At 40.2% G+C, this 144,179-nt stretch overlaps 3 protein-coding genes and 1 long non-coding RNA gene across 4 annotated transcripts in view; all 4 read right to left on the bottom strand.

The window, feature by feature from the left end:
* The window catches only part of clic1 (chloride intracellular channel 1), a 19,775-nt gene extending 628 nt beyond the window's left edge, over positions 1–19,147 (bottom strand). Inside the window, exons 1-6 of the mRNA XM_017711951.2 lie at positions 19,007–19,147; positions 12,343–12,452; positions 11,525–11,650; positions 11,132–11,238; positions 7,821–8,002; positions 1–7,083 (exon numbers count right to left, since the gene is read on the bottom strand). The exon at positions 1–7,083 is cut by the window's left edge and continues 628 nt beyond it. Of these exons, the coding sequence (XP_017567440.1) occupies positions 6,922–7,083; positions 7,821–8,002; positions 11,132–11,238; positions 11,525–11,650; positions 12,343–12,452; positions 19,007–19,048 (729 nt within the window). The 5' untranslated portion in view covers positions 19,049–19,147 and the 3' untranslated portion in view covers positions 1–6,921. The remainder of the gene's footprint in view (positions 7,084–7,820; positions 8,003–11,131; positions 11,239–11,524; positions 11,651–12,342; positions 12,453–19,006) is intronic.
* A 23,532-nt stretch (positions 19,148–42,679) lies between these two features.
* On the bottom strand, positions 42,680–57,718 carry lye (lymphocyte antigen-6, epidermis). The gene is made up of 3 exons (XM_017711952.1): positions 57,574–57,718; positions 52,690–52,800; positions 42,680–43,353 (listed from the first exon to the last, which is right to left on the bottom strand). The coding sequence occupies exons 1-3, from the start codon at positions 57,623–57,625 to the stop codon at positions 43,139–43,141; spliced, it is 378 nt and encodes a 125-aa protein (XP_017567441.1). The 5' UTR covers positions 57,626–57,718; the 3' UTR covers positions 42,680–43,138.
* Positions 57,719–70,370: 12,652 nt separating this feature from the next.
* spaca4l (sperm acrosome associated 4 like) lies at positions 70,371–88,180 on the bottom strand. Its single transcript, XM_017711953.2, has 3 exons — positions 88,033–88,180; positions 73,656–73,766; positions 70,371–72,840 (listed from the first exon to the last, which is right to left on the bottom strand). Exons 1-3 carry the CDS (start codon positions 88,082–88,084, stop codon positions 72,617–72,619), a joined length of 387 nt encoding a protein of 128 aa, XP_017567442.1. The 5' UTR covers positions 88,085–88,180; the 3' UTR covers positions 70,371–72,616.
* Positions 88,181–125,256: 37,076 nt separating this feature from the next.
* On the bottom strand, positions 125,257–125,942 carry LOC108435835. Its single transcript, XR_001858474.1, has 3 exons — positions 125,751–125,942; positions 125,423–125,496; positions 125,257–125,295 (listed from the first exon to the last, which is right to left on the bottom strand). It is a non-coding gene; the product is annotated as an uncharacterized LOC108435835 (long non-coding RNA).
* Between the last annotated feature and the right edge of the window lie 18,237 nt (positions 125,943–144,179).

The raw sequence follows: 144,179 nt of genomic DNA, 5'->3' as shown, positions 1-144,179 counted from the left end.
TATACCATTTATCTGGATACATTTGATAAAATTTGCTCAGTATGAACCCATTTAGACATCGTAAAATCACCAAACTCCATGAACATACAACATGTTAAAAAACACCTTCAGTCTTTTAAATGAGCTCAAAAGTAACACGTTGGTCCCTTTAGGTAACAGTGAACGAGGCCACTGCTGCAGTACAAACATAAAAAGTTGATTGGATTGAAGTGAAAATAGAAATTTTAAGACTTGTTCCCGTTTTTACAGTAAGATTAGCGGGGGCTACATCTCAGCCACAGGCCCACATCAAAAAAACCGTCCTTAAGACTTACAGTTATATATGAATGTGTGAAAACACGACGTGTGACGTGTCTTTGAGCAAATATAAAAAGTGAGCAGTAGATCTTTTTACCCAGATGCAAAGAAAAGCTCAACCAGGCAACGCTAATGTGGCTAAAGCTAGTTTAGCTGCTTTCACTCTTATCAGAAGTGCTGCTAATTAGGCTTATGTAGAAAATGTGTCCTTGCTAGATCATATAGAAGCACGTCAGATATGTTATCAGCTACAATTCTAAGCTTCCTGTTATACATACGACCTCAAAGGCTGCTCAAGGTCAGTGTACAAATCTGAAAAATAGCATAACGTAGCATTAGCATTATTCGCATGTTTGGTTGAACTTTCCCTTTAAAGCAGTTTAAAATGTGATCTAGTATCAGCTCTCTGGTCAATATCGTCCTCAGACATTGGTGGAAAGAAGCAGCGTCTGCTTTAATGATGTATATCACAGATTTTTAACCTCTATTTTAAGGATTTGTAAGATGATAAATAGCTTTTAAGATGTGTTCTATTCTGAGATGCCAGTCGGATATATTTAATTTTGCTTTTTAAAAAGACTTTAAAGTATCATTTACAGCGACATTGAGTTTGTGAAAGGCGCTATATAAATGTAACTTATTATTATTATTACAAATAAATAAATAAATATACATTTCAATTTACATATAACAGCATATCAGCCAAGATAAGTTTGGTAAACTTAGCTTCTTTAGTTTTGCATTGGAGCTACAAGGCTAATATAAATATGCTGCAAGTTTTATTCAGCATTAGTTCTACATGTGTAGGTCGGGTAACGTCATTGTTTACCAGTGTTGCTCAGTGATTTAGGCCTGTTCTAATCCGTCATGATTGCAGCAGCTTTTATCTGCTGTATATCCCAGTGTTTTGTTCATCCCCTGCTATTACACTAACTAACACAAAAATAACTCCAGATTGTATTATTCCTGCACTGTAACAGAAACTGTATAAATAATCCCAGGTTATATTAATCCCATGGTCTAAAAGGACCCTAAGAAATAAACCCAGGTTAAATTAATCCCACACTGTAAAATGAATTGTAGAAATAACCATGGTTATATTTATCCCATGATATAATATGACCTGTAGAAATAATACCAGGTTATATTAATCCCATGCCATAATATGACATGTAGAAATAATCCCAGGTTATATTAATCCCTTGCTACAATATGACCTGTAGAAATAATTCCAAATTATCTTAATCCAGTGGTATAACATGACCTGTAGACATAATACCAGATTGTATCAATCCCATACTATAATATTACTTGTAAAAATAATCCCAGGTTATTAATCCCATGCTATAATATGACAATGTTTTTCAAGTTCTCTGCTTGTTAGAAGATGAACATGTTGTGTATTGAACTTTTAGTGTGATGGAGATGTGATGAGCTAAATCAAGAAGCCCCTCCCACCTATGAGTGAATATCCTGTGTGAATCAGTCATAAACATTACAGACATCCTGTGAATAGATGACGTTACCCACCTCCCCATAGAGGGCTTATTAGCATCGTAGCAAACCTTAGATACCAAACATGTCTTGTTGTATATTTGATTTTACAGTCGCTGCCATTGACCACCACGGTCCTTTAGACATGAAATCTGACCCTAGACCTGCAATTTCACTCTCTTTGAAACCTGAGACAATTGAAACTGACGTTTTAAACTCTGAGCTCAGTCCTAATCTGAGACGCTCGCCCCTTTCGTAGTGCAAAAGAAAATCATCAGCATCCAATTCTGAGGAGGCACAATGCAATTTGAAACAACAGGCCACATTTAGGAGAAAAAGACAAAATAAATGGTCAGAAGCAGCTGCACAGAATTTAAACCCAAACCGAGGCTTCCTCACTCAGTACACAGCCTCCCCTCTCCTCAAACTGCCATTCAGAAACAGAGCCACAATCAGCAATTAGCACAACGGGAAAGACAGGTTTCTCAGCACACCGACAACAAAACATGCCAACAACAGCAGTTCCAGCAGCTTTCTGAGCAAACTAGAGCTGATGTACATCTGAAACAGCTGAGCTCTGACTCTAAACTCCTTCTTTAACCCTTAAAAGCCACAGTTATTACCAACAATAACAAAAACATGCTGTAATTTGATGTTAATGTTAATAAATATATTTGTTGAGACATGCAGTTCTAATCTGACTAGTGATACAACTCCTTGGGGGGGGGTGACGTTTATTTGATGTTTGTTAATAACACCTTTAGAGGGTGAAGGTGAGCAACATTTACTTGATCTTTATTAATAACACCTTTAGAGGACGACGGTGAGTAACATTTATTTGATATTTGTTACTAACACTTTCAGAGGGCAGTGAATAATGTTTGTTTATCCGATGTTTATTAATGATGTATTTAGAGGGCAATGATGGGTAACATTAGTTTATTTTATTACTAAATTATGTAATGAATTATGCAATTGTGTCACCACATATAAATAGTAATGCATGTAAGTTAAATGTATCGCAAATGGATCATATAATAATGATTTCTAAGGTGAAGAATTGATGCCAAAGCATCAATATAAGTAAATATTACACACTATAGAGTAAATGTACAGGAACAGGACTGTAACTCTGGCCTCCTAAGGGTTAAAGTCTCAGCTGCTGCTGCTGCCTGGGTGGTTCTGTTTCTGGCTGGCTCTCTGAAGGGAGGATGAGTGGACGTGTAACCGGACCGGCTCACCACCTGTGGGTGTGCAGATGATGCGTGGAGCTGCCAGCTGCTGTTGAGCAGTGAGCCGACCGACACCCACCCATTCGCTCTGCTTCTGCTCTCCTCTGGGAGGCAGAGGCGAAAGCGGTGGGCCTGCAGGAGATCTGACCACGTGCTGGACGCTCTGAACGCAAACACGCACCCACCCACACAAAGCGAGCACCCGGGAGTTCATGTGCTTGGGAAACGTATGCTCACTGCCCATCAAAAGTTTGGGGACACCTCCAGCCCTGCTACATATGATTAACGTAACCCTGCCAAAAACGAGGTGTCATGTCTGTTTACCAGTATAACAGTTTTATTCCATGATGTTTGATGCTATGATGGCTTATACCACAAGGTGACTTTTGCTAAGCGCACTCTGGTTAGCCGTCATGATATATGAAATGTTATGATGTTGTATTACCGAGAATAGTCTGTCATGTCTAATGACAGCAAATGACATCAGTCATGACATGTTTAGGGCACAGTTATGTCAGTGTTATGTAGCAAGGTTGCTGCAAAATCTGAAAAAAATAAGGTATACTAAAGGAGATGCTTTGGGAATAAAACTAAAGCCCACCACGTTTATCCCCTTGTTGTGATGTCAGGACTCTTTTCAGCTGTTTAACCACTGTCCACCCAAAAGAGTCTGTACATTAATGCCGCGTTCGACTAAACTCGGGTAATCAAAGCTCGGAAAATTGCGTTATTTTGATTTGAGCTAAAACATTGAGAGTGAGTATCGTAAGCAACAAGCTAGCCAGCATTAAAGATATGAGTGATAACTTTACTGTTTGTGATGTATCTTTTCTCAAATCAGCTGACTTTAAATTATACATTTAGCCATACTAGCTGTTGTGAATGTCTCTCACTTAAACTATCCTTTTTTTTTGTTTTTGTTAATAACACTGACTGAATATCTTTAGGTTGTCTTCGCTAGCAGCACAACACAGAGTCACACACAGAGAGCCAAGTTAATCCTAGAGATCTCAGCCAACCTCTTAAAATCCCAGGCTTGTTACATACTAAGGCTTATTACTCAGTAACTACAGGGACTTCAATGCAAACTGGCTGAGCTATTCTTAGCTTATAGAAGTGTGTAATAAAACTTTGGGCCTGGCAATTTAAGCGGTTAATCTGATAACAGAGTTAAGCAGAAAAAGTTTCTTTCATTATTTTCATTAAAAATATCCAAACTGATTCTTATTCTACTAGTGGAATGACCACTAGTGGACCTGGTGCCAGAGGTCCAACATCTACCGTGTCTGTAGGTTGAGTAATCTCAAGTAAATAGACTATGTTGATAAGACATGATGCATTAAATCTGGAGTTCCTGACTTTCTTCCGGGCTGTCCAAGTAGGAAATCTCATTTTCTTTGGTATCTGAGTTACGAGTTCAGTCAAACGCAGCATAATCCACCTTTGGGCCTAAAGAGCCTCAATATATTCTTTTAACAGCAGTTTGGAAAAGAAAACTGCCAATTCATTGTTTACAACCTGCTGTTTGCACCAAGACTTTGAAGGTAAACATACCAGCATTAACAACTAGCTGCTTAATACTAAGTGATACTAAAAGAAGATAAATTGTACATCAGAACGGGCTAATCTATGGGCAGAATTGGGTGCATCTGTTCACAGTTGCAGCAACATGGGCCAGTAAAACAGCCCCACAGTGAGTGGTTGCTCCATAGCCGAGTGTATGCAACATTGCTAGTCACGTAGTCTTTCGTTTTGTTTGGTAGAACTGAAAGAGGAAAGTAGCACGAAGGGTCTGAGGCAACTGCATCCTGTCAGAAACCGTTCACCTGCTTCAGGGCTGATCTGAGGTCAGGACGCTGAGCCACACTGAGCCACGCTGAGCACAGAAGCTCTGCTGTACCGCGATGGAGAAGTGAAACTATCCGAGCCCCCTGCTTCACTTCCTTCAGCGCAAATAAACGGCCAAACGTTTCATAAACAGCCTGCTTTTGCTTTGCTTGGATGGCTGGAGGGTCCGCAGAGCTTTGCGGGCTGTAGAAGTGTGTGATATATATTGGCTCCATTTGTAAGGATGGTGTGCATGAGGCCTTAAGAAATGGCAAAGCATTGAACTTCAGCATGGGCTTAGATGGACGGGCTGCGTGAGCCTCGTTTGTGTTGGTGTCTGCGCGAGGGTTTGTTTCAAAAACATAAAGCGAGGGCAGCTGAGCGCAGGGCTGAAGCGGAGTGTGGGAACGGCAGAGGTGGTGTTGGTTCGTGTCCAAACATGCACTAAAAAAAGAAAACAAAACAATACCAATAACCAATACTAAAACACCGGCACTTCTCTTTTTAAACAGGAAAACAAGCCACTTAGCAAAGCACATTAAAAAGGGAATTACACTTATTTTGACACATTTCTGCACAATTTAATGGATAATGTGTAGAGTCATCCACTGTGGTTTGATGTGAAAGGCTCCATTTTAGAGAATCTGCAGCACTGTTCACAGTGGTGGTGATAGGAACCAGACATCCACCTCTCAAAGCTCCCTCACAGAAAGTTATTACACTAAACACATTGAAGCTCAAGACATTGGCAAGTTTTCCAATGTTTTGAGTCTCTACAGTGAAGTGTCTCACACTCTGAATGACTCTGTTTGCACTGAATTATGCAGAAATGTTTGATTCCCATTTAATCGTCACAAGATGATGTGGCGCATACCTGTGCACAGGTGTGTATGAGTACAGAGAAGAAGGGTGCGCATCTAACAAGACAAGCACTTCCAAGAAATACAGTGAAGAGTAATGAATAATCCGGGCTTTGTCTTCCTGCTGCAGGAAGGGTGTTCCTGCTGTCTGGGCCTTTAAGCTTTGAATGAATGAATGAATGAATAACATAATATAGTAAATTTCCTTGCCGACTCGCTTGTTAAAGGAAAGATTCACTGTATTTTCAAATAACACCAAGCAGATCCCGTTCAAAGGGAAGGCGGCTGGCTGATAGTCTTGCCTTCAACAGTTTCAACATGCTTTCAGCTTTGCGTTGCATTGGGAACAGTAGCAGCTCCGGTGGCCAGACTGCAGTAAACAAGTATAACGAGTGGTGGAAAGAGAAAATGGGGCTGGTGGGTTCAAACAAAATCTCAAATATGGATGAAAATTAAGGACCCATAGCTAATATTCTTGTATTTGAAGTCCACATAGTTATGTAAATGTGCTGGTTAAAAAAAAAACACAAACAAATAATTAGAAACTGGCTGTTTTTGCAGCTTAATTTCCATGTTTGGACTGAGGAACAAACAATATATCTTTAAAAGTGTTTTATTTTAAGTGTAATCGAGATTTTCTGTCTTGAAGTTTGTGACCAAAACATAGAACCCCTCCACTGAGGTGTGATTAGCAGTGACTTGGCACGTTAGCTGTGGCTAGTGATACTGTTTTTAGAATAAGGAAATGCTGGAGAGGTTAACTTTCAGCTTTGCTTCTGCTTTTTTCTGTAGTTGTTCATGTCTGACTTGTAGAAAATGTCACGCCCAAACTGTATTGTGACATTCTTTTTTAAGATCGGTGCACCGTAAAATGACTTAGACTGATTTTATAGAACTTCAGAGAATAAGATAACAGACAGCAACTCCCCAATTACTGGCCTGACTATTAGAACTTCTTGCATCTCCCTTCCGTCAGGAAAACAGCTCATACGCTCGGCTGCTGGACATCTGAAAATGAAGTGAATCTTTCCTTTAACAGCTGCTGAAATGCAAACCTACAATAAGACTGAGTTTGGGATTATATACATAGCTGAATGTGTTTATGTGAATGTAAAACTCGTCTCCTGAGCTCATTGGCAAAAATACAAGTTGGCAAACTCTCCATGAATCCGTGTGTGTGTGTGCGTGTGTATGTGTGTGTGTGTTTCGTCTTATTTGAGCGCTTTTACGACGGTCGCGTAGGCGATGTGTATTTCGTTGTCACTCGGACAGGTGGAGGAGAATTCCTCTCGTGCATAGGCAGCATCCAGGTATCGCCATAGTGATGCAAGGGTGCGAGGGATGGTGAAACCCCGATACTTTTCACAGACCACCTGATAGAGAGAGAGAGGGGGAGGGGAATTAAAGATATTGTACTATAAAACTTACATAAAGGACAGCTTTACTGTCTTAAGCTCTTAGCACTGAACGTATTGCATCACAGTGTGTTTGAACTTCAATAACTTTACAGCAGTTTTAAATATCAACAAACTTTAAATTCCATGTTAAATCAGAGATGCTGAGCTTTCCAACAACATGCCATATGGCACTGTGTGGTTTATTTCCCTGTGAAATTCCAGGCCCTACATCTGCAGAGTCAGTTGTACTGCCTCTCCATTAGATTACAGTACATACAGATCAATCGCTGCTGTCAGAACAAAACCTGACATAACTGAATTAATATTTATACATGCATAAAAGTTTAAAAGAAATTATTTTAGGACTGGAAAAGCAAATTAGCTCCTCTCTAATATTAGGCATTCTCATATTGAAGAGAGATGTCTGAACTCCCTCTCTCCTCCTTAATTTCTGATCTGCTTAGTCCAAACAAGGATAAATGACACAGCAGATGAAAGGCGTTACGTTGCCTGGGGGTCTCTGGCCGACAGTACAAACATCACTAGAGCACATAAGAAAAGCGCAGATAAACAGGAAGCACAAGCCTGACTTTTGAATGCTTTTTAATAATTTTATTGAGAAATTTGAATATCAAATTTGACTGAAAGCAAATACGAAAACAATTTCAGATGTCTGTATGTTTGAAAAAAACTACAGAGCACCAGTCTGTTACCTTGACAATGTGTAGCTTGGGCAGCAGGTTGCAGTCGGCCAGCGTGAGTTCCTGACCGTCCAGGAAGGGACGGGTTGACGTGGTGACATCATCTGCACTGTTCTCGTCAATCTCATCAGGTAGAGGAGAGCCTAGATAATCGTCCAGCTTCTTCAGAGCCTTCAGCAGGCCTTTCTCCAGGTCTGCACACACACACACACACACACACAGCATCACAAGCACTTAATGCGGTTTCCCACAAAGGAAGTCTAGTCTTAGACTAAAACTGTCACTCCAGTGTGGCTATAATGAGGCTATGGACTGTGATCAGTCCATGTTTTGTAAACTATGTGTGTGTGTCTGTGTGTGTGTGTGTGTATGTGTGTATGTGCGTGTTTCTTAACAGGAAGTTAGTGTTTGGCTCTAATCCTGGAACATTGGATTTGGATTAGGCCTGGCACACACATTTATAGAGGAGATACCTTTAAATCCCCTAAACTGAACTAAACCACAGGCTTGGTCAGTTTGACGTAGCCACTGTGAACTGCCCAGTCTGTTTTAGCACAGTGTTGAAGAGACAGTGAAGGGTTTAGCACAACTGCTTGGACAATCACTGCATTTCAGTCCAAACTAAAATAATTAGATACTAAATCAATACAGCAGTTACTGAATCATTTAAAATAGATTTTAAATCATTCACAGCAGTTACTGAATCATTTAAAACATATTAAATCACTCACAGCAGTTACTGAATCATTTAAAACATATTAAATCTCTCACAGCAGTTACTGAATCATTTAAAATAGAAATTAAATCATTCATAGCAGTTACTGAATAATTTAAAATACATATTAAACCATTCACAGCAGTTACTGAATAATTTCAAACAGATATTAAATCACTCATAGCAGTTACTGAATCCTCTAAAACAGATATTAAATCATTCATAGCAGTTACTGAATCCTCTAAAACAGATATTAAATCATTCATAGCAGTTACTGAATAATTTAAAATAGATATTAAATCATTCACAGCAATTACTGAATCATTTAAAATAGATATTAAACCATTCATATCAGTAACTGAATAATTTAAAATAGATATTAAACCATTCATATCAGTTACTGAATAATTTAAAATAGATATTAAACCATTCATAGCAGTTACTGAGTCATTTCAAATAGATATTAAATCATTCATAGCAGTTAGTGAATAATTTAAAATAGATATTAAATCATTCACAGCAGTTACTGAACTGTTTAAACTAGATAATAAATCATTCACAGCAGTTACTGAATCATTTAAAATGGTTTAAATATTAAACCATTCATAGCAGTTACTGAATCATTTTAAACATATCAAATCATTAATAGCAGTTAATGAATCATTTAAAATAGATATTAAATCACTCGTAGCAGTTACTGAATCCTTTAACATAGATACTAAATCACTCGCAGCAGTTACTGAATCCTTTAAAATAGATACTAAATCACTCGTAGCAGTTAATGAATCATTTAAAATAGATACTAAATCATTCACAGCAGTTACCGAATCATTTAAAATGGATATTAAATCATTCATAGCAGTTACTGAATCATTTAAAATAGATACTAAATCATTCACAGCAGTTACCGAATCATTTAAAATGGATATTAAATCATTCATAGCAGTTACTGAATCATTTAAAATAGATACTAAATCACTCGCAGCAGTTACTGATTCATTTAAAATACATACTAAATCATTCACAGCAGTTACTGAATAATCCATAGCAGATAGTAAACATTTAATAGTGGATACTTCCTAGTAATTAGTTAATAATTTATAGTAGTTACTGAGTATTTCATACTTGATACTAAAGAATTTGTAGTTGACACTAAACCATTTGTACTAGTTACTAAATAATTTTGTTACAGGTACATTTGTAGTAGGTACCAAATAATTCATAATACATACTGAACATACTTTCATAGTAGTAAGTGAATAGCTTATCATGGTCACTAAATAATTTTTATTATTTACTGAATAATTCATAATGGATATTGGATCAGCATAATGAATACTTAGCAGTTATTAATTCATGGTCAGTTGGTAAAAAGTCCTAGCAGAGTCCAGCAGATATGACTGTCCAGAATAGTCTGTATGAGTAAACCCAGCTCCTATACTCAGTCCAAACGTTAACCTACTATTTCATTATTGAAACATCATGCATGACAATAATTCCTCCAAACTATGTGTTATAACAATGTTGTCAAGGCTATATCAATAATGAAATATGTTTATCCCACTAGAGCGCCCCTCTAATGAGCCTAAGGTCACCGCGTCTAAAGCCAAGCATGGGCTACAGGGTTATAAAGCCACCACAGCATTGGGCTGTGGAGCAGTAGAACTGTGTCCTCTGGAGTGATGAGTTTGAGTGATCCACCAACATCAGTACCTGACCTCACTAATGCTCAATCAACTACTCAGAGCACTGTTCCACCATCTAGTGTAAAGCCTTCCCAGAAGAGTAGAAGCTGTTACTGCAGCAAAGGAGGACAAACTCCCTATTAATACCCTTAATTTCAGAAGAAACACTATGAGTTTTGGACGTATACTGTAGCCACAACCAGTCAGACCTTCAATTGGGGTCCATAAACTTGCCCGTCTGACAAATTTAATGTGTTTATATCTGCTTCTCTATCTTTGCGATAAAACAGCGCAGAAATGTGGTACAAACATTTCCTGAATCTGTAGAGTCACCCTTTCCACCTTTTCCACCAAATTGCAAGAACCAAAGTGACTCACAGCTGGAGTTATCAGCCTGTGAAAAGGGGCTGAGATACATGTCATCTGCCTCTCATCATGTGTAATTGGTGAATTTGTGTGTCCGTCTACGTTCTGTGTAAAACTGACCAATGGATACTCAGGAAATCACTAAGGATTGACCATCATGCCAGAAACCCTTCATTCTTCATTCAGTCCACATTGGAGACACATGTGAAATGGTCTACAGAGAGTTTGCAGCTGCTGAAGTTGGTGCTGCAGTTTTGGAAATTAGCGACAAAGTTAACCAGGTGTTATAATATGAGACATATGAGTATCATGTTGTATGCAAATAGCTTTGTAGGAGAATTTAAGAAGATATGCACAAATCGAGAAAACACTCTCAGATCACAGTGTTAACAGTGACCAATCTGTATTAAATCTGGTCAATGTGACCTCTTGTGCTGTTCTAATGCGTAATATTGCCCCACAGACCTCTCGTGTTACTGTTGTAGTGAGATATTAGTGACATGTTTCAGTCAGTAGCACTACTTTCTCCAGAATGTTCTCTAAGATGTGATGCTTACTGTCATTCATCCCTGGGTTGGAGTTCTTGATGTAGGCTGAGAATTTGGAGAACACGTCCATGCCAGCGGTGTTAGACTCTGGGTTACGGGCTGCCAAGCGTGGGTACCTGCAGTGAGCGGAGTGGGGATCCGCGACCAGAGAAATACCAGTGAAGATTAGAAATAGGAATAATACACAAAACAACAAGCGGCACAATAAAAGTCTCAGTAAATTATGAAACCTTTAAAGTAATTTTCAGTGACAGTTTAATCTAAAATGAAAACTACTCAGACATCCTCCTTTGTGCAAATGAGATCAGTCAGCTGAGACATGTTCTCCATGACCTACTGCAAAAATCGGCCAGCCTTAGAACGACGATTAATGAAGGAAGCAGTCAGCGAATTAATGATTACTTGGGAGGGCTGAGGTGCTCCTCCAGAAACTCCTCGATCTTGTTGGTGTCTGTCTTCACTTCCCTCCCGTACAGCAGGAACGGGGGCTGAGCTCCAGGAGCCAAATCCTTCAGGATATCAGGCTTCCTGCAGCGAGAGAGGGAGAGAGAGAGAGAGAGAGAGAGAGAAAAATAACATTAATAACATCCTCAGTCCAGTCAAAATGATTACAGGATCTCCTGATCACTGTTTAGGCTAACTGTTTATCTGTCAGACCTCACTCATTTTAATGCTGCATTATATTTTCTTATTCAGCTTCACTCGAGTCCACATGTCCTGCAGACATTTGTATGGGTGTGTGCTGTATTGATTCAACAGTATAACCAGTGTTAGTTTCCAGGTAAACACAGCTAAGCAGTAAGGAAGCTAATCGGCCAATCTAGCCACTTTAGGCTGGTATTTTTTTAGCAGGTGTAAACAATGAACAAGAAAAATGCTTAAATTGCAACTGTTTATCAGTTGTATATATATATATATATATATATATATATATATATATATATATATGTGTGTGTGTGTGTGTGTGTGTGTGTGTGTGTGCGTGTGTGTATGTGTGTGTGTGTGTATACTATACATTTTTTAATATGTTATTTTTTTAATGACTTGCTATCACTGAAAATCTTGTGTTTAACTTCTATTTACAGTTAACACAGTTCTTCCCTCTCCTGTAAAGCTCCCACTGAGTAGATTCAAGGTTTTATCACTGTAGCAACACTTCCAAATCAACAATACATGCAGAAACTTTAGCATATGGTTGCATGTGTCAGCAATATACTCACCTCTTCATATCGACTGTAGTGACGTTAAATGTCACTCCCTTCAGCCACAGCACCATGAAGAGCCTCTGTGAGAAAGGGCAGTTCCCGATGCTCTGACCATCACTGCCCGCCTGCACAGAGAAGACAATACAGAGTCCCGTTATCACCTCAGATCAGCTTCCTGACATACATTATATACATATATGTTATTATATTAATAAATATATTGCTACTGTCGTAACAAAACCTTGTATCTTTTTTTTCATGATTTGAAAATGCATGTTGCCTTTTATGTTGCATGTAAATTTCATGAGGAATGGACCAAAAAAAAAAGCCAAAAATGACTTGGAAAGTAGTACGGTTCCATGACTTACATTAAAAGTAAAGTAGTTTTTTCCTTCTCCTGTAAATTTACCATTTTGGAGGTTTTGTTCTGACAACAGTGATATACAGATCAGTTCAGGGTAGCGGTCTGCTAATCACTCCTACATGAGCTTTACATTGAGATGGAACAATAGCTAAAATAATTACTTAGCCAACCTTCCCCTGGTTCTGACTTAGTATCTCAAATTAATGACTTATTTTCTCAAACATTTGACTTCCTATGTCAAAATACTGACTCAGAATATTGACTTAACATCTCATAGACATTTTCTCAAAATGTTGAGAAATCTCAACATAGTGACTTATTTTCTTCAAAGTTTGATTTCCTGTGTCAAAAAACTGAAATAATTATTTCAAAATACTAAGCACAACTTTGAACTTTGAATCCTTTATTATTGTAAAATAGCTGGTAAATATTTTGAAAAAATAGTTTCAGATAGTCAGTTGCCAGGTCTGATGAAAATAAGTCATTATTTAAAGTTGCTAAATTTAATGTTCATTATGTAAAGTTTCTAATTCCAATGTTAGAAAATAAGTCATTATTTAAAGTTGTTAAGCCCAATATTTGTGAAAATAAAATTATATAAAGTTGCTAATCCCAATGTTTAAGAAAATAAGTTGTTATTTAAAGTTGCTAAGCCAAATGTTTGAGAAAGTAAGTCATTATTTAAAGTTACTAAGTCAAAGGTTTGAGAAAATAAGTCATTATTTAAAGCTGCTAAGCCCAATGTTTAGAAAATAAGTCATTATTTAAAGTTGCTAAGCCAAATATTTGAGCAGCAAAATAAGTCTTAGCAACAAAATAAGTCATTGTTTAAAGTTGTTAAGCCAAATGTTTGAGAAAATAAATCATTATTTAAAGTTGCTAAGCCAAATGTTTGAAAAAATAAATCATTATTTAAAGTTGCTAAGCCCAATATTTGAGAAAATAAAATATAATTATGTAAAGTGGCTAATCCCAATGTTTAAGAAAATAAGTTGTTATTTAAAGTTGCTAAGCCAAATGTTTGAGAAAGTAAGTCATTATTTAAAGTTACTAAGTTAAAGGTTTGAGAAAATAAGTCTTTAAAGCTGCTAAGCCCAATGTTTGAGCAACAAAATACGTCTTAGCAACAAAATAAGTCATTATTTAAAGTTGTTAAGCCAAATGTTTGAGAAAGTAAGTCACTATATTTAAATGGCTAAGCCAAATGTTTAAGAAAAACAGTCATTATTTAAAGTTGCTGAGCCAAATATTTGAGAAAATAAGTCATTATTTAAAGTTGTTAAGCCAAATGTTTGAGAAAATAAGTTATTATGTAAAGCTGCTAAGCCAAATGTTTGAGAAAATAAGTCATTATATAAAGTTGCTAAACCAAATGTTTGAGAAAATAAGCCATTGTATAAAGTTGTTAAGCAAAATGTTTGAAAAAATAAATCCTTATTTAAAGCCCAAATGTTTGAGCAACAAAATAAGTCCTAGCAACAAAATAAGTCGTTATTTCAAGTTGCTAAGCCAAATGTTAAAAAAATAAGTTGTTATTTAAAGTTGTTAAGTCAAATGTTTGAGCAATAAAATAACTCTTAGCAACAAAATAAGTCATTATTCAAAGTTGTTAAGCCAAAAGTTAGAAAAAAATATTCGTTATTTAAAGTTGCTAAGCCAAATGTTTGAGAAAATAAGTCATTATTTAAAGATGGTAAGCCAAATGTTTGATAAAATAAGTCATTATTTAAAGTTGCTAAGCCAAATGGTTGAGAAAATAAGTCATTATTTAAAGTTGCTAAGCCAAATGTTTGAGCAACAAAATAAGTCTTAGCAACAAAATAAGTCATTATTTAAAGTTGCTAAGCCAAATGTTTAAGAAAATAAGTATTTATTTAAAGTTGCTAAACCAAATGTTTGATAAAATAAGTAATTAAAGTTGCTAAGCCAAATGTTTGAGAAAATAAGTTGTTATTTAAAGTTGTTAAGTCAAATGTTTGAGCAATAAAATAACTCTTAGCACCAAAATAAGTCATTATTCAAAGTTGTTAAGCCAAAAGTTAGAAAAAATAAGTCATTATTTAAAGATGCTAAGCCAAATGTTTGTGAAAATGTCATTATTTAAAGTTGCTAAGCCAAATGTTTGAGAAAATAAGTAATTATTTAAAGTTGCTAAGCCAAATGTTTGAGAAAATAAGTTGTTATTTAAAGTTGCTAAGCCAAATGTTTGAGAAAATAAGTCATTATTTAAAGTTGCTAAACCAAATGTTTGATAAAATAAGTCATTATTTAAAGTTGCTAAGCCAAATGTTTGAGCAAATAAGTTATTTGAAGTTGTTAAGCCAAATGTTTGAAAAAATAAGTCATTATTTAAAGTTGCTAAGCCCTTGAAAAAATAAGTAATTAAAGTTGCTAAGCCAAATGTTTGAGAAAATAAGATTTAAAAAGATCAAGCCACTATTTTGAGGTAATAAGAAAATTGTATTATAAGTAAATATTGTGAATAAAATCATTTTAAAAAAATACATCACTGTTTTGAAATTCTGAGGAAATATTTTGGAGGTATTAAGTCAATAGTTTGAGGTACTTTTACGAGTCCAGATTTCAAGAAAGTCATTATATCAACACAGTAAGTCAACATTTGGAGAAATTAATAGAAATAATTACTTTATTATTATATTGTTGTTGTAACATTTTTATTATTCATTTTATTATAACATTTTTCCGGTTAGTATTCTTTGTTGTTGTAACATCTTTATTACATTATTATTACTGTTTATTGCAGGTGTATAATGCTGTTGGCTGTTGTATCATTATTACTATTATTACTACTATCATTCTTCTATTTCTTCTTTCAGCTGCTCCCTTTAGGGGTCGCCACAGCGGATCATCTGCCTCCATCTTGCCCTATCCACTGCCTCCTCTACTTTAACACCAACCATCTCCATGTCCACCACTACATCCATAAACCTTCTCTGAGGTCTACCTCTTCTCCTTCTACCCGGCAGCTCCATCTCCAACCTTCTTTGCCCAATATATCCACTATTCCTCCTCAACACATGTCCAAACCATCTCAACCTGGCCTCTCTGGCTTTATCTCCAAACTGCTCCACCTTCACTGTCCCTCTGATCTGCTCATTTCTAATCTTGTCCATCCTTGTCACTCCCAGCAAAAATCTCAGCATCTTCATTGCTGCCACCTCCAGCTCAGCCTCCTGTCTTTTAGACAGAGCCACAGTCTCCAAACCATACATCATAGCAGGACGCACTACTGTCTTGTAAACCTTCCCTTTCACTCTTGCTGCCATCCTTCTGTCACACATCAGCCCTGACACCCGTCTCCACCCACTCCATTCTGCCTGTACCCTCTTCTTCACCTCTATTCTACACTGTCCATTGCTCTGGATGGTTGACCCAAGATATTTGAAGTCATCCACCTTTACGACCTCTTCTCCTTGCATCTTCACCTTTCCACCTGCCTCCCTCTCATTCACACACATGTATTCCGTCTTGTCTTTACTGACCTTCATTCCTCTCCTCTCCAGTGCAAACCTCCACCTCTCCAGATTCTCTTCCACCTGCTCTCTACTCTCACCACAGATTACAAAGTCATCTGCAAACATCATGGTCCATGGAGCCTCCTGCCTGACCTGATCTGTCAACCTTTTCATCACCATTGCAAACAAGAAGGGGCTCAAAGCTGATCCCTGATGTAACCCTACCTTCACCTTGAAACCATTTGTCACTCCAACTGCACACCTCACCACTGTCTCACTATCCTCATACATGTCCTGCACCACCCTAACATACTTTACAGCTACACCTGACTTCCTCATACAGTACCACAGTTCCTCTCTTGGGACCCTATCATATGCCTTCTCTAGATCCACAAAGACACAATGTAGCTCCTTCTGACCTTCTCTGTACTTCTCTACCAACACTCTCAATGCAAAAATTGCATCTGTGGTACTCTTTCTGGGCATGAAACCAAACTGCTGCTCACTGATCTGAACCTCTCGCCTTAGCCTTGCTTCAACAACTCTTTCCCATACCTTCATGGTGTGGCTCATCAACTTTATACCTCTGTAGTTACTGCAGCTCTGCACATCACCCTTGTTCTTAAAAATGGGGACCAATACACTGCTTCTCCACTCACCAGGCATCCTCTCACTCTCCAGGATTTTGTTAAACAACCTGGTTAAAAAGTCCACTGCCTTCTCTCCTAAACATCTCCATACCTCCACATGTATGTCATCTGGACCAACTGCCTTTCCATTCTTCATCCTTTTTAAAGCTGCCCTCATTTCAACCTTACTAATTCTCTGCACTTCCTGATCCACTATCTCTCCCCCATTGTCCTCCTCTCTCTCTCGTTTTCCTCATTCATTAGTTCTTCAAAGTACTCCTTCCATCTACTCAACACTCTCTGTTCACTCACTAGTACATTTCCCTCTCTATCCTTTATCAGCCTAACCTGCTGTACATCCTTTCCAGCTCTATCTCTCTGTTTAGCCACACGATACAAGTCCTTTACTCCTTCTTTACTGTCCAGCCTCTCATACAGCTCATCATAGGCCTGAGCCTTTTCCTTTGCCACCATTCTTTTCGCTATGCGACTAGCCTCACAGTAGTCCTGCCTACTTCCTTCATCTCTCTGGTTATCCCACTTTTTCTTAGCTGCCTTCTTCTTCTGAATACTCTCCTGGACTTCCTCATTCCACCACCAACTTTCCTTGTCTTCTTTCCTCTGACCAGACGAAACACCCAACACATTTTTGCCAGTTTCTCTCACCACCTTAGCTGTGCCCAGCTGGCCTCCTCCTCCACTCTGACCTACAGGACACTGAACCTCTAAAGCTCCTTTCAGGCTTTCAGTGGGGCAGTAAACAATGACTGCTTTCATACTCTCTCTCTCTCTCTCTCTCTCTCTCTCTCTCTCCCTCTCCCTCTCTCTCTCCTTCTCTCTCTCTCTCTCTCTCTCCTTCCCTCTCCCTCTCTCCCCCCTCTCTCTCTCCCCCTCTGTCTCTCTCTCCCTCTGTCTCTCTTTCTCTCTCTCTCTCTCTCTCTCTCTCTCTCTCTCTCTCTCTCTCCCTCCCCCTCTCTCTGTCTCTTTCTCTCTCCCCCCTCTGTCTTTCTCTTCCTCTCTCTCTCTCTCTCTCTCTCTCTCTCTCTCTTTTTCTCTGTCTGTCTCTCTCTCCGTCTCTCTCTCCCTGTCTTTCTCTCTCTTTCTGTGTATCTGTCTCTCTCTCTGTCTCTCTCACTCTCTCTCCCTCTCTGTCTTTCTTTCTCTTTCTGTCTGTCTGTCTCTCTCTCTCTCTCTCTCTCTCTCTCTCTCTCTCTCGCGCTCTCATACATACACTTGTTTGTTTTGCTATACAGGTAAGGACTTCCATAGGTTTTTATTACTACGTGCACTATAGTAGCCCAGTAATACTACACCTGCACGTGCACCTACCCTAACCTTAGCCTCGGTATCCAAAAGGCGATCTTTCTGCTCTTTTGGGTTCTCAAAAAGAAAGAATGTAGTTTATAGTGAACACAACACGTTCTAAAGTGAGCCCAGCCGAAAACTTCTAAAGAAATAATTACGTGTTTCTGTTGGTTCCTGATAGTTCTGTAATGGACTCTGCCTTATCTGATGGTTTGATATCACAATGTAAGCGATCCTAATTGTCCAACAGGTGACCAATGGCTGATACTACTTGCATTTGATCGTTTCCAAGTGGGATCTAAAGGTGTTCCAGAGGAAACTAGTGGTGCTTGGTCTAGGTTTAATCCCAGTGGTATCAAACTGACTTGTTTCGGCAGGGATGACCAGCAAAGTGGCCTCACTTGAGCCCAAAGGTCACGTCCTCCTATCAGACATGTGGTACTCACAAGTATAGCAAAACAAACAGTGTGTGCAGTGTTTTCAGCACGTCCAAACTGAAGTTCAGCTCACATTTACCGCGCTTACATCGCTTCCTCTCAGAGCCAACGCCCCAAAGCCCAACACAGCTCCTACACACAGGCCAGCAACCCTGAATAAACAGCAGATCTCAGTGTCTGACCACCCTGGCCACCCTGATCTGCAGCCCAGGCGGCCAGCACCAGCTTTACAAGCCGGAGAGCCGCACCTTGCTCTCCTTATCAGGTGCCTTATCTCTGAGTTTATTCAAAGCTCCACTCAGAGCTCCGTCAGCTGCTCTGCAGGGTTTAATCAGCTGATGTCGGCCACTCTGTGCGCCCACTGCGGCCCAATATTCTCACATTTGGCTGCTAAACCGGGTTAAACGGTCTTACACTCAGCTGGCCTGATGACCATCTGTTACAATGGGCAGTGAAACTCAGCCTCACCTTCACGAAAAGTTCCACCTCGGGTTGACTGTCGTCGCACATGTCGCTCTGATCTGCGCAAAACCCCCAAAAAGACGCAAATAATGAGTGTCACTAACTTCTGCAGCGCTGCACGTCTCGCGCTGTGCGTCCCGGACTCGAGCTGACTTCCGCTCCGCTGCAGCCCGCCTGGCTGTTCTTTTCCCACCCGTATTCCGACAAGCCCCGCCCCTCCTTCGCTAGGATTGGCCGATGGATCAAGCTTGGCGTTCTAGAGCACGAAACGGATTGGCTAGGCGGCCCTACGTCACAATCAGCCCGCCGTTCCAGAGGCCCAACCCTCCCTTCGCTATGATTGGTTAGTTTGCAAAGTTCCAGAACGGGGCTATCAGCCAATCCTGGCTCAGGAGGAGGGGCTCTAGCGGCTAATCCTGCTGTAGAACAGAGAGCCCTACAACCAATCACGGTGCAGAAGGGGCGGAGCTAGCCGGTCCTAGATGAATTTGAAACAAGGCTCCAAATTTGATATTTAGTGCACTAAGTAGGGAGCAGGGAAATACGTTAGGCTGAGAAGTTTTAGCTTTTGAATCATATTTAATTGCATTTTTCATCCAGCTTATACAGTCAGTTTGTACAGTTCTGGCCAAATGACAGGTTTTGTTGATTTTCTAAGTGAAAATAAGTTAACACATCTTCTCTGGGTAACATTTTCTACACACTTAGGTGCACCACTTCTACACAATAATATATACAATAAATGTTTACAGTAAATATCATTGAATGTTTCCTGTGGAAAAGTTTTGGCACATTTCATATTTTGTGTTTGATTTTTAAATATATTTCACTTAGGACCCTGGAAACATATAACTCTAGCTTGAGCTTAAGGTTCTGGGAACTTAAGGTCCTAGGAGCCTAGGGCCTGGGAACATTGGGCATCGAGAACTTAAGACCTGTTAACATAGGATCCCAACAAAGGGCCATGGGAACATGTGACCCTGGGAACATAGCACCCTAGGAGCTTAAGTTTCTGGGAACTTAGGGTCCTGGAAACCCACATCCTGGAAACTTTGGGCCTGAGAATATTGGGTCATAGGAACATAGGGCACTGGGAACATTGGCTGCTGAGAACTTAGGACCTGGTAACATAAGGTCCTAACAAAGGACCATGGGAACATAGGACCCTGAACATAGCACCTTAGGAGCTTAGGGTTCTGGGAACTCAGGGTCCTGGGAAACTAGAGCCTGGAAACTTTGGGCCTGAGAACCTAGGGCCTGGGAGCACAGGACCCTGGGAACACTGGGTCATTTTTTCCAGGTATTTTATTCCAACTTCCTGTAGTATTTTAGTTGTACTAACTTAATTCTTTCATTAAGACGTGCAGTTGGATTTTACAGGGCAATAAACAGACACACATGTTTAATTTGATACACTTTAGCCGGTGCTGTGTAAAACCAATTGACCCAGATAAAAAAAAGATACCATGTCTCAAAAACATGAACTATAGTTTGAACTTTAGAAAACCAACTGGATGTGAAAACTGGCCGGGACCCCTTGAGAAGGTCTGTCTTGGTTGGTGCAGTTCGATTGAAATATGAATGCAATACACACCAAAGATATTGTGTTGTAGTACTCAAGATCAGTCTCTGAGATAAGACCACCTCAGTCACGACCTCACTGGGACTCGGTCTTGTCTCAGTCTCGGGATAAGGTGGACTCCAAAATTGTTGTTCAGACTAGCTGAGTGTGACTCCATCTAAGATCCCTGGAAACTGAGTTATTGAATATCAACAAAACAAGAATAAACAGAACAAAACTTCTTTTTCTGCATCAGGGGTTCACAAATGTTTACAACTCACAGCCCACACAAACAACACAAAAGTTTTCACAGATTTAAGCAATTAAATCATCTTGTCCACATCTAATGAGAAAGCTGATTTGGCAGCTACTGAGAGCTGCCTATCAGAGACGAAAACTGTAAACAGAGTTCTGGCTTAATTTGACAGGTTTAGATACATATTCAATGTGTTTAGTCTCTGATTGATGGTGTAAGTTGTTGGGTTTCAAAGCTTCATTTGAAAAGACCCCTGAGCAAACAGCACAAAGCAGTAGCTAGTCAGTGTATTACTGCTGTCAGAATACAACCTTGTACATCGATTTTTGTCAATTTTCAGCTTTTCTCAGAAGTTTTCTTGCCCTTTAGATTGTGTGTAAATTTCACGATGAATGTTCCACAAGAAACAGCCCAAAATGATTTGGAAAAAATGATGGCTCCATTGACTACAAGTAAAGCATGTTTTTTCTTCTCCTGTAAAGTTACCATTTTGGAGATAGAACAAATAGTTTGGGTTGTTGGAGGCTAAGGCTCACTTGAAGTCATAAAATACTCAATAATCACATTTTACTGCACACATATTATATTACGTATTATGGTGCCAAGGTGTCTCCGTTTTGTAGAAGCAGTAAGCCACTTTTAGCTGTTACATGGACTTTACCCTGTTTCACATCATGCGAAATCACTGTAATGCAGAAAGTCTTGTGGCTTATTACTGTAAAATCACAAGACAGATAAAACTAAATAAATAAAACTGATGAGCCCAGATAGAACAGAGAACAGCACAATTCAGAAAGTTCAGTGGACATTATCACAGTTACTGTACATCATAAAATCTGCCCAATCAGTTGTGACCTTTTATCCGTATGACTTTTAGTTCAGAGTGAAAAACCAAGTGAACTAAAATGCAACACTGTGTCACCTTCTGCTTTAGTCTGGATAAAGGAAACCAAACAGGTGTAAATGCACCCTCAGTTACAGTTTGTTCTGTTCAGATATATCTGGTATCCACTGTCTTATCTCGCAGCTGAACTTTGAATATTCAAAATTCAGCCACAATGTTCTTGCTCACATAACAGAACACATCGCCCTCATTCAACGGAGGAGCAGAGGTCAGTATGGACGGGGCCAACAAGCTAAATCTGTTCTTTAACAAATTTGACACTGCAGGCTCTGACGCCCTCTACAGGAAGGGCCAAAGTTGTCTCTATTTTCTGATCCGCCTGAGGTCCTTTAACATCTGCCGGACTATGCTCAGGATCTTCTATGAGTCTGTGGTGGCGAGTGCTATCCTCTATGCTGTTGCATGCTGGGGAAGCAGGCTGAGGGTGGCAGATGCCAACAGACTCAGCAAACTGATCCGCAAGGCCGGTGATGTTGTGGGTGTGGAGCTGGACTCACTGACGGCTGTGTCGGAGAGGAGGACGCTGTTAAGCTGAAGGCAATTATGAACAATGGCTCCCACCCACTCTACGACACAGTGATGAGACACAGGAGCTCATTCAGCCCAAGACTCACTCTACCAAAATGCACCACAGAGAGATCATTCTTACCTGTGGCCAACAAAAAATCTATAACTCCTCCCTCATTGTGTGATTCACAAAACACAATACGAAACAGTTCATATGTGCAATAATAACAATTGTGTGTGCAATAACTCAGAGGGACACTAACTAATTTAAATAATTTAAATAATTGTAACCGCTTTATACCTGATGTTTCATATTACTTATGTATATACTTACTATATTCATAAGTACTTAAATCTGGTGTACATACTGTAAATTTCTCTATATTGTCTTAAATTATTAGTAAAGTGTTTATTTTTACATAAATGGCTGCAACTGTAACAACTACAATTTCCCCCTGGGATCAATAAAGGAATCTGAATCTGAATTCCACAGTATCAGTGCTGAATGGTCATTTTGAAATGTTTTCATGTCAAAGCTTCACAGTTTTTTTGCTCCACAGCTTCAAAAACACATCAAACTTATCAAGAAAACCCAAATGTTCTTACCTCAAATAATATGAGTGATATGATGATACAATGATACGATCACAAAAACTGGTCACATTACAGATCCAAAGTTATCTAGGAGTAATGATCATTCTGAAACTACAAAGCAACATGTCAGAAACATGTTTTCCTGACATTAGGAATAACATGCCCTGTAATAATGCAGATTGACTCACCAGTGATGGTCACTGCTCGAAAAGAAAAGATGCACCTTTCATCTGGACCAATTTGTCAGAACCTTTCTCTCAAAGTCCACCAATCCATGAATGAATTCAAGTGATAGCAGAGCAGGGGCAGGCAAGGGCAGCCTAAGAGTGTTCTTAGCTACACTCACAGTTAGCCATCAGCCTCAGGATTCAAGGAGCAGTTTTAGTCCTTTTCAGACTCAATGATGTTGAAATCCTTGGGCTGGTGTGCCCCAAACGTTTAATATCTAATTTCTGCTCTAATGGCTGATACCAAATGTAACTTTTATTACAATTTCAAATCATTATATTGCCTTGCTATTATGAGTGGCTACAACAACTGATGAGGAACAATGGCTAGCTGTGCAGCAACGCCCATACCGTAAAGAGTGTTTGTAACTGCTCACTTGGTTAGACGAGTGCTGACGGGCCCCATGCTCACCAAACCAACAGTGCTAGGAGAAATAGGTAGCCTATTGGCTTTAAGGCAGCAGGTGCAGGATGTGGAATGTATCTGACAGCCCTACCATCATCATATGTAATAAATGTGCAACAAAATTAGTTACGAAGAAATATACTGAATTAGAGGAATAGCTCTTTCCTGGTTCAGGTCCTACCTCACTGATTGCTATCCGTTCATTAATGTAAAGGGTGAATCATCTGTCCTTGCAAAAGTAAAGTATGGTGTTCCACAAGGCTCTGTTTTAGGGACTATATTATTCACAATTTATATGTTACCATTGGGTACCATTATCAGTAAACACAGCATAAATTTCCACTGCTATGCCGATGACACTCCATTATACATATCAAGCGAACCGGATGATAAAATCAAACTTGGCAAGATTGAGGACTGTGTAAAAGACATAAAAGACTGGATGTCGAGTAACCTTCTCTTACTTAACTCAGATAAAACAGATGTCCTGCTTCTTGGTCCAAAAGCAGCTAGAAACAAACTGTCTAACTTACCTCTTAAACTTAACAATTTCTCAGTTGCATCAAGCTCATCTGTTAAAAATCTTGGTGTTGTGATAGACCCTGTGATAGATCTGTCCTTCAATGCACATTTAACTAATATCACTATAACAGCTTTCCTGCACCTCCGCAATGTTGCTAAATTAAGAAAGGCAGAAAAACTAGTTCATGCTTTTATTATTTCAAGGCTAGATTACTGTAATGCCCTGCTGTCTGGATGTCCCAGCAAAAGCCTCAACAAGCTTCAGCTGGTTCAGAACGCTGCAGCCAGGGTCCTCACAAGAACCAAAAAATTTGACCACATTAGCCCAGTTTTATCAACCCTACACTGGCTACCAGTTAAATTTCACATTGATTATAAAATTCTATTATTGACCTATAAAGCTCTAAACGGACTCGCCCCTCAGTTGCTGAGAGAACTTCTTTCCTACTATGAAACATCACACCTACTTAGATCACTTGCTCACTACTCATACCTAGAATTAATAAAGCTACATCAAGGGGGGAGAGCCTTCTCATACAAAGCCCCCAGCTTTGGAATAATCTTCCTGTTAATGTTCTGGATTCAGACACAGCCTCAGTCTTTAAGTCTAGGCTAAAAACTTACTTGTATAGTCAAGTCTTTGGTACTTAATCTTCCCTGCCAGATCTAGACCTGCCAGAGTCTCTGCTGCTCTGTTATTCTGTAATCTGTGGTCAGCCACTCTTTACAGAACTGAGTGTTTTCTTTTTTTCTTTGCCGAGTTGAACAGCTGCCCATCCTGTGCATCTGATGCTGTTGGCCCTTCTACCCTGATTGGGTGCCACTGCTCACCAGTCATCGGCTTGACCACCTCTGTTGCTGCTGCTGCATAATCATAAACTAATCAAATTAGCCACTGCTTTCTTTTTCCCCAATTTGTTCTATAATACTTCATAATAACAATGTTTGCTGTCTGGTTTCGACCAGAGAAGGATGGATTTCCCTTCTGAGTCTGGGTTCCTCTCAAGGATTCTTCCACTTTTAGGGAGCTTTTCCTTGCCACTGTTGCCACTGGCTTGCACATGGGGGCGTGGACCCGGATTTTTCTTTTCTTTCTTTCTGTAATACTGATCGTTCTGTAAAGCTGCTTTGTAACGACACCTGTTGTAAAAAGCGCTATATAAATAAACTTTGCTTGCTTGCTTGCTTATTGATCATGTTGAGCACATTTTTCAGTACTCCAATATTAAGTCTAATACCAAACTGAACAGCCATCTTAGAACTAAGTATCTGTTAGAGGAGTTACTATTAAGTTACTACACAGACATCAATGCAAACTACCTGAGTTATTCTTTTGCTATAGAAGTGTGCAGTAAAGCTTTGGGCCTTCCAATGGGCCCTGACCATTTAAGGGGCTAAAATGACCTTTGTCCGACTGCCACAGAGTCCGTAACACCTTCTGTGTAAGCAGACCTTCCTTCGCTTCCAGCTTGATCTGTTCATTAAGAACTTGTGAGTGAGGATAATGTGACTCTGCATGACACACTGCATGTTATCAAGCTTGGACCATCTGATATCTTTTCTTTCAGCAGATAACTACATTAATCTGTTATAAATAATGCAAAAAAACTGTTTTCCTGGTCTGAAGTTATAGAGTTTTTTCACAGATGGCTTCTTTGAATGAGGTCAGCCAATCAGAACAGAGCTCATTTTGCCGGGGGTCAATGAGGTCGACCCGCTGTCATGGCCTCACTCGTCTCCTGACGACTGTCTGTCCCTCAGTTTTTACTGCACTTTAGACATTCAGGGCTTTTGAGGGGACGGTGTAGATGGACACTGCAGACCAGTGGCCCGGTGCTTAGCCCATGTTTGCCCACACACCTGTCCCCCCAATTTTAACTACACCATAGTATCACACACTACCCCACATTCATATACACCAACTCCTGCACTCAACACTTCACTGGAGGTGGAAGGGTGGGAAGGTCATCCCTCACCCGTTTCCTGCTCCCTACCGGGGCGGGGTGTTGAACGGCGGAACAGGGGCTGGGCCGGGGGCATTCCTGGCGTCCTGGGGTTGCTGCCCGGGCCCCCGCCGCCCCCGCCGCGGAGGGTGGCCTGTACGGCGGTGCCGGTCATGTGGCATTGTATGGTTGGGTGGGTGTGGGCGTCTGTGCGCCCGCGCGCATTCTTCCCTGACGTGCGCCCTCGGACTCGTGTGCAGTCGTGCATGTTCCTCCCGTGTGTGCGCCCTCCCGCACGTGTGCACGTTCGTCCCATGTATGCATCTATATACAAACTGGTACTGGCTGGCCTTTCCATTCGCCCCCACCTCATCTAGGGGGATGGGGGGGTGTATATATGGGTGTGTGTTTGTACATATTGGGGTGATGTGTATGTATATATGTGGGTGTATGTATGTATGTAGGAATGTATATAGGTGTGGAGGTATGTGTGCGTAGGTGTATATATAGGGGTGGAGGAATATAAGGGAGTGAAGGTATGTAGGTGTATATATGAGGTTGAGTGTATGTGAGGACAGCTGGTTCTGGGTCGGGGGATTGTTGTCCCCGGTCCTCTCCCGGCTGCTCCCCTGTGGTTGCTACTTCCCCCCCAGATGGGGGGCGCCTTGGGGCTTCAGGGCCTGGCCTGGTACTCCGGCGTGACGGTTGGCCCGCTCCCCTGGGTGGTTGGGCTCCGGGGCGGCTCAGGGCCCCTCGGCGGGGATGGGGCCCTGCTGGGTGGTGGGTGGCTCTCGGGCGTATGAGGCGCTGGGTCTTTGCTGCTGCCTCGTGATGAGGAGGGGCATCCTGGGGGCGGCTCTGGTTCCTCTGGTTCCCCTGGACCTGCGCTCCATGGCTGGGGGGGGTGCTGTCCGGAGTCCCCCTCTCCCTTCCGCTGGGGTAGGCATGCAGGGGTCACTGGGAGATACGGCCCAGGGTCTCCACTGCTCCTGGGGGGGCCGCGGCGGGCGGGATTCCCTGGTCTTTCTCTGCCTTCCTCTGGCCTCTGGGGGGATGTTGTCGCAGCTTTCTGCCCTCGATATTGAGTGCATCTTGTGACAAATTTATACTGTACTGCACTCACAAACACACACTCACATACACATACATCACAGTCATTTGTGCAGTATTTCCAAGTGCTGTATGTCTCAGGTACACTTTCTTCTCTTTTCTCAGGAGCAGCAGTTGGTGAACCATCGCCGTGGCATTTGCGCTGTGTTTTTATTTTTTTCTGCCCTTTTGTTATTTCCCTTCCCCCCCCCCCCCCCCCCCCCAGCTTATCTCTCCTCTCCCTTCTTTACAGATTCCCCTGGCCTGTCAAGTCTGGCATGATGCTAACACATTTTCATTAAAATATCAAATGTATAAATAAAAAGAAATCAAATAATTAAAAAATAAATAAAGAAAGAAAGAAACACTGACAAGATGAGCCTATAATCTATAGTGCTCATTTTGGAAAAGTAAATCTGTTTGGCACAGTAACGCAGTCTGACCATAATTCTGATTGCAAATCTGCCAGACAAGACAGGCAAAAAAAAAAAAAAAAAAAAAAAAATAACCGAGCTCATTTACATATATTGGTCTTATATCAGTTTTGGGAGCAGTCATGGGCTGTAGGTAAGGGAACCAGTCTTGTGACAGGAAGGTTGCTGGATCAATCCCCTGAGCCGACACTACATGACTGAGATGCCCTTGAGTAAGACACCTAACCCCCAACTGCTCCCCAGGCACTGCAGGTAGGACTGCCCACTGCTCCGGACAAGTGTGCTCACTGCCCCCTAGTGTGTGTCTTAACTAGTGTGTATGTGGTGTTTCACTGCATGGATGGGTTAGATTGTGGAGGTGAAATTTCACCATTGTTGGATTAATAAAGGTCACAAAATCATTTTTTATGGCACAGTAACATAAACAGACTGTTGAATGGTTAGGGATAAAGTGAGGTTGAAAATGATCATTATCAAATTAATTATGATTGTTTTTGTTGCATAAACCACCAGATTTTAAAAGGGAACCGAGCAGTGAAAAAAAATACATAAAACTTAAAAAGTAAAATGTTGGATGTAGGCCCTTTAAATGATGTCACTTCTTTGTCATGGCAATTCATGCAACAGAGCATTGTTTTTTATGGCTTGGTGGAAAACAACGAGAAAAGTGGCCAAATCTGAGTAAAAACTAAAGCTGTTAGGATGGTTTTGTTGAATTTTAGTTAAGTTTTTAAGTGTTAGCTGACAGTTTCTTTGTGTTTTGACCAGAAGAAGACACCCTGAAGGCTTTGCAGCATGGTGCTATGAGACATTTGAACATTTGTCTGGTAACACTTCACTATTAAAGGTCACATATAAATTGATAATTATATGCTAATAAGCAATTGAATACTAATTACTCATATCATAACATAACTGCTCATTAAGCATTAGTTGATGACTAGGTACTTAATAATTAGTAATTAAGTGCACTGCTAGCTGATCTTCTTCTTCTTCTTTCGGCTGCTCCCTTTAGGGGTCGCCACAGCGGATCATCTGCCTCCATCTTGCCCTATCCATTGCCTCCTCTACTTTCACACCAACCATCTCCATGTCCACCTTCACTACATCCATAAACCTTCTTCCTCTACCTCTTCTCCTTCTACCCGGCAGCTCCATCTCCAACATTCTTTGACCAATATATCCACTATTCCTCCTCAACACATGTCCAAACCATCTCAACCTGGCCTCTCTGGCTTTATCTCCAAACTGCTCCACCTTCACTGTCCCTCTGATCTGCTCATTTCTAATCTTGTCCAGCCTTGTCACTCCCAACGAAAATCTCAGCGTCTTCATCTCTGTTAATGAAGTGATGTGTGTTTACTCATAGAAATAAATAACATGAGAATGAACAAGGACTGAAATATCAATCCTGTTAATTATGTGTTAATCAGTATCTATTGATTTGTTGTTACTAATTAATTACTATAACCCCAATCCCAATGAAGTTGGGATGTTGTGTAAAACATAAATAAAAACAGAATACGATGATTTGCAAATCCTTTTCAACCAATATTCAATTGAATACACTACAAAGACAAGACATTTAATGTTCAAACGGATAAACTTTATTGTTTTTTGCAAATATTCACTCATTTTGAATTTGATGCCTGCGACACGTTCCAAAGAAGTTGGGACAGGGGCAACAAAAGACTGGGAAAGTTGAGGAATGCTCAAAAATCACCTGTTTGGAACATTCCACAGGTGAGTAGGTTAATTGGAAACAGGTGAGTGTCATGATTGGGTATAAAGGGAGCATCCCTGAAAGGCTTAGTCATTCACAAGCAAGGATGGGGCGAGGCAAATAGTCCAACAGTTTAAGAACAACATTTCTCAATGTGTAATTGCAAAGAATTGAGGGATTTCATCATCAAAGGTTATCATTATATCATCAAAAGTTTCAGAGATTCTGGAGAAATCTCTACAAGTAAGTGGCAAGGCAGAAAACCAACACTGAATGCCCGTGACCTTCGATCCCTCAGGCGACACTGCATTAAAAACCGACATCATTCTGTAATGGATATTACCACATGGGCTCAGGAACACTTCAGAAAACCACTGTCAGTGAACAGTTTGTTGCTCCATCTACAAGTGCAAGTTAAAGCAAAAGCCATAAATCAACACCACCCAGAAACACCGCCGGCTTTTCTGTGTTTTTGTCAGCTCATCTGAGATGGACTGACGCAAAGTAGAAAAGTGTCCTTTGGTCTGACGAGTCCGCATTTCAAATTGTTTTTGGAAATCATGGACATTGCGTCCTCCAGGCCAAAGAAGAAAAGGACCGTCCGGATTGTCATCAGCGCAAAGTTCAAAAGCCAGCAACTCTGATGGTGTGGGGGTGTGTTAGTGCCCATGGCATGGGGTACTTGCACATCTGTGAAAGCACCATTAATGCTGAAAGGTACATACAGGTTTTGGAGCAACATCTGCTGCCATCCAAGCAATGTTTTTTTCAGGGACGTCCCTGCTTATTTCAGCAAGACGATGCCAAGCCACATTCTGCCCATGTTACAACAGCGTGGCTTCGTAGTAAAAGAGTGCAGGTACTAGACTGGCCTGCCTGCAGTCCAGACCTGTCTCCCATTGAAAATGTGTGGAGCATTATGAAGCACAAAATACGACAACGGAGACCCCGGACTGTTGAGCAACTGAAGTTGTACATCAATCAAGAATGGGAAAGAATTCCACCTACAAAGCTTCAACAATTAGTGTCCTCAGTTCCCAAATGCTTATTGAGTGTTGTTAAAAGGAAAGGTGATGTAACACAGTGGTAAACATGCCCCTGTCCCAACTTCTTTGGAACGTGTTGCAGGCATCAAATTCAAAATGAGTAAATATTTGCAAAAATTATATCTTGTCTTTGTAGTGTATTCAATTGAATATAGGTTGAAACAGATTTGGAAATCATCGTATTCTGTTTTTATTTATGCTTTACACAACTTCCCAACTTCATTGGAATTGGGGTTGTACTTTGTATCCCTCTCAGTCAACTGATCATTCTTACTACTAATTATACAAAAAACTTATGATGACTTGACTAGTTACTCATATCTTCATTTCTTTCTAGTTGTTTTTGTGGATCTGAATATGTGGATGTGTAAGAAAGTGTCCAGTGAAGACCATTGACTGCATTTCACACACTGGAGGAAAATGCAATGATAGATCAGTAGACAGGATTGATCACATACACAAGCATGAATTAGTTCTCATGTCTCTTATTTCCATGAGTAAACGTACTAATCAGTTAATTGCCAGTGAAATAAACAGCTGTTAGTGTCCAATTAATGTGTAATTAATAACAAACTGAACAGTTTAGCTTAGTTACTAATTAGTCAATCATTATTCACTAACACTTAATAATTAGTTAATACATGTATAATGAGTATTTAATTGCTTTGCAACCCTTAATGTAGTGTTACCATTTTTCTGCTGTCAGAACCAAACCTCATCTTCAAAATCAGACAAAGACAAAGAAGTTGTGATCTCAATATAAAAGTTGTTTTTTTATATCACAACTAAGTAGTCTTGTAATCTCAAGATAAAAGTCATATTCTTGAGATCACAACTTAATAGTCTTTTGATCTCAAGATAAAAGCTGTTCTCTCGTGATCACAACTTATTAGTCTTGTGATCTCAAGATGAAAGTTGTTTTCTCGAGACCACACTTTATTTGTCTTGTAATCTCAAGATTAAAATAACTTTCTTGTGATCACAACTTATTTGTCTTGTGATCTTAAAAAAAATATTCTTGTGATCACAACTTTTGTCTTGTGATCTCAACATAAAAGTTAATTTCCCAAGATCACAACTAAAAGTTTTCTCGAGACCACAACTGATTTGTCTTCCAATATCAAGATAAAAATTATGACAAAAATTGTTTTCTTGTGATCACAACTCATTTTCCTTGTTGATCTCAAGATAAGTTGTTTTCTCAAGATCACAACTTTTTTGTCCTGTGATCTTAAAAGTTCTTGAAAAGACAAGAAAAAATTGTTGTGATCTTAAGAAAACAATTTTGGTTATCTTGAGAGCTTAAGACTATTAAGGCATGATCTTAAGATAATAGTCCAGAGAATTAGAACTACCTCATGGAGGTTTTGACACGGTGATCCGACCTTCCAGCTCCATAAAAAAATGCTAAACAAGCAAACAACCACCAAACATGTCTTGGCTGATCGACCACATCTGGGGCAAGAGGGGGAAACTATGTACATCTGACTTCTCCGTGAACTGTTCCTTTAGTAAGATCAGTTCAGGCGATGCAGTGCTGAAGCCTGAACAGCCTACCAGCAGACGCTGCGGCCCCCTGCAGGCAGAGCTTAAAACACACAGCTTGTTGTTTCTGTAAAATACCCACTAGATGGCAGCATTGACCTCCATTTCACTGCTGGCTCAGCGTCGTGGAGGCGTTTGAGCAACTCAGGAGCTGCTTGGCCTCATTTGCTTCAACTCACTCGTAAACTGAGTATGAAAAACAGCAGAGCAGCAGCAGATGGAGTGATTGGGCTGTAAAGCTTGGTGCGAGGGTTGTGGTTTCGCTGGAACAGGGTGGGGTCGTCTCCAGGGCGGAGTGGAAACAGCGGGACAGTAGCACTTCAGTTTTTGCCCTGTTATTTTTTGTTCCCGAGCTGGCTGCCAGGGCGGCGACTGCGGTTCCTCTGATGGAAAAGTTTACAGACAAACGTACAGGAAAAAACGAGCTTCTGCCCTTTTCCTCTCTCTCTCTCTCTCTCTCTCTCTCTCTCTCTCTCTCTCTCTCTCTCTCTCTCTCTCTCTCTCTTTCTTCTTTTTCTCTTTATTCCTCCATTTTCTCTGTCTCTGTGTCTCTCTTCTTTTATTCTTTATTCCTCTCTTTTCTCTCTCTGTGCATCTCTCTCTTCTTTTTCTCTTTATTCCTCTCTCTGTCTCTTTCTGTGTCTCTCACTTTCTTCTTTTTCTCTTTATTCCTCTCTTTACTCTGTCTCTGTGCATCTCTCTTTCTTCTTTTTCTCTTTATTCTTCTCTTTCCTCTGTCTCTCTCTGTCTCTCTCTTCTTTTCTCTTTATTCCTCTTTTCTCTGTCTCTCTGTGCATCTCTCTCTCTTCTTTTTCTCTTTATCCCTCTCTTTCCTCTGCCTCTCTCTGTGCATCTCTCTCTTTCCTCTTTTTCTCTGTATTCCTCTTTTCTCTGTCTCTTGCTGTCTCTCTCATTCTTCTTTTTCTCCTTATTCCTCTCTTTTCTCTGTCTCTCTCTCTCTGTGCATCTCTTTTTTCTTTTTCTCTTTATTCCTCTTTTCTGTCTCTCTGTGCGTCTCTTCTTTTTCTCTTTATCCTTCTCTTTCCTCTGTCTCTGTGTGTCTTTTTCTTCTTTTTCTCCTTATTCCTCTCTTTTCTCTGTCTCTCTCTGTGTCTCTCTCATTCTTCTTTTTCTCCTCATTCCTCTTTTCTCTGTCTCTCTGTGTCTCTCTCTTTTTCTCTTTATTCCTCTCTTTTCTCTGTCTCTCTCTCTTCTTTTTCTCTTGATTCCTCTCTTTTCTGATTCTCTCTCTCTTATTTTTCTCTTTATTCCTCTCTTTTCTGTCTTTCTGTATGTCTCTCTCTTTCGTCTTTTTCTCTTTATTCCTCTATTTTCTCTGTTTCTCTCTGTCTCTTATTTTTCTCTTTATTCCTCTCTTTTCTGTTTCTCTCTGTCTCTTATTTTTCTCTTTATTCCTCTCTTTTCTGTTTCTCTCTGTGTCTCTAAATTTCTTCTTTTTCTCTTTATTCCTCTCTATTTTCTGTCTCGCTCTGTGTCTCTCTCTCTGTTCCCTCTCTCTCTGTCTCTCCCCCCTCTCTCTCTGTTCTCTCTCTCTGCACTCTCTGCTCTCTCTTTCTCTCTCTTTCTCTCTCTCGTCCATAATTATGTTCTAGTGTACTAAACCCTCGCTTGTTGAAGTCGTATCTGACATGTCGAGTTGAGATATGTTCTCCACAACAACCATGCGGTGTCAGTGTGGTGGAGAGCAGAAGAGCAGGTTCTCTGTGTACTCGCAGTGACTCACTGCAGGGTGTGACTGAGAGCTGTGGAAAACCTCAAATACCCACCATACATTGCATAACTGCTCATCTCTGCTTTCTGTGGAAGATGCAGGAAAAACAAAAAACAAGAATGACAATGACAGGATGTTTTGCTTGGTTGCCTCATTAAGTGAGGCTAATGGATGAAACACAATGGGTCTCATTCTCCAATAGCTTCCTTAAGTTTCTGCTTAACTGTTGTCAGCTTTATGCTCTTGTGTGTGTTGAGATTCTGTTCTTAGCTAAGAACAAATCCCAAATAATGTCAGCATCATCGCAAAAACTACAAAAGTGGGTTTCACGAAATCAAATCAAAGTCAAGTCAAAGTTTTTTTATTACAGCGCCTTTTACAACAGGTGCTGTCACAAAGCAGCTTTACGTTAAAATCTGGGTCCGAGCCCCCATGAGCATCACCAGTGGTTACAGTGGCAAGGAAAAACTCCCTAAAAGAGGAAGAAACCTTGAGGGGAACCAAGACTCAAAAGGGGAACCGATCCTCCTCTGGCAAACACTGTAAGCAACTGTAGTTACTGAATAAAATTTATGAAATAAGCCTGCAATTTTAAGCAGTTACTACTCTTCATTTGATAAGATAAACTGTATGAGCAGGCGTCTAGAGACTTTTGGAGATATTGTGTAGTTATGCATGTGTTCTGTTATGTCTACAAAGCAATGCAGGCCACATAGGCAAATCTAAATGGACAATCCAGGAGAGAAACAACCAATTATTGATAAATAAATTTAAATTTAATTCAAAAACACTACTCTTAAGTATTGTGCAATGATTGCAATATAGTCATGAAAAATCTGAACAGTAAAACAGAAAATATGTGTATCATAACACCCCTAACAAGCATCAAAAATAATTCTTATTAAAGTAAAGCTAATAAATAAACTTAATAAAGTAAAACTATATTTTGTGATCAGTACAGCTTTTTTATTCATGACTTGATCCCTAAATCAGGGTTGATCACAATTCACATTCATGCTAATGACAACTAAGATTAATGCTCTGCAGGTGGCGTTATATAAGCACAAACTAGTTTTAAATGCCATGAAAACTAAGTTCATGCTGTTTTCTATTAATACTGATTTTAGTACTGTAAATATTACTACCCTGGCAGGATCCACTATTGAGAGAGTCATGGATATAAATACCTTGGCATATGGCTGGACGATAAACTCAGTTTTAAACCACACATAAATAAACTAGTCAGTAAATGCCGACAGAAGCTGGGTTATTTTTATAGACATAAGTCCTGTTTCCCCATGCATGATAGAAAAAGATTAGTTGAAGCAACTTTACTATCAGTGCTGGACTATAGTGACGTTATCTATAAATATGCTCCCACCAGCTCTCTCAAATTACTGGACCCCATGTATCACTCTGCACTGAGGTTCATTACTAGAGATCCGTACAGAACTCACCACTGTGAGCTGTATGCCAAGAAACACACTGGTTGATTTTTATTTATAAGACACTCTCTGGTCATTTGCCAGAATACATCACTTCATTGATGAATACATCCATCCATCCATCCATCCATCATCTTCCGCTTCTCCGGGGTTCGGGTCGCGGGGGCAGCATCCTGAGCAATGAAGCCCAGACCTCCCTTTCCCCAGCCACTTCCACTAGCTCCCTGGGAGGGATTCCGAGGCGCTCCCAGGCCAGCTGGGCGATATAGTCACGCCAGCGTGTCCTGGGTCTTCCCCGGGGTCTCCTCCCCGGTGGACTTGCCTGTGACACCTCCCAAGGGAGGCGTCCAGGAGGCATCCTAACAAGATGCCCGAACCACCTCAACTGGCTCCTCTCGACGTGAAGAAGCAGCGGCTCTACTCCGAGTCCCTCTCGGATGACCGAACTTCTCACCCTATCTCTAAGGGAGAGTCCAGCCACCCTGCGGAGGAAACTCATTTCAGCCGCTTGTATTCGCGATCTCGTTCTTTCGGTCATTACCCAAAGCTCATGACCATAGGTGAGGGTGGGAACATAGATCGACCAGTAAATCGAGAGCCTTGCCTTATGGCTCAGCTCTTTCTTTACCACAACAGACCGGTAAAGAGCCCGCATCACTGCTGACCCAGCACCAATCCGCCTGTCAATCTCCCGCTCCCTTGTACCATCACTCGTGAACAAGACCCCGAGATACTTAAACTCCTCCACTTGAGGCAAGAGCTCATCCCCGACCCAGAGAGGGCTCTCCACCCTTTCCCGCGTGAGAACCATGGCCTCGAATTTGGAGGTACTGATCCTCATCCCGGCCGCTTCACACTCGGCTGCAAACCGATTCAGTGAAAGCTGAAGTTCACGGCCTGATGTCCCCAATAGGACCACATCATCTGCGAACAGCAGCGATGTGACCCTGAGGTCACCAAACCGGACACCCTCCATCCCCTGACTGCACCTAGAAATTCTATCCATAAAAATTATGAATAGAATCGGTGACAAAGGGCAGCCCTGACGGAGTCCAACTCTCACTGGGAAAAGGTCTGACTTACTGCCGGCCATGCGAACCAAGCTCCTGCTTTGTTTGTACAGGGCCTGAATGGCTCGTAGCAAAGAGCCATGTACCCCGTACTCCCGAAGCACCTCCCACAGAATACCCCGGGGAACACAGTCGAATGCCTTCTCCAAATCCACAAAGCACATGTGGACTGGTTGGGCAAACTCCCATGAACCCTCGAGAATCCTGGAGAGGGTAAAGAGTTGGTCCAGTGTTCCACGACCAGGGCGGAACCCGCACTGCTCCTCCTGGATCCGAGGTTCGACTATAAGCCGGACTCTCTTCTCCAGTACCCTTGCATAGACCTTACCAGGGAGGCTGAGGAGTGTGATTCCCCTGTAGTTGGAACACACCCTCCGGTCCCCCTTTTTAAAAAGAGGCACCACCACCCCAGTCTGCCAATCAAGTGGCACCACCCCCGATGTCCACGCAATGTTGAAAAGGCGTGTCAGCCAAGACAGCCCCACAACATCCAGAGCCTTGAGGAACTCGGGACGGATCTCATCCACCCCTGCAGCCCTGCCGCCAAGGAGCTTTTTAACTACCTTAGCGACTTCGGCCTCAGTAATGGACAAGCCTATTCCCGTGTCCCCAGACTCTGCCTCCTCACTGGAGAATGTGTCGGTGGGATTGAGAAGGTCCTCAAAGTATTCCTTCCACCGCCCAATGACGTCTTCAGTCGAAGTCAGCAGCACACCATCTCCACTATATACAGTGCTAGTGGCACACTGCTTTCCCCTTCTGAGTCGCCTGACGGTTTGCCAGAATCTTTTCGGAGCTGACTTAAAGTCACTTTCCAAGGCCTCACCGAACTCTTCCCACACCCGGGTTTTTGCCTTGGCAACGACTGAAGCCGCAGATCGCTTGGCCTGTCGATACCTGCCAGCTGCCTCTGGTGTCCTACAGGCCAACCATGTCCGGTAGGATTCCTTCTTCAGCTTGACGGCATCTCTCACCTGGGGTGTCCACCACCGGGTTCGAGGATTACCGCCCCGACAGGCACCAACTACCTTGCGACCACAGCTACAGTCAGCCGCTTCAACAATGGAGGAGCGGAACATGGCCCATTCTGAGTCAATGTCCCCCACCTCCCCCGATATCTGGTCAAAGTTCTGACGGAGGTGTGAGTTGAAGATCAATCTGACAGGTTCTTCTGCCAGACGTTCCCAGCAAACCCTCACTATACGTTTGGGTTTGCCTGGTCTGACTGGCATCTTCCCCCACCACCTGATCCAACTCACCACCAGGTGGTGATCAGTTGACAGCTCAGCTCCTCTCTTTACCCGAGTGTCCAGTACACATGGCCGCAAGTCCGCTGACACGACTACAAAGTCAATCATTAAACTGCGGCCTAGGGTGTCCTGGTGCCATGTGCACTTATGGACATCCTTGTGTTCAAACATGGTGTTCGTTATGGACAAACTGTGGTTTGCACAGAAGTCCAAAAACTGAACACCACTCGGGTTCAGATCAGAGAGGCCATTCCTCCCAATCACACCCCTCCAGGTCTTACTGTCATTGCCCACATGAGCGTTGAAGTCCCCCAGTAGGACAATCGAGTCTCCAGGAGGAGCACTTTCAAGCACCCCTTCCAAGGACTCTATGAAGGCTGGGTATTCTGAACTGCTGTTCGGTGCATAAGCACAGACAACAGTCAGGACCCGTTCCCCAACCCGAAGGCGTAGGGAAGCTACCCTCTCGTCCACCGGGGAAAACCCCAACATACAGGCGCCGAGTCGAGGGGCTATGAGAAAGCCCACACCTGCCCGCCGCCTCTCACCATGGGCAACTCCAGAAAAGAAAAAAGTCCAGCCCCTCTCAAGGAGATTGGACCCAGAGCCCAAGCTGTGTGTTGAGGTGAGCCCGACTATATCTAGTCGGTATCTCTCGACCTCGCGCACCAACTCGGGCTCCTTCCCCGCCAGTGAGGTAACGTTCCAAGTTCCAAAAGCCAGTTTCAGCAACCGAGGATCAGAACGCCAAGGCCCACGCCTTCGGACACTGCCCGATCCACAATGCACCGCACCCCTACTACTGCCCCTCCCATCGGTGGTGGGTCGATGGGAGGGTTGATGAATACAAATAACAGTAATTATCAGACTCGCTCTAGTAACTGGATCAGCTGCCAAGTACCAAGAGTTTTTACTGAACTGGGAAAATCTGCTTTTAGTTACAGTGCACCAGTGAGCTGGAGTTCACTACAGGAGTCACTTAATCTGTTTTACTTAATCTTATTTATTTGTAACTTTTATTTTTAGTTTTAGTTCTTCTCTTAGTTCTTTGTTTCTTTTATTTATTTATTTTTCTCTCATTTTATTTTTAATAGTTTTGTATCATTACTTTTTTATTTGTATTATTGTATTACTTTATTAATCTCTTATCTTCTTTTGATCAGATTCTCTTATCATTTAAACCTCAAGTTTTATTTTTATCTATTATTATCTTTTATTCACTGTTATTTTAAATTTTCTTTTAATTTAAAATGATTAAATGTAGTTATTATTTTCTTTGTCATGTCAATCCCTGTTTTTGTAAATGTTCGGCTACATTGAAAATGAGGGTTGCCCTCAATGTACTTCTGAGTCAAAATAAAGGTTGATTGATTGATTGATTGATTGATTGATTGATTGAAGATTGGTAAAGGCATTTGGATAGTAGAATAGTAAATATTATTAATTTATAGAAAACAGTGTATGACCTATTATTGAGCCCTGTGGGACACCTTTATAACAAGAGTGGGGAGAGAAAGAGCATCATCTAGCTTTACATGCTGTGAACAAACCTCAGACGCCTCACAGTGTCATCAGCATTGAAATATTAATACATAGAAAACAGTGTATGACCTATTATTAAACCTTGTGGGACACCTTTAGTATTCAGATAGGGGAGAAAAATAATATAATAATATGTCTATCAGTAAAAATATGAATCCATAATGCAAGCTGAGACAGAATTTTTTTTAGCACTGACAATATTGTGTTAACAATTTATAAAGCATAATATTTTCATAAATAATTATTGCTGTGTTTATCATGTCTTACGAATGTAATAATGAATGATGACATGCTATGAATGTGTTCATGGATTTTTATAGATGTAATGTTCATAGAAAGTGCAGTATTACTGTTAAGTGTTTCTTTTTCCATAGCCCCTCAAAAATGTAAACAAGCTCATCTTCTGTGCTGCTGAGGAGCAGACATCCACCCACACTTCAGTCCCGGCTCAGTGACCGTCATGTGGCCATGTGTGGGACGGCCTAATTACCTGTGAATAGTTAGCCTGTGCTTAGATTAGCTGGACCTTACATTAGGATTTCCTGTCTCGTGGGGGGCCTCTATAATGAGCCATTGAGTGGGAGTTAGTATGTGGCTTCTAGCTCTGACCATTAGCTTTGGTCCTTTGGGTGGTCTGCCATGTAATTAGCAGCAGCAGATGGTGGCCTGCATCGTGGCGCTGTGTGATATGATAATGATGTGCATTGGTCAGTCTCTTATTTTGCAAACAGTAGAGGTTTCATTAAAAAAAAAAAAAAAAACTGAGTGTAAATGTAGTCTGTAATGTTGCATCTTCATGTTTATCATTCAAAACAGAGCATAAACATATGAGCAAACGTTTAACCCATTCTATGCTACTTAAAATGTTCTCGCAAACACTGTTTTCTTGGGCTTCACATCTGAACATGCTGATTTACTACTACAGCACTAGTGCTTCCTCTGGAGACTCAATTAGTTCATCCACACAGCATTACCTCCTCATTACTGATGTACAAAGATAGTGGACAGTGAGACAGTTGCTTGTTTGATGCTTGCTTGCGCCTCTAATAAGTTACACTTTAAATTACAGACAATCTTCTCAGTGTTCTGGATCCATGCTTCTGTCTCACCATGCAATATTTCTTGCTTATTCTGCTCACTTTAAACTTAGTTGGATCTAACATGTTGCTTGTTTACAGTTATAAATTCCTTACCATCTAAACCTGGATTAATAATCACAGGTTAAGTATCTAAACCTGGATTAATCACAGTTTGAGTATCTGAACATGAATTAATGACAGTCTGAGTATCTAAAAAACACTACATTGGATTGACTTTGATAGCCACGTTCAAGAACTTTGCGATGATTCATGTGGTGTGAACTTTCAGCCAACAGGTGTATCATGAAAAGAACGTTACTTGACAATGGCCTGATCTTCAGAAAGGACTGCAAACAAAACTGTTTGGTGAAAGATTAGTCAAAGACAATTTTGTTTAAGAGGGGCCAACAGCAGATGAGAGAGGGAATGAAACTCAACCAGTTTCTTTTTCTCTTCTTTTCTCAGGTGGCAAAGATGGGTGGACTCCAGTTGATTCATGAGCTCACAGGATTTTTAGCCATTTCTAGCAGGTTCTGTCAGCAACTACTGAATGTATTTCTAAGCCTGAGCCCTTCTTAAAGCTGACAACACTGACTTACTGCTATTGACAAGAGAGGACCTTCATTCTGATCATTCCACCTCAGTCCTGCCTCTGTAGGTCTGGAGCCCTGAAATCTACCATATAGTAGAGTCGTGGTTCCTGACGTCATCCTCCGGGCCCCTCAGATGGTCAACGTTTTTACTCAAACCGAACTGTCTGGGGGCTCTGAGAACTGGGCTTAGAACCACTGTAGTAAGACATTGTTCAAGACCTGGACCTAGATTTTGGACTTCACCTCAACAAAATTATTCAAGATCAAAACTCTGGTAACACTGTGAGTAACAATTGGTTTTATCATTTAAAATGGATCTACAAATGAGTGACAAATTGAAGGAAAATGTTCATTATAAAATGGATAGCTCCGTTCCTGGTTGGCTGAAGCGCTTTCAAAGCCAGTGGAAATTACACAATACACAGATCTAAGACCACCTCACAATGGCTGAATTCACAATGTATTACTGCGCCATGAAAAACCCTTGTGTTGTTAGTGGGATAATCTTTGACTCTAATGCTGCTCACATGGACGACTAGTGTACTGTTGAAGTAAGAACCAATTTTTATTTAAACTGGGAAGCTGACAACTTATGTTCTTAACTAGAATCAGACTCGTAAGTTCTCATAAGGCAGTAAGTTCTCATAAGTAAGACCTGTAAGGCAGCAAACAGCCTAAATAAAAATAAAACAGTACTGTAAGTACAGTACTTACTGTATGATTAACTGTAAAATGGCAGTATAAAAGCCTAAAAATGTCACTTGAATGGATTACATTCTTCAAATGTCTGTGTTTCAGTCAGAAGTCGCGTCAAACCCAGGCTGAATCCCAAATGGCTCCACATTCCCTAAACAGTGTTCTAGCTATGAAAGTTTAGACATTCTAGCCTCTACAGCCAAACAGTGCATTATTTATTGAAAATGGGTGTGGCTAAGTCCAAATGACTAGCTTTATTTGCACTGCTGGGCTGCAGGATCCAGTGTTTAACTTCCTACATAATGCACTATATAGGGAGCAGGGCGTTATGTGAGATTCAGCACCAGCGTGGTAGGAGGGGTGACGTGGGATTAGCCCTGTATAATTATGCCTTGCATCTGAACCCCGTATCCCAAACATTGCCATGGGACGAGAGGCAGTGCTCAGTAAGGGGATGGGTGACAGGGGATGCCACAATAAGACTTATGATGGTAATTTGGTGATCTGGTACTTACAAAGTCCATGGTCATGCTTGGCCACAATACCATACTCTAAAGGAACTACATTTCTTGGCATAATACTTGTTTATGTTTATTAATAATAATAACAACTTATTTTCTTAAACATTTATTTGGTCATAATTTACATTGGCTGCTATTTTATAAAAGCAATATGCCACTCAAGGAATTGCGTTATTGTGATTTTATCATGGGGCGGGGAGATTTTATGCACTCTGCTTGATGATGTGCCTAAGAACACCCTTCCCTGTGACAAAATTGCAGTAATGCATGGGCTCTTATGCCTTATTGCATTAGTAAATAAGTGGAGAAACCTAATGAGTGCAGTTGCTTTCAGACTGGTGTAGTGCATGATTAAGGAACATATGACTTAAGGAACATATACATTTCTTTGGGCAAGACGTCAATAGGTTGGCAAATGTGGCAAGAGTAGTACATTCATTAGTGCTCATTCATTAGTGCTCATGCAAGAGTAGTACATTAATTAGTGCTCATGCATTAGTGTGAGCACAGTCCATCCACAACCACATAGAGATATTGAAGGGCTACTTCATAAACATCTTATTACAAAGAAGTGCTGCTGAGTAGTCCACTTTTCCCCTTATTTTAGGATGAAACATTTCTATCCTGATTAAAATAGTCTCTTCCAGCATTGTTATTAGGTGCAGGGGGTTACTGTGTGGTTTGATAAGTATGAGAATGATGATAATCCTATGTTCTTCACAGCCTCCAAATCTCAACTCAGTTGAGCATCTATGAGAGATTCTGGTCAGATAGCGGACGGCAATGGACTTTACCACTATTACCAATACACCAGAGGAGGATGGGAGACTTGTAGAACCCACGCCAAAGCTCATTGAAAATGTTCTGGTGGTCTATGGCTCATCTGTAGTGTGTAGCTGCTCCAGTGTCCAGTTCTATTGGTCAATACTTTTCTATTGAGATTACACAATTGAACACCTGTTGAAATGTCATGAACCACACAAGAAAAAGTAAATCTCAGTAAAAATTAGTTCTCTTTATTTAAGAAATACTTCATTTAAAAAAAAAAACTTCATTCAAAAACAGTTTTCTCCTACAAGAGGGTCGATTTCAGCATGATGACTGGTAGTATTTTCTGTTGTATCACATGCATCACATTGCCTCAGAGACAGACAAAGCAACTAAAAAAGTATAGTCAATACAGTAACATTTTGTTCCTATCATATTCAAGCATCCAGAAAAGAGAAGCTTATCAGGTTTGACTTTGCCTTTTTTCTTCCCTAATAAGTCAGTTAAATGATTGGTTCCCAGCCCCAGTCCTATGGACCGAATGCTATGCACATTCCCATGTTTACTTTACTTCTCAGAGCCTTCATGATACTTAAATGTCTCAAATTAGAGAGTATAGAACATTCCCCACAATTTTGACTGGAAACAGCTTGGATAATAGAAAATTATGTAAGCTGGAGTTTTTCTACATGAAGCTCCAAGTGGTGGCCAGCAGGGCGGCGCCAACAGCTGCAGTGAGTGGCAGCCGAACGCTGCTGGCTCCATTGCAGAGGTCCGTGCTGCAGCAAGTTTGGGTGACGGTGTAACCGACACCCAGAACAGTCCCCGTGGTGGTGACGCAGTTAGTGGAGTTGATGCAGCCGCTGGTGTAGAAATTCAGAGCACCAGTCAAGTTGAACGCTGAGAAAAGAGAGAAACAAGAGAAAAGGATGAAGTTACCAAACAGTGAAAAAGTGTCTGTTTCCTGACACTTTGGTGACCATATTACCCTTATGAATGCTCTGCCTGATGCTTGAGATAGTTGTGATAGTTTTTAGGTAAGGTTTTTACCTTAAACATATTTCTCATTTTGATTCAAGGTGGAGAGGTACATGCAGGAGGTTGTGAGGCAAAAGAATTACATCTATTTTGCATTTTTTCAGAATTACATCTATTTTGCCATCATCAACATTACATGCAAACACTCAGGAGACTCATGTAGGTTCACTGGTGTTTCTGGGTAGTAAACAAAAATTGCTCTATTTGTGTTGTAGTCATGATGAACCCTGGTTCCCATCACCACCACTGTAAAGAAATCTGGTCTACTTTCTCTATAATTAACTATTTCAAACCAAACCACTTTAAATGACTTTGTTTACATCTCAGTGTTTGAATTATGCAGGTTCTTTGGAAAATTTTACCAAAAAAATAATGTGGGCAGCTGTGAAAACATTGTTGCTTGATGGAGTTGGCAGTAGAAGGTGGTTTGGTTGTTGGTGGTGGCATATTGTTAGATCAATATGCAAACTCTACTGTTCAGACAATGTTGATGGAACTTTCTACGTTCTATGAAGTTATAAAAGCATAAATACACCCCTTTCACACTTTCATTGAAGCGGTGTTGATGTGATCTTACTTATTAATTCAACCATGTTGAGCGCTGATCCAAAGCTGATTCAACAGCACCCACTGATGGATGAATAGCAGCTGATCTAAAGTCAGTTCTGGTGCGAGTTAATACTGAAAGAACCATCACTCACTGTGTTTATGCAGTGATGGTTCAATGTTGACAGCATAGTAAATTCAGTTGAAGAACGCAGTTGGAGTTTTGGAGATTTATCACACTTACGTTGCATCTACACAACAGACATGCACACAACCTCATATTTATGTAAGTAGTACTTGTATTTCTTTGAATAATGAAAGTCGTAGTATGCATCATTGAGCTAATACTTTCCAAAGCGTTTATAAAGTTAAATTAAAAATACTAGATTTTACACCATTGATCACTGTTCTGACTCATGCTTAGCATTGGTACTGCCCCCCTAGTGGTGCAGTTCCTGCAGTGACACTTTGCAGCATTCTGAGCAACATGGAGGAGCTTGCAAGCAGCAGTCAAAACTCAATCTTTATTCCTTGTTGTTCAGGCATTATCTGTGAGTATTTAGTTAATTGGACCTTTTTTGTAGACTCTTTGTGCCTTCTGTTTGCTAGATGTTTTTGTTTTATAGCATAGTTTGATCTGTGGATTTATGCTAGTCAGCCACTGTTAGCTTCTGTGTTTTGGTGTTTGTGATACCTCAACTTGACTGTAGTGTATTGTAACAACCCCACAGCCAATTCAGTTGATATCTTTTGCTTTACATGATAAGTGGTTCATTTATTTATATGTTGGAACTGAAAGTCATGTTTCCTGGTTTTTATTTTTTTCCTAGTTTTACACCGCTTCCATTAAAACACTTAAAGACTCCACCACGTGTCTTGGTCACTTAAGGAAGAGTGTTAAGCTGTCTGCATAGCTGTGTACGCAGACGCACAGTGAAGGCAGAACAGTAAAAAGATAGCTTCATCTAAAGATTGGACTGGAGACACAACTGCTTGCATCAACAACAACAATGGCAGAGACAAAAGCTGGTGACCCTGATCTTCATGGACTGGAAGTACGGTCTGAGTGCTCTTCATCTTCCTCCTCTTCACGACGCTCAAGTAAGTCCTCAGTCAGTGCTGCTGCAGCTCGTGCTAGAGCCAAGGCTGAAGCAGCACGCACACGAGCTGTATATGCTAAGCGTGAAATAGCCATGAAAGTGGAACAGGCCCAGATTGATGCAAATGCATCCATAGAGAAAGCACGTATAGAAGCAACACTCAATGCTCTTAAGGAGGAGTGTGAAGCTGAGGCAGCATCAGCGGAAGCTCAAGTACTTGAAGCAGCTACAGATGTAGAAATCAATGAGCACTGTAGTAAAGTCAGCCAGTGTACATCACATCGTCAGTCACTTGGGCGCACCAGTGAATATATCCAGACTCACTTTGCTCCTCAGCAAGTTCACCACCCTACTCAGCCAAGTACTGTAAATGTAGAAACCGTCACATCAGTGTCACAGCATGTTAATACTATAAACCCCGAAGATCAGAGTGCCAATAAAGGCTTGCCAACACCAGGGGGCATAGCTTCTCAACCTCAACAGAAGCAAAGGCCACAATCTAATACCCAGCTAAACTTTAGTGACACCACTCTTAGTCCTCCGAAGCATCCACAGTATTACAGTGATGCCAGTAAAAGGAGACAGCCTAGTCACAACATCCAGCCCAAGTCTTCCAATGTGTCAGATTTAGCTATTTACCTAGCTCGTCGAGATTTAGTCACAGCAGGTTTGAAAACATTTGACAATCAGCCTGCTAATTACTTGTCATGGAAATCTAGCTTTCTCAATGCTACTGAAGGGCTTGACCTTAAATCAAGTGAGCAGCTTGATCTTCTCATAAAGTGGTTAAGCGGTGAGGCACTGCAGCATGCTAAAAGAATGAGAGCAGTTCACATCAATCAACCTGACACAGGCCTGTATATGGTGTGGCAGAGACTTGACCGGTGTTATGGCTCTCCAGAAGCCATCGAAGGTTCTCTCTTTTCAAGACTCGAGAAGTTTCCAAGAGTTGCACATAAAAATTACCTCCAGCTTCAAGAGCTTGCAGATCTGCTCCTCGAAATCGAAGCAGCAAAATGCGAGGGTTACTTACCAGGGCTCAGCTTTCTTGACACAGCCAGAGGGATTAACCCTATTGTTGAGAAACTACCTTACAACCTCCAAGAGCAATGGATGAGTCAGGGGTTTAGGTACAAAAGAGAGTATGATGTACCATATCCACCCTTTTCCTATTTTGTGGATTTTGTGCGTTGCAATGCAGAAATGAGGACGGACCCAAGCTTCAGCCTTCCAACGCCCAACACAGTGCCCCTTCGCAGTGATAAAGTTCAATCAAAACGCTGGAGAGATCCTGTCACAGTTAACAAAACAAAGGTTGAACAGCAGCCATCCTCCTCTGTGTCTAAGAGACCTGTAATAGATCCTGAAAAGGAATGTCCTATGCACAAGAAACCTCATTCCCTCAGGAAGTGCAGGGGTTTCAGGGAAAAGCCACTTGAGGAACGTATGACTTTCCTGAAGGAGCACTTTGTATGTTTCAAATGCTGTGCTTCCACTGCACATCAGGCAAAAGAGTGCAAAGCAGTCATTCACTGTTCAGAGTGTGATAGCAATCGTCATGTTTCTGCTCTCCACGCAGGCCCTGCACCTTGGGTCAATAAGGAATCTGACACACCTCCTGTAGACCATGGTGGGGAGCATCATGAGCATGATTCAGCTATTCTAACTTCTACATGCACAGAAGTCTGTGGACAGGGGTTCCAAGGCAAATCTTGTTCTAAAATATGCCTAGTGCATGTTTATCCAGAAGGGCATCCAGAAAAGAAGGTCAAGATGTATGTCATATTGGATGATCAGAGCAATGTATCATTGGCAAGGTCTGCATTCTTTGACATTTTCAATGTACACAGCAACAGTTTCCCCTATGCTCTCAAAACGTGCTCTGGCACAGTAGACACAGCTGGGAGGCGCGCTGTGGGCTTCATGGTAGAGTCAGCTGACGGGAATGTTCACCTGCGACTTCCTACCCTCATTGAGTGCAACCAAATTCCAAATAACAGAGAGGAAATTCCTACACCAGAAGCTGCACACAGCCACCCTCATCTCAGGGAGATTTCCAATAAGATTCCACCTCTCGACCCTTCTGCTGAAATTCTTCTATTACTGGGGCGAGACATCATCCGCGTGCACAAAGTTCGAAGCCAACGTAACGGGAAACATAATGCTCCCTATGCCCAGCACCTGGATTTAGGATGGGTCATTATCGGTGATGTCTGCTTAGGTGGTGCTCATAGACCTATTGTGAATGTCTTCAAAACTAACATCTTGGAGAATGGACGTCACAGCTATCTTACTCCGTGTGAGAACAGCATCTCTGTGAAAGAGAAATTGGCACATGAGCAGCAGACATGCCCCAAAGTCTTGCCTACATACACACCAATGAAAGAGAACCCAGAGAGACAGTTCTTCAACTGTTCAGAGGACAGCAACAAACTCGCTCTTTCCATTGAGGATGAAAAATTCCTCCACATCATGAACAAGGAGTTTGTTAAAGATGAGACAAACAGTTGGGTGGCACCTCTACCATTTCGTGTTCCCAGGCAACGCCTACCAAACAACCGGGATCAAGCCCTCACTCGACTTATGTCACTTCGTCGCACCCTGCAAAAGAAACAAGAAATGAAAGATCATTTTGTAGCTTTTATGGAAAAGATCTTCATCAATGGGCATGCTGAACCTGCCCCTCCTTTGGAAAGCAACACGGAGTGCTGGTATCTGCCTAGCTTTGGGGTTTACCACCCCCAGAAACCAGGACAAATCAGAATTGTGTTTGACTCAAGTGCAAAATGTGGTGGCGTCTCACTCAATGATGTGCTCTTACAGGGCCCCGATTTGAATAACAGTTTGCATGGGGTTCTCATTCGCTTCCGGAAAGAACCTGTTGCTGTGATGGCTGATGTTGAACAGATGTATTACAGTTTCCTGGTCAGAGCAGATCATCGTGACTTCCTCCGTTTCCTATGGTTTCATGGTCACGACCTTGACAGTGATGTGGTAGAGTACCGCATGAAAGTTCATGTGTTTGGAAATTGTCCCTCCCCAGCAGTGGCCATGTACGGCCTTAAGCGGTCAGCTATAGAGGGAGAAAAGACCTTTGGCGCTGAAGTGAGACAGTTCATAGAGAGGCACTTCTATGTTGACGATGGTTTGAAATCTTTTCCATGTGCAGAAGAAGCCATCACTGTACTCAGCAAAGCGAAAGACATGCTGGCTCAATCCAACATCAGACTTCACAAAATTGTATCCAATAGCCTTGATGTCATGAGGGCATTTTCAGGTGAAGACTTGGCTAAAGGCCTACAGGACCTTGATGTTGGGCATGACCTTCCTCCCATGCAGCGGAGCCTGGGTCTTAGGTGGGACATTTTGACAGACACATTCACATTTGAAGTGAGTGTTGATAATAAGCCATTCACACGTCATGCGGTGTTATCAACAATTAACAGCCTATTCGATCCTCTTGGCTTTGCTGCACCTGTCAGTGTCCAAGGTCGCTTAATCCTAAGAGAGCTCACATCTGACACTCACGAATGGGATGCACCATTACCTACAGAGAAGTACGCAGAATGGCAGCAGTGGACCAAATCCCTCAAAGACCTAGAAGAGTTGAAAATTCCTAGGCTCTACACAACACTGCCAGTCTCTGCAGCTCAGAAGAAAGAAGTTTGCGTGTTCTGTGATGCATCAAGCAAAGCTATTGGCGCTGTTGCGTATCTTAAAGTCACTGATGCTGAAGAAAAAAGCCATGTGGGATTCATCTTTGGAAAAGCCAAGCTAGCTCCCAAACCTGAACTTACCATACCAAGGCTCGAACTATGTGCGGCTGTGCTTGCAGTGGAGATTGCAGAAATCATCACAGAGGAACTAGACACTCCAATAGATGACATGAAATTCTTCACTGATAGTAAGGTTGTGCTTGGCTACATTTTTAATGAATCCAGGCGATTCTATGTTTATGTTCACAACCGAGTGCATCGAATTAGGTGTTCAACACAAGCAAACCAATGGAACTACGTGCCCACCAGCTTAAATCCAGCTGACCATGCCACAAGACCACTTTCTGCGAAACAGCTTGCCCTTTCTTCCTGGCTCACTGGCCCTGCTTTTCTGAGTGAAGTACAACAGAGTACATCAAGCCAGCCTACGTTCCCTCTTGTTGATCCCACATCAGACACAGAGATACGTCCAGAGGTCACAGTAAAGGCTACACGAATGGTAGAGAGTCAGCTTGGCAGTGCTCGGTTTGAACGTTTTTCAAGTTGGAAGGCACTCACAAGAGCTCTTGCTCGCCTCTTGCACATTGCACAGTCCTTCACAGAAGCAGCAAATGACAGCTCCTGCCACGGCTGGCATGTGTGCAATAAGCCCCTCCTCAAAGAACTTGAACAAGCAAAAGCAAGTATCATATGCACAGTTCAGAAAGAGGTTTTTGCAGATGAGATTGAATGCATCAAAAGAGGAAGCCTCATTCAGAAACACAGCTCCCTTGCGAAACTCTGCCCCTTTGTTGATTCACAAGGAGTTCTTAGAGTTGGAGGAAGACTCCATAGATCACAGTTCACACAAGACGAGATGCACCCAGTGATCGTTCCAGGCAGACACCATGTAACCAAATTGTTCATCAGACACTACCACCAAAAAGTCCACCATCAAGGCCGGCATTTTACTGAGGGATCCATAAGAACAGCTGGATTTTGGATTGTTGGTGGAAAACGAGCCATCAGTAATGTAATATATAACTGTGTAACCTGTCGCAAGCTACGTGGCAAAACTCAAGAACAAAAAATGGGAGACCTGCCTATTGACCGTTTAAGCACAGAACCTCCTTTCACCTATGTAGGACTGGATGTATTTGGCCCATGGTCCATTGTTTCCAGAAGAACACGTGGAGGCCATGCGAACAGAAAATGCTGGGCCGCCATTTTCACTTGTATGAGTACACGAGCCATCCACATCGAGGTTGTTGAAACAATGGAGGCTTCCAGTTTCATTAACGCTCTCAGACGTTTCTTTGCTATCCGAGGAGCAGCAAAGCAATTAAGATCTGACTGTGGGTCCAATTTTGTGGGAGCCTGCAAAGAACTCCAAATCACAGCTGATGGCTGCAACAGCAAGGAAGTTGAGAGCTTTCTGACAGATCAGGGGTGCAGGTGGATCTTCAACCCTCCACATTCTTCACATATGGGTGGTAGCTGGGAACGGATGATTGGCATAGCACGTCGCATTCTCGATGCAATGCTTCTCCAACTTGGCTCAACAAGGCTTACTTACGAAGTTCTGGTGACATTCATGGCTGAGGTCACTGCCATAGTTAATTCTAGACCACTCACCTCAGTGTCTACAGATCCTGATCAGCCACTTATTCTCACTCCAAACATGCTCCTTACCCAGGAGATTGGCACACCCCCCATACCTCCAGGCCACTTTGACAACAGTGATCTCTTCAGACGTCAGTGGCGGCAAGTGCAATGTTTGGCCAATACATTCTGGGAGCGATGGAGAAAGGAATACGCTATTGTTCTCCAAGATCGCCGCAAATGGAGAAATGACAAACGTGACCTGAAAGAAGGAGACATCGTCCTGTTAAAGGACAATCAAGCTAAGAGACATGACTGGCCGGTTGGCTTGATCATAAAAACCTTTCCCAGTGCTGATAAGAAGATCAGAAAAGTTGAAGTGAAGATAAGTAAGGATGGCACACACAAACAGTTCTTGAGGCCTATCTCTGAAGTCATCCTTCTGCTGTCTGAGGATGTGAATAAGTGACATGCATGATCACATTTGTTATGACCGTTTGGCATCTTGAAAGATGCCAGGTGGGGAGTGTTCTGACTCATGCTTAGCATTGGTACTGCCCCCCTAGTGGTGCAGTTCCTGCAGTGACACTTTGCAGCATTCTGAGCAACATGGAGGAGCTTGCAAGCAGCAGTCAAAACTCAATCTTTATTCCTTGTTGTTCAGGCATTATCTGTGAGTATTTAGTTAATTGGACCTTTTTTGTAGACTCTTTGTGCCTTCTGTTTGCTAGATGTTTTTGTTTTATAGCATAGTTTGATCTGTGGATTTATGCTAGTCAGCCACTGTTAGCTTCTGTGTTTTGGTGTTTGTGATACCTCAACTTGACTGTAGTGTATTGTAACAACCCCACAGCCAATTCAGTTGATATCTTTTGCTTTACATGATAAGTGGTTCATTTATTTATATGTTGGAACTGAAAGTCATGTTTCCTGGTTTTTATTTTTTTCCTAGTTTTACACCGCTTCCATTAAAACACTTAAAGACTCCACCACGTGTCTTGGTCACTTAAGGAAGAGTGTTAAGCTGTCTGCATAGCTGTGTACGCAGACGCACAGTGAAGGCAGAACAATCACCACTTGTGGTCAACATCAGGAATTTTGTTTATTCATTGTATTATCATTTGACCGATCATTTTCCTGCCTGGATTTTGAATTTTGGAGGTAAACACTTGTGCTTAAATATATTAGCTTTTGCCACTGGTATACATTGGTCCAATCTCATTTTTTATTTCTGCCACTTGTTTTCAACTGTCACCTTGCCCCTTTGTACTGTGTTCCAAGGGGTGGCAGTTGTCTTCCCCTATGAAATAGGACAACCCTCCAATAAAAGAACATTACTTCAAATTAAAAGAACAAAACATTATCAGCTACGACCCTGCCCATCTGCAGTGACAGCAGAAAAGGGTAAAGTTCAGCTCCCCACTGCTGGGCTTTAGTTACATTGGGCATCATATGCCTTCAAAGAGGGGGGCAATTATTTATTATCACCCACCCCTAATTCTTCAGTGGTATGAAGCCAAAGTCAAATTTGCTCCAGCTTATTGTTTGAATTTTCTGTTCCACCTTAAATGGAGCAGCAGTTACATTCTGGCACTTCAGACATCAAAACTGCTGGACTATTTAAGGTGGAACAGAAAATTAAGCTAGCTACTGTGATGTTAGCGCAGCATTAGTGATTTTTAATGCTTGTTATGAAGAAAAAGACCATAAAACATTGAAAGGACATTAAACTAAGATAAATTAGATCATTTTTAACAGAGAAAATTCTCTGGACCAGCCTGGATGGAGATCAGCACTCCATTCTTCTACCCTTCGCTACACTTCTTGCGGTTGAATCAAGCTGGATCAATGTTTAACATGGTTGATTTTCCAGTGCTCAATGGCCAGAACAGCAAGCAAGATCAGTGCCAATTCAACATCAGAGATCTACGTGGATTCAGCAGCGTCCAACATCGTCAGCATTTATTCAATCAAAAGTCAATCAAAGGCTGAAATCTGTGACTGGTTTTAAAGGTGAACTTGATGGTTGTTGTGAACCCTGTGGTGTGAATGATCACTTGATGGAATGGGTTCTGTATAAAATGTGGTTTTCGTAAGTGTATGTGAAACTATGTCTGTTATCAGGAGTGACTGTAGGAATGTGTGAATATTTGCTGGTGTGAATGTAGGAATGAGCCTCAGGATAGACGTGTCTGAGAACATTGTGCTCATGGTGTGCAGTGTGTTCAAGGTACTATAAGTATGTGCTGTCGTACCTGCTTGTCCCGTAAAGCAGCTGTTTTGGGTGTTGCTGCAGGTTTGTGAGCTGCTTGCGAAACACCTCCCGAAAATCCCCACTGAACAGGAGTAACAGTTCAGCCCCTCAGCTACAGAGAGAGAGAGAGAGAGAGAGAGAGAGAGAGAGAGAAAGAGAGAAAGAGAGAAGGTGCATGTTACACATTTACGAGAACAAAAAGCAAAATCATTAAAAACATGAAATACCACTTCAACTTTTTATAGACTTTTAACACAATATGTGCTTTTAAAATTTCATTAGGAAACTTCACATAACATAAAATAATGTGTTTATATGCACTCAGTGATCTGATCATAATCAGATTTCTGCAGTTATCTGATTATTGAAATAATCATCTAAACAGCATACACCGATTTCTCAGATCAGAGTAAGATCTAGAAATCTGATTAAGAAATCCAATAAAGGGAGCTGGATTTTAGCCCAGTAATCAGATTTCTCAGTGCATGTAAATTCTTACTCTGATTTCTTTCCGATTTACCAGTCTATGCATGTTTGAAAGCAGCTCATGGTACCGAAAATGTGTTGATTGGATTGCTGACAAAATCTGATTTTTGGATTATTAAGTGTATGTAAACACAATCAGTGTTTTGTCACTGTTGTAGCAAAACATTAACATTGTAAAGAATTTTTTTACTTTAAAATTGGTTAATAATGAGGATAACTTCTATCAATTAATTCATAATTGTTCACACAATGTAAATGAACCTTGCAGTTTTAACAGTATAAAACAAATAGAAAACCCACTGGTGATAAAAGGTTATAATGCTGTAGTGTACATTTTCTCAAACTCTAGGCTGCTTAAACAGAGATTATAAACTCAATCTGGCCTTAAACTGGGGGCTTTATATAGAGTCCAGTTTTGGGAACCAGCCTGAGCTTAAACCAAACATGAACCAGTCCAAGCATGAAATAGGACAAGGATAAACAAGGCCAAATATGAAATGAACCAAACATGAACCAGTCCACAAATGAACCAGGCTAAGTATAAACAGGCCAAATATGAACAAGGCTAATTATGAAAGGGACCAAACAAGAACCAATCCAAGCATGAACCAGACCAAGTATAAACTGGACCAAACATGAACCAATCCTAGCAAGAACCAGACCAAGTATGAACTGGACCAAACATGAACCAATCCTAGCAAGAACCAGACCAAGTATGAACTGGACCAAGAAACAACCAATCCAAGCAAGAGCAAGGCCAAGTATGAACTGGACCAAGCAAGAACCAATCCAAGCATGAACCAGGCCAAGTATGAACTGGACTGAGCAAGAACCAATCCAAGCATGAACCAGATCAAGTATGAACTGGACCAACAAGGACCAATCCAAGCATGAACCAGGCCAAATATTAACCAGGCCAAGCATAAACCAGTCAAACATGAACCGACCCATGACCTGGGAGTATGCCTGTGTGGAGGTGGAGCAGATTTCCAGACTGAATACTAGAGCCTTTTTATTTTCTTCCTTTTAATAAAAAAACAAAAGAACCTGCTCATCCCAAACCGCATTCTTGTAACCTTTTATAAGTTTATTATGTTCCACGTCTATAACTCTGTTGTTCCTGTTCTGTCACTGATGTGTCTCTCCCTCTTTGTCTCTCTTTCTCTTTCTCTCTCTCTCTGCCTTTCTCTCTCTCTCCTCTTACTCCAGCTCTCTGTTTCTCTTGCTCCTTCCCTTTCCTTCCCTGTCTTTCTCTTTTCTTTTTTTTGTCTTCTCTGAAGTTCCTTTTTAAAGTTTTTGATTATTAACATAAATCTAAAATAAAAAAACAACTTCTAAGACTGAACTTTGAGGTGTGGAAAACATCCCTGCAGATTTCTTTGAGACACTGAAAGCAAGTCTCCTGAAGAGAATGGAAGCCGGAATGAAGGTAAAGAGTGGACAAAATAAATACTGAAAAAAAGTGATATATTTACTTGTCATTTTCTGTTATATATGTTTCCTGCTTTTATTCTGACCCTGAAAAATGAATGACTTGTAGTTAATGGTTATTTTGACTGGTTGGTCTCTATAAATGTAAAACTTTTATTCTACTCAATGTACTTTGTACTTTCTTTTGATTTTATTCTTCTTATTTTTAGAGTTTTCACTCTTAAGCACTTTGTGTTTATTGTTTGTTTTTCACTCCTGTTTTTCCAGTTGATGTTCGTTTTGATTACTATTTTTACTGCACTTTGCCTTTATTCTTCCTTTTGATGCTGTTTTTGACTTTCTTTTGATTCTCATTATTTTTTATTATAAAGATTATTCTTCACTCTTAAAGGCTTTGTCTTCATTCTTCTTGTTGGTGTCCTTTTTGATTGTATTTTTTATTATTGTATTTATTTTTTTGGTATTTTTATTGTTTTGTTTTATTGTTGGTCTCTATAACTGTAAGTCCTGTAATGTATTTAGGAGCTGTAAGGTTATTTGAGAAGGTTAGATGGTGTAACAGGAGATCTCAGGATGCCTCAGGGGTGTGGTGCTTTAAGGCAGAGATGGGTTTAGTACATTCTGTTAACTCTCTATGAACATTCAAATACCGCCTGCTGCTCTTAAGATCTGACTCATCTGCAGTGTGTCACATTGAACTCAGTGTGGAAATATGATCAATTTTCTCTGATATCTTAACTGTGCTATCATGTGCTAATAAGATAAATTCTACAGGTAAAAGGCAGCGAAAGAGCATCACAGCTTTTTAATGACTGGAGTTTCTGACTAAAGTTCTGAAACTCTTTTAACTCAACACTAACGCTGCAGGCCACACTGTGTCAGTCAGTGTTCAGAATGCTACAGATTCAGAACAGTTAAGTTTCTGGGGCTCTTTTCCACTAATTTCTGGCTTATTTAGATATAATACAGTGATAAAAAAGACTAATGAGTCACTGTGCAGCCTGAAATGAACACTTATACTTTTCGCATTTTTGTTAACATTTTTAAAATATTTAGATTTAGTTTTCATTTTTAAAAAGTAAAAAAAATCATTTAAAAAAGCTGTCCCATGTTTTCATGTCACTACCAAAACACTAGGAGTTTTAGTTTGTGGGCGGAGACTTGTTTTAATCATGCCCTGCATTTTAGAGCAAGAAGTGGGGCTGCATCCCTGTCCCTCATGGCCATATGGTGAGCAGTCAGATCCCAGTTTTAATGAAACTATGACAATTTCCTGTGTGTTCAGCTGTTCAAAGCTGTGTTTGTCATGTACTGGCTTGTGTTTCTGAGTTCTGCTCAAAATTAGCTAAAATTGTCACCACTGTAACAGTCACTACTGAAACATTTGGTAAGGTTTTAGTAGTGTTACGATTGTTTTCATGGTGAAAAAATGGAACATTCAATCATTTATCTGAATATAATAAACACTATTGAGATATGTCGCTCAAAACAAAAGGATTTTAATCCAAAGTTCAAGTCAATTCATTTGGTAGAATCATCAATATATATGGCTTCATATGATGGTACCAAACCTAGTAATTTTACAGGAGAAGGAATAGACATCCCTAACATTTTCTTTAAGGTAAGAATATATTTATATACATATTGCTTATAGTTGTATACAGATACACAACACATATATATATATATATATATATATATATATATATATATATATATATATATATATATATATATGAACTTGTGCATAAATTGCTGTTTAACACCACTTCTTACAGCTGTTTTCTAAAAGCTACCATTACCATTTCGAAACCTGTTTTAACCCTTTAAAAACCCTTTAATAAAGCTTTGGGCCTGCTGACAGAACCTGGCCAAGGCGTTAACTAATCTAATTCAGCTTTGAGAAAAACAGGGAAAAGAACTGGTTGAAAAAGGGATTAAATGCCTTGTAATATCCCTGTATCTTTATAATAAAAGATTTTGCTGGTTTTTTTGTTCATTTTTTGTTCATTTTGCTGAACTCTCCCCCTTCACTAACCCTAATCCCACTTCACAAACCTGAGACTAGTTTTTCAGTTAAAAAGCTCTTAACTGCCGCAGATCTCATCTTTATTTATGCAAGAGCTGTGACATCACTTACTGAGTTCTTCAGGGCTCCATTTTGGGTCCCATTCAGTTCTATTTGCATAGGTTTGGTCTTTGCTCCACAACAATTTTCATTGATATGCAGATAATCTTTCATCTTCACCCATTACCCCTTAGTCGGAGTAACTGAATGCATTGACTGCATCTCCAGTTGAATGTCTCACATCTTTCTCCAATTCAGCAGAGATGAAACTGAATAAATACTGGTAATATTTATTCAGTTACTGGTAATACTGGTAATAAATACTGTTGTTTTTGACTTCTTTTGATTCTTCTTATTTTTTTTTTTTACTTTTCACTCTTACGTACTTTGTCTTAATTCTTCCTGTTGATGTCCTTTTTGATTGTATTTTTTGTTATCGCATTTTTAAAATTATTTTAATTGTTTTTCACTCTTAAGCACCTTGTCTTAATTCTTCCTTTAGATGATCTTTTTGACAGCAAAAACAGACAAATCTACTTCAGGTCATGAACAAAGACCCATGGGGAGGCAGCTTTAGTGTAAATGGACCTGGTCATTTTGTTAATAAACCATTAAGACCATGCTTTTATTTTGAAATGTTCTCTTATAGTTGTTATTTTTGGTATTACCCTTCATTATTTTCACTTAATCTTATCTTTTATTAATATTATTGCTATTTTTGTGTTATATTTGGAAACCTTTTTTAGATTTGTGCTTGTTTTACTCTTCTTATTCTATTTATTTGCTTCTTCCTGTCCTTCACGTGAACCTGTAAAGAACTTTGGTTTAAATCTGCTTGTACAAAGATGCTATTATCCATAATCGATTGACTGAATATTGAAAATGGAATAGAGATTTTACCTGCGACAAAGAGCAGCGCCACAGCCAGCACAGCAACTAAAACCTTATTCATTCTGAAAGCACTTTGTCCTCAGAGAAGTTAGAAATACACGAAGAGTCTTAGAACGCTCTGGACAGGAGCTGAAGATGAGAAGGACGATACCTGGAGGATGCAGGCCTTAATATACTCTCTCATCCAGGGAGGAGTTGATGGGTAATTTATTAGTTCGGTCAGTGATGGGGTGTGACTACTCATGTTCAGTTGTCCAACAGGTGGGAAAGCATGGAATGCATCATTCATGTGGTGGAAAAATGAGGAAACAATGCTGAGATGGAGATAAACCTGTTTTAATACATACAGACACCAACGCACCCAACGCAGGGTCTGTTCATCACTCTGGTGATGGAAAGACAATGAGAAAACATGTTGTAATGGCTCTGTAGTCAAGGATCAGCTGACAGGATGTGTGATGAGTCTTTTGTTTACTGAGAAGAACAAAACAAGCTTTGTACCCTTACAAAAATGAGCTACGTAAGTTTTTGGCCATGCAGGTCGTCAGTCAGGTTATCAATTTGTCTGGAAGTAAAAAGTCAAGGTGACTGTAATCCTGAAAATGATGGCGTCCCATACAGGCATCGGATTATAATCTTTATAGATCTCTTAAACTCAATTTCAAGATCACTTTGCTAATTTTGAATCTCGGTTCCTCTTAGTGGTTCATTCTCATGTTCTTAAGAAGGGTCCCCTTTTGACTGATTCTTCCTCATGGACTGAGAGAGTTTGTCCTTCTGAGTCTTGGTTCCTGTGGTTCTTTCTCATGCTCTTAGTTATGTTCTCCTTTTGAATGTTGGTTCCTCTCAGTGGTTCTTCCTTATGCTCTTAGTTATGTTCTCCTTTTGAATGTTGGTTCCTCTCAGTGGTTCTTTCTTATGCTCTTAGTTATATTCTCCTTTTGAGTGTTCTTTCCTCTCAGTGTTTCTTGCTTATGCTCTTAGTTATGTTCTCCTTTAGAGACTTGATTCCTCTCAGTGGTTCCTCTTCGTGCTCTTAAGGAGGTTCTCCTTATAAGTGTTGGTTCTTCTCAGTGGTTCTTCTTCATGCTCTTAGGGAGGTTCTCCTTATGAGTGTTGGTTCCTCTCAGTGGTTCATCTTCATGCTCTCAGGGAGGTTCTCCTTTTGAGTCTCTGTTCCTCTCAGTGGTTCTTCTTTGTGCTCTTAGGCAGTTTCTCCATTAGAGCATTGGTTCCTCTCAGCGGTTCTTCCTCATGCTCTGAGAAAGCTTTTTGCCAAAGAACATTTCTGGATAAACTGTTTTAATAATGTTTGATGAACAATGGGCTATACAAATAAAATTGAACCCACTGAGCACCCAATGAAGGTTATAATTGGATAAATATTCGGGGTGTTATGAATATACATTCTGGCAGATATTAAGTACAGCAAATAAAGTTCATGTGATCATTTATTTATGGTTGTTATCAGCACTGTCTGAGTACATGTGATAACTGGACAATGCTGATGACAACTAAACCTTTAATATCAGAATCAAGTTCAGCAAATAAATGAATAGATAAATATGATAAATAAATAAATACTCTCTACTGTTGTCAAGTAAGCTGATACCTCTATGCCTTTTGTGTTCTCTTACTGAGTCACAGAATCAGGTTTCGTGCTGCTGTCTCCATGTTTACGGCACATGCTGGAAACTGACAGCTGTAAATACAAGAGCCAGTCAAGTTTCTAATGCACTTGACCTCCATCTGCCACAGTGTACAAAGACTTCCTTAACTTCAGTGTTTGTGTTGATACAAAAAACTGGGCCTATTTGGCTCATAAATGTAGATATAATTAATAGAATGTGTAAGTAACTACTTTTGTGTTTTGCTTATACAATGTTTACTGACACTCATAACTGAATTATGAATCATGCTCTGAAAAAGCAGTTGATGCACAGAAAAAAAGAAGCAAAAACAATAAATTTTCTTGAAATTAATGAACAACTTTCTTTGTGCTACAATGTTTCTATTATAGCGCTGAAACTGAGTTTTCTGTTTCAAAGACAGAGAATAGTCTAATAAGCCATCAACAGACATTTAAAAGGAAGACAGATAAGCTACCATAAATTACTCAAGCAGTTATTAACATTTAGACAAATTCTGGGATAATATTAACTGAATCTCAAGAGATAAATGCAGCATTTTTTAATGTTTACATGAATGAGAATCATTAGGTTTTTTGGGAGATGAAATTTTTAGATCAGCTTAATGTATCTTGTCTGTAATTTAAGACAATTTATCAATAATTACTGGAAGGTTATTGCTGTAATATTAGTGTCAAGACTGGAAGTCTGTCTTCCACCTGTTATTGAAGTTGATCACAATGGTTTTATAGATGTTGAATGGATCTTATGCATTCTGTAGACTCCAACCACACCTGTGTACTGAGTCAATGAATGAGCTTGAGGTGTACACACTAAAAAATATTGTTCTTGATGGGCCCTTTAGGAAAGACAATGGTTCTATATAGAACCATGATCACTCAAAGAACCAAAAAAGGCCTCAAAGGGTTCTTTGCATGGTGAAATGTTGCTTAAGAATTATAGAGAACGTAGATGGTTGTATATAGAAGCTTTTTGAAAATGGGTCCAAATAGCAACAAAAAGTGTTCTTCTGCTGTTTTAATCGCGACATCATAAGTATAGCAGAAGCATTTTTGGTACTATCTAGAACTCTTTCCAAAAAGCTTCTATACACCATCATATACAAGAATTCTCCATTAATCTGAAGAACCATTTCAACTTGCCAATGGTTGTTTGAGTGTTCATGGTTCTACGTTTCTAAAAAGAAAATGGTAAAATAACTTCCAAAGAATTAATGCAATAGTTAAATATACTAATGTGTTTTATGCAAATACATTAGGCTTCTTGTAGAATACTACAACATGGTCCAGAGGTTACACAACTGGTCAGTTATCTTAAACTGCTTTACATATAGTAGAAGTGAATTTTACAAAACATTGTCATCACAATGATTTCTTATTATATATTAACGTTGTCAACTATGTCATTTTTACCAATTGTTTCCAACATTATATTAACTAATTAATTTCAAGTTAAGTTTACACATTTATTTCTTAAGGAAACTGTCAACTCCTAAATTGACAGAGGAACTAATTCATACTAACCCCAAGGAGACTGATGGTCAGTCATAGTCTGATGAGCTCCTGACTAGCATTTCTGTAAATCAAACCAGCAATAACTTGTAGTTTTACTGAGTATGAGTTTGTATGTTGCATAATACGAGTTTAATATACAGGGCAGCTGTGTGGATCTAGCAAGAAGGAAAGACCACAAAATATCTATAGAAATGACCAACATCAGTTCACAATAGACCTGAATTAAATTTCTGAAGTAGGAATTACCAAAGGTTAAAATAAATGAGTCAAATTCAATGAAAGAAAGTTTGTGGAAATTAATTTTGGGGATTGATCCCTGAGAAATGCCATCAGAAAACAACAAATACTTTCACTCAATACTCTTAAAATGTTTTATTTAGTATGAAATTATTCAGAAGCTACTATAAAACTACATCCCTATTGGAGCTGGATTAGTTTTATTTTAGGAGGTGCTAATTTGAGTGTAATTACCAACATGTCCATAGTTTTACATGTCTACTAAGTAATAATTCCAATGTGAATTAACTTCTATACTTGGCTTTTTGGGGAAATTACACAGATTGTTTACCTTGTAATAAATCAACCAATCAAATCACACAAAACTATATTACTGGAACTGCTGCGGTGATACTAATCCAGCTCCAATAGGGTTTAAGATAAAGTATTAGTGAGGGATGGAAGTGTGGGCCCACATGTGTGCTCTTAATCTATGTTTGAAACATCTTTCATAGAATAGCAGTTTGTGTTAGAATTACACTGAATCAACCTATAAATCATCATTTGTGCATGTGATTTAAGTAAGAGGTGATTAATACATGAAATTGCTTGAGGTGAGGGCAAGCAGGGCAGTGCCGAGAGCCACAGGCAGTGACAGCTGCATGTAGGGGGCGCCACTGATCTGGACGGGGTTACACTTGTCTGTATTGCAGCAGGTTTGAGTGATGACATAAGAGGCACCCAGGATGGTGCCATTGACGGTGATGTCACAGTTGTTTGACTCCAGGCATCCTTGAGTGTTGAAACCAAGGAAACCGGAGATTGAAGGGAAAGCTGTGGAGAAACACAGAAAAAGTAATTAAAGTCAGAGACCATCTTTCATTTATTTAATTTCCAATCAGAATGCCATTTATAATGAATTCTCAATTGTTCAGGAGATGTTTCGGAGGAAATTGGATATAATCCAGTCATAGAATGAAGGAGAGATTAAAAGGAAAACAAGTGAAAAAAAAAAAACTCCACACAACCACCTGGCACATATTACAGCATTACAGTGCATGCTGGGAACTGTCATGCAGTTCATGGTAAAATGGGCTAATATTTTTAGAATATTGAAGTAACTTTTCTGATTGTGCCACAGGCCTGACTTAACCTGCTGGCCTTATGTTTGACATATGGGATTTAGAGTGTATCCAATATCTTTTATTGATGTACAGTCCAAAAATATTTTTGCAAGTATAATAAATGAAATTTGCTTTATTTAAGGTTTATTTAAGGTTTAAGCTTTATCTCTTTAAACAAGCGTAACACTGTTGTCAGAATAAAACCTTGTATCTCCAAAATGTTAACTTTATAGGAGAAGGAAAATAAACTACTTTTCTTTTAATGTAAGTCAATGGACCCAGAATTTTTTCCCAAGACATTTTTTGGTCATTACTTTTAGTCCAATCATGATGAAATTTACATACAATGTAAATATGAACAGATATTTTCAAATTATGTCAAAAACTGGAAAACTGGAGTTACAAGGTTTTCTTCTGACAACAGCAATAATTATCTGTCAACAAGACAGGTAAAGGTCTAGAAATAGATTAAATAATCACAAAATATTTTCATATAGTGATTATACTTAGGATCATATATCAATATTTTGAAGTGCATTAATGGCCTTCCTGCCTGGATGGGGAACTGAACCCTGTATTATCCATGTGTGGTGGGTATCTGTCTGTAGGAGTGAGTCAATAGCAACTCTGAAGTGTTTTATTTTTGAGTATCAAATCACTATTTTGTCTCACCAAAGGTGCTAAATAAATAGATTCTACTAAAACATTTAGGGCCTGAGCCTCATCAGCTTGCCATGTCAGTGTCTGCCCACAGTGATGATGTTGTCACTTTGGAATGATGAAACTTACAGGCTTTTCCTGTGTAGCAGTTGGACGTGTTGGTGGTGCAGACAGTGGTTGAGGGTTTCAGACAAATTCCTATCAGTCCCACAGAGCACTGATTACAGGTCAGAGTCTCCGCTAGAGAGAGTAAAAGAAAGAGAGAGAGTTGATTATTTTGTATATATATATATATACAGAAACCACTTTAAAAATCAAATAATACACAGAAACTATTGAAATAAAATAAAAGTGTCTATTAAATGGTGCTCATTTGTTTCTGTGAATTTGCATTTTATTTTGTATATTAACAATTTAAAGTACAGTATACTTATGGTTTATTTACATGTATTTAACACTATCAAATCAAAAAAGTTATTCTGTTTTTTTTTACAGCATTTTGACAGTAACAATACTTTGCATAAATAGAGTTTTGTATTGTAGTTTTGTGTGTAAGATCTGTTTTTCTGTTTTCTTCATGTACATCAGTTTTTCTTCACTCAAGCCAAACTGTTTCACCAATTTTGATTTCGTTATTACATTTGTGCTCAGTGTAGCTCAAAGAACTGCTGTAAGAAAGAGAATTGACCTAAATACAGTTGAATGCAAAAGTTTGGAGGCATCTAGTTAAATGTCAAGTTTCTAAGTAACATAACAAGTAACATCCCCAGAGAATATATTTAAATATGACATTCCTCTGCAGATTATAGTGTACAATTTCTATTTACTTGCTTTTGTTTAACACTGGAACAAAATATATTTGAAATATAAAAACACAAAATATTAAATGTGCCACAGTTTTATTTTTCACCAATATGTTAAATTCACCAAATAAATAGTAATAGTCTATTAAAATGTGCAGAATTGTGTTCTCTGTAAAGAATGTGTCACTTCTTTTTACTTAGGAAATCAATATGTCATTTGACCAGGAGTGCTCAAACAATTACTACTGTATAAGAGTAAATCCAAGCTAAAAACATGCTGAACTTCACTACTTCTACCTTCTATCAGGCTGGTGTTTAACAGCGTTTATAAACAGTCGTTTATTTTTTTGCTTAATCTTACTTGATGTCTTAAATCAGACATACACTGCAAAAGTGGAAACATTTTGAGTTATGAACTAATATGGCTATAGTTTAGACATGGAATGATACCATGTTTTTCTGAAATCAATATTGAAACCTTGAGTATTGATATTGATACTGATCTGATGTCCTTAATAACCTCATAATCTACATTATTCCTGCATCTTATTTTCCCCACTTATATATTTGTTATTTATGTTTTATGACTTCATTTGTACACAAGCATTTTCCGACCTCTCTTTACCCCCTTATAATTAAACAGGCTGTTTTTATTGCTGTGTCTTTAAGACTGATATGTGTAAATGAGCTGTGTTCTGATTGGCTGCCCCCTGTACTCAGACAGCATTGCTGATAACTTAATAACTTCAGTGTGCATGGGCAGGGCTAAACTGCTGTAGGCTGAATAGTTGTAACTGTGTTGATTTCACTGGCATCCCAGAAACACTGAATTGAAACCGGGCTGTTTAGGTTCTATATATGGACTGGGTGGCAGAGCTAATGTACACTATGGAATGTCAACAATGTTTACATAACACATTAAATTTTATGTAGAACAAAATTTAAGAATTTTTTTCATTATACAAGCCTGTAAAAACTACTAAGCTTTAAAATCAGCTATTTTTAATTGATCTACATGAAAATGAATTCCTCCAACAATCAGTGCAGCTTTTATTTCATACTAATTTTGGCATGAAACTAACATGACTGTCTCTTCTTTTGCTCCTCTAACCATTTATTTTTGTTTTTGCATTGTCTGAGTCAAGACTACATGCTTAAAAATGAAGGTTAACCAAGGGTTCTTTGGTAAATTAATGGTTCTATAGAGAACCATGAACACTCAAAGAAACCTTTGTATGATTAAAGGGTTCTTTGCATGGTGAAATGATTCTTCAGATTAACAGAGAATGTGCTGTAGATGGTTCTATGTAGAATCTTTCTGAAAATTGTTCTGAAAATTAGATTCTTCTGTTGTGACAAGCTTGACATCATAAATATAGAAGAACCCTTTTGATGCTATAAAGACCCCTTTTCAAACAGGGTCTAGGTAGAACCGTCTCCATCAATCTGAAAAACCAAAGTACTCTATGAGTGTTCATGGTTCTACATAGAACCATTTTCTTTACTAAAGAAATCTTGAAGAACCTTCATGTTTAAGACTGTATATCATTATATAATGATATAAAGTCTTAAACATGAAGATTCTTCAAGAATTCCTTAATACAGAAAGGTTTGGCAAACAAAAGAAAAAGCAAACAAATGCTCAGATGTTCCCATAACTAATCCCACTGCCATCCTAGTAATTCCAGTAGAGCTGAGCTGGTCATATGTTTATAGAGCTGTAAGACTGAGAAAGTTGACCTACAGCTTCATCCAATGACAAATAAGCTACATGGCTGATACTGCTATTGGAAAAGCCCCCCACCCTCCTGAGCTGACATTCAGAAGCTGGAAGACCTCAGGTGAAGCCTACAGATGTATGCAAAAGTTTGGGTGCCCTGTCAAATTGCATGCATTTGTAGATTTTTCAACAAAATAAGTGAACATGTCCTCTACGGAGCCCACACTTCTGCACATTTGAAAACACAGTTACTGTTTATTTACTGAATTTAAGATGCTGTGGGAAAATGCAACATGTGCAAATGTTATGGCACATTTTATATTTCATGTTTTATTGTTCTTCAATATGTTAAACTCAGCCCATACATTGAAAATGTGCACCAAATCTCTGCCAATAATAAGAATTGTACAGAAAAATACCATATTTTATATTTTTTTGTGGTAGCCTAATAGGGAATTTGACTGGCGGTTTGCATACGACTGTACCAAAAACTGATATTAAGAGAAAATTGTTTAGATTGCTAGTTAACATATACATGAGTGTAAGTTAAATATTCTGATATAGTCTAAATGTGTCTCAAAATAAAAAAAACAAACCTGACTAATGAAGTTAAATAAATACTTCCTTAACTATTAATTTGCAGACATATTTTATATTACTATTAAAGTCTGTCCCACCTCTTATTACAGAGGGTGCCAAGTCCTCCATAGTTTGCGGTCCTACAGAGGGAGGGGGTGGACGAGCCACATAGCAAGCTATAAAAGGTGCCTCAAAAGGTGAATATGATGAGTGGAGTCTTCGGGGTCCAAGAAAATGTCTCAAAATATTGCGTCTATAACTCTCAAGACATCTTATTGCATGATAACAGTTTGGCTGTCTTTTATAAAAGTTTGAAAGGTATAGTGCAAACACCTGCAAGTTAAAGAGACCGAGACGGAGTTACAGAGACCAAGATGACCCTCCCTGTTCTCCCCACTGACTATGATTCATTGTAGGCCCTGTTCTACACCTCTTACACTATAATATGATACTGAATGAAGTCACACACTTTGATTAAAAAGGAAGCTTCCTCGCAGTTAAAGACATTGGGCCTTCATTAAGGAGGTAAGAGTTCACTGCGACTTACCCAGAGCAAAGAGTCCAATCACTGCCACCACTGCAATTATCACTCCTCGCATCTTGAAGCTTGAACTCTACCAAAGTATGAAGGAAAATGAAGAGGTTCTCTCAGACGTTTTCTCAAGGGGCTTGGACAGCTTCAGAAACGGAGGCAGTAGCAGAATGGCCAACTCTCTCAGAGCCAAGCAAATATATGTCAGGGGTTATGGGTAGGGAGGGGTTAATATGCTGGGTCCTCATTGAGACAGTAATGTGGTTTGGGAGGTTTCGGCATTCCAGAAATCGCATATTCTATTTGCATCACCTGCGGAGCCTGATGGGACAGATACTGCTGCATCTACATGCACACACACACACACACACACATGGTGGAGTATCCATTAAGGGTTTACCATCCACCACTTGCATAGGAATTTTGAAAATGTGAATGTGAACGAAACTTTTTTGCCATAGAGATGCATATTGGCTTACATCTGCCATCTCTGAGCAGTTAGCATAGCCCTATCTGTTCGACTGAGAGCTAAGAATTTTTTGAATCCCTTCATGCAGTGGGAGTTTAGGTTTAGTGAGACCTCTGTGTCTCACTGTAAAGTCTTCAATAACTTTATAATGCTGGTAGTTTGTCTGTGAATTGCTTGTTTTGTTTTGTTGTTTACTTGTTTTGAACTTGAAGCTGGCCAAGGAGTTTTTCCATTGTGGCCAGGAGGCCCACGCTTGACTGACATAAACCTTTGCTTCACGTTTAGTTAATCATAACTAAGTGATCAATATGTACTTTTAAAAAACATCAATAAACCTTCATGTGTCCCCTATTATGAAGCTTTGACATTTGTATTGTATACACTAGATAGATAGATAGATAGATAGATAGATAGATAGATAGATAGATAGATAGATAGATAGATAGATAGCAGTGTTTACAGTCTACAGTGTGCAGTGAGTCATTACAGTAGCAATTATTATATATTGCTCAGTGTCTAACAAGATGAGAGAAGTGATGGCAAAATGAGCAGAAGTGATGGCACATTTTATATTCAATGTTTTAATTTTTTGTCCAATATGTGAAACTAAGGAAATAAACAGTAATCGTGCACTAAATGTGTGTTCCCTTTACACTCAGAGAAAAAGTTGATAACTCTCACTGGTTCAGAACCCTCCTGTCACTGGGGGTGGTACCTTCAAGGTCCATCTCAGTACCTTTAGTCAGGGAACATAACTGAACCATAATCCACTGAAATGATATGGTCTAAGCTGTACTCCACACACCCCGCCTCACCTCCAGGCTTTTATTTTATTGTTCTGTTTTAAACATTCAGTTATGAAAAGGTACAAACTTTTCACCTGGAAAAACATATTTAAGGTTCACAATCAGACCTTATATGCACTGTTTTACCTTTAAGGGAACATTTACACTGTTTGCACTTTGATTAATGAAACATGTACCTGCACAGAACCTTTATTTCTAACAGTGTATAAAATGTGTGAACCAATTCTCAACTCAATAAGATGTGTAATTTGATCAAAGGTGTTTTGCACATTTGTCTATTACCCCAAAATTTCAGAGGTTTCTCAACCTACTTCAACTTGAAAACCTTGTACACTTTTGGAAAATGATCTCTTCCTCTGAGGGTCTGAAAGAAAAGTGTTATACCATATGCCAGCAGTTTATATAACACAGCAAAGCCTCTTAGCTGGCATGCAGATGTACTTTGTCAGAGGAAGTTCACTGGAGGTAAGTGGTTTATCTGATTTGCTCTGCTAAGTGCTGCTCTATTGTTTAGGTGTAAATTTATGCTCCTGAATGAGGTTCAGGTTTGGTCATGCTGTGCTGTGCCATCAAAGGACAAAATTATAGAAGTGCTTCAGCCAAACTAGCTAACTATTTAACATTTTGCTAATGATGGCTGAAAGCTAGAAGGTCCCCTTAACTCTGACACCACTGTAGCATAAAATAATCTGTAATTTAAAGCCAGAATGACAGTTTAAACTTGTTATACAGCATCCTGTGTTGAATTAAGCACTGAATAATGTGTTTATGAAATACTACTTGAACATTTATTAAGTGCATCAATCATCTTATCCACGCCATGGAGGGAAGAGGGGGTTGTTTCCAGGCATATTTCACCTGATATCAATACAATGTCATCTTGAGAATGCTGACATAAATAGTTATGTATAGTGTTTTAAATATGTTTAGTGCTGTAAATATGTTCAATGTTTATTCTTATTATGTCAGTACAATGTCATTTATTTCATAAAACATCTTATGTCAGGTTGACGAGAACCGACATAAGCACTTAATAAATGTTCAAGTAGTGCTTCATAAACACATTATTCAGTGCTTACGAATGTGTTATGAAGCCCTTATGTAGGTAGCCTTCAAATACAGTGTTACCAAATATTCTCAGTAAAGGCATATTATACTGTATAAAACACTCTACTGTAAACTTCTAAAAAGTATGGTTTTCAAGGGTTCTTTAGTAAAGATAATGTTTCTAAGAACCATGAACGTTCAAATAACTTGTTACATGATGAAAGGGTTCTTCAGATTGATAAAGAATTTGCTATAAATGCTTGTGCATATAACCTTTTTGAAAAAGGTTCTATATAGCACCAAATAGGGTTCTACTATTGTTACAATGTTGAGCTTTATACAATAAAAGAACCTTTTTAGAAAAGAACAATTGTCAAAGGTTCTGTATAGAAATATACAGCACATTCTTCATCAGTTTGAAGAACTCTTCCATGATGCAAAGAATCATTTCATCATGCAAAAGGTTCTTTGAGTGTTTCTTAAGGAGTTTTTTCAGACAGTTTGCGATCGTGTCTGTTGTGAAAAACTGAATCGAACTGAACTGAATTGAATGTAAAATACATCCAGTCCACTGACTTACAGTCAGAAAAATATAGAAGACATGAATTAATTGGAAAAAAACTGTCTGACCAGTTCTGGAACAACGTGGTCTAGAGAAACGAAACAAAGACTAACTAGTATGAGTATGATGACAACAGAAGAGTATGAAGAAGGAAAGGAAGGGCTCACAATCTAAAGCTTACCATAAACATGGAGCTAGTTTTATGACATGGGAACATATGGCTGCCAATGAAACTGGCTCACTAGTGTTTACTGATGATGTGATAGAAGTAGCAGGATGAATTCTGAAGTGTATTAAGCTCCACTTTCTAACATTTGGTGATATCCATGAGTTCCAGACTGCAGGCAAAGGATTTGCATTCAAGTATTAAAAACAATTATTGTATTTATAATCATATTAATTTGTCCAATTGCTTTTAAGCATGTGAAAACGGAGGGACTATGTAAAAATGTCTGTAATGCAATATTTTTGTTAAAATCCTTGAATTAAGGCTGAAAACCTGCACTTCATTTAAAATCTATTGTGGTGCTGTACAGAGGCAAATTTACAAAATCCGTCACTCTCCAAATTAATGTAGATGTGACTGTATATTTACAGAAAGGGGTCCAAAGGACCTGGACCTAATATTTGTGCGCATGTAAAATGCAATTCTGAGATTTGAGATTGTATTTGTTCTTGTATTTGTCCATTGTATGAGTAAACCTTTCTCCTGTTTACAGTAGCATTTGTTGAGAAGTGTGAACTGATGTGATTTGACTGGAATGTCGCATTATTGAGAGCTTTACAGGGTGGCTATTGTTTAGATGTGAAATAACAATGACACCCCATCACTTAACCCAAAACTAACCAAGCTTTTCAACAATAGAAAAGCCCTTGAGGTCAGTCAGTTCTGCTATCATAGACAGATAAGCTGCGCTGCCTGAAGGCCAGTTACATGCCTTAAATGCTATGACGGTCTCTGCTCTAACTTTTTAAAACTCCTTTTTTTTTTTTTTTTAGAAAATAAATCATATTTTAACCCCTCCCCACAACCTCCCCCCCCCCCAAACTGGATTGGCCACACCAACATTTATTGCTTTCATACAACAGAAGTAGAGGGAAAAAGTAAAGCCAGGAAGCCACATGCATTCTTTCAAACATATGTTTTTATTATTGGCAGATTGTTCCAACAAAAAAAGTAGTTCCAGCAGCTTAGAGTAAAGCAATCATTGTTGTTACTTGGCAGCTGGTAGGTGGCAGAGTGATACAGGCACAATAAACCAAGTGTCTTAGCATCAGATGCAACAGCACATTTTTCAACCAATCGGATTGCTTTGGATTTACTATTGCATGAATGAAAACCAGCTCTAAGTTGTTGAATATGGCTCCTGATCCCAGAGGGCCACAGTACTGCTGAGTTGAGCTCTAACTCCATATATGCACTAATATGTTATGTTTTTATACCACAATAACTGAAAAAACATGCAACACAAAATAGTACCTGATCAGCTAAGCTATCTGCAGGATGTCCATAGCCAACATCATCTCAAGCACTTAATTCATTTTTCCAGGAGAAATTTCCAGACAGCATTTACCACATTATATATCCTCATATGCATGCGATGGCATGCTGAAATGTTTCCAGTTCACCGATGAATCCCGAAGAAAGCTTAAAACACTGCACTTTTCCATAAAAATTTGGCCTCCAAATGAAAGTGTTTGAAGGGGTATAACAAATTAAAACATTTGAACAAACAAAAACAACAAGAAACAATATGTGTATCAACCCATAAGCAGTAGCATCCTAGGATATTTCTCCCAGGGGAAAATATGTCGATTAAATTCCTAGAGATATCATTTAAAACCTTTCCAAAGACTGTCAACTGTTAAAATCAATTTATCAACACTAAAATGATGATTTGGTAACTTGACAACAAGGCACTTGGAATTTACCCTGGGAAAAATTCAGTAGCACTTCATTTAGAGTACATAGTGACATCATAACATATGTATAAGCATTGAATAACATATTTATAAAGCAATAATAGAGTATTTACTAACAGCTTATGCCTGTAATGGCAAGACACAATCAAAATAATTTTTTATGAATTTTGATAAGTGACATAAGGGGTTTAAACCAAAAGCAACTTACTGACATAGAGCAAAAATATTGCTTCAAAAATCCAATGTTTATATATGTTTTATGAAATCCCTTTGTAGGTAGGCTTCAAATAAAGTGTTATCAAAATTTCAAACAGCCACATTATAAATTGCTTTTAAGTTCATTTATAGATATGCTTTGCTAATGTTGTCCACAATATCATGACAGGAAAGCAAAGATGTCTGGAATCAGAAATTTACAGCCAATGTAAATAGCTGTTTTGCTCAGTACAGCACAAGCAAAGGACCTAACACTAAGCATAACGAAATGTCTTTAAAAGAGGATTAATTATTTGAAATCTGATGGAGTTAACAATAACATGACATCATATGGCAGTATATGTATATGCAAATTAATATACATGAATGCACAAATCTGAAGCTTCATGGCAACAAGAGATTTTCCTAAATCACGATTACAGGGTGCAGAAAGTTGGACGAGCTGCTTCACATTAGTGCATGTGAGTGTGATGAAGAAATAAGGGGAACACTTTACTGTAGGGCAGTGTTAATAAGGCTACACGACACCTACATAAGCCCTTCATTCAAACAATAGGCTTATTCCAATAGGCATCACTTGTTATAGAGGTTGTATTTGGCAACTTGAAGCATATTTGACATAACAGCTATGTCAGGAGTTTAATAATTGCCATACAGTCTTTAAAATCATGAATAAGCAGTTATAACCCTTAAAATGGCAACGGTGACCTGTTGCTTGCCAAATAGTGAGTCCAAAACTTAAGTCAGCATTAAAACCATCAACTTCATCACACTTTTGCCATTTTTATTTATGTGTTGTCATGGCTTATTAATGACTTTTAAGGCATTTATGACCTCCTTAATAAACCAGTTTGAAACCAATCATGAAGCCTTTACAAGGGTGGTCTTATTGTGAAGTGGTACCAGTTTATTTAAGCTGTCATGACCAGCATATGTAGCCATATGGACGCTGCCCTACAGTATACTGTAAAAAATGGCTTGTCAATTCAACCTAAACAATTACTTAATGTGGTAACAAGTGAATTAACTAGTTGTATTCAACCTCAATGAAAATCAGATGAATGATTCTTTCAATTAATGTCATTTTTCAGTTGAATTAAACCAGTTCATTAAGTAATTTTATAGTTTGATCTGATGAGCCATTGTTTACAGTGTTACCAGTATAAATGACCCTTAAATAATCTGTAGGTGGGGTAAGGGTGGGTGTCTGCACAATTGTGAATGTGTTGACCTCACACCAGGACCTTAGAGATGAGGAGTGAGGTGATGGAGGCGACTGCCAGTGTGAGAGTGTGCAGGGACAGGCCAGGGGCAGCGTTGCACAGATCAGTACTGCAACAGGTCTTGGTCATTTTGTAGACGGTGGAGTTGGAGCCGGATGGGAAGTTCACGTCAGTTGTCTTGTTACATTCAGTCTGTGCCAAGCAGCCCTTCATCTTCAGCTTAACAAAGCCCACTGAGGAAAACCATCACTTGACTGATTAGTTCACTGTTAAATGGCTCTTGGCTTTGATGAACAGGACTAGGAACAATCTCAGTAATGCTTTACTGCAGGGCAATGTTCATATACATCCTTCATAAACTGCTATTGGAACAATACCTCGTATCTCCAGTTTTGACATTTTTCAGTTTCTAACATAGTTTGAAAATTCCTGTCACCGTTTACACGGTGTGTAAATTTCACAATCAATGACATACAGAAAGAAATGGCCAAAAAATGTCTGGTTCCATTGACTTACACTAAACGTAAATGTGTTTTTTTGCCTCTTCTGTAAAATTACCATTTTGGAGGTACGAGGTTTTGTTCCAACATTAGCAACATGTGTTTATAAAGGCTGATTTCACTTATAAACACTGTGCTACAAAAACTGTTACCAAAATCTAACGTTTACAAGTTGTATTAATTCTAAAAAGGTTCTACAAACTGGCAAATCTCATTTATGAGCATGGTCCTTTAAAGAACCGTCTACTGAAAGGATCTCTAGGGGACCAAAAGTGGGTAAGCAATGATCTCTACAATGAACCCTTTTTGGGAATGTTTATTTTTAAGAGTGGAAGTATTTTCATCTTCCTATTAATTAACACATTAATCCTAATGGGCTGTTTTAATAAATGACCCCTTTTGTTTCCACACAGATATTAAATGTATTATTATTGTACTTCTAGAGTTTAAATACAACAAACATTAACGTTCTATTAAATGAAACTTTAATGTTTTGTGGAAATTGTTCCAATTTGTGGTCTGTTACTGTTCGGTCCAGATGTCCTTACCTGCTGTACCCACTCCGCTATAGCACAGGTCACCCGCACTGCATGTCTGCGTGGAGGTCACACACAAACTCCACAAACCTATGTCACATTTATAGCACTGCAGAGTGTGGGCTGAGAGAGAGAGAGAGAGAGAGAGAGAGAGAGAGAGAGAAAGATCAGGAAGGAAATTCAAATGATGACAATACAAACAAATGCAAACAGTTATGAATGCAATAAGCCACTTGAGGCTTTGTGTTACAGTGATTTTACAGTGATGGGGGCAGTTGTGGGCTGGAGGTTAGGGAACTGGTGACCTTCCGGTCATAAGGCCGGTTCCCTAAGCTCTAGCCCATGACTGCCCCATCACTGTAAAATATGACTGAGGTGTCCTCAGTCTGAGCAAGGCACCTAACCCCCAAGTGCTCCATGGGCGCTGTGGATGGGGCTGCCCACTGCTCCGGGCAAGTGTGCTCACTGCCCCCTAGTGTGCTCACTAGTGTGTATGTGGTGTTTCACTGTACGGATGGGTTAAATTTCAAGCCCCTAAAATCCCAAGCTCATTCCATACTAAGCTTATTATCCAGTAACTACATGGACTTCATTGCAAAGTAGTTGAGGTTACATGTCACCAGGCACAATACATGATGTCGTTTAATGGTTAGTAATAATAATCAGAGCACAGAAACTACAAAGCAGTGACGTCTGTTCACAGCAGGCAGTGGTAACCAAGCAACAAAACAGTAGATCAAAGCTTTTAATGTGGATCAGCAACATCACATTTTAGCTCCTGTGAACGTTTCTCAGCTTCTTGTACTACAGCTCATGTTTGTAGGTCAGTGTTAAGTGGTGCAGATGCATGAAAACTGACCCTTTTACACTTTAATACCAGCACTGATGCAAAGTATGATCAAACCAAAGGGGTTTGAATATCAGCCTTGAAAGGGGCAGGGTTTGTAGCAATGTTAGGTTGGTCTCAGTGAAACTAGTTTAACAGCATATTCCCTGAGTAATGGGAAATGACAGCAGGAACTAAAGCAAAATCTGACTCTGTTCTGTCTTCTGTGCTGAAATGTGTCGTCAGATTATACATATTGCTCCTATTCTGTCACCTTTAAAATCCAGACAGAATGCATGTGCTGAGATAAGCGAGATTTGTTAGGGGCAAATCCAGGGTCGTGGTCGAAACAGTCCAGAGTCAATGAGCCAATACGGACAGATCGTGGGACAGACATGACAAACAAATATAGACCAATACAAAGACCGGCAAACACAAGGGGCAAGCACAGGGCTTAAATACACAGGGAAAATGAGGGTCAGGTGAAAACAATCAGGTCGGAGTTACAAAACCAAAACAAACGCACATGGAGTAGGAGGAGCCAACTGTGACATTGTGACAGCTGTGGTCTCAATTTAGGGACAAAAACCCGCAAGAATGAACTGAATAAACCATTTAGAGCAGTAAGCATGAGAATAATCAATATGTGCAGTGATAAATTACTTAGACATATCCATTAAATCTATGTTATTCATGTGAAAACAACTGACACATTTGAATCCCATACATTATTAGCACTATTTGCTAAGAATACACTGAGGGCCTTGAGCTTCCCAACCCTGGTTGGCATATTTTAGGGGTTTTCCAGCTCCGACATGCTCAATCCAACTAATTAGTTGAATTAAACATGGGTGTGTTGAACACTACTGGAGCTTCACACTGGATTAAAATGACTCCACAATTATTAATGTCAGACTGTAAAACTACACTTGTTGCAGATTCATACTGGATTAAAATCGCTCCACAATTATTACCATAGGACTGTAAAACTACACACGCTGCAGATTCATACTGGATTAAAATCGCTCCACAATTATTACTGTCGGACTGTAAAATTACACACGCTGCAGATTCATACTGGATTAAAATCGCTCCACAATTATTACTGTTGGACTGTAAAATTACACACACTGCAGATTCACACTGGATTAAAATCGCTCCACAATTATTACCGTAGGACTGTAAAACTAAACACACTGCAGATTCATACTGGATTAAAATCACTCCACAATTATTACCGTAGGACTGTAAAACTACACACGCTGCAGATTCATACTGGATTAAAATCGCTCCACAATTATTACCGTCAGGCTGTAAAACTAAACACACTGCAGATTCATACTGGATTAAAATCACTCCAGGAATCCTGGTTGGTTCTTCACAAACAGAGAGATAATTTGGTTAGAGCTGTTTTTATTTGTGTACTTAACATTGAGATATTGAAGACATCATCAAATTTTCAAATTTTTGAAAAAGCGATCACACTGTTAAGAGACCAATTAGGAATATTGAAGTACAGGTGTGTTCCTAATAAAGCAGCGGGGTACTAAACATCTTTACAGGCCACAATTAACATTAGATTTTTATACCCCAATAAGTACTATAAAACCTGCCCTGTGGTGGTCCTGTAGGGGTCCTGAGTATTGAAGAACAGGGTTAAAAGTGGCTAACAAAGTATCAGTGAAACAGATGGACTACAGTATGTAACTGTAGAATTACAAAGTGCACCTACAGAGTAAGTGGAGCTGATAAAATGGACAATGAGTGTCAGTACAAGGAGTTTTCATGAAGTGGCTGTTTGGGAGTGTGTGTGTGTGTGTGTGTGTGTGTGTGTGTGTTTGTGTGTGAGAGAGAGAGAGAGAGAGAGAGAGAGAGAGAGAGAGAGAGAGACAAAGCACATTCATCTCTTGGCCAAGCAAGAGTTCTTCACAGTGACCTAGTCTGTTGGGACTGCAGAGCTGAGCACCTGGTCTTTCAGGTGGATCCAGTTTCACATTTTCTTTTGAAAATCTTTACCAGGGAAACACCTGAGGACCTTTCATAGCTGCCAGCTCCACTGGGGCAGCAGTAGGAGTTATGGGGTGGGGGTGGGGAGTGTCACTCCAGGGGAACTTGCGTAAAGCATCTTGCTCTGAGGCACAACTGTGATATGAGGCAAGAACCAGTTCTACTGAATAGGCTTTCAAACTGGGTCACCGTTCTCTTTCCATGAGAATTCATATCAGATAACTTGTTGGTAGACCTGGCCCTCCAAAAGAGCAGTGTTTAGGTGATTCTGACCTGAAAACTGAAAGAAGTAGCATCACTGAGTCAGGAGACTAAAATACGGTGAGCATGTGCTGCGCTGTAAAGTCTATAATAATCTTTTAGAAGTCAGAGGGGTCGGGAGTTTTTCAAACCACGTCATACATGTTTACATATTAACGTCACAAACACAGCCTCAAAAAGAAGATTTTGCTCGATACTCAGGTCTCAACTGCACAATCAACATTATATTGATGAAGATATGGTGTTGATAGTAGATCATTCACTCACATCCTCAGAAGACACATCTTTCACAAAACAAAGACTTAAGAGCTCTCTTTGAATTCTCTTTCAATGTGCTGACAATCATCAGATTAATCGGCTTGATTAATCGCCTCTATTTCCACCATAGAGGTCTTCAAATCCCCACATCTTACATTGTGTGGTTCTTAAGAAATAAATCTTGTATATATTATAGATATTGGGATCAGCCCACGGGTGGCTGTGAGTCCAAGACAGCACAATTGTTCTCACTCTCTCTGGGTGGGTAGGATTGCCTCCCTGTCTTCCCCGTCACTCAGCACGATGCCAGCCAGCATGGGCGTCTGTTTGCTGACGTATCAGAACTGGCGGTTGGCACTGTCTAATGATGTTGCATGAGTGGCAGTTGGAAAAGATGTGGTGGCTCTTTGCCCTTCTAGCGCTCGTAGAAGTGTGTGACTGGTGGAGTCCTAATTGGTGGGTGGAATTAGAAATGACTAAATTGGGGAGAAAACTGGGATTTATTAATAACAGTAGCCAATGGATAGTTGCTGAACTCCGTCAGCAGTCAGCTATACAAGGCACTATTTTTGTAGAACATTCATGGATTCCTCCGACAGATATATATGAACATTGAGTGGTAATCTGCTAACATATAATTCTTTCAGCGATGGGACTACTTTTGCAGAGCTTACACTGCTAGGTTATAGCTATGTGGCTACAAATAGACCCGGAAATGCACCAGGCTCCACTTGATTACCATGGATACCAGAAAACACAATGAACCAGAATGTCTTTTGTTACTATGTTGATCCAGTGTTAGAAAGTTGATTGATTAAAATTTCATTGGAACAGTATTAAAAGTGTTGCTCTTGTGATTTGAAAACTTAATCGCAATTTCGGTATAAAGACAATCAGTCATTCAGATGGAACAGTACAAACCGAGCAGGTTGAAAAGCTCTGCTTATTTTAGGCCTGCTCTTCTAGTCTGTTGGTTCCCAAACCTGCTCCTGGAGAACATCTGTCCTGCATTCTTGGGTGGTGTCTATGTTCTTCCCCATGGCATCTTCCTTACTCAACTACACCTGATTCAAGTTATCAGCTGGATAATTTCAGGTGGTTGTGCCTTCAGGGCTGTAGCTGCCCACACTGTCCAAGCCTGGGCTCCACCCATATTTGGGAAACTCCCTGTGCTCACATATATAAATGAACATCATGAACAAAAGCAGCTATTATCATGCGCTTTGGGAAACCTGGGAGGATGAACAGTGCAAACAGGGTGTGTGTTTGTAGTCAAACACAACATGGATCAGGAAAAACCATGTGCTGCCCAGAGAGGACACCGTGACATAAACACGCCACCAGAGCGTGACATGACCTTGTCTTTGGAGGCATTTGGGCAGCACACCTGAGCGCAGTCATGGCCGGGACTGCGGCCACACCTAGTCACACAATCAAGACTTTCCAGGGCACTCCTCTCTCCACAAATCTCCTTACAATTATAAATGATGAGATTTTAGGCAGTATCATCACTATCATTGCTGTCCAAAGACTCTCCAAAAAGGCAACTTTAGAGGAGAGTTACTTTAAAATGACTTTATTCCAAATACATTTTGGGACATCTGGCAGAAGTTCTTACCCAGAGCGTCTTACAATTTGATCATTTTACACAAGTAAGTGAAGGTAGTGTTAGGAGTCTTGCCCAAGGACTCTTTTTGGTATAGTGTAGGGTGTTTACCCAGGTGAGGGTTTGAACCCCAGTGTCCAGCGTAGAAGGCAAAAGTGTTACCCACTAGGCTATACAACCACATTTCTATTGGTACATTGACCCTGAAATTTTCACACACCGTAAAGAGCAGCTGATGCGCTCAAATGGAAAATATTGATCAAAGATGTACATACGTTTGGTGTAGATGGTTAAGATTCCTCCAAAAATGCCCAACTACTACTGAACTCATCCTACTTGAGCGTGTCAGTTTCAGTTTAAGTAATGTTTATGTGGTTTATTATGGACCTGTTTAATACAATGTAAGTCAATATAATGTAAGTCATTATTTTGGGTCATTTATTTTAGTCCATTCATTCTGATCATTTTTACATATTTATATATTTGTTGGAACACAATATCATATTTCTGTTGTTGTCTGTTATACATTACAACATGATGAATGTGTATAAATTTCATGACGAATGGACTAAAACAAATGACCCAAAATAATGAGAAAAGTCTGGTTCTATTTACTTCCATTAAAAATAAAGTATGTTTTTTTCCTTCTCCTGTTCCCAAAGCTATACTATGTGTGTATATTATATATATATATATATATATATATATATATACACACACACGCACACACACGCATGCATTTATGTATCACAAATATGGATACACAATATGGACGTGGACATGCGTTGCAAAGAGGACATGAGAACAATAAATTATGATTATTGTTTTACTGGAGGAGTGTACCTTTTGTTACCCCAGACATTTTCCTGTGTCCAGACACAATCTCCAGCAGAGCTATCAGGTTACTAACAGGGATAATAAGGTCTGTGTAATCCTACAGCAGCCCAAACCATGTTTTAATGTCTACACCAACAGGTGACTTAGCTATGCTGTAATACTCGACTGTGAGTCAGAGCATTACCCTCTAACAGGCTGCATTACAATACACCCACACTGAGGCATGCTGGGACAGGGCAGGAAAACGCCCCTGTATTCCTCGAGACAGATAATAATCAGATGAAACATTCCACCAAAAGACTGCCTTTTGAGGCCACCTTACATTGTCAAAGCATACATGCACGGAATATACATACACATAGAAATTAGATATGAGATAATTCACTTACATGAGGCAGAAGAAAGTCAAAGGAAAATAAGCAAAAAAAAACAAGAGCTTCCAAAACTTTAGTTTAAAAACTGATTAAAAGCTACAGAGAAAATGTGTCTCCTAACAACCACTCGGAAGACCTAGTAGACACCAATACTGTTCCCATTAGATAGACACCACTTAAAGCTTTCATCTTTGAGAGAGAGGAGAAAATCAAGCTGCTTCAGACCTAAAAGCATCCACAGGTGTTTCTGTCCATCCTTCCACTGTGAGTTTCACCCTCATAGTAAACAGGTTCTGACTGTGGGTTGGAACTCAAGTTCGTGCTAATAGTGCAAAATAATAATTTTAAAAAATCCAGTACAATAAACCAGGCACTTTAATCTGAACATTTATATATTTTTAAAAACATCTAGTGGGGCAAAAATACTCATTCTATTGGTGGAATGTCTTGGACAGTTACACCTATGCTAGCTTAGATGACTGCTGCCCTCTGCTGGACAGGGAATGTGACTTCAGCCTTTTACTGGCCGTGTACTCAGTTCCTTTTATCATCTCTATGAAACACACTTTAATCTCATGCAGAGCTCATTAATTAGCTCAATGCAATTTATTAATGACAAATATTTACACAATATATGTATATTGTATATGTATAAGGCTGACTTCTAAAGCATTTGATAAGAACCTACACTGAGGCTGCAAAACATCAGACTGGAACTTTAACCCTTAATGTGAATGTTCTGTGGTAGCAAAGTGATATAAATAAAATAAAACTATGAAAATGAAATGTCCAGAATATTGATTGTATTTGCATAGCTAATTATAGATGCTTTGTAAATGGTTATTATATATTTACCTTAATTTTCTCTACCCCTAAACCTGGTCCTAATGCTAGATCTGGTCCTAATCCTACCCTTTACATTAGCACAGAGCCTGAATTTAACTTTAACCTATTAGAGTTAAATCTAACTCTAACTTTGGTCTTAAACCTAGCCCTAGATGTAATCCTAACATTTACTTCAACTCAAAACTAAAACCTGATCCTAACTAAATTCTTAGGACCAAGGGTAGAATTGGGTTTAGGTTTCATGTTGAGGGTAAGGTTAGGATTAGGACCATTGCTTTAATTCTAAACCTAGCCGTACACCTAATCCTAACCTTAACTTCAACTCAAAACTTAAACCTAACTCTAACCTTGTTCCTAAACCCAGTTTTAGACCTAATCCTAACCTTAACTTCAACTCAAAACTTAAACCTGACTCTAACCTTGTTTCTAAACCTAGCTATAGACCTAATCCTAACATTTACTTCAACTCAAAACTTAAACCTGACTCTAACCTCGTTTCTGAACCTAGCCGTAGACCTAATCCTAACCTTAACTTCAACTCAAAGCTTAAACCAAACTCTAACACTGGTCCTAAACTTAGCCTTGTTTCTAACCTTAAACCTAAACCTACCTCAAACTTTGTTCCTAGACCCTGTCTTTGTTCTACTCCAAATCCTGACCCCAACCTCAACATGAAACCTAAACCCAAATCTACCCCTGGTCCTAAATTAAAGTACTGGTCCTAATCCTAACCTCACCCTCAACTCAAAACCTAAACCTAACTCTAACCTTTGTTCTAAACCAAGCCCTAATCATAATCATAGCTCTAATGCTGTTGACATTCTGAGCTTCACCAGATGTTAGAAATTTGAACATTAGCCTTCAATCAGTTTTAAGTCTAAACACACAGACATTAAAAAATAGTCTTTTACATAAACAGTTCTTTATTTTCATTCCAGTAGCTTGGAACCACCTTCAGTTAACATTTGTGTCAGAAGTTTATAGTCTAGACTCAGTTTGTCGTCTTATCACTCAATGCAAACACATTTTCATTTCATGTTCATTACTTTAGCTGGAGGCAGTTTACAGAAGCTGACTGGAAAGATAAACAAACTCTGTGCTCCATCAAAACCCCACGAGGTGCTTAGCATACAATTTATGTTGACCATGTTGACCTGAACTTAATAAATCTCCAGCTACCTTCATTGTGTCCTCGTGAAAAGTCTTATATAAATATACATAAGGGTTTGTTTTCTTTAAAACAATAGTTAGATAATGTGTTTCCCCAGTTGTGGTCATTCCCATTGGTGTGTGTTTGAAGCAGAGTAATTTTCCGTAAAGGACAAAGGACCATTTAACCCCTTAAAACCCCTTAAATCTCAGGACCAATTAACTCCTTGAAATCCTTTAAAAATCCCAGAACCAATTAACCCCTTAAAATCCCAGAACAAATCAACCCCTTAAAATCCCAGGACCAATTCATTTCTTAAAATCCTACAACCAATTAACCCCTTAAGACCCCTTAAAATTCCAGGAACTGTTAACCCCTTAAAATCTCAGTGCCAATTAACCCCTTAAAACCCCTTAATACCATACGACAAATTAACCCCTTGAAATCCCAGAACCAATTAACCCTTTAAAATCGCTTAAAATCCCAGGATCAATGAATCCCTTACAATCTCAGCAACATCTTAAAATCCTAGAATCAATTAACCCCTTAAAACCCCATGATCAATTAATCCCTTAAAATACCAGGACCAATCACCCCCCCCTAAAAATCCTTAAAATCCCAAGATCAATTAACTTCTTAAAATCCCTTAAATACCAGGACCAATTAACTAATTAAAACCGCATAAAATCCCAGGATAAATTTACTCCTTAAGTACCCTCAAATCCCAGGACCAACTAGCCTCTTACACCTATTAAAATCCCAGGATCAATTAACCACTTAAAATCCTACGACCATTTAATCCGTTAAAACTCCTTAAAATCCCAGCACTAATGAACTCCTTCAAATCTCAGGCTTATTACATACTAAGGCTTTTTACTCAGTAACTACAGAGACTTCAGTGCAAACTAGTGGAGTTTTTCTTAGGTTGTAGAAGTGTGTAATAAAACTTTGGGCCTTCGGGTGGGCTCTGACCATGTAAGGGGTTAAAAAAAAGCTAACCTTCCTGCTTTGCTGATTTCAGAACTGTTTGAATGGTTGCACCTCAAGACTAACAGAACTCTGTGGCCTCTGACTGTCCTCCGTTTAATTTCAATGTCTGCGCAGTATTATGTAAGTAGGCCTGAACTGTAACATTAGATAGTCTATCAAGTCTATTAATAGTAGGTGGCATTTAGAAGTGATTTCCTTCAGCCAGTAAACTCTAGGCAAAAAGGGCTCTATAAAGTACTAAACAAAGGTTCTTTGAACCCTTTTAATGCTGTACACAGTACGTGAGAAAGTCAAGAGACCATCCTTCATTCAAATCATTCCAGCCAAAACAGTGAGGGTATCTATTTTTCAGATGTTTGAGAGGAGATTAGATATGAAAGAATCCACGTGCACAGGGAAGGAGGAAGTCAAAGCAAAGTAAGTAACAACAATCAGGAGTTCCCAAAACTACAGAAGAGTCACCGAGAAAATGTTACTCCTAACAAGCACCCATCAGAAAAACAGCACTTAAAGCTTTCATCTTTGAGAGAGAGAGGAGAAAATCAAGCTGCTTCAGATCTGAAAACATCCAAAGGTGTTTCTGTCCATCCTTCCACTGAGATGACTCAGTGCTGTGGGTCTGAAAGGATGTGTAGCTATCAACAAGAACCTCACTAAGAAACCAGAAAGGAGGGACATTTGCACTAGAACACCAAACCTGGACAAGTGAGGTGAGGACTAAGGCTTGATGTAAATTTTGAGAACGCTTGGATGGTGGAAAGCAGGAAATGCTAAACCAACTTCTAAGACTGAACTTTGGATGTGTGGAAAAATATCCTTGTAAATGTCTTTGAAAGATGAAAAATGAGCCAGTTGTGGGTTGGAGGTTTGGAACCGGAAGGTCACCAGTTCGCCCTTGAGCTGACAGTGTAGGACTGAAAAGCTGTTGAGCAAGACATGTAACCCCCAATTGCTGCCCGGGCGCTGCAGATAGGGCTGCCCACCACTCTGGGCAAATGTGCTCACTGCCCCCTAGTGTGTGTGTGTTCACTAGTGTGCATGTAATGTTTCACTGCACGGATGGGTTAGATTGCAGAGGTGAAATTTCCCAGTTGTGGGACTTTTAAGGGTCACTTAATATTCTATCAAATATGTCTTCTGGAAAATACACTCACCGGCCACTTTATTAGGTACTGTTCAATTGCATGTTAACACAAATAGCTAATCAGCCAATCACATGGCTGCAACTCAACAGATTTAGGCATGTAGAGGTGGTCTAGACAACTTGCTGAAGTGCAAACTGAGCATCAGAATGGGGAAGAAATGTGATTTAAGTGACTTTGAACATAGTACGGTTGTCAGATGGGCTGGTCTGAGTATTTCAGAAACTGCTGGTCTACTGGGATTTTCACGCACACCCATCTCTAGGGTTTACAGAGAACGGTCCGAAAAAGAGAAAATATCCAGTGAGCGGTCAGTTGTGTGGACGAAAATGCCTTGTTCATGTGAGAGGTCAGAGGAGAATGGGCAGACTGGTTTGCGACGATAGAAAGGCAACAGTAACTCAAACACCTTGTTGAAAGTGTGCCACGAAGAATTAAAGCAGTTCTGAAGGCAAAAGGGGGTCCAAGCTTTTAATAGTGTACCTAATAAAGTGTCCGGTGAGTGTAAATAATTTATACTTAATTGCTGTTTTGACTGGAAATTAAAGAAGTCTGTATTAAATGATTGACCTCTTCTCTAGTGTCTTTTTTTGTGAAAATGGATCTACATTTACCTCAGTTTGACTTTAGACCTTCAGATTAGTTTCTTCGTTCCTGTTTAGGTTTAATTTCACGCTGCTTAGTTGGTTCAGCTTTTCACAGCTTCAGCATTTTATTATAGACCAAAAAGAGAAGAACAGAGCCTCACAAACTTCAACTCCTACGCTGATCCTGCAGGTCTATGGGAACTCGGTACAGAAGAAATTTTTGACTGAATTATTTTTCAACAAGTTGGTTTTATAACTAGTTTTTATTCTAGTTAATTCAGTGCAAAAACAAACCCTGCAAAAGGCTTTAAACTCCTCTGTCCACCTGCTTCCACCCACACCTTGGATTTGCCTGTCATGCACCTGTCTAGAGGCTACCAAGGCAAGTTCCAGCACGATCTGGGTGGGTCTCTCAAAACATGCCTGTCATTCTTGAGCAACCTTACGCTGCTTTTATGTTTCTGCTTTTACCATGTTTATGCTTTTATTTTGAACTTCACCAGCACTATACACCAGTTCAGTAAACCACGATAGTGGTAAAATTTGATTTGTCTGATTGGTTTCGGGTCCGATCACACAGATTTGTTAAAAGGAAAAAAGTATTAATATTTTGGAAAAATAATAACTCCAGAAATAATACCATCCAAAAAAAAAACAAACAAACAAACAAACAAAAAAAAAACACCAGGAGTAGAAGTACAAAAGTACTGGGTCAACTACTTACCATGTTTCTTATAGTTCCTTATAGAACTGCAGTGGAACTTCTTAGTAAATTCAGTGTTTATCAGCACCAGGACTAAAATCTTTACACTCTTTTCTCTTTTTTGGATACTTTTGGTCTAAAACTATGGCATATTTTACACTGTCAAGCCAACAACAGCGGAATACTCTTCGCCACATTTGACAAACTAACAAAATCACCTACATATATGGCTCCTGAATTAGTATTCAACTGAGAAATGTAATGAGTTTGTAAAATCCTTAATATCAGGCAATCCATTAACATATCCATTTCCACCAATGAGCCCATGTCCTCTCCATCAGCACATAGAGAGATCATGGTTAATACGTCCCAGTTTAGTGCTATAAAATTGAAATTTTAATCGATACAGTGAATCATCTCAAATCATCCGCATGTAGTCCTGACATGTTAACAAACCAACTTTTTAAAGAATGCGTTTCACTCAATAGCAGCGAATACTTCAGATAGTAAACACCTCCTCACTCCTGTGGGGTGATTTTCCTAACAAATTAAAAACTGCAGAAGTGAAGCCTCTCTTACATAGCAGTAGCATAGAAGCAACTCTTTTGAGTAATTACAGACTGATTTCAAGTCTACCTTTCATTGAGAAAAAAGAAACTTACTGGCTTTCTATCCTTAGAAAAGCAAGCTGCCTATCTGGATTCAAGAGCCTTAAAATCTAAAGAACTAGTACGTATTCTTGGTGTACTAATGGACTCAGTCTTGAAATGGTCTTAGTTTTAGCAGTCATGTCAAAGCACTTCCTAAATCAGCTTTTTATCACCTTGAGAACATTAATAAGACTTTCTTTCAGACTAAAGCAGACCTGGAGAAGCTCATTCACATCCTTTATTTCTAGTAGGATTGATCAATGTAATGGTCTCCGAACTGGACTCCCAAAAAAAGGCAATCAAACTGCTTCAGATGATTCAAAATGCAGCTCACTAGGAGTAAACACTTCTAAATCCAGGTCCAAAAACGGTCCTATTTGAGCAGCTTTGAGTAGAAGCAAAAGTTTTGTAGCATTAAAAGCAACACAGCTTTTGCACGAGACATAAGCTGTACATAAACATAGTTTTTCTCGGCTCTAACAGCTCTTTCCTTGATGGTAAAAGCTCTCTCCTGGTTGACACACATACAAAGCCCCCCGGGTGGTACTGAGCCCCACCCTCCACAAGAAGAGGGCACAGCAAAGCAAACTGAGTTCAGTAAATAATGATAGAAAACAACCTAAAACTGACAAGCAAGAGCATTTCTTGAACATGCTACAGTATTACACTGTTAAAAAATAGTGTCTTGTAAAGTAAAATTATCTTAATTCTAGTTGATATGTCTAATATTTCTTATTTTGAGATGGTTGTGTGTTGATTCTAAGATTGTTGAGATTATTTCTAGACATTTTTACCTGTTTACGTAAAGTAAAATTATCACTATACCAGCAGAGAATGTAGCTTGTTTCACGCAACTTTCTTAAAACCAGCAAAATTGCCAATATAATGAGACAGTTTTACTTGAAACAGGTAAAAATGTTTGGAAATAAGTTACATAATCTGAAATTAATCTTATCTCAACAGGAGAAATATTGATTTATAGATTTAAGATAAATTCAATTGACAAGATGCCACTTTTTGCTGTGTATGATATGAAAATAGTCAGTCCATTCAGTAAATCTATCAAGTGCCGGCGGCTTCTGAATGAAACTTAAGTGTCCTCTGCTTTTCCAATGACTGTTATTATTGAGAACTAGACCAATCTAATCTCTCCCAGGCTTGGTCGATCAATTTGGGCTGTGATTCTTTGACAGGGCCATCATTTAAGAAGAACACCGTGACACACTAAACAGGGAGAGGCTTATGTGGTTTTTTGTTCCTCTCTCTTTTTCCTTGACATGCACTCATACGCGGGTGAGTCAGGGAGGTGAGACACATTCAGACTGTACACATAACTTATTATGCACTTATTTGCACAAATAGCTGAGGAGTAACAGGACCTGAACAGTTATAGAGGCTCCATCTACCAAAAGGCCTGTAGGGCGTGGCTCACATCACCTTTTATTGATCTTCAAATCATATTTACCCTTAGCTGAGGTGGTGATTTACAGCAGATTATTCCGAAAAGTGATACTATTGGGATTGCATGAGATCTAATCAGAGATCTAACAGTTCTAAACAGTGGTTGTTTATGTCTCTCCACACTCTCGCCCCCTCTATAATGGTCATGTGGGCTCCAACACATGAGCTGCTCCAAATACAAGCAGATCTGAGCTCATTAAATTCAATAAAAAGTTGTAAAAACTCATACAAAGTTAGAAAAATAGGACTGTCCGGCCTCATTTCACAGCCTATGTCATGTTTACCTTCATAACCCTGCTGAAAAAACCCACAGGCACCATTAACTGTTGGTTGCTGCTGTTTTTGTAATGTGTTCTGACTTTTTTCATGGGTGGAAGTCACAATGTAAAGGACTCCAGTGGCTTACCAGGTGATCAGCGGCTGATTCTAAATGCATCTGATAGTTTTATACACTGGTAAACTAGTGTTCTCCATTGAAAGCCATGCCAATTCCCCTTAGAAAGCAAAACCCTAATAGTTTCCAGTGGTGTTTTTCAGCAGGGAACGTTAAACAAACGCCGTTTTCACGTTTAAAAAACGATGCTTGTTGTTAATAATCAACTGCAAACGCGCACTAAACCGTAAAAAAGCAAGACAGACGAATATGAGAGCAGTACAAACGAGAAAAGAGCACTTCTCTAACTCCTCTTACCCGCTGTGAAGCACAACGCCACTGCAAAGATGCCCAGCAGAATCCTGTTCATGGTCAGGGTTGGTCAGCTCGCTCAGATAGGTCCTGTGTGGATCAGGTGAAAAACCGTGCTTTAGTGCAGGGAGAGTGATTCGCAAGTTTTATACAGGGTCCCGCCCACCCACAGCTCCGTTAGCTCAGAGAAGTGGGACGCTGCAGACCGGGGCTCTAAAGGGGAGGGGACTGGGGGGCGGGAGTCTGTCAATCATTTTTCGCATCATCCAATTAAATAACTACTCTTGGCCGTCAATCACATTTTGCATTGGCCAATCTGAGGGTCAGTCTGCAGACTTGTACTCTCAGCCTGACATCCTGACAGCCTGTTAACGACGGGAAGTGGCTTGATGGTTACCGTTAGAGACCACTAGGAAACGAATAACTATATATGGAATTAGTCCCAGAAGACCTGATTAAATGATTTGAATCCCTTTCATTGTGATATGAACCCAGAACACCATTAGCGACTGAAAACCACCAGGAACCGACAGACACTTTTAATGGGTTCTATGGCTTTTTTCAACAGGGAGGTGTTAAATGGGTATGGACGAAAAACGGATTAAGTGATGAAATCGCCAAGCAGATGCAGCCAAACGTTACCGTGTAATCTAGTTAGCTGTTGTGAGAAGGGGAAATTCTGCAGCCCGGAGAACTGAAATGATCGTGATGTGGACAGCCCAGCACATCACCTGGGTCCAGCTCCCAAACCTCCTGGATTTATACACCAGCCGCTGCCTGAGGAAGACCAGGAGGATTCTGAAGGACTCCACCCACCCAAGCCCCTGTGTGTTCTCACAGCTGCTGAGCGGGAGGAGGTACAGCAACACAAATTCCAGAACCAGCCCGTTCTGAGACAGTTTCTTCCCCCAGGCTATCAGGCTGCTGAACAGCCAGTAGTGCTGGTGTACATATATATATATATATATATATATATATATATATATATATATATATATATATATATTGTATTTAAATTCTATAAGGGGGCTACGCACCTAAGATTTTCACTCACTTTCCACCACCTGTGTAGATGTGATGTGACAATAAACATGATTTGATATTTCTATATTGTGTTCATGTATTTACCTACAAAGTCAGGAAGAACATGTTCTATCAGTTCACTAATGCTTTTGTGTGTGATGGACAGTCAGTTTGCATGAACTGCTCCTGCTTTACCTGCCAAAGCGACCTAAGCATGTACATATAAGCAGGTACACCTGCACACATAAACCAAAAGGAACGACAGATTTCACACAATGAAGTGATGTTAAAGTAGAAAATCGCCCAAAATAGAAATACTTCAGTAAAGATACATGAAAAATCTGCCTGAACAGTGTGTAACGCCCTATTTGCACTTTCCTTCAAAACATTGGTTGATGCATAAAATGAGAGACAGGTCGTTCACACTTGTGATTGGCCAATGCGAGTTTTGATTGATAGTCCATCTGTTATATGATTAGCCAATGCAAGAAATGATTGGCAGTGTCTCCGCCAATTCGTTACGCCCGCTGGTTCTCTGGACTGCAGACACATATACTTGGGGCTCAGAGCGCGGCAGCAGGGTGGGCTGAGGAGTCGGGTTGCGCCAGTTCCTAGGGAATAGGCCATAAAGACTGGGGCTGTGTCTCAATGCATGTCTAGGTGTTTATGATGTCTGTTTTGAAGTCAGACTAGCATCAGACTTGCTATATTCACTCAGTTACATCTACTTGCAGTGGAACTCCACCATTTTTTAAAAAAATGTTGCGTAAGTAAATCACTAAGTTGTCAGAACTGTTTCTTGTTTTGCAACAGTTTTGAGAAATAAAGTAAAAAAAATGTTAATCTGTTTTATGAAATGGTGGAGGAGCCATTACCCAGCAAACATGCGATGTCAGAAAGACGTTCAAATCATATCACGTTGATCAGTCAAGACCCAGTTTTGCATGTCTGGTGGACATATAAAAAAGGTTCAATATCTGAACGTCTGACTAGGACCTCAACTGGACGTCAGTGGACGTGCAAGACGGGTTCACTACCTGAACGTCTGACTAGGACCTCAACTGGACGTCAGTGGACATGCAAGACGGATTCACTATCTGAACGTCTGACTAGGACCTCAACTGGACATCAGTGAACGTGCAAGACAGGTTCACTACCTGAACATCTGACTAGGACCTCAACTGGACATCAGTGAACATGCAAGACAGGTTCACTATCTGAACGTCTGATTAGGACATCAACTGGACGTCAGGTGATGTGCAGGACGGGTTCACTATCTGAACATCTGACTAGGACCTCTACTGGACGTCAGATGATGTGCAGGACAGGTTCACTATCTGAACATCTGACTAGGTCCTCAACTGGACGTCAGTGGACGTGTAAGACGGGTTCACTATCTGAACATCTGACCAACACTCAATAAGTGTTTGGGAACTGAGGACACTAATTGTTGAAGCTTTGTAGGTGAAATTCTTTCCCATTCTTGCTTGATGTACAACGTCAGTTGCTCAACAGCCCGGGGTCTCCGTTGTCGTATTTTGCGCTTCATAATGCGCCACACATTTTCAATGGGAGACAGGTCTGGACTGCAGACAGGCCAGTCTAGTACCCGCACTCTTTTACTACGAAGCCACGCTGTTGTAACACATGCAGAATGTGGCTTGGCATTGTCTTGCTGAAATAAGCAGGGACGTCCCTGAAAAAGACATTGCTTGGATGGCAGCATATCTTGCTCCAGAACCTGGATGTACCTTTCAGCATTAATGGTGACGTGATAATATCCGTTACAGAATGATGTTGGTTTTTAATGCAGTGCCGCCTGAGGGATCGAAGGTCACGGGCAGTCAATGTTGGTTTTCTGCCTTGCCGCTTACTTGCAGAGTTTTCCTCAGATTCTCTGAAACTTTTGATGATATTATGGACTGTAGATGATGAAATGCATGATTAGAAACATTACTCTTAAACTGTTGGACTGTTTGCTCATGCAGTTGTTCACAAAGTGGTGAACCTTGCCCCATCCTTGCTTGTGAATGACTAAGCCTTTCAGGGATGCTCCCTTTATACCCAATCATGACACTCACCTGTTTCCAATTAACCTGTTAACCTGTGGAATGTTCCAAACAGGTGTTTTTTTGAGCACTCCTCAACTTTCCCCGTCTTTTGTTGCCCCTGTCCCAACTTCTTTGGAATGTGTTGCAGGCATCAATTTCAAAATGAGTGAATATTTGAAAAAACAAAAAAGTTTATCTGTTTAAACATTAAATATCTTTTCTTTGTAGTGTATTCAATTAAATATAGGTTGAAAAGGATTTGCAAATCATTGTATTTTGTTTTTATTTATGTTTTACACAATGTCCCAACTTCACTGCAATTGGGGTTGTAGCAATCTGCTGCAAATCTGACAAAATAAATAAATCAACAGCAAAGTGACACTTCGTGATTCCGTTTTCGCCGTGGATTTTAACTGCCAGGATGAAAAGGAAAATGAAAACGAACATCAGAGCCGCCTGCTGGAGATTCACTTTTCATTTTCCAGTTTTCTATTTCTTTTTCTAACTGACCAACATGCAAATATATATGTTAATTAGCACTAGGCGGGGCTACGGGTACATTTTAGGACATCCTCAGCCGCCTGCATCAGAATCGCCATCATTCCTCAAGATAAAAGACTTTGAGCCTCCAGAAAAATCACAGTCATGACTCAGATCTGGTGAAACTGAACATCAGACCAAACGTCGTCAGACCAAACGGCCTCAGAGAAAAGTTATTATACCAAACACAAGCCTGGTCGAGCACAGACTGGTTCATATGACTTAGAAAACTATGGTGTATCTCAATAAGCCAGTGTAACATTTTCCCAGTTTTTTCTGAGGCCGTTTGGTCTGATACCTTGTCTCTGGGGCCATTTGGTCACCAGATCTGAGACATGACGTTTTTTCCCTCGGACTGCTGGGGCTGTCCTAAAATGTACCCCGTAACCCCGCCTAGTGCTAATTAACATATATTTGCATGTTGGTCAGTTAGAAAAAGAAATAGAAAACTGGAAAATGAAAAGTGAATCTCCAGTTGGTGGCACTGATGTTCGTTTACATTTGTATTTTCATTTTGACCGTTAAAGTGCATCCACAGTGAAAACAATCATAGACTGTCACTTTTGCTGTTGATTTATCCATTTTGCATTTTCATTTTAATTTTGTCAGATTTGCAGCCAAATCACCATGAGAAAGAAATAAGAAATTAAAGTTTGCATTTTGATTTTAGTTTTGACACATATTCTGCATTTCATGAAGAAAAGCCAAAGCCAAAATGAGGTTTGTGTTTTCCTTTGTCTGTTAGCGTTTTCATTTTAGATTTGGCCGTGAAAAAACAGAATAACGACTAAAATGAAATGACAAATAGGCATTTTCAATGTATTTTTAGTTTGGTCACAAACGGCTCGTGCTCATGTGAAAAATGAAATTGCAAATGAAGGCATTTAATTTCATTTTAAATTTTGGAAAAAGAAATGGCAAAAAGAGGTTTGCATTTACATTTAATTGTTTTCATTTTCATTTCCTTTTTGACAGGATTTGTCTCCCATATGTTTCATAGAATGAAAACAGTGTCGAAATTACATATTGCAATGCAAAATAACACTAGAAAAGCAGTTCAAAATCATGTTTCATTAAAATGCTGTTTATCTTGTGTATTTAAATAAAGTGGACAACTTGATGGCTGGATTAGACAGCAAGAAAAATGGTTATGTGTGGGGTGCAGCTGAAATATTATAATTTTACTTGTTTAGCAGGTATCCAGGCTTAAAAGAATGTACTCTCTACCCATGCTCATGCAATAATGTGCTACCTCTGTAACTTGCTTTACAAAATTCTAGATATTGAATATAACTTGGCTGAAATGTTCAGTTTTTGCACTTTTTTTCCCTTTGTTTTAACTACACAAAGATCCTTAAATTAGTTGTTGGCAATATTAAGAAAGGACGGACACATTCTACCAAAAAATGCAAGGACACTTCTTGCAACACCGCGAGCCCTATGATCTGAGCAGAAATGTGGCGGGCAACACCCTGGACAGGCCGCCAAGTCCATTGCAGGGCAAACAGACAGACATACACAGTCATACCTAGGGGCAGTGTAGCATGTCCAGTTGGCCTAACTGCATGTCTTTGGAAACTGACGCTGACACGGGGAGAACATGCAAACACCACACAGAAAGGATCCTGGTCACCCAACCGGGGAATCGAACCCAGGCCCTTCTTGCTGTGAGGCGACAGCTGGAAACAGAAGGAATATGGGGTTAGATGAAGTCTTGGAGGTGTTAGTGACACATCAACGCAAGCACAGATGTTTCTTTTTGTTTTCAGAGTTTCAGAAAAAAGTCTTGACCAAATTGGTGGATATACACTTAGAGAACAGAAGGCTGGGAAGAAGTGAGCCTCCTCTTTCATCTGCACATATAAAGCAGCTGGAGATGATGGAGTTTGAAAGGGAGGAGGAACACCTCAAGGACAAGCAAAGCTTTGAATGGTATAATTTACAAGTGATTTATGTTCTATGTTATTTATCAATATTATTTGGGTATTTGTCAGTAATAATGTTATAGTCTACTGTTCTTCCAACATTGACAGGAATAATTTCTCCTTCTCATTTCAAGGTGTTACAACTTGCAAGAATAGGTGGGAAAGATGTATGAGACTGTCATTGTTTTTCTAGCTCGATCTGAAGATGTGTAGTTGCTGACACATTCACTTCATTTTTATTCTCAGCACTGCAGTAACGCTGATGTGATGGTGGTGTATTAGTGTGTGTTGTGCTGGTATGAGTGGATCAGACACAGTAGTGCTGCAGGAGTTTTTAAATGCTGTCCACTCTATTAGACACTCCTGCCTTGTCAGTCCACCTTGTAGATGTAAAGTCAGAGACGACAGCTCATCTGCTGCTGCACAGCTTGTGTTGGTCATCCTCTAGTCCTTCATCAGTGGTCACAGGACACTGTTGGCTGGATATTTTTGGTTGGTGGACTATTCTCAGTCTAGCAGTGACATGGAGGTGTTTAAAAACTTCAGCAGCACTTCTGTGTCGGATGCACTCAGACCAGCACAACCCACACTAACACACCACCACCACATCAGTGTTACTGCACCCAAATAGTACCTGCTCTGTGAGGGTCCATGGGGGTCCTGACCACTGAAGAACAGAGTAAGTACACAGAGAAACAGATGGACTACAGTCTGTAACTGTAGAACTACAAAGTGCACCTATATAGTAAGTGGAGCTGATTAAATGGACAATGAGCGTAGAAACAAGGAGGTGGTCAGAATGTTATGCGTGATCGGAGGTCAAATATATATATATATATATATATATATATATAGACCACTTCCTTGTTTCTACATCCAGTGTCCATTTTATCAGCTCCACTGACCATATAGGAGCACTTCGGAGTTCTATAATTACAGACTGTAGTGCATCTGTTAGCTTATCCCCCACAGAGCAGGTATTATTTGGGTGGTGGGACATTCTCAGCATTACAGTATCACTGACGTGGTGGTGGTGCGTTAATGTGTGTTGTGCTGGTACAAGTGGATCAGACACAGCAGCAGGATGTTAGTGTGCAGGAATTAGCTGAATTTGCTAGTGTATCAAAGCAAACTGTTATACGGGTCTACCAGCCGTGGCAAAAATTCCAGTCTACAGGCAATTCTCCTGAGAATTGTGGCTGGAAGACGAAAATGACACATAGGGACCATAGGCAGGTTTCACAGCGGCTTTCACGGGTTTGTTTCACGGCGGTTCCTGTTCGTCAGTTTAGTCTTTTTTGCCACAATTCTGACAAAAATTTACTGTAGACTGGGATTTTTGCCACTGCTGATAGACCCTTATGACCGTATGCTTGGATAGACCTGCAAATTCAGCTTCACACAACGGTATCTGGCACACCCACATACAATCACTCCTTTTTGCCAATCATTAACATTTGTTTTGCAACCGTTTCCACACACTGAACAAGATCAGTCTATGAATTCCATCACACATTCCGCAATTATTGATAGCCCCATCATCCTTAGGATAATGGGAGCCCCACAGAGCTAAATTTCAAGTGTCATAGCAAAGGGTCTGAATACTTACATCCATGCAAAATTTAAGTTTCCTTTATAATAAATTTACAAAAAAATCTAACCTAAAATCTTCTGTTTTCAGAAGCACTGAGTACAGATTGATGGGGGAAGATTGTTTTTTTCCCACTTTAGCACAAGGCCTCAACATAAAATATGAAAAAAGTGAAAGGGTCTGAATATATAGTGTAAATATATAATGAAAAAGGGTCTGATTATATATAATATATAAAATCTACCTGCATTTGATGCTTGGCTCATTTTGAGTGGCTGTGCTTTGTCACTATGTCAGTGCAGAATCCTCCAATCCAGAAATTTCCAGACCTCTTAAGGACAGGATGCCATTTAAGCTATCAAATGGTCATCTCCCATCAGAGATTTTTTTATTTGTTCCAGAAGACTAAGCTGTTCCACAAACACAACTCTTTAGTCCACTCATTTTACTCTCACTAATGCTACAGTTACTGTAGGTTACAGGCATACATGGAATTTTTAAATGGTGCAATACCCATTTCTTTAGGCTCTTCACCCACCGGTTGATGGCCAAACTCAATATGAAGGGGAAAGGGAAGAAGCAGAAACTGCCTCTGGAGACAGTTAAAACTTATGAAGCAATAAGAGGTATTCAGCATTTTTCTGATGGTTTTTAAAATTTAATAGAATTAGTTTCTGTTCACATTTACTACCTCAACATTTTCTTAATTATAAAGTACATTTTCTAAATGTAAAGTCAGTGGTATAGCAAAAATCTTTCTGAAAAAATATGGTTTGCTCAATTGATGGAATTTTATTTAATGAAAGTTAAAGTTCTGTTGAATGAGAATATTGAAATCAATGGGTCAAGCAGCAAACTATATAAACTGTTAATCAGCTATAAACTATACGAATGTTTATCAGCCTTGACCACTTGATATTATGATGTTAATATGGACTGGAGCAATGTGTATTACTTTCATTTAAATCCATAGGATGTTTATCACTAATTACATGTTTGGAAAGAATACCTTTATTTGGACATCTTAAATGTATTATTAATTTTTTTTATTTGTGTCTGAGTCATTTTATTTTGTAGTGGCAGGTGTATCTATGTGGGTTCTCTCAATTTGTGACTGGTATCTCATTACCCAAAATCACCATTTTTTGCAGTGTTATCCCTTCCCAGCATACACTTTATTGATTTAAGTGAATTCCATCTATTTTAAAGTCATATGTATTCTGCTGTGAACTCCATTAATCGACATGGGTTTGTGCAGTATTAGCACTTGATATTTGACAGGGCAATTCTGTAAGTTCTCACAAAGAGAAATGAACATGAATAATATGATGTGACTCCTCTGGTTGTCTTCTAATTTTTGTTTTTGTATAACTCTTGCAGCGGCAGTCATGAAGTGGCATAAAGAAACTACAGAAGCTGTAATAAAGCATCATGCAGCAGGACATCATAAACATGCACCAGGGTGGAGGGGAGGTGGAGGACATGCAGGGGTGGAAATGAATTAAGTACTTTGTGAGTACTGTACAAATTCTGTGTTTGTATTTTAATCGAATGTTCAAAGTACTTTATTTGTTCTGTCCTACTTTTAAAAACAAATGTTTGCTTTTAGTTAATCTGCAAGTATGCCATAAAAACAAGGTGCTTGATTCTTTTTACTTTGTGATAAACAAATGCAAATGTTTTGCTAAACAATCTTATTAAAGATGTTTCTCATTTCAGGCAATGTGTCATTTTTTAATAGATTTGTCATGCATATCTAATTATAAGGCTACACTGAAATCTGAATGGTGTATGCATCTTTTTTTATTCACTATTATTTATTTCATTATTAAATGCTTGGAACAATAGTGTAGGCAGATGAAGGTTTGACAAACAAAACATGGTTTTCAATAAAGGTAATAAAATCTCTATAAAAACGTTTTTTGGACATCCATAGTGAACATTTAAAGGAAACTTAGACAGACTTCAGTATAATGTCAAGAGTCGAACGTTCAAAAGACATCTACAGAGAAGACAAAATGTTTTTGCAACAGCTTTTGAACGTCTATTGCTGGCATCCAGTTTTCAGTGGACATTTAAAACATGTTTAATAAAGACGTTGCAAAAACATTCATTTCATATTAACATTAATTCATAAACAATAAATTGTCTTAAACACTGGAGTTAATGTAGAACTGCTAATTCACCCTTTAACCCTGAATATCAGTGCACAGACTGCTGGTCACCATAGCAATGCAGACATCAGTCTCACTTAGCTAGTAGCTAAGGAAACAACAAAGAAAGATTTAAGACAGACATCAATGATTTTGAAATGAATGGACTTATTTGCAATTATAATCACTCCAGCTGGTTTCCTGATATGTGTAATCTGCATTGAGAAACTGACTAACACTAAAAAGTCATGAGGCTGAAATCAGTTTCATGTTGACAATTTGAATGAGAAGTGACTTCAGCCTCGTGAAAAGTCAAGCATTAAATAACATTTTACATCTGCAGAAAAGTATCCCGCTAGAGATGCGAGAAAAGTGTCTATATCTGAGCTAAAGCTTAAAGCAGAGCAAAGTAAGTCTATATTTTTAGCCTATACTTGTACATCAGCACATACTGACACATATTTATAGCCAAGATTTTAAAATGGGCATAAACTGATGCTATAGTGGTTTGTTTTTTGTGGAAAGGACAAAATGGCTCTTCTTAACATTTAGGTTGTTGACCCCTGACCTAGAATTATGTTTTTTCTCTAGATATTGGTTCTAACCATTGTGAATCAAAATGTGATTGGTTGGCTCCTCTGTCAGTGACTCATTTTGCTGATAGTTACTCTAACATGTAAGGCTTTTAGTTTAGCTCCTGAATGGGAGAGCAGCTTGAAGGAAACCATAAAGGTTTATTGGATCTTCTTCTTCTTTCGGCTGCTCCCTTTGGGGGTCGCCATAGCGGATCATCTGCCTCTATCTCGCCCTATCCACTGCCTCCTCTACTTTTACACCAACCATCTCCATGTCCACCTTCACTACATCCATAAACCTTCTCTGAGGTCTACCTCTTCTCCTTCTACCTGGCAGCTCTCCACCTCCAACATTCTTTGACCAATATATCCACTCTCCAGGATTTTGTTAAACAACCTGGGTAAAAAGTCCACTGCCTTCTCTCCTAAACATCTCCATACCTCCACAGGTATGTCATCTGGACCAACTGCCTTTCCATTCTTCATCCTTTTTAAAGCTGCCCTCACTTCCACCTTACCAATTCTCTGCACTTCCTGATCCACTATCTCTCCCCCTGTTGTCCTCCTCTCTCTCTCGTTTTCCTCATTCATTAGTTCTTCAAAGTACTGCCTTCTTCTTCTGAATACTCTCCTGGACTTCCTCATTCCACCACGAACTTTCCTTGTCTTCTTGCCTCTGACCAGACGAAACACCCAACACATTCTTGCCAGTTTCTCTCACCACCTTAGCTGTAGTTTCCCAGTCCTCAGGTAGCTCCTCACTGCCCCCAAGGGCCTGTTGCAATTTTTCCCTGAACTGCCTGCAACCATTCTGTTCGTTCAGCTTCCACTATCAAATCTTTGGCTCTGTCTTCACTCTCTTCCTCTTCTTTGTTTCTAATCTCATTCTACAGACAACCACCCTATGCTGCCTTGCTACACTTTCCCCTGGCACCACTTTACAATCTCCAATCTCCTTTAGGTGGCATCTCCTGCTAAGGATATAATCCACCTGTGTGCACCTCCCTCCACTCTTGTATGTCACCCTGTGTTCTTCCCTCTTCTGAAAATACGTATTCACCACAGCCATTTCCATTCTCTTTGCAAAATCTACAACCATCTGACCTTCCGCATTTCTGTCTTTCACACCATACATACCCAGCACCTCTTCATGCCCTCTGTTCCCTTCACCAACATGTCCATTGAAGTCTGCACCAATCACTAATCTCTCCTCTCTAGGGACACCATCTACCACTTCATCCATCTTACTCCAAAATTCCTCTTTCTCCTTTAACTAATAACCAACCTGTGATGCATATGAACTGGCCACATTCAAAATTACACTATCACCCTCCAACTTCAGGCTCATGATCCTGTCTGACACTCTCTTTACATCCAGAAGACTTTTCACAAGCTGTTCCTTTAGGATTATCCCTACACCATTTCTCTTCCTCTCTACACCATGATAGAACAGTTTGAATCCACCTCCAATGTTCCTGGCCTTGCTTCCTTTCCATCTGGTCTCCTGGACACACAGAATATCTACCTTCATTCTCTCCATCATATCTGCAAGCTCTCTGCCTTTACCAGTGATTGTCCCTATGTTCAGAGTCCCTGCTCTAACCTCCACACTCCTGCCTTTCCTTCTCTTTCGCTGCCTTCTAATCTGCCTTCCTCCTCTCCTCTTTGATGGTGTTCGACCTACAGTAGTCCAATTTCCACCGGCACCCTGCTGGTCAACAGCACCGGAGGCGGTCGTTGTTAACCCGGGCCTCGACCGATCCGGTATGGCAATCATATTTGTGATCCGCATGATAGTTTTGGCACAAGTTTTATGCCGGATGCCCTTCCTGATGCAACCCATGTACCATTTATCCAGGCTTGGGACCGGCACCAGAAGTACACAATGTACATCCATAATGGCTGGTTTAAACAATCCTTATTGGATATTTTTCTGAAATATTAAATCCTTTTATTTCCAACCAACTTATAAATGAAATAATATTTTATTACCACAAGTCTGATGATTATATTACATAAAAAAGACCTAAATATGATGTACAATCAAATTCCTTCTGTGACGTGGAGCGAGGAGGCGGACGCATTGGCAGAGGTAAGCGACTTTTATTAAGGGCAAATCCAGGGTCGTAGTCAAAACAGTCCAAGTTCAGAAAGCCAACACGGAGAGATTGGGGTTCAGACATGACAAGAAGCACACATAGCAAACAGATTCAAACACAATACAGCAGACAAAGACCGATAAATTAAACAAAGACTGGCCAATACTAAGGTCAAACACAGGGCTTAAGTAACACAGGGACAATGAGGGTCAGGTGCAGACAATCAGGGGCGGAGTTACAAAACAAGGGGTTGGACTAGGACCACAACAAAAACGCACATGGACAGGACTGGGGGGGGCAACCGTGACACCTTCATTAAACTCAAATGTTTACTCTACAAAATTCATTAATGACTCTGCAAATATTGACTAGATGATTTCACCATTATAAAGTCTTGAATAGAGGAGAGCAAATGTTGCGTTTGAAGTGCAGGACTAAAGGGCATGTGACATTATGTCACTCTGTTGGTTTTTTTTACTAAAATGTGTATGGATTTAATTTGAGGGGTGTAGATAGTTGCCCTGTGGGTGTGCTGTGATGACCACTGGAACATTCTGACAGGAGCATAACAACAACCACCTTTGCCATCATGTCTCAGTGTTGAAATATGCCAGGTTTTGATTTTTTGGGATATGTTGAGAAATGTGTACAATGAATGGCTCTTAGTTGATGTTCAGGTGTACCTGGTTGTATACAATAAAACATGGTCAGAACACTTCATTGGACAGCATAGTGGTCAACACTATTGCTCTTAACGTGGACAGGAAAACCATTGCTAAACCAGTCAGGCTTGTGTACCAACATTTTGATGAGCAGGGCTCAAGGGAAAAAGGGCAACATGAAAGTTAAAGAAACTTAATATATGAAAAGGATGTCTGGAATGTCCTTAAAAGGAGAATTATTTTCTGTACAGTAAGCTTTCCTACAAGCACACTAACTTCAAGATAATTATCTTACATCTGTCTGTTAAACCGCATGTTCTGACCACTAAGTCTTAAAATACATCTTTACATTTCCAGGCAGCTGAACACTGATCAGCCACAACTTCTTGTTTAACAACCCGGTTTAGCTGTATTCTGTATTTTGAAAGCTTGTATGTCTTCTTTTGTACTTGCAAACTGTCAATCATATATACACCCACATATAAAAGGGTCTTCTGGGGGCTCCCGAGTGGTGCAACCATCTAAGCGTTGGCGCTATCATCAGGAGTTGATGAGCTTAATCTCTGCTGATGAGTCTAAGAGAGCACAATTGGCCTCTCTCTCTGGGTGGGTAGGATGGCCCCCTTCTGCTCCCATCATTCAACGCGATGCTAATCAGGGCAGGTGTCTGTTAGCTGATTTAACAGATCTGGTGGTTGGCGCTTTCCTCAGAGAGCGTTCGGCTGTCCAGTGACACTGCGTGAGCGGCAGTTCGAAAAAAAACTGTGGTTGGTTTCACAGGTCTTGGAGGAAGCCTGTGCTAGCCTTCACCCTCCTAGCATTGTTAATATTATGTGATTGGGGAAGTCCTAATAGCAGGTGGAATTGGAAATTAGTAATTTGGGGAGAAAGTTGGGTAAAAAAAAAAAAATAATAAAAGGCTCTTCTGACTCTTCTGCCTGTACTGAAAGTGAGTCTCCTGAGAAGAATGGAAGCAGTAATATGGGTAAAGAGTGGACACACTGAACAATGAAAAAGATTGTTGAGGCTTTTATGTAATTTTCATGTAAATATATATATATTTTCCTTTTTCCTTCCTGACTGAAAATGAGGATGTGTAATGTTTTTTGTGCTGCTGATGTTTTTCTGTGATATTGTTGTGTAACTTACTCAGTTCTGTCTTTTTTGCTGCCTGCCTGTTTACAATGAATGGCCCATCTGACGGAGCTGTTCAGATTTTCTGCTGATGGGGCTGTCGATTATCCAAAGCACTGAAGCAAACATATGGGAAAATAGGAAGGGAATAACAGTAAAGTGCAAAGTGGAGCAATCAAACTGGGCAGCAAGGACAAAAAAACAAATAAACAAACAAAAAAGCACATTGAGAAAGTCCTGGGTAAGACTAGTCCAGGCCAAATGACTGGCATCTCCACAAATTCTGCCTTGTGCTTTTACTGGCCTTAAGCTTAAGCTAACACACACCCCTGCCTGACAGTGGAGTAAACATAACCAACTAAGCATACTCCTAACACTGAGCTAACACACTGAGCATAGTCCTAATATATGCACTGTAAAAAAAAAAGCTTGTCTTTATTTATAAAGTACCCTGTAACTTAGCCTACTGAGCCTACTGAGTCTTATATCAGTTAATACTTATTCAGTTATGATTCTTCTTCAATAACTGTGGTGACTTATTAAACAACTACTGTGTTTTATCTACTATCTACTGTAAATTGTAAAACATATTTGAACCATATAAACTGAACATATAATTCATTTCATACTCTACTTTCACTGTTTAATCTCTTAATCTTTTAGAGTCAATCACTTCTCTGCAATCAGTCAGCCGGCATGTGGTCACCTTCACAGACGATTTCCATATGGCAGAACATAAATTTCCATATAGACGTGGTTTCTTTACCCAGGCCTGATTTATATGTGGGTCTGAAGAAAAGACAACATTGATATTATCAAATCCTAAGCTGCTCTGGCTCTGCTCTGGTGTGAGGCCTTGAGATCAGTTTATCACTCAACGTCATTCAGGACTTGTTCCTCATCACTGTTCCTGCTACAATGCACTACAAATAGCCCTGAACACTCAACTGGATGTAGTGATGTTGGGGTTATGCAAATGAAGCACTCTTAGCTCTCACAGTGCTGACATTTGTGCACCACATTGCTCTGTGTATTACTTGTGGCTTTCTTTGCTGATTATCAAAGTCACTACATGTGAATTGGTCATTTGTAAGGTCTTAAATCATAAAATAAAAAAAAATCTATTTTTTTAAACATAAATTTGAGTGTAGACACTGCTGAAGTTTCAAAACATACAGTTCAGTGTTCAATCCTTACAGTCAGTACATCAAATCAAATAAAATCAAATTTATTTGTATAGCGCTTTTTTACAATGGATGTTGTCACAAAGCAGTTTTACAGAATTTCGGAAAAGACAAAGTTTTAACAGGACTGTAAGAATGTGCAGAACCTCCCCCAGTGGCAAGTCAGGGGCAACAGTGGCAAGGAAAAACTCCCTCAGAACTGAGGAAGAAACCTTGGGAGGAACCAGGCTCACCAGGGGGGACCCATCCTCCTCTCGTCAAACTACCTACAAGTGATTATACTACTAATATTATTAGCAGTAATATTGGTAGTAGGAATAGCTAGGAGTCCATGAGAACATCAGTGTAGGGTGGGCAGCTAGTCTAAGGACACACAGACACGGCAGCACTGCCTATGTATGGATCGAATGATAAATCTGAATCTATTATAACGCCAAGATTTTTTGCTGCTGAGCCAGGTGTGGCTGGAAAGTCGACGAGATTTAAGATTAAATCTGGTAATTTACTTCTTGCTAATTTTGGACCCAGAAGGAAAACCTCTGTTTTGTTACTGTTTAATAGGAGGAAGTTACGGGACATCCAGCCTTTCACGTCTTTTACACAGTCCTCCATTTTCTTTAACCTGTATTTGTCATCAGGCATGGCTGATATGTACAGTTGAGTATCGTCTGCATAACAATGAAAGTTTACGCCATGGTTACTTATAACTGTGCCTAATGTAACATGTATAGTGTAAATAGTAATGGTCCTAAAATAGAACCCTGCGGAATTCCAAATCTCACTTTTGAATAATTGGAAGATAAATTGTTTACCCTAACAAACTGATAACATTCTGATAGATCTGAACCATGATAGGGCTGTCCCTGTGACTCCAACCATGTTTTTTAACCTTTCCTAGGAGAATGTTGTGGTCTATTGTATCGAAAGCCGCGCTAAGGTCAAGTAGCACTAAGAGAGATATGTAGCCTCGATCAGAGGCAAGAAGAAGATCATTAGTTATCTTAACTATTGCCGTCTCAGTGCTGTGACGTGGCCTGAATCCAGATTGAAATTTTTCATGTATATGGTTCTTGTGTAGATATGAACTAAGTTGTTGGGCCATAGCTTTTTCTAAGATCTTTGATATAAACGGTAAGTTAGAAACAAGCCTGTAATTAAACAAAACGGCGACATCAAGATTTGGTTTCTTGATCAGGGGTTTGATAACTGCTAGTTTAAAAGCTTTGGGTACATGGCCCAGACTAAGGGACGAGTTTACAATAGTTGAAATAGGGTTTATAATAACTGGCAGTACTTCTTTGAGTAATTTTGATGGAATTGCATCGAGTATGCAGGTTGTGCAATTTGCAGAAGAGATAATCTTCTCTAGTTCTAGCTGTAGCAGTGGGTAAAAAGTTTCCAGGCTCTTTTCTACAGCTGTGTTTTGTTCTATATCAGCCAAGTCAGATGACAGCCAAGCTGGATTTGATACTGTGGGTTGAATTTGTTGTCTAATATTTTCAATTTTATTATTAAAGAAGTCCATAAAAACTTCACTAGTGAGAGTTGCTGGAATTTCTGGTTCAGTACCTGCCTGAATTTTTGTGATTTGGGAAATCACATTAAACAGTATTCTAGGAATATACTTATTATTCTCAATCAGCAAGGCCAGATATGCTGAGCGAGCTTCAGTGAGAGCATTTCTATACTCTATAAGGCTGTCCTTCCAGGCAGAGTGGAACACTTCCAGTTTGGCTTGACGCCATTTCCGCTCTAATTTAGTTTGTTTTAAGGTCCGGGTTTTATCGTTGTACCACGGGGCGAGCTTTTTCTGCCTTATTGTTTTTATTTTAAGTGGGGCCACATTTTCTAAAGTGGATCGTAAGGTATTTTCTAAATAATCGGTGAGTAAATCTCGTTCCATTGGGTCTGATGCAGTGGAGACTGGGGTTGATAGCTCTGGGAGATTTTCTATAAATTGTAGAGTGGTAGAAGGTTTTATTGAGCACTTTGTTGAATAACGAGGGGACGTATACATATATTATGGCTAAGTCGTAGCCCATATGAAATTAGGTAATGGTCAGAGATTGCTGTGGTTTGCGGTAGGATATTAAGCTTGTCTATGTTAAGACCTAGTGTCAAAACTAAATCTAAAGTATGACTACAGTAGTGTGTAGGCCCTGTTACATTTTGGGTAAAACCAACAGAGTCTAGGATTGAGGTAAATGCCTTTTTAAATGGGTCATCTACCTTCTCAAAGTGGATATTAAAATCTTTATTACTTTCTTTAAAATCTTTATCTTTATTAATTGTTACTTTATTGTTGCACACAGCCAGGTTTGCAGCGAAGTCACTACATTTTTTTTTATAAATTCAGAGTAGGGCCCTGGTGGCCTATAAATGATAAATAATGAAAACGCCTTCTTTTTTGTGACCGGATTTGTAACGTGAATAGAAAGGACCTCAAAGGAAGTAAAAGTGTCGCATTGTTTCTGACTAATATCTAGAGTATTTTGGTATATTATACAGACTCCACCTCCCTTGGTTGATAATCTTGGCCTATGTGCATAATTATAGCCTACAGGTGTGGCTTCATTTAAAGCTAAATATTCATCTGGTCTAACCCACGTTTCAGTAAGACAAAAAAAGTCAAATTTATGATCGCTTATAATTTCATTTACAACGACTGCTTTAGAGTTTAGTGATCTTATATTAAGTAGTCCAAGCTTTAGATCTAAGGTGTTAGTGCTATCATCAGAACATGGATATATGTTGATAAGGTTATTTAAGTGGACTGATTGAGTTTTTCTATGATTAAATTTAATTTTAATTCGGGGCAAAGACACAGTCTCTATAAAGCTGATCTTGGGTGACGCCTCAAGGCGAATCACAGACGGTCAGTTTAGCCTGTCTGTCTGCGGCCTGGTCCCGGCTCTGGACTGTCAGCAGCTGTTTACACTACTCTGCCGACTAACTAAAAGACTATATGCTATGCTGCACGAAAGTAAGGCAGCACCCTACCGCGTGGGGTGGACACCATCCCTACCTATTAGACCAGGCTTGCCCTCAAAACACAACCAATTATCTATAAAGCCCACTTGATTTTCGGAACACCACTTGGACATCCAGCAGTTTGACGGCGTAAGCCTGCTGTAGGCCTCAGCGCATTGGAATGGAGCCAGAGCAGATTACGGCATCGGACATCATCTGGGCCTGTTTAATCACCTCTCTAATATTAGCCTTAGTTACCTCAGACTGCCGCTGACGGATATCATTGGCCCCTACATGAATGACTATCCTCGAATATCTCTTATCAGCTAAAAGTCTAAGGTTGCCACTAATGTCCGGTGCTCTGGCTCCCGATAAACATCTAACTGTAACCGCTGGTGACCCTAAAGGAGTAGCTAACTTCACGTGTCGAACAATCGAGTCTCCGATGACCAGAGTACTTTTAACAGGCTTCACAGTGGGTGCTTCACTGAGCGGGGCAAACCTGTTTGACAAGCAAATCGGAGGAGCGTGGTGTTCCGGTGGGCTAGCTTTGGCCCCAGCATTAGCATTAGCCTTAGCTTTCCGGCTAGACCACTGAGTCGTCACCCATTCACCCCGCTGGGAGGGCTCTAACACCGGAGTCGAAGGGGTGCTAACTCTCCCTAGGGCACCCGGAGCTGCTAACGCTGCATCTGGCTGCCTATCCCTTAATAACCCCTGGATGCGCACTTCTAACTGGTCTACCTTCTCTGCCAAACAGCTAACTAGCTGACACTTAGCAGAAACACAGCCACTATCGCTATCGCTAGAGGCAGAAAAGGGCATTAGGCTAAACATGCCACACTCTGCGCAGACAAAACAACCAGCAGAAGCCATGATATTTCAGCCACTTACCACTTTTTGTTGATTTAGAAGCTGATAGTACAAAAAACGTTGCCGCAGTGATGCGCTCTCAGTTGCTCGTCTCTCTTCTCTTCTCTGCTCTGGTGTTCCTCTCTAATCTTTCAGCCTCAGTACATGGAAACTAGACTGCAAAAACCATGCCATAAACCAAAATATTTACATATATCCACCACTTATTTAGCCTACAGCAGTTTAGGCCCGCCCACTCACACTGAAGTTGTAAGGAGCATTTCAGGCCAGACTGTGTTTTGAATGAGGCACAATACAGGGCAACCAATCAAAGCAGAGCTCATTTACATGTATCAGTCTTAAAGATACAGTGTAAACCAGCCATTAGGGGTGTACTTTGTGTACTTCTGGTGCCGGTCCCAAGCCCGGATAAATGGTAAATGGGTTGCGTCAGGAAGGGCATCCGGCATAAAACTTGTGCCAAAACTATCATGCGGATCACAAATATGATTGCCATACCAGATTGGTCGAGGCCCGGGTTAACAACGACCGCCTCCGGTGCTGTTGACCAGCATGGTGCCGGTGGAAATTGGACGACTGTAGGTCGAACACCATCAAAGAGGAGAGGAGGAAGGTGGGTTAGAAGGCAGCGAGAGAGAAGGAAAGGCAGGAGTGTGGAGGTTAGAGTAGGGACTCTGAACATAGGGACAATGACTGGTAAAGGCAGAGAGCTTGCAGACATAATGGAGAGAATGAAGGTAGATATTCTGTGTGTCCAGGAGACCAGATGGAAAGGAAGCATGGCCAGGAACATTGGAGGTGGATCCAAACTTCTATCATGGTGTAGAGAGGAAGAGAAATGGAGTAGAGATAATCCTAAAGGAACAGCTTGTGAAAAGTCTTCTGGATGTAAAGAGAGTGTCAGACAGGATCATGAGCCTGAAGTTGGAGGGTGATGGTGTAATTTTGAATGTGGTCAGTTCACATGCATCACAGATTGGTTGTCAGAGGAGAAAGAGGAATTTTGGAGTAAGATGGATGAAGTGGTAGATGGTGTCCCTAGAGAGGAGAGATTGATGATTGGTGCAGACTTCAATGGACATGTTGGTGAAGGGAACAGAGGGCATGAAGAGGTGCTGGGTATGTATGGTGTGAAAGACAGAAATGCGGAAGGTCAGATGGTTGTAGATTTTGCAAAGAGAATGGAAATGGCTGTGGTGAATACGTATTTTCAGAAGAGGGAAGAACACAGGGTGACATACAAGAGTGGAGGGAGGTGCACACAGGTGGATTATATCCTTAGCAGGAGATGCCACCTAAAGGAGATTGGAGATTGTAAAGTGGTGCCAGGGGAAAGTGTAGTAAGGCAGCATAGGGTGGTTGTCTGTAGAATGAGATTAGAAACAAAGAAGAGGAAGAGAGTGAAGACAGAGCCAAAGATTAGATGGTGGAAGCTGAACGAACAGAATGGTTGCAGGCAGTTCAGGGAAAAATTGCAACAGGCCCTTGGAGGCAGTGAGGAGCTACCTGAGGACTGGGAAACTACAGCGAAGGTGGTGAGAGAAACTGGCAAGAATGTGTTGGGTGTTTCGTCTGGTCAGAGGAAAGAAGACAAGGAAAGTTGGTGGTGGAATGAGGAGGTCCAGGAGAGTACTCAGAAGAAGAAGGCAGCTAAGAAAAAGTGGGATAACCAGAGAGATGAAGGAAGGAGGCAGGAGTACTGTGAGGCTAGTCGCATAGTGAAAAGAATGGTGGCAAAGGCAAAGGCTCAGGCCTATGATGAGCTGTATGAGAGGCTGGCCAGTAAAGAAGGAGTAAAGGACTTGTATCATTTAGCTAAACAGAGAGATAGAGCTGGAACGGATGTACAGCAGGTTAGGCTGATAAAGGATAGAGAGGGAAATGGACTAGTGAGTGAACAGAGAGTGTTGAGTAGATGGAAGGAGTACTTTGAAGAACTAAAGAATGAGGAAAACGAGAGAGAGAGGAGGACAACGGGGGGAGAGATAGTGGATCAGGAAGTGCAGAGAATTAGTGGAAGGTGGAAGTGAGGGCAGCTTTAAAAAGGATGAAGACTGGAAAGGTGTAAGGGGGAGTGAGGAGGCGGACACACGCTGAGATAAGTCAGATTTATTATGGGCAAATCCAGGGTCGTGGTCAAAACAGTCCAGGTTCATGTAGCCGATACGGACAGATTGGAGGACAGACATGAAAAAAACCAGAATAACCAGTAAACAGAGACATCAAACAAAGACTGGCAAACACAAGGGGCAAACACAGGGCTTAAATACACAGAACAATGAGGGACAGGTGAATACAATCAGGTGTGGAGTTACAAAACAAAAAGAAGACAACAAGAAAGCAAAACCCAGAAAACCAAGACAAAACCAAACTAGACAGGGACAGACACAGAAGGCAGAACCACGAGGGGCAGAACCAGAATGAGAACGGGCAACAGGAACCGAAGACGACATGGGAACAGAAACGGGAGACACGACACCAGACACAGGAACAGACGAAACAGAATGAGAACAAAAAAAAAAAAAAAAAAGGGAGGACGAGGAGGCACAACACAAAAACGACGCCGAACGAGAGATGACCGGAGATACAGGACGAGGAAAACAAGAACGAACGACAGACCACGCAAAAGACAGGGGAACAGGCACCAAGACAGACACAGGAACGGAAACAGGTACAGAAACGGGAACAGAAACAAAAGGAGACACAGGAACGGGAACCACAACAGGAAAGGGAACCGACACAGACACAACCACAGGGAACAGGACAAAACCAGGGACCGAACAGAAACAGGAGAAACGGAAGGCCCAAGGGGAACAGACACAGGCGAGGGTGGGATGGGCGGGAACAAAGGGGATGTAATGTCCACGGGGGCAGGCGGGCCTGCTACGACGTCCACGGGGGCAGGCGGGCCTGCTACGACGTCCACCAGGACTGGCGGCGGGTCCGGAGGCGCGGCCACGGAATCAGGCTTGCCACGGGGCGCGGCCACGGAATCAGGCTTGCTGCGGGGCGTGGCCACGGAATCAGGCTTGCTGCGGGGCGTGGCCACGGAATCAGGCTTGCTGCGGGGCGCGGCCACGGAATCAGAAGCTCCGGCTAGGGACAGTGGCTCCAACCTGGAGGAACAGACAGACACAGGACCCACTTGGCTGCTCCCAAGGCTCACTCGAGCAATTGGCAGCTCGCAGTGGCGCTTGAAAGCGAGCCGAGTACCATGGCACGAGTTATCTTAATGCGCCATCCGTCTGACCCCGTCTTGCACTGCAGGTCGCTCCTCCCTGCAGTGGCGCTAAAGACGGGCAGACCCAAGGCGCTTACCTGAGCTCTCGTCGGCAAAACACAAGGCGGGAAGGTCCTTTGCCTTCTTACGAGACTGACGAGACGCTCGTGTTCCCTCAGCGCCAGGGGATTTGCTGTCTCCGGCTTGGTGGCGTTGGGACACGTCGAACTCGGGCTGTTTAGAAACAGCCGGAGTTTCGTCCCAATGGAACAACCACATGCCGGAGTCTTGCTTACCTGCTGCGTCCTGTGGTGGCCAGTCTTTCTGTAAGGGGGAGTGAGGAGGCGGACGCACACGCTGAGATAAGCGAGATTTATTATGGGCAAATCCAGGGTCGTGGTCAAAACAGTCCAGGTTCATGTAGCCGATACAGACAGATTGGGGGACAGACATGACAAAAAACCAGAATAACCAGTAAACAGAGACATCAAACAAAGACCAATACAACAATAAAAAGATTGGCAAACACAGGGCTTAAATACACAGAACAATGAGGGACAGGTGAATACAATCAGGGGTGGAGTTACAAAACCAAAACACGAACACATGGACAGGACTGGGAGGGGCCAACCGTGACAAAAGGCAATTGGTCCAGATGACATACCTGTGGAGGTGTGGAGATGTTTAAGAGAGAAGGCAGTGGACTTTTTAACCAGGTTGTTTAACAAAATCCTGGAGAATGAGAGGATGCCTGATGAGTGGAGAAGCAGTGTATTGGTCCCCATTTTTAAGAACAAGGGTGATGTGCAGAGCTGCAGTAACTACAGAGGTATAAAGTTGATGAGCCACACCATGAAAGTATGGGAAAGAGTTGTTGAAGCAAGGCTAAGGTGAGAGGTCCAGATCAGAGAGCAGCAGTTTGTTTTCATGCCCAGAAGAGTACCACACAGAGAAGGTCAGAAGGAGCTACATTGTGTCTTTGTGGATCTAGAGAAGGTATATGATAGGGTGCCAATAGAGGAACTGTGGTACTGTATGAGGAAATCAGGTGTAGCTGAAAAGTATGTTAGGGTGGTGCAGGACATGTATGAGGATAGTGAGACAGTGGTGAGGTGTGCAGTTGGAGTGACAAATGGTTTCAAGGTGAAGGTAGGGTTACATGAGCGATCAGCTTTGAGCCCCTTCTTGTTTGCAATGGTGATGGAAAGGTTGACAGATGAGGTCAGGCAGGAGGCTCCATGGACCATGATGTTTGCACATGACATTGTAATCTGTGGTGAGAGTAGAGAGCAGGTAGAAGAGAATCTGGAGAGGTGGAGGTTTGCACTGGAGAGGAGAGGAATGAAGGTCAGTAGAGATAAGACGGAATACATGTGTGTGAATGAGAGGGAGGCAGGTGGTGTAAGGACCCCCCGATTTGGGTCCGTTTGTGGTAGAGGAACCAGAGAGCGGATTACACCTGTCCACTTAGAATCTCTCAGTCTCAGCGAGCGCGCTCAGTGCAGGAAGACAGAACCACTCTTATAAGCAATCAAAGAGTTTAATAAGTCTTCTGCACACAGAAAGAAGGGCACTCCTTCTTTTATACAAACACGTCCTGCCCTGTTGCGTACAAGCAAACAGGGTGGACCCAGTACCTGTCTAACAGTCATACTGCTAAACTGACAGAAACACCTACACTCACGGACCACCGGAACTGCCCAAGGGAGGGGGGCTTCTGCTCTGTGTACGATAATCTTACCTACAAAAGGGAACAAATGGTTCTGGACGGAATGTTTTCCGGATAAGAGGAGCAAGTTGTTTGTGCAAACTGCCAAGGACAGCAGCTATGCTTGCTGCAAAATCTGCTTAGAGCAGAGTTAGAGCAGAGTTAACCCTTTCATTCCCCTCTTTTATGCCTCACCAACTGGTGGGGCATAACATAGCAAGTTACTGTGGTGTGTGAGAGCACTCATACAAAGGTGAAGATGCAAGGAGAAGAGGTCGTAAAGGTGGATGACTTCAAATATCTTGGGTCAACCATCCAGAGCAATGGACAGTGTAGAAAAGGGGTGAAGAAGAGGGTGCAGGCAGGATGGAGTGGATGGAGACAAATGTCAGGGCTAATGTGTGACAGAAGGATAGCAGCAAGAGTGAAAGGGAAGGTTTACAAGACATTAGTGCGTCCTGCTATGATGTATGGTTTGGAGACTGTGGCTCTGTCTAAAAGACAGGAGGCTGAGCTGGAGGTGGCGGAGATGAAGATGCTGAGATTTTCGTTGGGAGTGACAAGGATGGACAAAATTAGAAATGAGCAGATCAGAGGGACAGTGAAGGTGGAGCAGTTTGGAGATAAAGCCAGAGAGGCCAGGTTGAGATGGTTTGGACATGTGTTGAGGAGGAATAGTGGATATATTGGGCAAAGAATGTTGGAGATGGAGCTGCCAGGTAGAAGGAGAAGAGGTAGACCTCAGAGAAGGTTTATGGATGTAGTGAAGGTGGACATGGAGATGGTTGGTGTGAAAGTAGAGGAGGCAATGGATAGGGCAAGATGGAGGCAGATGATCCGCTGAGGCGACCCCTAAAGGGAGCAGCCGAAAGAAGAAGAAGAACATCCCATATTAACACTCAGGAGACTTGTGTAGGTTCACTGGTGGTTTTGAGTAGTAAATAAAATTTCTGTATTTGTGTTGTAGTCATGGACTGTTTACTTTTCAAGCAGCCACTCCTGAAACAGCAGTAGCTGAACCACTAACAGCGCTTTGTTAACTGTAACAATGAAAACTCAAACACTGTGAGGTACTACAGGAAGAAAGCAAGAGAGACAGCCTACAGAACAGGTCACATGGGGCAGAACAGAACAGGGGGTAGTTGTGGGCTGGAGGTTAGGGAGCTGGCCCTGTGACCGGAAGGTTACCGGTTCGATCCCCAGGGCTGACAGTCCATGACTGAGGTGTCCTTGAGCAAGACACCTAACCCCCAACTGCTGAGTGCCATGGATAGGGCTGCCCACTGCTCTGGGCAAGTGTGCTCACTGCCCCCTAGTGTGTGTGTTCACTAGTGTGTATGTGGTGTTTCACTTCACGGATGGGTTAAATGCGGAGGTGGAATTTCCCTGGTTGTGGGATCAAAAAAGTATCACTTAACTTAACATGGTCACTCCCACTGTAACAATACAGCACACCCATGCTTCAGGAGACAAGGTACACCTGGGGTGATGCACTATCAGTTCCTTCAGCTGGACAGAGCTCATATGTTTTATGTAGCAGAATGAACACAGCAGCCTTATATTCCATCTCATGTGTATATGAATTTATATCAAAATTACAGGTTAAACCTTTTTTCTTTTTAAATGAAGCCTTTTTTTATAGTTGCATGTTTTCAGAATCTTAGATACTGACACGTTAAAAGGCACCATTAAATGATTTAGCATACATACACCAAACTTTGTTGATTTTGTTGATACACGGAACAGAATAAGGCATTTTTCTGCACATATATATATATATATATATATATATATATATATATATATATGTGTGTGTGTGTGTGTGTGTGTGTGTGTGTGTGTGTGTGTGTGTGTGTGTGTTTGTGTGTGTGTGTGTGTGTGTGTGTGTCTGTGTGTGTGTATACATACCTAGCATATACATAACATCAAACCCACCTCCTCTACTGTCATTGTCCATGTTATCATCTCCATTTACTACATAGGAGCACTTTGTAGTTCTACAATTATAGACTGTAGTCCATCTGTTTCTCTACTCTGCATACTTCGTTAGCCCCCTTTTACCCTGTTGTTCAGTGCTCAGGAACCCCATGGACCCTAACAGAGCAGATACTATTTGGGTGGTGAACCATTCTCAGCACTGCAGTAACACTGACGTGGTGGTGGTGTGTAAGTATTTGTTGTGCTGGTCTGAGTGGATCAGACACAGCAGTGCTTGAGTTTTTAAATACCTCAGTGTCACTGCTGCACTGAGAATTGTCCACCAACCAAAAATATCCAGCCAACAGTGTCCTGTGATCACTGATGAAGGCCTAGAGGACGACTAACGTGACGAACACAAACAACATATGAATGAAAATGAATAACTCATACTATATGGACACATTTTATATAATACACCATTTTATATTTATAAGTTTATGTATACAATATATTGAATAAATGTATAGTGTGTAGTATATGTCTTTCTCTCTTTTGTTCTCTTTACACTCTTAACAAAACCATTCTATGTAGAAGCTTGTAACAGGAGTGGAACTCTTTTTTGTGCAATATAGTGCCCTTTTTAAAAAGGATCTAGAACACTCTCCATCAGTCTAAAGAACCCCTTCATGATGCAAAGAACCATTTAATCATGCAAAGGGTTCTTTGAGTGTTCATGGTTCCGCATAGAACCATTTTCTTTACTAAAGAACCCTTGAAGAACCATGTTTTTCAAGAGTGTGGTTTAGAAAGTCTGTTTCCGTTCCATAGTCCAGTCCGGATCTTCTGTCTTTCCCCCCTAATCCTGCTCATGCCTTCTTCATACCCTCCTCCTTGTTACATTAGCTGGTGGGAAGGAACCAGAGGGACCACCTCAACAGCTCTGCCTCACTTCAGCTAATTTACTTAGCATGTCCTAATTGACACTTTGATTCGTGACTTGTTTTATCTGTTGTTTGACTTTGAGGTTCAGCCTAACCCACTGAACCTGTTTGTCTCTTGGGTATAATTTGTATATATTCCCCTCTGGATATTTTATAAATGCAGCCTCAGTGGGTGCTGTTATGCTCGGGGCATGTCTCTGTTGAGGAGTGAGAGATGCTGTTTGTCTTTTGCTTGTTGTTTTGTTTGGTAAGGTTAAGGTTAGCTTGTCTTTGAGTTTTTGTTTGTTATTTTGGCCAAATATGAAATACACTGGTGCTGTCACTGTCACATTGTAGCTTGGGTTCCTTTTATCAGATCCGGGGGTTTCTGTATGCTACCGTGTTGTCTATCTCTGTGTAGAAGTCTGCCTTTACTGTGTACCACATTTCTTTCCTTCCAAAATGAAAAAAAGTGTGACATATTCTAAAGGTAGTGGGGCACAAACTGAATAAAAATCCTAGAGTTTTCAACTTTTGTTCTCTACATTTTAAAACAAACACTGCAGCAGTGCTGAGAAACCATGTGATTATCTGAGAAGAACGGGTCAAAAAGCAGAAATAGCCACATTTTTACAAGGTTAATTAGCACCATTGTATTTTGCTCATTTAGAAATAAAAAAAATTCATAAACAGCTTCTGAAAGTTGTTAAAGTTGCTCACCAAGGTTTGATTCTATGTCGGTTTGTCGGTAATGCCATAACGCAAAGTGGATTTGGGATTCAACAGAGGATAGTGGGTACCGGGACTGGACCACTCTGCTTTCATTCTATTCAAATTTTTCAGTTCCACTTTAAACAGTGTTTACATACTGTTCTGAATTAAAAATGAAAGAGTCCCGGTGTCTTCTGCAGTTCAGTTCTAACCACTGCTGTCCTTCTCTTCCTTTATACGCCTGAATAAGCTTTACCACAGGACATCTGTAACTTTTATGATCAATTCATACAAAAGTAGAAATCTCTACACATTTACGTGAGTTTTAATAGAGCAGTGAAACATGACAGTTTTGTTTGTTTTGTTGGGCATACTTTGCTACTCTGAAACATGAGCGCATGAACATGAGTTTGTTGTTAAGACTCTACATTTTTCCAGCTGGAATCCATTTTTTTTGGTGTTTTTTTTTTTTTCTTTTCAATGGAAAATGAGATATCTGTTCATTACCATTTGGACACTCAAATATCAAAATTGTAGCTAAGGACAGTCGTTGCACAGGCTGCCACTAATCATGCTAATTTTGTTTATCATGCAGCACATAAATTGGTCACATTTTATTTGGATGGTCACCTATAGATGCTCTACAGATACCTAAATCACTAACAAACGTTCTGGTGATGTTCAGTTGATTATCAAACAACAGTATGATCATGGTTATGGTTAGGGTTAGGAGTAGGAATAGATTTTACTCTCACACTGAACTTCAAGTTCAGTTTCATTTAGTAGATATTTAGTTGAAAGTTACTTAAAGACTGGGCATCTACAGTGGATCATCCAAATAAAGTGTTAACCATAAATGCTATGTGTCACTGGTGTTTTGTGCTTTAATGGCTGGGTAATTAAAATTTGTCAAAATATTGCCATCATTTTTACATAATTTTTATTACTGATTTTAAATAGGTTTACAAGGTCACCTGACCACCAATTTACAAAATCCTCAGTTTTAACCAGAATGTTACTGGTGTTACATTAATCTACTGTACACTATATTTACAAAAGTATTCAGCCACCCATCCAAATCATTGACTTCAGGTGTTCCAATCAATTCCATGGCCACTGGTGTATAAAACCGAGCACCTAGGCCTGCAGACTGCTTCTACAAACATTAGTGAAAGAATAGAATAGTGAAAGAAATTTCCTCACTACTAAATATTTCACAGTCAACTGTCAGCGGTATTATAACAAAGTGGAAGTGATTGGGAACGACAGCAACTCAGCCACGAAGTGGTCGGCCACGTAAAATGACAGAGCAGGGTCAGTGGATGCTGAGGAGCATAGTGCACAGAGGTTGGCAACTTTACAGTGAATGCAGTGGTGTAAAGCGCCGCCACTGGACTATAGAGCAGCAGAGATGTGTTCTCTGGAGTGACGAATCACGCTTCTCCGTCTGGTAATCTGATAGACGAGTCTGCATTTGGCGGTTGCCAGGAGAACGGTACTTGTCTGACTGCATTGTGCAAAATTACGGTGTGGGGTTGTATTTCAGGAGTTGGGCTCGCCCCCTTAGTCCCCTTAGTGTGGAAACCTTTCCCAGAAGAGTTGAAGCTGTTATAGCTGCAAAGGGTGGGCCGACATCATATTAAACCCTATGGATTAAGAATGGCATGTCACTCAAGTTCATATGCATGTGAACGCAGATGAGTGAATACTTTTGGCAATATAGAGTAACACCAGTGACATTCTGGTTGAAACTGTTTTGACACTAGTGACTAATGTTAATGCCATCAATGATCAGAACACTTGAAAAACTAATAAATACAGATATTGGATCTTTATCAATATTTAAATCTGATAGTACTGATTTTGTCTTTGTGCTAGCCTGGCTAGTTCACCCAATCACAGGCAGAGGCTGTGTAGGCAGTATAGAAATTCAGGTAAAGCTGTTACTTGGCATACAATCAAGAGATGTACTGTACTCAGCTCAGAGGCTGGACTGGAAAAAAAAATAAAATAAAAAAATAGTGTTTTGTTTTGAAGCATGTCCTACTCAGTAACACCAGTTTTCTAAGCCGCTTCTCCCTCAGGGTTGCGGTACTTAGTAACATAATATTGTAATTGTTTTTTTTCTGTTTACTGTAAACCATATTCAGTGTCCAGTGTACTGGACATTTGGACTGAGGTGCATTGAATGTCAGAGATTTTGAAAAATTACCATGTTTATAATCACAGAGATAAGACACAAAGCAAACAATGAGCTTTTTCAGTGTTTATTGTATGTAAAATTGCATGAAAACGTTTCTGAACCACTTTGATTTCTGCCGGTACAGCTCCTAAAATATTAAACAATTGTCGCTGGTGTTAGAGATTTGTTATGATGTGATGTTTTTTTTTCTATGCAAAATTTACAAATAAAAAACATCTGTATTTTTGCTTTTTTGTGCGTCATGATTGGCCCCTCCCAGTCCAGTCCATGTGTTACTGTTGTGTTTTGGTTTAGCCCGCATGTTCTTTGTTTTGGTTTTGTAGTTCAGCCCCCTTGTTTAGTGACTCTGCCCCTGATTGTTCCCACCTGTGTTTTCACCTGTGTCTTGTGATCCCTTGTTGGCCCTGTTATATTTAAGCCCTTTGTCTTGACTGGCCTTTGTCTGAATTGTTTGAATCATTGTCTGGTGGATGTATTGTATTTTCGTGGTGTTTGGTGTTTGGTGTTTGATTCAATGTTTATTTCGTCATGTCTGTCCCTCCTGCTCTCCGTGTTGGATGTTTGACCCTGGACCGTTGTGATTTGCCCTTAATAAATGTTGCTTACCTCAGCACATGCATCCGCCTCCTCGCTCCCAACCATTACAATGTGTATAAAAGAGCTTTAGTAACATGATTGTTCAAATTGAATTTCTTCAATAGATACAGTCACATAAATTTAAATGGAAAAATAAGTAAATTTAGGACAAAAAGAATGCCTTATTATGGGGTAACACCAGTAAAAACATTTGGAATTAAGCTCTACTTTATGCATACATGATAATTGGAGATGTTAATGGACACATTAAGATTGTTTAGTTTTGGGATGAAAGAATGTATCCACCTGAATTCCCACGGCAAATAGAGAATAACCCAAACATGCTACTGCTAAAGTGTTTATTTTGTCTGAGTGGTTGGGGTGCTGGCTGTTGTCTAGTGATTGTGATGGTGCAAATCTGCAGTGGGCAGCACAATTATGTTTTGTCTAGAACAACACAATGGCCCTGCATAAGATGACTCGAGTTCAATGTGACCAGGGAGATGAACGATAATCAGAATCATTTTATTTCAACTACAATGCACATACAACAACAAATAAAAGTAGAATAAATAAATGAAGAATAATAAAGAGCAGCCGTAAAGGGACTAAAGAGATGTGTGAATGTCTGTACATATGCAAGTATGAATATATATGTCCCAACAACAGCAATATATATATATATATATATATATATATATATATATATATATATATATATATATATGTGTGTGTGTGTGTGTGTGTGTGTGTGATAGTGATATGCAGGTTTGAAGACATATATACATAGAATGATTTGAACAGTATACATACCATGAGGAAAGTTTGTTGGTTTAAGTTTAAAGTGTGAGGCATCCACTGTGGTTAATGATCTACAGCTCGGGAGGAAAAGCTGTTAACATGTCTGGTTGTGCTGGTTTTGATGGCCATGAATTTTCTACCAGAGGGGAATGACTGGAAGAGGTGATGTCCAGGATGAGATGTCGGCTGTAATTTTGCCTTATGCTGTTGTAGATGTCCTGAAGCATTGGCAGATGCATCTAATGATCCTCTCTGCTGTCCTGATTATGTGCTGGAGTTTGGCTTGTTCAAACCAGATGGTTATGGATGTGAGGATGGACTTGCTGGATGAACAAGCTCTGTGGCAGGTTGACTTTCTTCAGCTGTCTCAGGAAAAACCATGTTCCTCTGCCACTTCAGGTCCCTAGATATGGTTGTGTTAAGAAACTTGAGTGACTCCACAGAGATGTTGATGTTGAAGGGAGGTAAGCAGGGAGGGTTGCACCTGAGGTCTACCATTATCTCCACCGTCTTTTCCATGTGCAGCAGCAAGTGGTTTTTGCTGCATCAGGAAACCAGCTGCTCGACTTCCTTTCTGTTGGCAGACAAGGGGTTGTTGCCCACCACAGCGGTGTTATCTGTAGTCTTCAGGATCTTCACAGTTGGCTCCTTAGAGAGACAGTCATTGGTGTAGAGGCTGAAGAAAAGGGGTGAGAGAATGCTTTGGTTCTCCCATACTGAGGGTCTGGGAATCTGACTTGTGTTTTCTTAGCCACACCTGCTGTCTTCTGTTTTTCAGGAAGTCCATGTTCCACTGGCAGATGGGATCTGACACAGACAGCTGGCACAGTGTGACAGGCAGCAGCTCTGGCACTGTGGTATTGAATGCTGAACTGAAGTCCAAAAACAGAACTTGTAGGTTCCAGGACTGTCGAGATGTTGTCATCATCGACAGACTTGGCAGCTCTGTACGCAAAACTCAGGGGATTCAGCAGAGGGTTTATAATGGCCTCCAGGTGGGCTTGGACCATGTGTTCAAAGACTTTCTTAATTACAGATGTCAGAGTGACTGGCCTACAGTTATTTAGTCCAGTAATGTTTGCTTTTTTGGGGACTGGGATGATGATTGTGGCTTTGAAGCATGTGGGAACAGAACCAATTTTCAGGGATTTGTTGAAGATGCTTATGGAAAATGGTCAGAGCTGTGCTTTAGAGTGGATGCAGAGACTGGCCACAGAGCCAAAGAGCCTGGTAACGTTCTCTTGACTGATGGTGACCTAAGCAGGTGATGGAGATGAGAAAGCCAGGGTGGAGGAGGCAAGGAGCTTCAAGGGGCAGGAGATTCAAATCTGCAGTAGAATTAATTTAGGTTGTCGGTGAGCTGGCGGTCATTTAGGAGACCTTGTTGTTACAAACTACTCACGGCAACTGCCGACGACACCCCTTCTGTCTGTTCCTTCCAACCAGGTCGGGTCAAAAAAAGGTCCATTTTGATTGCAGGTCAACTGCAAGTGCTGTCCATCCCTCTGAGGCCTCAGATGCTCATTTTGTATTCCTCCTGTGCTCCTAACCCTCTTATTTGCCCTGAGTTATTCAATTGTGCTGTCCTGTCTGTGTACATGTGATTGTGTATATATTTAGGCTACATTCATGACAACTCATTTCCCTACTTCCTACTTCTCACCTCAGAGTGCTCATGCAGTCTCAACCTCAACTGCAAAAGTAGACACTTGCAGTAAGCTAGAGTTCATCTGGCTGCTGTGTCAGTATGAAACACTCAAATACCTTTAACACAGTTCACACAAATCTCCCAAGAAGGGCTGGTTAGTTAGTGCTTTGTTTCCTGTAGATGTAGACTTTCATAATTCACATTAAACAGAACCCAAAACTGACATGAAAGAGCCCAGTCTGATTAAAAGCCTTGCATTCCAGTTACATGCAACAACGTTAAAGCATGTCCTAACTGTGTAAAACATGCTATTATTTATTTTTCTTATTGCACTATGAGGATGTTGAAAAGACATCATGGAATTGCAACTCAGAGAAGTTAGAGCTCTTGGTTCTTGTGAAGTGCCAACTTTCCAAGAGAACATTACAAGTTGGAGGCTGTTCAAGTGTACTTTTCCTACTATAATTTAGAAATTTCTGAGTTCTGACTAAGTCATGAGTGCAGTTGTAGACAGTAAACAGAATCATTTACAACTAATAATTCACAAGACTTACTGCAAAATTCTCAGTATTTCTTGAATAACTCATAAGTTACCAAATAACTAATAGTTACTGAATAATTTATGGATTTTTCAGAATAATTTATAATAGTTACTGACTGTTTCTGTTTTTATTATACACTATAATCCCAAAAGTATTAGCTCATCTGCATTCCCATGCATTTGAACTTGAGTTACATCCCATTCTTAATCCATAGGGTTTAATATGATGTTATATAAGCTATGACAGCTTCAACTCTTCTGGAAATCTTTCCACAAGGTTTAGGAGTGTGTTTATGGGAATTTTTGACCGTTCTTCCAGAAGCGTATTTGTGAGGTCACTCACTGATGTTCATCCCAAAGGTGTTCTATCGGGTTGAGGTCAGGACTCTGTGCAGGCCAGTCAAGTTTTTCAACACCAAACTCGCTCATCCATGTCTTTATGGACCTTGCTTTGTGCACTGGTGCGCAATCATGCTGGAACAGGAAGTGGCCGTCCCCAAACTATTCACACGAAGTTGAGATCATGAAATTGTCGAAAATCTCTTGGTGCTGAAGCATTAAGAGTTCCTTTCACTGGAACTAAGGGCCGAGCCCAACTCCTGAAAAACAACCCCACACCATGATGCCCCCTCCACCAAACTTTACACTTAGCACAATGCAGTTGGAAAAGTACCGTTCTCCTGGCAACTGCCAAACCCAGACTTATCCATCAGATTGCCAGATGGAGAAACGTAATTTGTCACGTCAGAGAACACATCTCCACTGCTCTAGAGTCCTGTGGCAGCACTTTACAGCACTGAATTCAATGCTTTGCATAGGGCTTGGTGTTGTAAGGCTTGGATGCAGCTGCTCTGTCATGAAGCTCTCTGTGCTGTTCTTGAGCTCATCTGAAGGCCACATGAAGTTTGGAGGTCTGTAGTGATTGACACTGCAGAAAGTTGGTGACCTCTAGGCACTATGTGCCTCAGCATCCACTGACCCCACTCTGTCATTTTACATGGCCTACCACTTTGTGGCTGAGTTGCTGTCATTCCCAATTGCTTTGACTTTGTTATAATACTGCTGAAAGTTAACTGTGGAATATTTAGTAGTGAGGAAATTTCACAACTGGATTTGTTTCACAGGTGGTGTCCGATCATGGTACCACGCTGGAATTCACTGAGCTCCTGAGAGCGACGCATTCTTACACTAATGTCTGTAGAAGCAGTCTGCAGGCCTAGGGGCTTGGTATTATACACTTGTGGCCATGGAAGTGATTGGAACACCTGAGTTTAATCATTTAGACTTTTGGCAATAGTGTACGTACTGCCTCTTCTAAAATTTGGTGAATTTAAAAATATGAAATGGTCTAATAATCACTTAGTCAATCAAACTCATCTATTGTAAATGTTAAGATGACAGTTATACAGTGCAGGATCATTTTATGGTGCTTAAATGTACAAGTGCATTGCTAAAGTTGGGATGCTGTGCAGAATGTAAATAAAACAAAATGCAATGATGTACAAATCATTGAAACCCTATGTTTAATTGAAAATAGTACAATGAGAGCAAATCAAATGTTGAAACTGAGAAATTGTATTGTTTTTTGGCAAAATATATGCCTATTTTGAATTTGATGCCAACAACACATTCCAACATAGCTTGGACAGGGACAGTTTACCGCTGTGTTTCATCACCTCTTATTTTAACCGCACTCTGTAAATTTTTGGGAACTGAGGAGACAATTATGCAATGAAAATATATTTCCCTATATATTAACTACCAATATATTTAATTATTTAGTGTTAGTGATTTACTAATTATTTGAAAAGATTAAACAAATTTAATATTCCTCCTTGCTGTAGTAAATGATACTGATTAATATTTCACTGGAAAAAAAAGATATTTATATTTTAAAAATTACTGAAAATATACAGACTAATATATTGTGAGATATAGTAATCAATATATTACAATATATTGTATAATACATAAGGAATTGCCACTTTTCATATATTGTATATATAGAAGTATAATACACTGCTCAAAAAAATAAAGGGAACACTCAGATAACACATCCTAGATCTGAATGAATGAAATATTCTCATTGAATACTTTGTTCTGTACAAATTTGAATGTACTGACAACAACATCAGACAAAAATCATCAATGGAAATCAAATTTATTAACCAATGGAGGCCTGGATTTGGAGTCACACACAAAATTAAAGTGGAAAAACACACGACAGGCTGATCCAACTTTGATGTAATGTCCTTAAAACAAGTCAAAATGAAGCTCAGTATTGTGTGTGGCCTCCATGTGCCTGTATGACCTCCCTACAATGCCTGGGCATGCTCCTGATGAGGTGGTGGATGGTCTCCTGAGGGATCTCCTCCCAGACCTGGACTAAAGCATCTGCCAACTCCTGTTGCAATGTGGCGTTTGGTGGATGGAGCAAGAGATGATATCCCAGATGTGCTCAATCGGATTCAGGTCTGGGGAATGGGCGGGTCAGTCCATAGCTTCAATACCATACAGTAGCCTGTATAGACGGTAGCACTGTCTGCATCCAAGTGCAATCCATTCACCACACATAGTGCACTGTACAGCTGTTCAATTACCTTTCTTGCAATTTCAGTTTGTTTCTGTATCCTCATCTTCATCAAAGAACAAGCATTTGTGTTTCCTGGGTCTCTTGTGGTCTTTTGGCATGTCCACATTTAAATTTTTGTGCTCCGCAGATTTCAGTGTAGAATCTTTTTCTATGTTAAAGTGAAAAGATAGAATTTCATAGCAAAAACATGGGGACAAACAACAACACTAACACTGAATACCTAAGGGCTAACAGAATCATACTTACCTGCTAACTGCAGCACCACTGCATGCTCGACTTTGACAGGATTCTTGGTGTTTGTCATACGACATTCCACAGGATGTGTTCTGGACGTGTCTTTTGGGTCAAAGTCCATTATCCAGCTTGTTGGTACGATGCTAATCATATCTTTGTCTGGTCCCTTAGTCCAAGAAACAAGGGCATACCGATACTTAGCCATTTTACTTAGTAAAGTAAAACCTGAAAACTCCCTGTCTGTTTTAGAGTATGTCCACCATACTGTGCTGTGATTGGCTATTTCAGTCCAATCACGGCCCACTTATCCAGGAAACGCTTTGTTGTAGCGAAACTCTTTAATGCTGTCACTGAAAGTCATTGCATGAAATTGTTATGAATACACTGCCTAATGTCTGATATACTGTCACAAAACTACTGTAAAACAATGTTTTGGTCTTTGGTTTCATAGTAGAGGGACACATGAGGGACAACATAGTTTGACCACTATTTTGCCATCATCAAGGTTACATATAAAAATTCAGAACAGAGATGTAGGTTTTGCGTAGTAAATAAAATTGATATATTTATGTTGTAGACATTGTAACCCCTGGTTCCTATCACCACCACTGTAAAGTTTATCTACAAGTTTATCAGCAAATTAATCACATCAAACCACTCTGAATGATGTATATTTCAACCACTGAATTATCCCAGATATTGAAAAATAAATGGAAGTCCCCTTTAAGGGCAAATTAGATGTCATTTAGAACCATTTGTCACATTTATGTTCTTACTATGCAATAACATTAATATAACAGTTAAAAAGATACAGAAAAAAACGGGTTCTAGATTTTGTCAAACCATTTGCAACACTGTATGGAAAGAAAAGATGTCATTTAATGTATATTTGTAAATAACAGAGATATTTGTGGTCACATTCAAGCATATTTTATGTCATTTTTTGAGCCAAAAGTGCCATGACTTAAAGAAGGACATTGATTAATGTAGTTGATATGAAAAAAATATTGTGGTGCAAGAAACACACAGTTGTTATGACGCTGTGCAAAGGAAAATGTAATCTGAAATCTGGTCTGGCCTGTGGACAATGGTCACTGATTTTTGTATCTCTGTCTCACTCCGGTGGATGGCTGTGTTTCATGCTCTCTTGCTTGGTTAAACTGGAGGTCCACAGGCCTTACTCACGGTGCACTGACAAGTACTCCTAACAACCACCTGGAAGACCTGGTCAACACCAACACTCTCCCCATCAGATAAACATCACTTAAAGCTTTCATCTCTGAGAGAGAGGAGAAAATCAAGCTGCTTCAGATTTGAATAGATCCATAGGTGTTTCTGTCCATCCTTCCACTGTGAGAAGACCACTCAGTGCTATGGGTCTGAAAGGATGTGTAGCTGTTCAAGAAGAACCTCACTAAGAAAAAGGAGACAGACACATCAAACAAAGAAGCTGAACAATGACCACCCCAGAGTCCAGACCCCAACACCACTGAATGGGTTTGATTACTTCAGAAAATCATCAACCAGCTTCTGAGACTGACCTTTGGAGGTGTGGAAAACATCCCTGCAGGTTTATTAGAGAAACTGAATGTGAGTCTCCTGAAAAGAGTGGAAGCTGGAATAAAGGGAAAGAGTGGTCAGTAAATATGATATTACATGTACTTGTTGAAGCTTCTGTGTAGCTTTCTGTTAAATACATTTTCTGCTTTTTCTGATGAAAAATAAACTTGCACTTCAATGCTGTTTTGTCTGGGAGATAAATAACTGAAGGATGGTTATTAAATTGTACACAGTGCTGTAAATATTTTCCATATATATGAAGTACAGTTTGTTGTGCAAGGCTGGACCAGCGACTCCAAACATACTCACACACAGATTTTCCACATGAATCAGATGTTTCTACATGTCCCAACAAAACACACACACACACATTCACCTGAAATTGAACACAAATAAGAAAAACAGGTTGTGAAGTCAGAGCCACCCAACAGAGTCACAAAAACAAAAGATTTCACCAGAGAGCAGAGACAAAGAGAGAGAGAGAGAGAAAGAGAGAGAGAGAGAGAGAGAGAGAGAGAGAGAGAGAGGGAGATCAGTAGGAGAGAGAGAGGGAAAGAGAGAGAAAGAGCAGTGAGTGAGAGCGAGAAAAAGAGAGCAGCGAGAGATCGAGAGAGAGCAGCAAGACAGAGAGAGGAGTGAGAGAGAGCAGCAAGAGAGGATAAGATCAGTAGGGGACAGAGAGAGAACAGTAAGAGAGAGGTGACAGAGATCAGTAGTAGAGAGAGGGAGAGAAAAATCAGTAGGTGAGAGAGGGGGAGAGAGCAGTGAGAGAAACAGAACAGCAAGAGAGAGAGATCAGTAGGAGAGAGAGAGTGAGCAGTAAGAGAGAGGGAGAGAGAGCAGTAAGAGAGAGAGAGAGTGAGCAGTAAGAGAGAGGGAGAGAGAGCAGTAAGAGAGAGCGAGAGAGCGAGCAGTAAGAGAGAGAGAGAGCAGCAAGAGAGAGAGAGATCAGTAGGAGAGAGAGAGAGCAGTAAGAGAGGGAGAGAGAGCAGTAAGAGAGAGAGAGAGTGAGCAGTAAGAGAGAGGGAGAGAGAGCAATAAGAGAGAGAGAGAGAGATAGAGAGAGAGAGAGAGTGAGCAGTAAGAGAGAGGGAGAGAGAGCAATAAGAGAGAGAGAGAGAGAGTGAGCAGTAAGAGAGAGAGACAGAGAGAGAGAGAGAGAGAGTGAGCAGTAAGAGAGAGAGAGAGAGAGAGAGAGAGAGGGTGGGTGCTGCTCTGAGTTAAATATGGTATTTGTGTGTGTGAGTAACTTGGTGAGTAACTCTGTTTGTGCTGAGAAAAAACAAACATAAACCAACACAACAAAAAATAACAGGCAGAGCTGAGACTCAGAATCAGTGCTGGACAGTAATGGCGTAGATTGTTATTTAGCCTCAGGACTTTTTTCAGCTGTATTAAAGTATTTCTGTTTGTTCACATGTTCACTTTAACTACACTACATTTTACATTGTAATATAATATCATATAATATAGTAATGTGACATATCTGAGAATAAAAAGCTGAACAAGCATCAGATTTTATCAGTTATCTAGACACCCAAGACATCTAGAGTGTTCTGGGTGTCTGTCTAAAGTATTGTGTAAGAGAAAAACTGCTAAGGAAAAGAGTGAGAGAGAGGGCTGGGATAAAGGGGAGATAGAGAGAGAGAGAGAGAGAGAGAGAGAGAGAGAGATGAAAGGGGAAGCAAGAAAGACGAGAGTGGGAGTCGAAAAGAAAAGAGGAGGAAATTAAATAAGAGAAGCTGGAAGGCATGACAGAGCGAGGTATTTCACATGACTCTGAGAGAAAGGGGGTGGGGGGGGGGTGACTTCATTTCTGTGCTTTATTTAGAAATGCTGACTCTGAATCACAGCTTTCCAAAAGAAACGATGGCAGAAAAAAACTCAAAAACTCACAGAAAAAGAAAAACATTATAAATCATAATTAAGATTTAGTTTTGATTCCATCCATTTGTGGGTGGTTGTGGTCAAAGTCATAATACAGTGAATTCAGCTTATTCGAACTGAACTGAACTGAACCGAACTGTTTACTCACTGCACTGTCACTGAAGCTCAGCTCACTAGTGGGCATGTACAAAGGGCCATAAGAAGAGGCTCATGCTGTGTTGGGGTGTGGACTTAAGTTGCATAGTAATGTTGTCAGAATTCACTTATATTAATTTGACTTGAACTAAATTGCACATCAAATTGAATTCTAGCTCAGCTGTTGTTTTGACCTCACCATGTCTTTGTTAAACCACATCTGCCAATGGAAAGATTTTAATAAGGAGCAGTTATTAACTCTTTTGTGTTCAACAACTCAACTAAATACCAACTAAAGTATGATGAGGAAAGTGCCTGTGATTAGTCTAATGTGTTTACATTGGCGCAGGTATAGCTTGAGTGAACTTCAAACCACCTATTTTTTTTTTTTAACATCATTTTCATGCTTATGTTAAACATCAGTTGTCCCTTGTGATCAAAAGACTGCATTTAATTTGATAAGTTAAGTAATTAAAGCTCACTTTGTAAAGGCATTCTTGAACACAGTACCACTAGCCAGATCAAGAACTGCCAATGTTGATAGGAAAGGGCTGTTTGACTGACCAGCACAACCAATCACGAGCCACCTAGCGAGATGTACACAGAATAAAAACAAAATGGCAAGGTTTACCAGCCACAAAGGATCTTGTTTACTTGCTACTAACTTCTTCAAACTAAATCCTTGAATAAATTTTAACCCCTTACAACCCCAGATTTATTACATACTAAAGCTCATTATTGAGTAGCTACAGGGACAAACTGGCTGGACTCTATTCAGAGTCATTCATAAGTATGTTTGAAGGGTGGACTGATAGACAAGTAAGCATAAATAGTAGAGATATTCTGTGTTTGATGAAGGTGTTTCTATGTAGTATGTGCTGTACATTCTCTTTTGAGAGAGAGAGAGAGAGAGAGAGAGAGAGAGAGGATTTAAAGGGTTGCGCAGCTTTTGTATGATGTCATCCTCTTTAATTCCTCTTTCTCATGGTGCAATATAGTGTATCATACCATGCTGTATTACTGTATCCAGGGCTGTAACCAGGGTGGGGCCATTTGGGTCATTTAACCTACCCGAAACAAACAAAGCAAAACATGCTCCAAAAACAGCGTAATCAAACCACATGGCACTTAATACACAATAAATACATAAATACAGGGTACTTATAATAAATAAATACACAGTCAAACAGCCAAACAAACAGCGAATCAATATATATCAATGTGTTTTGTCAAAAAAGTAACCTAACTACTAGTTGTTAAAGTAGCAAAAGGGATTGCAATTAAGAAACTCACACCCCAGAGACTCGGGACTCGACTCAGACTCGCACCCCAGAGATTCAAGACTCGACTCAGACTTGCACCCCACAGATTCAAGACTTGACTCAGACTCGCACCCCAGAGATTCAAGACTTGACTCAGACTCGCACCCCAGAGATTCAAGAGTCGACTCAGACTCGCACCCCAGAGATTCAAGACCCGACTCAGACTTGCACCACAGAGGTTTGAGACTTAAATTAGACTTGCACCCCAGAGATTCAAGACTTGACTCAGACTCGCACCCCAGAGATTCAAGACTCGACTCAGACTCGCACCCCAGTGATTCAAGACTTGATTCAGACTCGCACCCCAGAGATTCAAGACTCGACTCAGACTCACACCCCAGAGATTAAAGACTTAAATTAAACTTGCACCCCAGAGATTCAAAACTCGACTCAGACTTGCACCCCAGAGATTCAAGACTTGAGACTCAGCTAAGGGTTACAGATAGAAGCGGTTAGCATTCACTTGATTGGTTAACATTACTGCTACTGAAGGCAGTCTTGGGGCAGTCGTGGGCTGGAGGATGGGGAACCAGCCTTGTGACTTGAAAGTTGCTGGTTCGATCGACTGACAGTATGTGACTGAGGTGCCCTTGAGCAAAGCACCCAACTGCCAATTTCTCCACTCTGAGCAAGTGTGCTCACTGCCCCCTAGTGTGTGTGTTCACTAGTGTGCATGTATGTGGGTGTTTCACTGCACGGATGGGTTAAATCCGAAGGTCTAACTACTCTGAATGCGAACACAGTTGGCTGATGCTTCTGAAGTCAATTCAATACTGAGTGCTGATTGGTTAACATTATTGTCATTGAGTGAAACAGTTCATGCTTAATACCATCATGAACGTGTAAAGCTCTGTTACAAAGTCCAGTAACTGGAAGTCATAAATATAACAGCAATTTTAAATATTTTATGTGCTTTTTTTCTATATAGAAATGATAAATCATTTACAAGCTCTGATTTTACACTAAAACTCCATCTATTTTGGACTCCCTCGAGAGCCCCTCTACTGCCTGACAAACATTGAAGACATAACTGAATGGCAGTTCTTTTCACTACTAGTTCTCTGGTTGGTTTAGTGCAACTCTCCATGCAGCTTTTGTTGATTGGAGCCTTTTAAATGTTGTGTACACCTCTCTTTTCTGTCTGCCTCTCTTTTCTAGATGACTGAGCATAGCAACTGTATAAACTTATCTTACATATTGACAATGATTAACAGCCAGCCTGGGTGTATGTGTGGGTGCCATTCCCTTTGACTTTTCATTTTTCTGCCCCTGTTTAAGGCTGAGGGTAGATTTAACGTACTTAAGTGTCTTTTGTATGTTATTTAGCTTTCCTCATCTCCCTGAGTTAGCTTTAAACTGTGTATATTATTTTGGAGTTACATGTAATGAAACATGAAAACATGACTTTTTGTTGACCTCAGCAGACCCCAGACAAGTAGCTTATGGGTCATAAAAAGGCAGTCAGTCGAGACTGTATTACTCTCTTAAGTCCCTGCTGAAAACAGCAGCACAGGTGTGTGGTGCTGCTCTGTGCTGGTATATGCACGTCTGATGCTGGTTTAGCTGGTCACCCAGCATGACTGCCTTTATACAACCCACATGCTTCTTGTCTGAGGGTCTACTTTGGCCCACCAGCAGACAAAACCAACAATATGCTGCTGTCAGAACAAAATCTTGTATCTCCAAAATGGTAACTTTACAGGAGAAGGAAAAAATCTACTTCACTTTTAATGCAAATTAAAGGAACCAGACATTTTTCCAAGTCATTTTGGGTAATTTCTTTTGGTCCATTCATCATGAAATTTAAACAATGTCAAGGGCCACAGGTCCTTTTCAAACTCTGTCAAAAACTGAAAAATGCTTTCATTGCTGCTGACCAACACACCTGCAAGCCAAACACAACATATAATGGTTTTGGTGGTGACCAGCCAGGCCCGTCTCTTCCTGTTCTTCTAACATGGTGTTTTTACTGTTTATGGTAATCAGGTTAGCCAGCTTGCTAACTGCTATGTTAGCTCCTTGGCTAAGTCATCCCATTGCTGCCAACCACACCAGTTATCCACACTTTATGGCTAAGATTTGCATGTAAGTATTGGGTATAGTTCTATTTACTTTAGTGTTTTTGTAGTTTGGTGAGTTAGCTTCTCTGCTGAAAAATGTCATAGAAGCCAATAAAGGTTTCTGCTGGTTCCTGCTGTTGTCCATTAGTCACTATCAGTATTCTGTGTCTACCTGATGGTTTGATATCATAGTGTAAAGGACTCTATTGGTTTAACAGGTGACCTGTGGCTGACCAAATGCATTTGACGGTTTCAAAAAGGGACTTATTAGTGTCCTACAAGAAACTAGTGGTCTCTAATGGTAACTATTGAGACAGTTAACCTTAGAAAGCAGAAACATCTGGTTTTAATGTTTCAAGTGATCTTTTTTAGCTGCATTGAAACTGCAAATGTCTGGTGTAACTGCAGCTTAAAGTAGATTTTTAAAGTCATTTAAGTAAATTTTAAAGTAATTCAGTTGTTCAGATGTAAACAGTCATTCAGAGTGGTTTGGTGTCAAATGACTCACTGTAGAGAAACTTACAGACTCAGATTTCTTTACAGTGCTGGTGATAGGAACCAGACATCACAATGTCTACAACACAGATATAGACGTTTCATTTACTATCCAAAACCACCAGTGAACCTACACAAGCCTTCTAGTATTTATTTTACAAGTCTAGTATTTATTTGTAATAAGTGTGTTTGGGGAATATTTTGCCCTGCAATGCACTGCATGGCATGCACAAAAATATATTTAAGGTCAACATTTTAAAACCATTGCAAAACCATTGTCTCAGTTGTCAGGCAAGGAATTCATAATCATTTCATGCAGTAACTTTCTGTGAGAGACCTTGTAGAGGTGGATGCCTGGTTCCTATCATCACCACTGTGAACAATTCTGACTATAGACTGGATGATGGATGATTTTGACTCTGACCATGTTTTCATCTTAACCATTTAATTATGTACAACTGACCTTCCAGCTTGTCTTATCAACATGAGTGACTTCATGTGAAGGTTTTCTTTACTGCCTGGCTGGATGGCGGCCTAAGAGGCTCCTCCCTTACGGACACTGTGAGCAGTGTAACCTCATCCACGCTGAGAGAGGAAGACGAGGAAAAACCCTCAGAATAGAGGAACAACAGTGTGTTCCTCCTAACAGCTGAATGGGGTGAGGGTGATTAGGTAACGATGGAGTGAATGGAGAGGTCATGTGCTGCTGTGACACAGTCAGTAATTAGAGTCTCACCCACATAGATAATAATTGTATGACTTGCAGTTTTCTGCTGTTTGTCATGAACACACATCAGTGTGTGTGTGTGTGTGTTGGTGTGTGAGGTGTAAACAGGGCTGTTCTCCATGTAACCCAACACTAACCTTAGCCTCAGGAACCACCCTGTGAAACACATTATTGTCATCGACATTTCAGCTCATTGTCTGACGTTCAATGAACTCACAGCTTTCTGAACTTTTAAAAGGTTAAACTGCAGTTTATTTACAGTGAAAAACATCAGATTTAGTGTATGTAACATTTAACAACAGCTGAGTTTGTTGGGGGATGAAAGTCAATGAGAGCAAAATAATGGAGGCAGTCGTGGGCTGGAGGTTAGGGAACCAGCCCTGTGACCAGAAAGTCACCAGTTCAGTCCATGACTGAAGTACCCCTGAGCAAGACACTTAACCCCCAGTCGCCCCCACTCCAGGCAAGTGTGTTCACTGCAGTGTGTGTTCACTAGTGTGCATATATGTGGGTCTTTCACTGCATGGATGGTTTAAAGGCAGAGGTCTAACTTGCCAAAGCACAGTTGGCAAAATGGTTCTGAATTCAATTTAAGAAAAACTGACTGACCATATCTACATCATACTAGAGTAGAGATCTGCTCAGACAGGAAACACAACGCAGAAAGACAGAAAGAAATGAAGGGAGGCAGAGAGAAGAAAGAAAGGAGGACAGAGAGAGAAAAGAATGAAAGAGAGAGAGAGGAGGACAGAGAAAGGAAAGAATGAAAGGAGGACAGAGAGAAGAAAGTAAGAAAAAGAAAAGAGGACAGAAAGAGGAAGAGTGAAAGAAAAAGAATGAATGGAGGGCAGAGAGAAGAATAAAGGAAAAAAATGAGAATAGAGAAAAGAAATAATGAAAAAAATTAACGAAAGAAAGAAAGAAAGAAAGAAAGAAAGAAAGAAAGAATTGAGGACAGAGAGAAGAAAGAATGAAAGAAGGACAGAGTAGAAAAAATGAAAAGAGGACAGAACGAAGCGAGGAAAAGAGAAAGAAAATTAGAGGGGGCAAATAGGAGAAACAGAGAGAGAGAGAGGGGAAGAAATGGAGAAGGAGAGACAAAGAAGAGAGGAAAGAAAATAAGAGGGTTCAAAAAGAAAAAAGAAAGAAAGAAGATGGAGAAAAAGAAAGAAAGAGCGAGAGTTAGGAAGAGACACAGAGAGAGAGTGAGAGTGAGAGAAAAAAAATGAAGAACAAAACAGATAGCAAAGGAAAGAAGTAAAGAAAGAAAGAAAGGGGAGAACAGAGAGTAAATCCAGTGAAATACAGTGATGTCTTTCCTCGTGGAGATCAGACTGAAGTCCCCACAACGACTGAATGGGCATGTCTTCATCATTCAGTCCCCACAAAGAGATAAATACACACAGAGACAATGAAGAAGGGCCTCACCTCAGATGTTCAGATGAAGATCTCACAGCTGTCAGGTGGAGATTAGACTGATTACACTGTACCTGATCAGAAACACATAAACTCAGTCACATCCTCAGAGCCTCATCTGCCCCCTGCTGGACACATCAGAGAACAACACCCAACCAAGCAGCTTCATTATCTTTACAACCACAAGGAATCTAGTATCACCCTGCAATAAGACTCAGCCTATAAAGGCCTTATGATGGGTTAATAACAAACATATTAATGGTTAATATTTAGATTATAAGCACATTAAAAAATACTTAACTAATAAGCAGTTATAACACATAAATAGAAATAGCAACAGGAAAATAGTTGGTGCTGCTTACTGATCATAGCTTATTCTAGCTAGCTTATTCATGCTTTTATGATGTTTATAACCTAGCTCATAACCTTTAATAAACAATTTTAAACCTTTCATAAACTCTTCATGACAGTGGTCTTGTTGTAAAGTGGTAATATTCTATATAAAGTTTATTATATACAGGATGATGATGATGATGATGATGATGATGATGATGATGATGATGATAATGCATAAACCTGCACACTTTTAAAAAGATGGTTCAGCAAGGGTTCTTTACTAAAGGCTGTGGTTGTATTTAAAGCCATGAGTTCTATATGGAACCCTTATTGGTGCTGGATGTAACAATTCTGTTTTCTAAAGAACACTTGAAGATGTTTTTAAGTTAGAGGAACTAAAAAGGAACAGCATGTTTTATAGCACAGAAGAGAACAGAAGAGGAAGAATATCTTGCTCCACTACCAGGATGCTGTCCCTGGTTAGATTCCCGGATCAGGGAAGTACTCTGTTTCAGTCAAGGGCTGGAGTTTAGGGAACCAGCCCTGTGACCAGAAGGTTGCCGGTTTGATCCCCTTGGCTGACAGTACGTGACTGAGGTGTCCCTGAACAAGGCACCTAACGCCCAACTGCTCCCCAGGCGTCATGGATAGGGTTGCCCACTGGATGGGTTTAATGTGGAGGGTCTAATTCCACAGTGTGCAAACACAGTTGGCTGATGGTTCTGAATTCAAATTGTGGGATAAGAGCACCCCCACGTGGAGTAAACATCCCCCCGAGATATTTTGTATGTGAAATCATTTCTAGTCTTTACCTTTTTAAAGACTGTTCATAACCAAAGTACAACACAAGAACATGCTGTGCTTTAAAAAGGAATTGAGGTCTTGATCAGTTTACGTCTCAATAACTCCACCTCCTTCTGAGAAACCACCACAAAAGACAAACAGCAGTTAAAAAACAAACACCTAAACATCAGTTTTGCTCATTAAGCATAGTTACTATCATCATATTAATTAAATAATAATGTTCTTCTTCTCCAAATTATACAAGCGAACAGAAATTCACTTCATATTTCTAAGACTTGACTTAATTGTTTTACCTTGTACTACTGATAATACAGGGTGTCCCAAAAAAACTGACATAATTTGAGATGTGAATAATGTGAATCTGAGTAACTACACATTATAGGCAAATGGAATTAAATAGGCTTCATATTGAACAATACAAGATTTATTTATCAAAATTCAAACAAGAAATTCAGAGGGATGAAGGTTTTATATCTAACTTTGTGGGGTTTCGCCCAAATTGTTTCTCGAACCAGATTGATGATATATTCTGATACTGGTGGTCATCCAGATCACTTTGCCCTGCACAGACAGCCTGCCTCTTTGAATTTTTTGTGCCATGTCCAAATCTGCTTTCCAGTTGGTGCATTTTTATTGAATTTTCTTGAAAATGCACGCCTGCACACTCTTGTTTGACTGTGTTTGAGCTTATTCTAACACACAAAACGCCTTTTCATCTCTAGTGAATGCCATTCTTCAACCTGAAAAAAAGGAAAACAAAAACAGCTTCCACTCTTCTGGGAAGCTTTCTACAAAATTTAAGAGAGTGTTTGTGGGAATTTCTGCCCGATCATCCAGAAAAGCATTCATTCTAGTTCATCCCAAAGGTGTTGATGAGATTGAGGTCAGGACTCTGTTCCACACCAAACTGGCTCATCCATGTCTTTATGGACCTTGCTTTGTGCACTGGTGCGCAGTCATGTTGGAACAGGAAGGGGCCGTCCCCAAGCTGTTCCCACAAAGTTGAGATCATGAAATTGTCCAAAATCTCTTGGTGCTGAAGCATTGAGTTCCTTTCACTGGAACTAATGGGCTGAGCTCTGAAAAACAACCCCACACCATAATGCCCCCTCCACCAAACTTTACACTTGGCAAAATGCAGTTAGAAAAGTACCGTTCTCCTGGCAACCGCCAAACCCAGACTCATCCATCGGATTGCCAGATGAAGAAACGTAATTTTCATGTCAGAGAACACGTCTCCGCTGCTCTAGAGTCCAGAGGCCGTGCTTTACACCACTGCATTCAATGCTTTGCATTGTACTTGGTGATGTAAGGCTTGAATGCAGCTGCTTGGCCTTGGAAACTACTGGAAACTTGGAAACTATATTGCCAATAGTATTCACTCAACCATCCAAATCATTGAATTTAGGTGTTCCAACCACTTCCATGGCCACAGGTGTATGAAACCAAGCCCCTAGTCCTGAAGACTGCTTCTACAAACATTAGTGAAAAAATGGGTCGCTCTCAGGAGCTCAGTGAATTCCAGTGTGGTACCATGACAGGACGGCACCTGTGAAGACATGTTATCTAGAGTGATCAATCACGCTTCTCCATCTGGCAGTCCAATGGACGTGTCTGGATTTGGCGGTTGTCAGGAGAACGGTACTTGTCTGACTGCATTGTGCCAAGTGTAAAGTTTGGTGGAGGGGGGATTATGGTGTGGGGCTGGTTTTCAGGAGTTGGGCTCGGCCCCTTAGTTCTAGTTAAAGGAACTCTTAATGCTTCAGCACAATTTCATGCTCCCAACTTTGTGGAAATTAGAGCAAATTTAATTGTACAGTGTAACTGCCTGTTTCTGCAGTGCATATGATAATAAAACTCTTGAAAAGGACACTGCGAGCTGGGCCTTCATCTAACATCAGTGTCTGACCTCACAAATGTGCTTCTAGAAGAATGGTCAAAAATTTCCATGATCACACTCCTAAATCTTGTGGAAAGCCTTCCCAGAATATTTGAAACTGTTACAGCTATAAAGGGTGGGCCGACATCATATTAAACCCTATGGATTAAGATTATGGAATGTCAGTCAAGTTCATATTCATGTGAAGGCAGGGAATACTTTTGGAAATATAGTGTATACTATATAACAGTGTATAATCAAGTTTTTCTTTTGCCACAGTGCACCGGGTAACAATTATTACATATAATAAACACTGCGCAAACACAATTGGTACACATGCTCACTCTCACACAGCAGATACTATAGGTCACAAACAAGGTCATTTACTGACGTCGACAGCTTGGTTCCAGCCCTGTTATAGCTTAACTTATCTGGCCAGTCTGGGTCATTTAGAGTAGATAAGCCTTAGAGTCAGATTTTTGTTTGATTAGGGTTCGAGCCAAACCTGCAGGCCACCATCCCTGATGGCATGTGATATTTAGCCTTGGATTCTGGGTGGCAATGTCAATGGAATGTTCTGCCACAGGAACAATTTGATAGTCAATGAGGATAAGATTCAAACCCACTGATGCACGTCTGAAATTCCGGAAGATCTGGATATTCAGCTCTACTGCACCATGACCATCAATCACAAGCTGTGTTAAAGCAACAGTTTGGAGAAAAATCAAATTTACAAAATTCCCAGAATTGTCGTCCATCTGCCAGGACAATTTTGGGGTCTTCCAATCGGTTGTCTGTCTTTGCTGAGCTGATGTCCTCTTAATGTTTGATATGTTTATGGATTTTTCCTGCTATGGTTCCTCCAGCCTTCCACACATGCATGACCACTTTACATGAGCTGCTGACCGTCCTACTGTGATAAAAGCCCTACCTCCACCTGATCTCAATCACATCCTTCTTCAAATATCCGCCATGACTAAACAGTAGCACAGAAGAGGGAGCATGTAATTGTGAGCAACATCACGGCTGTGATCTGCAGTAGATCCTCACAGGCCTATAAGCAGTCTAAGCAGTCGCTTAGAGCTTCTGAACCACCAGGGGACTCCACAAGTTTGAAGTGCCCTTTGTGAAAATCATGATATTAACATAAAAATATTGAAGACATAATGGAATGAAGAACAAACCCTTAAACATATACTTTATTATATTTTAACTTTAATTTAGTGAGTGGTTAAAATTTCTTTTTCCTCTCTACACATTCAATAATTGGCTTGACATAGCCACACATTAGCAGCCACCTGGGATGACATAGTAATGGCCAGGCAACAACTTAGCAACTACCTGGGATAACATAGTAATGGCCAAGCAACACATTAGAAACCACCTGGAACCTAGCAATGGTCTAACAAGACCAAATATTCTCTATAGGATTTAAATCTGGACTCAAAACCATCAGTAAAACTTTTTTTTATTGCCCATTAGTGTATAAGTCCAGTAAACCAGCCATTAGGGGTGTACTTTGTGTACTTCTGGTGCTGGTCCCAAGCCCGGATAAATGGTGAGGGTTGCGTCAGGCGACCCCTAAAGGGAGCAGCCGAAAGAAGAAGAGTGTATATGTCCAGTAAACATCTTGTAAAGTGAGTTTACTCTTACTCTAATAGATTACTGTGCATGACTCTGCTGGGATGGGTTTAGGGCTCCCAAATGTTCAGACTTGTTCAGAAATGGTCCTGATTACATCTGTGATGTTTCTGTAGCAGCACATGAACATAAAGTATTGAGAAAAGTAGCGCCTTGTACATAATCATATCTTTATATTTATCATATTGGCAATTTCTTCAGCCAGAAAAAGTAGTTCTGGCAGGTGAGAGTAAACCTACATTTGTTACAAATTAATAAATGGTGGTCAGTGGATCGATGCAGACATGGAGAAGTAAAAACATGCGCCATGTCCAAAATGGTCCCCTAAACTCTGTACACTACTCAATTTGAGGCAACTCAATTTGGGATGGTAGTAAGCAATTTTGGGCACAGTATACAGGCTTGCTTATTACTTATGAACAATGCATTGCATTATGGGTATTCCCTGCTAGAGTACACTGGTTGAGTGCTATTTATTACAGTGCATCGTGGGGTTGTTTTGAGTGCACTCGATCTTCTGCCATGTTATTTGTACAGTAGTTCAAAATGTCAGAACCTCAGAACAGCACAGGCTGGTGACTCCGGCAGATCTAACTATAACAGCATAAACTAAAAGGAGAGAACCAGAGGGTAAGAGATATGAGAGATAATAAGATATGAGAGCACCCTGAGACACTGGGATCCACCCTCCACCGTCAACAAACCTGTGTGATCGCGTGAAGTGGTGGGTCAACAGCACGAACGTCTCAGTTTACCATAAGCCTCTATGTCCATGAACCCCTGGATCTCCTGCCTTTATCTAAAGGGGAAGGCTAATTATCAAAAGCTATTCCAAATTTTAGGAACCAGTAGAAAACCAGCATCCTGGGATCTGTTTATCAATCAATCAATCAACCTTTATTTTGACTCGGAAGTACATTGAGGGCAACCCTCATTTTCAATGTAGCTGAGCATTTACAAAAACAGGGATTGACATGACAAAGAAAACAATAACTACATTTAATCATTTTAAATTAAAAGAAAATTTAAAATAACAGTGAATAAAAGATAAAAGTAGATAAAAATAGAACTTCAGATTTAAATGATAAGAAATTAAGATCAAAAGTAGATAAGAAATTAGTAAGGTAATAATACAATATCACAAATTAAAAAAAGTAATGATAAAAACTATTAAAAATAAAATGAGAGGAAATACATAAATAAGTAAAAAGAGATAAAGAACTAAGGAGAACTAACATAAAAATAAAAGTTACGAATAAATATGTTTAAGTAAAACAGGTACAGGCTGTCTGAAGGTGGTTTGATATTAAAAGTTTAAAATGACTGAGTGACACCAGTGAGCTGAGTTTTAGTGTCCTGTAGTGAACTCCAGCTCACTGGTGCTGTGACTAAAAGCAGATTTTCCCAGTTCAGTAAAAAAACTCTTGGTACCTGGCAGCTGGTCCAGGTACAATTATAATGGGAAACAAGACCTTGCAGGTACTCCTGTGAGAGACCATGTAGGGCTTTATATGTCAATACGGAATTTGATAGGAAGCCAGTGTAATGCTGATAAAACTGGACTGATGTGATCAGATTTCCTGGTTTTAGTGAGTACTCTAGCTGCAGTATTCTGAACTAACTGAAGTTTATTTAGGTTCCTGTTGGAGTGTCCTGACAACAATGCATTACAGTAATCTAGCCTTGAAGTTATAAAGGCATGTACCAATTTATCAGCGTCATGTAGAGATAATGCATTTCTTAACTTTGAAATGTTTTGGAGGTGAAGAGATGTTGTCCATATAATATTACCTGTGTGTTGATTAAACGTTAGATCTGAATCAACTGTCACACCAACATTTTTAGCTACTGAACCAGGTATTACAGAGAAGTCAGCAAGATTTAACATTAAATCTGAACATTTATTCCGAGCAGCCTTTGGACCAAGAAGGAGAACTTCTGTTTTATCAGGGTTTAAAAGAAAGAAATTCTGCAGCATCCAGTTTCTTATATCTTTTACACAATCTTCTATTTTATTTAATCTGGATCCTACAGCTTTTTCTAAAATCTTAGAAATAAATGATAAGTTGGAAATAGTTCTGTAGCTTGACAATTCCCTGAGGTCAAGATTTGGCTTCTTTATCAAAAGTTTAATCACTGCTAGTTTGAATGATTTGGGGACATGACCTAGGCTAAGAGAAGAATGAATTATTGTTAAAATGGGTTTAATCATAGCTGGTAGCACTTGATTAAATAAGTTTGTTGGAATCTTGTCAAGTGTGCATGTTGCAGAATTTGAGGAAGATATTATTTCTTCTAGTTCTGACTGTTGAAGCGGACAAAATGTTTCCAGTCTCTCTTCTATAACCACATTTTGTGTTGTTTCAGCCAAACCAGATGATGGGTAAGTTACTGGTATTGGTTGAACTTTTTGTCTAATATTCTCGATTTTGTTATTGAAAAGGTCCATGAAATCATTGCTGCTATAGTTGGCGGTTATTTGAGATTCAGATCTTGCCTGGTTTTAGGTAAGTTTTGCGATTGCACTAAATAAGACTCTAGGATTGTTTTTGTTGATTTCGATAAGTGAGGACAGGTATGCTGAGTGTGTTTTGATAAGTGCCTTTCTGTACCTGCTAAGGCTGTCCTTCCAAGCAGAGTGAAATACTTCCAGCTTGCCATTTGCTCGTCATTTGCGCTCTAATTTCCGTACTGTCTGTCTTAAGGTGCGTATTTTATTGGTGTACCATGGAGCAAGCTTTTTCTGTTGCATCACTTTAATTTTTATAGGTACAATGTTATCTATGGTTGAACATATTTTCTAGGCTGTCTGTTAATCTGTCTAGCTCTGTTGGGTCTGATGAAGGAAAAGCTACGGTTGATAAGTCTGGAAGGATTTCAATAAAGTGTTGAGCTGTATCTGGCATTATTGAATGCTTCATGCAATAACGGGGTGATGTACACATTTTCACTAAGATCTAGTTCATATGAAATTAGGTAATGATCTGAAACTACTGAAGTTTGTGGAAGAACAGTTAGATTATGTATGTCACCCAGAGTCAAAACTAAATCTAAAGTGTGATTACAGTAATGTGTAGGCCCTATTACATTTTGAGTAAGGCCTACAGAGTCTAAGACAGATGAGAATGCCTTTTTTAATGGATCTGCTGGGTTCTCAAAGTGAATATTAAAAACTCCTGCAATTATTACTTTCTTGGTGCTCACTGCTAGGTCTGCAACAAAGTCACTGAATTCTTTTAAGAATTCTGAATAAGCTCCTGGTGGCCTATAAATACTAATTAGGTTAAGTACGCTATTATTTGTGGTTGGATTGGTTATGTTTATGAAAAGAATTTCAAAAGAATTGAAAGTGAGACTGTGTTTCTGATTTATGTCTAATTAATTTTTTATAAATGACACATATACCACCTCCTTTGCCAGATTCAGTCTAGGCCTGTATACATAATTATAACCTACAGGGGTGGCTTCCTTTAATGAGAAATATTCATCAGGTTTATTCCATGTTTCTGTGAGACACAATACATCAATTTTATGATAAATTATTGTATCGTTTACAATGAGAGCCTTAGAGTTGAGTGAACAAACCAAACCCTAGTTCAGAGATGCTGCAGTTAGACACTGGATCTGATACTTTTTTATATTAATTAAGTTATTTAAACAAACTGATAAACAAAGTTTGTGTTTAATTCAGGGCAGTGAAACAGTCTCAATATAGTTATACCTAGGTGACGTCGCATGGCAGCGAAAAGACAGTCGGTTTAGCCTGTTTGTCTGCTGCCTGGTCCCAGCTCTGGACAGTCAGCAACTATCTATCCTGCTCTGCCAACTAACTAACAGACTATGGGCTATGCTGCACGATAGTAGAGCGGCGCCCTCCCGCATGGGGTGAACACCTTCCCGCCCTATGAGACCAGACTTCCCCTCAAGCTTGGACCAATTATCTATAAAGCCCACATGATTTTCTGCACACCACTTGGACATCCAGCAGTGTAGTGCCCTAAGCCTGCTGTAAGCTTAAACACCCCGTTGTGTTGGAATAGGGCTAGAGCATATTACAGCATCGGACATCGTATGGGCTATTTTGACCACCTCTATAATATTACTCTTAGTGACTTCAGACTGCCACATACGAATATCATTGCCACCTACATGAACCACTATCCTCGAATATCTATTCTTTGCTAATAGCTTAAGGCTGCTGCTAATGTCCAGCGCCCTGGCTCCTGGTAAGCAGATAACTCTAGCTGCTGGTGCCCCTAAAGGAGTAGCTAGTTTCACGTGGTGCACAATAGAGGTTCTTATAACCAGAGCACCTCTGACAGGCTCCTGTTTCACCGAGTGGAGAAAACCTGTTTGACACGTGAATAGGTGGAGTGTGGTGCTCAGTCAGGCTAGCTTTAGCGTTAGCTTTAGCTTTGTTACTATACCGCCGAGACGTCACCCATTCGCCCTGCTGTGGGGGCTCTAATGCTTGGTGTTGGTGGGGCACTAACTCTCCTTGAGGCGCCCGGGGTAGATAACACTGAACTCTGCTCCCTATGCCTGATTAAGCCCCGAATGCGCACCTCTAACTGATTCACCTTCTCCACCAGAGTGGAAATTAACTGGCACTTCTCACAAACTGAACCACCATTGTTATCACTAGTGGTGGAGAGAGGATTATCACTATACATGCCACAATCCACACAAGTAAAGACAGCCATAGTAGAGGATAGAGGTACTTACTTCTTCAGTGGATTTAAATCTTACCCCCAGCTTTTGTTGGAAAGCTAAACTGTAGTCTTCACTCTCTGTAGGAGGTAATCCTGTGAAAACAGCTTGTAAGGGTTAGTATACAATAAAACTAGAGAAAACAGATGAAGCAAACACAGAAGCAAACACTCAGAATGAGTACTAGCAGATCACAAAGCCACCCTCATAACGTCTGTTATGTCATGCAAATAAAAGTAGACTGAAATGACTTATTTGTTAAGCATAGTGTCTGCTCTGCTGTACGTCCAGGACTGTCCACCAGAGGGCACTGTCTCCCAAATATCACCACATGGTAACACCTGCAGGTTCCATCTCTTTTCAATTCAGTCTTCTTACCCTCCCTGCATAAACACTAACTTCGCCGCTGTGCTTTTATGAAGACTTTCCATTATTTACCAGAAGCAGATGACACTATATATACTTGAGCGATTTGAGTTTTTGACACAGAAGTATTTAAATCATGTTTCTGTAGAGTTCAATGGTTAAGATAAAGTAATTCTGAGTGGTTTGACGTGAAATCATTTGAGTCAGTATTGTTCACAGTGGTAGTGATAGGAACCAGATGTCCACCTCTAAAATATCCCTCACAGAAAGTTATTACATGAAATGGTTATGAACATGATGCATGAGACATTATTTATGATTTATAATGTTAAATTTGTGTTGTTTTCCCATCTAATAAAATAAGCATATAAAGAGAAATTGCACAGTAAAAATGTCAGGACAAAGCCATTATTTGAGTGTGTTAACTTATTTTCACTTAGAAAATCAACAAAACATCATTTGACCAGGGGTGTCCAAACGTCTGCATACAACTGTATATGAAGTATTTGTATCTGATGATTTGAGCAGTGATTATGTTGGCCATTCTACCAAATTACTACTACTACTGCATTTGTTCAAATAAAATATATTTACAAAGATTATGTTCTGATCTATTTAAACCCAATGCTTTAATAGAGATAGTAGTAAGGTAAATATATACAAAATCATAAATTGTATTGCATTTCTATTGAAAGGTATCTGTCAGAATCCCTATCCCTAAATTTACCCTTCTGAAAAACCTGAAAAAATACCTTTTTTTCTTTCAGGTATGTTTAGCATCAGCAATCAACTGCATTTTCATCAAAGTGTCTTTGGTTGGACAGTTTCAGAGAGTGGGGCCCAATCTAACATTGGGCAAAATGTAACAGATATTTAATGTAGATAAACAGGTTGAAAAAGGAAGTGGTTTTGGCTGTCTTCTCAGATTGCCATAACAATTGGAGAGATATTTCTCCAGAT

The sequence above is a fragment of the Pygocentrus nattereri genome, chromosome 11, assembly GCF_015220715.1.
Source record: "Pygocentrus nattereri isolate fPygNat1 chromosome 11, fPygNat1.pri, whole genome shotgun sequence".
NCBI lineage: Eukaryota > Metazoa > Chordata > Actinopteri > Characiformes > Serrasalmidae > Pygocentrus > Pygocentrus nattereri.
This window is presented reverse-complemented; position numbering and strand designations above follow the sequence as displayed.

Bases quoted from the DNA above. Each gene is read 5' to 3' on its own strand.
- spaca4l (XM_017711953.2), bottom strand. From the start codon at position 88,084: ATGAACAGGATTCTGCTGGGCATCTTTGCAGTGGCGTTGTGCTTCACA. The intron at 73,767-88,032 runs GTAAGAGGAGTT...TCTCTCTCTCAG, and splicing joins GGCGTTGTGCTTCACAGCGG to CCCACACTCTGCAGTGCTAT. The intron at 72,841-73,655 runs GTAAGGACATCT...GGTTTTCCTCAG, and splicing joins TAGCGGAGTGGGTACAGCAG to TGGGCTTTGTTAAGCTGAAG.
- lye (XM_017711952.1), bottom strand. From the start codon at position 57,625: ATGAATAAGGTTTTAGTTGCTGTGCTGGCTGTGGCGCTGCTCTTTGTC. The intron at 52,801-57,573 runs GTAAAATCTCTA...CTCTCTCTGTAG, and splicing joins GGCGCTGCTCTTTGTCGCAG to CTGAGGGGCTGAACTGTTAC. The intron at 43,354-52,689 runs GTACGACAGCAC...CTCTTTTCTCAG, and splicing joins CTGCTTTACGGGACAAGCAG to CGTTCAACTTGACTGGTGCT.